Genomic DNA, 144,179 nt, shown 5'->3' with positions numbered 1-144,179 from the left:
TATTTCTGCAAGGGTAAAAAGTGGATCAGTTGAGGAACTCCTTCACGGGAAATAGATTTGGATAGCAGAGATGTTCAGTCATGGAAGATGGAGTGTTTCTTGGAGTTAATCAGATAAAGATTTAATCTTAGAAGAAAAGAGAACACATTTATATTTCATGAACACACACAGACACAGACACACACACACATGAACTAAGAAAACAAACCAAAGTGGTGAATTTTAAGAAAGCAAAGGAGAGACAAGATCTGTTAGTGGCACTACTATGAAAAATGGGATGTAAGGTAAGGAATATGCTTTTGTTAGAGCCACATGGAAAGAAAAGGATTGATTAACTTCAATAGGGCAGAACAAGTCTGGAAAGGGAAACCTAGAAAGAACAAATCGTGTTTGAAACGAGGAGGAAAAGGTGATGCTGAGGCCTGTATAAGATCAGGCAGCTGCCTCCAGAGTGCATGTTGCTAGCAGGAGAGGGTGTGGGGACAAAGACACAAGGAAGTCTCTTAGGAGAGCAGGCCATGCAAGGCTATATTTAGGGGATGATGTAAGAGCGCAGAACTTAAAGATTGTCCTTGAAGTGTAGGCAGAAAATGCAGGGGAGAAAGAACATCAACAAATATCAGGCACGAGAAAGCAAATGATAATAGCATGAAAAAAATTTAGGGGATAAGTGAAGAAATGAAAGATGCTGATTCAGTTCCTATGGCAGCTCTAACTTGGTGGCTTAACGCAACACAAATCTACAATCTTATATTTCTGGAGTTAGAAGTCCAGAATGGGTCTCTTTGGGCTAAAATGGAGGTGTCAGCAGGCTTATGTTCCTTTGGATGCTTATGCGGAGGATGCTTGCCCTTCTTTTTCGTTTTTAGAAGCAGCCATGCTTGGCTCTGTCTCTGTTCTGTCCTCACATCTCCTCTGACTCTGACTGTCTTGCTTCCCTCTTCTGGGAACCCTTATGATTATATCAGGCTCATCCAGATTATCCAGAATAATCTCCCCATCTCATGTCCCTTAACTTAACCATGTCTGCAAAATCCCTTTGTCATGTAAAGTGACATAATCACAGGTTCCAGGAGGGAGGATGTGGAAATCTTTGGGGGCCCACCTGTCTGCCTACCATAGACACCAAACATAGCTGAGGTCTTGGACTCCAGCAGTTGGAAATGATCTTACAGGCTATCCTGGCCAGGCTTCCCTTTGGAAACTTGGAGCCTTGCTCTTTTTCTATAGGCAGAACAAATGATGAAGGATCCAGAAATGAAGTGAAAACATGGAGGTCTCAGTTAAAAAAATTTAAAAAATAGATAAATGAAAATAACAAGAAAAAGTAAGGGAATTTAAAGAGAATTTACTTGAAATGAACAGGAAGCAAAGAAAGTCACAGTTTCTTTCCACCATAAAATGTAGCTGGTACCATTTAGAATAAAAATCCTGTGGTTCAGAGCATCTGGGTGGCTCAGTGGGGTAAAGCTTCTGCCTTCAGGTCAGGTCATGATCTCAGGGTCCTGGGATCAAGTCTTGCATCGGGCTCTCTGCTCAGCAGGGAGGCTGCTTCCTCCCTCTCTCTGCCTGCCTCTCTGCCTACTTGTGATCTCTGTCTGTCAAGTAAATAAATAAAATCTTAAAAATAATCCTGTGGTTCATGAATACAATGGAATATGACTCAGCCATCGGAAAAGATGAATACCTACCATTTGCATTGACATGGATGGAACTGGAGGGGATTATGCTGAGTGAAATAAGTCAAGCAGAGAAAGTCAATTATCATATGGTTTCACTCATATTAAGGAATAGCACAGAGGACCACAGGGGAAGAGAGAAAAACTGAATGGGAAGGAATCAGAGAGGGAGAGAAACCATGAGATTCTCTGGACTCTGGGAAACAAACAGAGGGTTATGGACAGGGGGCAGTTAAGGGGATGAGGTAATTGGATGATGGATATTAAAAAGGACACAGGTAGTGATGAGCAATGGTGTTATATGCAACTAATGAATCACTGAGCACTATGTCAAAAGTCGATGGTGTACTATATGCTGGCTAACTGAACATAAAAAACAAAAAAGAATGAAAATCCAGTGGCTGATGGAGGATTTTGTAACAAAGCACCGAGTGGGAAGATCCGTGTTCTCTGACTGGTTGCAGCAATGTGTGAGAGAATTTTCAGTGTCATTCTGGAGAAAGAGGAGAAAGAGTAGTGATTATAGTTCTTTTATCCATTTTGACAAGTCTTTATTTCTTGGGCTAATGGAAAGGATCACATTGTGGATATTAAATATAAAACCAAGGGCTCTTGAACATAAGATCTGCATGGGGAAAGGGTAGGCTGAATCTTGCTGGGTGGGTCAAACACAGGAGGGCAAAGACCTAAGGTTTGCAGGGCTTGTCTCCAAAGAACCCAGAAGCAGGAAGCACAAACTCCTTCAAGGGAGAAGGCCTGAGGGCACCACAGGAAGGCCGCTGGAGGAGCAACAGCTGTGTACAGGTTGTCTTTACCCGCAATGACCCACATGGGATTGTGGTGAAGGCATTATGACTCAGACTCAAATCGGGATTTTTAAGGTACAGTAACATAATCACAGCAGTCTAAAATAGGACTGACTATGGGCTAAGATATGAAGAAAACCATGTAAGGCAAAGAATGTGAGAAAATAGGAAAAAAAATTGAGGACAAGTGAATTTATTCTCTGCTTCCCCAGCCCCATGCTTGTTATTGAAAAAAGTGAGAATAAATGAATTGGCCTTTATGGTAAGGAAAATAATAATTAAACTGATATCATGGAGATAAGATCTGTCCTTATATTATACATAATATAATTCAAAGATCAACCCTGTTAATGAGGGAAAACTAGAGTTCCCAACAAAAAATAGAAGGGAGGGAGGAAGATGAGACAACTAAAGGGAAACTTCTTAAACAGCTGAAAGATTTTTAAAACTAGATATAAAATGTCACTTTATTTTGGAATGATTTCTTTCTTATTATCTGAGCAAAGTAATACATAGTCCTTTCTGGAAATAAAAAATCGTATTCTCAAAATTGTGTCTACTTTTATTGGTGAAATTCAAAAGAGTAATCCCCCTCAAAAGACACATTTTTACTAAATCTTTAGTGTCAAGATGGCATGTATATCTTTTAGCCGAACCAGGAAATAAGTAAGTGCTGAACGTAACACTCACTGCTCACTGATGAGAAAAGAGGCTGGAGGACTTCCATTTTAATTGAAGAAAATGAAATTTTATTCTGCACTAAATCCTGGAAGACTAAGCTCTGGCACCAGTAATATCAGCCCCAAGGTCAGCTTCCTAGTGGTGTAAAATCTCAGTGTGGTACAGGAGAAGACAGATTTTATTTATGAAGGTCTCAGTACTCGCTTCTTTGGAAGTAAAACCTTAGGATGTGGTGAAATCACTGGTACAAGAGTTAGCAACTCTGCAACTCTATTCTAAAGTGAGCCTTTTGCCGGATTCAAGTGAAGCATTTTGCATCCATGCTCCTCTTAGAGCATCCCCTTCAAGGGCTCAGCGGAAATGCTCCCATAGGCTTGGTGTGTTATGCAAACCTGGACTTTCTCATGTGCTTCTACTCTTGTTTGTACTTGAAATGATGTGGTGTCAGTTACCACAGTGAAAGGACACGTCTGCGGATGCAGGAGTGAGCCATAGGGAGGGGGTCAATGCCTCTGTGAGCACGTGTGCATCGTTATTAAATAATGGACAAAGAGTATAGATGGTCAAATGGCCACCTCATTAACATTGTTCTTCTGGAAAAGTCCAAGAATGTGTCATATGGCCTCAGTGAACTGTCTTAGTTGTAATTCTTGACTTCTGTCTAACTTACAAATAGGAAAAAAAAATGATATTACAGTGGTCGCATCCATCTCTTCGCAAAGTGAGAAGTTTCAGTAAACTGATTATGTTTTGTGTAATAATGGAATCCCTTCTTTGACCTCAGGTGACTTACTTCATTTGCTATGGTTACTGGACTCCACAGTTCAACCCCTGGGCCTCACTCTCAACCAAGATGGCATCATGGGAAAAATGTGGGCTCTGGCATCAAAGAAATGCAGGCACTCCTCAAACTTGCCCCTGGCCAGCCACACAACTTTGTCAAGGGCATTAAATGGCTCTGAGCTTGCTTCCTTCACTGGAAACTGAGGAGATAACAGCTGACCCTTACACCAGAGTCAAATGAGCATATGGCAGATAAGAAGGAACCAAGAAAGGCAGCTTCCCCTTTCCAAACAAAGGGTAACATCACATGCCCTTCGGTTGGGGCAGGTAGAGCTTATGCTAAGATTCCTGTGGTGCTGGGAAGGTGTCACACTCTTAGGCAGATGTTTGAAGCTTGAAATGATTTCTTCATTCTACCTTAGCCCTCAGTACTTCCACCATTTTATATTTTATTTTATTTTAATTTCAATTTTATTTTCTCCTTTTGCCACCTCCCACTGGCAATGGCATACTCTCCCCAATTTTCTAGAAACTCTGAATGCCACATATATAACTACTATGAGACAGCTTGATCTGAAGTCCCACAGGAATTCAAATTAATTTTTGAAAACTGAACTCCGATCTTGAACAAAAGTGAGAATATTTTAAAATCTTTTTTTTAATTGAATGTTTTATTTGTTTATTTGACAGAGAGAGAGAGAGAGACCACAAGCAAGGGGAGTGGGAGAGGGAGAAGCAGGCTTCCTGCTGAACAGGGAGGCTGATGTGGGCCTCGCTCTCAGGGCTCTACAGGACTCGCTCCCAGGACCCTGGGAACATGACCTGAGCCAAAGGCAGACACTTAACTAACTGAGCCACCCAGGCGCCACCCCCCACCTTTGTTTTTTCTTAAGTTTATTGTAAACCAGTAAAATTCTCCCAGGAACTGACTTTGGTCTCACACCTCCCCCTGGTGTCACTCCAATCTTATGGCTTTCAGGTTCTGAGACTATGCTGTACCTTTTTTAGAAAATCTTTTTCTTAATATCATATTAACACATGAGACTGAACACATGTCACTTGCTCTCAGAGTCATGTTCCTTGTAAAGACCGTTTTCTCTAAAATGCCTCTTTGTTAAGAGTTATCCCGTTTCTTATGTGGAGATGGAGTCCTTGGTCATGGACAGCACTGTGATCCCTGGGAGTAGGGAAAGGCATCGACAGGAATCTACTATGTGATTTTTTAAGCAAGTTTCCTGAAAATCAAGGGTTTTCTTGTTTTCACATGCAATTAATATCAAGGTTAAAGTTTACCAACTGGTATTTGAAGCATTGCTCATTCTCCCAGCAATTCACAGTTTGAAGAGTGTTTATCAGCTTTGACATTGACATTATGAAGCTGTTGCCATCATTTGAGGACCCAGCAGGTCTTACAAACACAAGGCGGTAAACACACATATCACCCTGACTGATCCTCAGAACTCTTTGAGGAAACCTTCTAAAGCACCAGCAGCAGAACTTGTCTGAGCTGTTAATTATATATCCAGGGACTTGGGTTAAAAGTTTGATTGCAAAGAATTGTAAAATATTATGCTCACCACCATACACTCTATCCTGACTCAACTTGTTGAACACAATTATAAATGAACTTGACATGACAGTTTCAACCTTCTGTTAACTCCACAGTTGTAAAAGACCAAATGCAAGAAATTCGCAGTAGAATAGATACATGTAGACTTTGCAAATAGAATTTACTACTCTATTTTGCTTGGCTATGGCCAAACGTGAAGAATTCTACCCCTTTGGTAGGTTGTAGGTGGCTTTTCTCTAGAGAGAGCCAGAATATTCTGTCCTCCACTGCCTGGAAGAACTTTTATAACCCAAGACCCGATATGAAATCTCCCCCTTGCCAATTTTCTTTCTGGTACAGACTGGGGGACAAATGAGCCCTGACACACACCACATACTTTTTGTAGATCAATAACCCTCAAATCCAGTGTGAACAAATAACAAGGTGTCCCCATTTGTAGTGTATATTCCTTAACTCTGTTTGGTTCCTTTGCTGAATGGTTCTTCAAGTGTACTGATCTGCCCATCAATTCGGAAATAGGATGACCAGTTTTTGACTTTAGAGTCTAAGGTCAAGAACACTTAAGAGTTGAATTTTCTCATTTTATTCCCTCAAACCAATGGAACGTGTATTTTTTTTTTTTTTAAATACCTGTGTAGGAGGAGGAGGAGTGAAGATGGCGGAGAAGTAGCAGGCTGAGACTACTTCAGCTAGCCGGAGATCAGCTAGATAGCTTATCTAAAGATTGCAAACACCTGAAAATCCATCGGCAGATCGAAGAGAAGAACAGCAATTCTGGAAACAGAAAAACAACCACTTTCTGAAAGGTAGGACCGGCGGAGAAGTGAATCCAAAGCGACGGGAAGATAGACCGCGGGGGGAGGGGCCAGCTCCCAGCAATGGCGCACAAAATCAGGACTTTTAAAAGTCTGTTCCACTGAGGGACATCGCCCCAGAGGCTAAACCGGGGCGAAACCCACGCGGAGTCAGCGTGGCCTCAGGTCCCGCAGGGTCACAGAAGGATCGGAAGTGTCTGAGTGTCGCAGAGCTTGCGGGTATTGGAACGGGAAAGCCGGCTACAGAGACAGAGCCGACAGTAAGCTCGCAGCTCGGGGTTACCTTGAACCGGTCGCAGGCTCGGTGAGCTCAGAGCGCGGCCGGAGGTCAGGCAGACGGGAGTAACTGGGCGCTGTTCTCTGAGGGCGCACTGACGAGTGGGGCCCTGGGCTCTCGGCTCCTCCAGGCTGGAGACCAGGAGGCCGCCATTTGTATTCCCATCCTCCGGAACTCTATGGAAAGCGCTCAGGGAACAAAAGCTCCTGAAAGCAAACCCGAGCGGATTACTTTCCCTGTGATTTTTTTCAGTCTTGCAGTTAATTTAATTTTTTTCTTTTTCATTTTTTGTTTTTTTTCTCGCCTTCTGGTAAATTTTTTTTAACTTTTACCTTTTTCTTTTTTAACTAGTTTATATAATATATATATATATTCATTTTTATATTTTTCTTATTTGTTTTCTTTTTTTTAAATTATTTTCTTTTTTTTTCTTCCTTATTGAACCTCTTTTTATCCCTTTTCTCCCCCCTCACAATTTGAGATCTCTTCTAATTTGGTTAAAGCATATTTTCCTGGGGTTGTTGCCACCCTTTTAGTATTTTACTTGCTCCTTCATATACTCTTATCTGGACAAAATGACAAGACGGAAAAATTCAACACAAAAAAAGAACAAGAGGCAGTACCGAAGGCTAGGGACCTAATCAATACAGACATTAGTAATATGTCAGATCTAGAGTTCAGAATGACAATTCTCAAGGTTTTAGCTGGGCTCGAAAAAGGCATGGAAGATATTAGAGAAACCCTCTCGAGAGACATAAAAGCCCTTTCTGGAGAAATAAAAGAACTAAAATCTAACCAAGGTGAAATCAAAAAAGCTATTAATGAGGTGCAATAAAAAATGGAGGCTCTCACTGCTAGGATAAATGAGGCAGAAGAAAGAATTAGTGATATAGAAGACCAAATGACAGAGAATAAAGAAGCTGAGCAAAAGAGGGACAAACAGCTACTGGACCACGAGGGGAGAATTCAAGACATAAGTGACACCATAAGACGAAACAACATTAGAATAATTGGGATTCCAGAAGAAGAAGAAAGAGAGAGGGGAGAAGAAGGTATACTGGAGAGAATTATTGGGGAGAATTTCCCCAATATGGCAAAGGGAACGAGCATCAAAAGTCAGGAGGTTCAGAGAACGCCCCTCAAAATCAATAAGAATAGGCCCACACCCTGTCACCTAATAGTAAAATTTACAAGTCTCAGTGACAAAAAGAAAATCCTGAAAGCAGTCCGGGAAAAGAAGTCTGTAACATACAATGGTAAAAATATTAGATTGGCAGCTGACTTAACCACAGAGACCTGGCAGGCCAGAAAGAGCTGGCATGATATTTTCAGAGCACTAAACGAGAATAACATGCAGCCAAGAATACTATATCCAGCTAGGTTATCATTGAAAATAGAAGGAGAGATTAAAACTTTCCAGGACAAACAAAAACTGAAAGAATTTGCAAACACCAAACCAGCTCTATAGGAAATATTGAAAGGGGTCCTCTAAGCAAAGAGAGAGCCTACAAGTGGTAGATCAGAAAGGAACAGAGACCATATACAGTAACAGTCACCTTACAGGCAATACAATGGCACTAAATTCATATCTATCAATAGTTACCCTGAATGTTAATGGGCTAAATGCCCCTGTCAAAAGACACAGGGTATCAGAATGGATAAAAAAAACAAAACCCATCTATATGTTGCCTCCAAGAAACTCATTTTAAGCTCGAAGACACCTCCAGATTTAAAGTGAGGGGGTGGAAAAGAATTTACCATGCTAATGGACATCAGAAGAAAGCAGGAGTGGCAATCCTTATATCAGATCAATTAGATTTTAAGCCAAAGACTATAATAAGAGATGAGGAAGGACACTATATCATACTCAAAGGGTCTGTCCAACAAGAAGATCTAACAATTTTAAATATCTATGCCCCCAACGTGGGAACAGCCAACTATGTAAACCCATTAATAACAAAATCAAAGAAACACATCAACAATAATACAATAATAGTAGGGGACTTTAACACTCCCCTCACTGAAATGGACAGATCATCCAAGCAAAAGATCAGCAAGGAAATAAAGGCCTTAAACGACACACTGGACCAGATGGACATCACAGAGATATTCAGAACTTTTCAACCCAAAGCAACAGAATACACATTCTTCTCTAGTGCACATGGAACATTCTCCAGAATAAATCACATCCTTGGTCCTAAATTAGGACTCAACCGGTATCAAAAGATTGGGATCATTCCCTGCATATTTTCAGACCACAATACTCTAAAGCTAGAACTCAACCACAAGAGGAAGTTTGGAAAGAACGCAAATACATGGAGACTAAACAGCATCCTTCTAAAGAATGAATGGGTCAACCGGGAAATTAAAGAAGAATTGAAAAAAATCATGGAAACAAATGATAATGAAAATACAATGGTTCAAAATCTGTGGGACACAACAAAGGCAGTCCTGAGAGGAAAATATATAGCGGTACAAGCCTTTCTCAAGAAACAAGAAAGGTCTCAGGTACACAACCTAACCATACACCTAAAGGAGCTGGAGAAAGAACAAGAAAGAAACCCTAAGTCCAGCAGGAGAAGAGAAATCATAAAGATCAGAGCAGAAATCAATGAAATAGAAACCAAAAAAACAATAGAACAAATCAACGAAACTAGGAGCTGGTTCTTTGAAAGAATTAATAAAATTAATAAACCCCTGGCCAGACTTATCAAAAAGAAAAGAGAAAGAACCCAAATAAATAAAATCATGAATGAAAGAGGAGAGATCACAACCATCACCAAAGAAATACAAACTATTATAAGAACATACTATGAGCAACTCTACGCCAATAAATTTGACAACCTGGAAGAAATGGATGCATTCCTAGAAACATATAAACTACCACAACTGAACCAGGAAGAAATAGAAAGCCTGAACAGACCCATAACCAGTAAGGAGATTGAAACAGTCATTAAAAATCTCCAAACAAACAAAAGCCCAGGGCCAGACGGCTTCCCGGGGGAATTCTACCAAACATTTAAAGAAGAACTAATTCCTATTCTCCTGAAACTGTTCCAAAAAATAGAAATGGAAGGAAAACTTCCAAACTCATTTTATGAGGCCAGCATCACCTTGATCCCAAAACCAGACAAGGATCCCATCAAAAAAGAGAACTATAGACCAATATCCTTGATGAACACAGATGCGAAAATACTCAACAAAATACTAGCCAATAGGATTCAACAGTACATTAAAAGGATTATTCACCACGACCAAGTGGGATTTATTTCAGGGCTGCAAGGTTGGTTCAACATCTGCAAATCAGTCAATGTGATACAACACATCAATAAAAGAAAGAACAAGAACCATATGATACTCTCAATAGATACTGAAAAAGCATTTGACAAAGTACAGCTTCCCTTCCTGATCAAAACTCTTCAAAGTGTAGGGATAGAGGGCACATACCTCAATATCATCAAAGCCATCTATGAAAAACCCACCGCAAATATCATTCTCAATGGAGAAAAACTGAAAGCTTTTCCGCTAAGGTCAGGAACACGGCAGGGATGTCCATTATCACCACTGCTATTCAACATAGTACTAGAGGTCCTAGCCTCAGCAATCAGACAACAAAAGGAAATTAAAGGCATCCAAATCGGCAAAGAAGAAGTCAAATTATCACTCTTCGCAGATGATATGATACTATATGTGGAAAACCCAAAAGACTCCACTCCAAACTGCTAGAACTTATATAGGAATTCAGTAAAGTGTCAGGATATAAAATCAATGCACAGAAACCAGTTGCATTTCTCTACACCAACAGCAAGACAGAAGAAAGAGAAATTAAGGAGTAAATCCCATTTACAATTGCACCCAAAACCATAAGATACCTAGGAATAAACCTAACCAAAGAGGCACAGAATCTATACTCAGAAAACTATAAAGTACTCATGAAAGAAATTGAGGAAGACACAAAGAAATGGAAAAATGTTCCATGCTCCTGGATTGGAAGAATAAATATTGTGAAAATGTCTATGCTACCTAAAGCAATCTACACATTTAATGCAATTCCTATCAAAGTACCATCCATCTTTTTCAAAGAATGGAACAAATAATTCTAAAATTTATATGGAACCAGAAAAGACCTTGAATAGCCAAAGGGATATTGAAAAAGAAAGCCAACGTTGGTGGCATCACAATTCCAGACTTCAAGCTCTATTACAAAGCTGTCATCATCAAGACAGCATGGTACTGGCACAAAAACAGACACATAGATCAATGGAACAGAATAGAGAGCCCAGAAATAGACCCTCAACTCTACAGTCAACTAATCTTCGACAATACAGGAAAGAATGTCCAATGGAAAAAAGACAGCCTCTTCAATAAATGGTGCTGGGAAAATTGGACAGCCACATGCAGAAAAATGAAATTGGACCATTTCCTTACACCACACACGAAAATAGACTCAAAATGGATGAAGGACCTCAATGTGCAAAAGGAATCAATCAAAATCCTTGAGGAGAACACAGGCAGCAACCTCTTTGACCTCAGCCGCAGCAACATCTTCCTAGGAACAACGCCAAAGGCAAGGGAAGCAAGGGCAAAAATGAACTATTGGGATTTCATTAAGATCAAAAGCTTTTGCACAGCAAAGGAAACAGTTAACAAAATCAAAAGACAACTGACAGAATGGGAGAAGATATTTGCAAATGACATATCAGGTAAAGGACTAGTGTCCAGAATCTATAAAGAACTTAGCAAACTCAACACCCAAGGAAAAATAATCCAATCAAGAAATGGGCAGAGGACATGAACAGACATTTCTGCAAAGAAGACATCCAGATGACCAACAGACACATGAAAAAGTGCTCCATATCACTCAGCATCAGGGAAATACAAATCAAAACCACAATGAGATATCACCTCACACCAGTCAGAATGGCTAAAATCAACATTCAGGAAATGACAGATGCTGGCGAGGATGTGGAGAAAGGGAAACCCTCCTACACTGTTGGTGGGAATGCAAGCTGGTGCAGCCACTCTGGAAAACAGCATGGAGGTTCCTCAAAATGTTGAAAATAGAACTGCCCTATGACCCAGCAATTGCACTATTGGGTATTTACCCTAAAGATACAAACGTAGTGATCCAAAGGGGCACATGCACCCGAATGTTTATAGCAGCAATGTCCACAATAGCCAAACTATGGAAAGAACCTAGATGTCCATCAACAGATGAATGGATCAAGAAGATGTGGTATATATACACAATGGAATACTATGCAGCCATCAAAAGAAATGAAATCTTGCCATTTGCAACAACATGGATGGAACTAGAGCGTATCATGCTTAGTGAAATAAGTCAAGCAGAGAAAGACAACTATCATATGATCTCCCTGATATGAGGAAGTGGTGATGCAACACGGGGGCTTAAGTGGGTAGGAGAAGAATCAATGAAACAAGATGGGATTGGGAGGGAGACAAACCATAAGTGACTCTTAATCTCACAAAACAAACTGAGGGTTGCTGGGGGGAGGGGGTTTGGGAGAACGGGGTGGGATTGGGGAGGGTATGTGCTTTGGTGAGTGCTGTGAAGTGTGTAAACCTGGCGATTCACAGACCTGTACCCCTGGGGATAAAAATATATGTTTATAAAAAATAAAAAATTAAAAAAAAATACCTGTGTAGGACTCACATAGGATAGTGAGAGCTAACACTTCTTGACTGCTTTCCAAGCACCAGGTACCACACCGAGAGTCCTGCATCTGTTCACCCTGATGTCCGTAACAACCCCATGGGTTAGGTCCACAGATGTACATTGAGGATTGAGCACTTTGAAGCACATATTTCTTGGAAACCAGCTCCTATATGAGAATGCTCAAAAGTACCCGATGTGTACCCTGGACTATATATCACCCCCCAGCCAGCTTTCAGACAAGGAACCAAAACATGGCTGCCTTTTCAACCACGAACCGTGTTGTGACACGCAAGTTCACAGGGAATCACAGCAGACAGTCTCTGGCTTTCCTCTCCACCCAGCTCACCTTGCGATGCTGTTAAGATGTAAATAACGAATTGGCTGGTCTGAGGTAGGGCCTGGGGCTTTGCAGGTAGAGTGGCCACCACTCCTCTTCGTAGCACACTTGAACCACTAGAGAACCAGAAAATGGGCTTGATGTGAGTTTCATCACACAAGGGGCCCTCCTGAGCATTTGCAGGATCACACAACTAACTGACTAGCCCTGAGAACAGGCTAGGGCGGCAGGAGGCAGGGGTCAGATAGGTGCTGGGAGGCAAAACTGAAGAATGTCCTCACTCCAGGGGCTGACCTCTATGTGCCCAGAGATGGGGAGATGCCTCCCTCAGGCCTTCCCGTCACCTCGCTTCACCTCCTTACCTCTCCTCCCTGGCTCTGATCAGCCTCACCCGAAGGAGAGATCCTACCTTGTACTAAGCTTTATCAGTATTTCTGGGCTGCAGACAACCCAACCCCTCTAATGAAGCAGAGGGAAATCTGGAACACCCCATGGAGCTCCCAGGGGCTTTCTTCCCTTGTCAGACCCATGCTGTCTGGCACAGGATAATAGATGGGCTCCACAGCAAGTTCTGTGGGGATCCACACAGTGGGGAGGATTTCAATGCAAAAACGTCCCATGTTATGCCCTAGAGAGTTGAGCTTATGTGACACTCTCTCCAGGAAGCCTGGCTTCAGAGATTCTGGGCTTATTTACAAAAAGTTATCATGAGTCAGTGGATGCCCGCAAATGGCATCCACTAAATAAATCCCCTTCCTCCTAGCAGAAACCATTAGTGTTTTCACCCATTTGTTTAGCTGATGAGAAGCTTCGGCCAGGGCATCTCTGCCAAGTGAGTGAATGGATTCCAGGCCAGTAGTGTCAACTCCTCCCTCCCTCCTAATTGCTGAGGAACAATTTTTGGAAATGTTCAATTATTTTTGTCTCACTCTATCATATTATGATCGGCAGTTGACAGAAAGTTTTGCGTAACTCACGTAACTCGTGGAAGTGGAGAATCCAAGAGTAGTTGTAGACAGTCCGACTGCACAACTTGAATGTTTTTATCACACCGTGGACGTCACTGTGGCGCTGACTACGGAGCCTTCCTTCCTTGCCCATGAGGCAGACCTGAAGGGATGGTGTCACTGGGTTTCTTGTCCCCCTATTGATTTGGGCCATGGGCATCAGCAGTAGGAGATGGGATAGGAGACAGAGGGGCTGGGACATTTATTCTGACCGGTGTCACCTCTGACTGGTCTGTGAGCCTGGACCATGCCCCAGCTTCTCTCTGTTGGCCTCCGCTACTCTCTTTTCTTGCTCCTTCAGTCCCCAAGTTTCTCCCAGGAGCTGTTCTATCCCGTGCAATCCTCCACACCATGCCACCTCTTTACAAACAATGGTTTTACCAAACTTCTTCAGTGACACGATTTGAGTGTGACATCTGTTTCCTGCTAGGAACCGATCAGCTCGAAGTTGGCACACCTGTGGACCCAGAATGCTCACTGGTTTGTGTTTTTAATGTACTTCATCCAAACCAAATCAAACGGCTGAGTGTGAGGCTAAGGTAAGGCCATCTTGTCTCAAAGTCCCCTAAGTGGTGTGTTAAACTTCCATGTGTTAAAAGTTCTGTTACCACTTCTTTTTTATTTTTTTTTTCCAGGAAGGTCATCCGTGCCTGGTGTAGCCCATGGACCTCATTGCTTGGGATGCCATAAATAGTGACAAGCAGGATGTTTTGAGCCTTTCCTCCCTCTCAGTGCTCCTGGAACATAGATTAAAACTGTCACCTTCAATTAGCAGAGAAGCTAGCTACAGCAGAATGAGTGACTTTCTCAAGGTCACTACCAGTTGAGGACTGGGGCGGCAGTCAGGCTCTGACTCCCTGCATTCCCCATCACTTTCTCAGACTTCTGCAGTAACTGTGGAGTGTGTCCACTCTGTGCCTGCTATCATTAGTGTCTGGGGTGAGCTATAGGGAAAAAGAAAGCAAAACTACACTTCCATTCCCTTCACTCTCTGTTGAGGAGTTGAAACAGATCGAAGGACACCTGGCTCTACTCATTGGACGTGCTGGTGTCGAAAGTCAATGGGAGCACTGAGCAGCCCGCTGAGACATTTGAGGCAGAAGCTCCTCTCTCTCCCCTGCTCCAGCTCCTCCACTCCTGCCATAATTTTAGAATGTCCATAAATTTAAAATTTCCACTTAAAACTCCTATGTGCCAATTGTATTACTTATGGAGTGCTCTGGATGCTAATTGGATCCTAACCTGCATCCATGTGATTTTGCTAAAAGCTGATGGTCTCTACTCCTTGGGAGGGCCTGGGGTTTGTTTCTATTTTTGCAGAGGCGATACAGGACAGAAGTCCCACTGGCTCATCTTTAGAAGATTCATGGTCCCCCTTCATGCTCCTACCTTGGCTGTTGCAGGTGAATTACCGCCACTTAGTGGCATACTCTTCCCTCCAGTCTTTCCATTTGCAGACGTCTCCTGTCCTGCACTGTTGGTGACTGTTGTTGGAGGTTTGAGAGTGAGTTGAAACGTATTGAAGAGTTTTCACCATAGATTAAGGCATGAGGTCCCAGGCTATGATGGCGATTGATACTGTCGGTGTTTACCATCCAGAGATATTAAGATACTTAGCCAAGTGTTATGAGGTTTTTAGCAGCCATTGTAAATGAAATGCTGCAGCCCGTCTTCTAATCTCTGCCCAGGGAAAAGGGCTGACATGCAGCATGTTAATCTATGGACCTCACACTTCTCTTGTTTTAGGGATTATGGTCCCCTTGGCCAGACTGCTCAGAAGAGCTGTAAACGAAAAATGTATTTGCTCGATTTAAATGTTTTTTTGACATTTTATTATGAAAAAGTGGAAACACATAGCAAAGTTGGAAGAACTTTAGAGTAAACTAAATGGACCGAATGTGTCTTGTTAAAATCACATGATGAACTTCTAACCCTCAGTCATCACAGAATGTGGCTGTATTTGGAGAGAGGGTCTTAAAGGGATAATTAAGTTAAATGAGGTCATGAGCATGGGCCCTAATCCAGTCTGACTGGTGTCCTTATAAGAAGAGGAAGTTCGGACACAGGGAGATCCAGAGGGAAGACATAGGAGAAGACAGCCATCTAGAACTAAGGACAGAGGTCTGGAATCAATCCTTCTTTCCCAGTCCTCAGAAGCAGTGAATTCTGCTGTCAGCTTCATCTCGTACTTTCAGTCTCCAGAGCTGTGAGAGAACAAATGTCTGCTCTTTTAAAGACACCTGTTTGTGGTACCCCATATGGTGGCACTAGGAAATTCATTTGAGCCATATGCCCATCACCGTGTTCCTCCTGTTCTTGCTTTATTATGCACCTTTTTAGATGGCCATTCCTCTGTCACCATTCCAGCTTGACTTAAATTTAATCTCTTATTTGTTTGTAATCCCATGGCCCAAAAGGACACAAAGGAATGCTTCCCATTTGAGGAACAATCAGCCCTTTGATAACTGAGGGGTGTTTAAGGTGGCATGATCAAGAGTATACATGAACTTTTATAATTGTATTCAGAAAACTAGAACGCTTCATATGTATTTGGCTTCTTGGGTATAAAACAAGTCTTTTAGAAATAGCAGCACATTCAGGCAGTGGAGGCTTCTGTCCCACCCTGAGCTCATGCGATATCTTTAGGAAGAAAGAAGCACAGGGACCTCACTGGGTATGTGGTTGGGAGGTTAAGAAGGAAGGTGGGCAGACAACACATTTCCATGCATGCACAGAGCAGCACAAAGGAAACTGAGAAGAGCCTGGGCAGAGCCGTCCTGGTCGCAGGACCGAGGGCCTGACTGTCCCTTACTGGGAGGACGGGGGCTCCCAAGCCATCCATGGTCAGGGACAAGGAAAATGTCTCCATGCCTATAGAGAGTGCAGCCTTGACCCAACCCTCAGAGACATGTTAGCTAGAAGAGAAAACCCTGACCTGATAATCATATCTGGTCACCATCTCCATCCTGAGGGTTTTAGGATCTAAACTTCAGGTCACTGAAATCATGTATGGTTGAGCTTCGATGGGACTGTAGGCAAAGTGGCAACAATGCTGTAATGTATTGTTGATAAATCTTTCCTCTCAAACATGAACAGGGACCTGAGCTTAGCAAGACCAAGTCAATTTTAGAGTCCCTTAATCTTTCTCAAACTTCTAAGCCAAACTGCTGGCTACAGGTCTTGTTCTCCTCCAGGAAAGACACCTCATGGGAGAGATTGCTTTCACTTCTGTCTTTTGAGAGAGACACATCTTGACAGCCTTGTGATCTTTTTTCTTAATTAATCTGCACTTGACATTTAATGTGAGCTCGATGTTGATAGCAATGATAATCACGCATTTCTGCTGCACGGGTAATTGCATGCCTGAGGAAGAAACAGTGAATATATGAAAAAAGATGGTTACATTTCTTTTTCTTCCTGGATATAGTAGGTGGGTCTCCATTCTAATGGTGTACCTCATGGATGTCTCCTGAAATGTTCCTGTGGTACCCATACCTCCGTCACTTATGAGGGCCTTCCACACCTGTTCAATGTTGCTTTACCCGGAGTTTGACCTCAGCACTGGGTTGCAAACTCTCATAGGACAGAGGGAATCCAGCACTTTCTAGCTTCTGCCTGCCTGCACAAGACCTCTCCCTGCGCTGCGCTCATAGTAGGTTTTGAACGAAGAACTGAATGGAGGCATTTTTATCTCCCTTTGGTGTGAACCTAATGCTTCTTTTACCCCCCCCAAGGTATGGGCTCTGGGGTGTCTGTAAGGGACAAACACAGAGTCTGTTGGGCAGGTGGCCGCATGATTCTGAGGACTCCCTCTGTGACCCAGGGCCTTTGCTGCTGATCTACTGTTTCTCTTCCCCTTCATCACTCTGCCCCTTTCATTGTGTCTGTCCTTCAATGCTCGCCATTCACACCCAGGGTTCTGCCTGAATACCCAAGCCATGACTATCTGTGGGGCGATGGACAACCAGCTGTCTCTGATAATATAGAGAATAGATATGATATAAATATATGTTGACATACATTTTTGATCTTCAGCATTCTTACTATTAATATTTTGGATTAAGTAAATTAAATAAAACCATATGATTGCTGGTATTATAACAGAGATAACCCACCTCATTGGCTTAGCGTGTACATTAGATTACATTACTTTTACTCATCAAATTTACCCCCTAAGAGTCCCCACCCCCTTTGTGTGTCAAACCCAAAAGAACTTTTCTTTCCCTGATCCTTGGGTGTTCAATGAAACCCAGAGGTGAGAATCTTCTAGAAAAAAGTGGAAAATGCACCAAGCAGAATCTCTTCAACTTCCATGCCTGGGAAGCACCTAAAACTTGACTGGAATGCAGGTGTGAGTGACACCCGGGACATAGCACAGCTGACAGGCTCCTGGGGACAGCCGTGTGCTGCTCTGCAGAGCACACTCAGAGTGGCAAACCTAGAGGTTCCTGTCCTGGCAGGATGGGCATCCCTGTGTCAACACCCAGCTTCCCGGCACTCTGGGGCCTTTGCCGTCCATGGGGGTTTCTGTCCAGGTGGCTGAGCCCTGTGCTGCTGCCACTGGCCTGTCAGCAGTTCCTCAAGGCTTTGTTCAAGAACGCTTCTGGCCCACAGTGCTGCTGTCACTCAATAACACCGAGGATGTCATCTCCCCCTCCCCGTCTTTATAGCTATATGGCATCTTCAGTGCACGCACACATGCACATTTGCGTGCGCGAGCGCACACACACACACACACACACACACACACACACACTTCCCTCAATAGAAGCTCATGCTGGTTGCGTCTCCAACATCAAGTGCTGTGAGCAGGAGTCTTTTTTCTTCACAATCTAGGCTCCAGGTTGAAGCAAGGAACATTCTAGACTTTCCTTATCCTGTGCTATATGGGACTTTGAGGGCTCCTGGTGTCCTCGCAGGCCAGATTTCTAAAACCAAGTCATCTCATTCCATCAGAAGCATGATGACAATATTGAGCACCCCCCCCCAGGAGGCTTCTGCGTGGACATGTGTACCCCCTCCCAGGAAGCTGTGAACTGAGCTATGAAGGGAATTCTTCCTAAAACCAAAAGGAAGCCTAGTTACTTTTGCTCCCTGGACAATAGCTGTCAACTTATTCTGTAAGTACATGTCACAGGAAACACATGGGCACCTTTTCTAGCTCTCTCTCTCTCTAAAAGTCAGAGGCAGGATTCTTCTAGATTTGTGCTTTATAATTTGGTAGCCGCTATCATGTGCCAACAAGCACTTGAAATGTGGCCACTTAGAATCGAGACGAGCTATAGCTGTCAAATCTACACTGGTTTAAAGACTTACTAAAATGGCAAAAAGAATTTTTAGAACACTGTAGAATATCTTGTTCATAATTTTTATATTGTTTTCCTGTGGAAATTTCCTATACTTCGGGTTAAATAAAGTATATTATGAAAATTTCTTTCCCGTTTCTCTACTTCTTTTTAATTTAAAACCACCTCATTGAGGTATGATTGACATGTGAAAAGCTGTTCATATTTAATGCTGAGAACTTGATGAATTTGTAGGTAAGTATACACCCATGAAACTACTGTCACAATCAATGCCATAAGCATACCCTTTGTCTTCACAAGTTTCCTCCCATTGTATTTATTTATTTAATGGTAATAACACTTAACATAAGAACTACTTTCTTAGCAATTTTTTTTTTTTTTGGTGGAGCCCAACATGAGGCTTGAACTCACCACCCTAACATCAAGACCTGAGTTAAAATAAAGAGTCAACGTTTAACCAACTGAGTCACCCAGGCACCCCAGCAAATTTTTGAGTATACAGCAGTCACCCCTTATTTGGAAATAAGACCCCCAGTGCATGCCTGAAACCACAGATAGTACCAAATGTTATATGTACTATGTTTTTTCCTAGACATACATATTTACAATAAAGTTTAATTTTTAAATTAGGCACAGTAAGAGATTCACAAAATAACAATAGAATGGAACAATTACAATAATATATTATAGTAAAAGATGTGGTCTCTCTCACACAAAATACCTTCTTGTGCTCTACTCACCCCTCTTCTTGTGAAAATGGGAGATGATAAGATGTCCGCATGGTGAGATAAAGAGAAGGGAATGATGTAGGTGTTGGGACACGGAGTCAGGCTACTATTGTCCTTCTGACAATAAGTCAGAAAAAGCTTCACCTGCTTCTGGATCCAGCTGATTGTCGGTAATGTGGAAAGCAAGACAGTGGATAAGGGGGAACTACTGTCAATACAGGTACTGGGCTGAACAGTGGATTCTAGGACTTGTTCATCCCTCATAACTGTAACATGGTAACCTTTGCTAGTACCTCCCCATTTCCCCTACCCTCAGCACCTGGCAACTGCCTTTTTTACTCTACTTCTACTCATATTCCTTTCCTTATAGAAGTGGGATTATGTAGTATTGATTCTTCCGTGTTTACTTATCTTGGTCAGTACAATGTCCTCCAGGTTCATCCATGCTATCCCAAACAGCAGAATTTCTTGTTATATTTTTAATGTGGCTAAGGGAAAATTTGAAATTACAGATGTGGCTCACGTTCTGGACTGAGCACTGAACAGAGCTACTCTGGGGAAAGAACAGTTTTTGTTAGGCAAATTATTTTGATGACCCTTGGCAGTCAGATGAAAGGTGCCAGGGTTAGATGAGCAAACAGCAGGGCTGGAGGCAGGAGACTGACATGGCAGAAAGAGCAGAGGAGTTTTCTAAGAGCAGGAATTCCTAATATTCAATGGCACTGTTTGCAACTTAGTGATGCAAACCTTCTCTGTCCCTCCTGACTTTCAGTGAAGTTTCTGCTCAGGGGGCTTTCAAGGAAAGCCAAGGGCAAGGAGCTAGTTCCAGCTCTCTGGCGGGGCGGGGGGGGGGGGGTAAAGTAAAGGTACAAAGCCACAGGTTATGAAGTAGAGATGGGAATTCATCAGAAGCAGCAAGTCCAAGTCAGAGACCACAAAGGACCATTTGAGTCTCCAGAAAAGCACGGAATCCCTGGAGACACAACTGGACTCAGAGAAGTCTCGGGACTGGCTTGTGGGTCTTGCCAGCAGGGCAGTCTTACAAAGGAGCCCAGTGAGATGGCATTCCCTGGATAGCAGAGCCTCTAGTAGAGGACACAACATGATTTCTGACACTTTGATGAAAATTTGAAAGTATTTGGCAAAGTTGAAATAATTTTACAAATGAACACTCATATACCTACTACCTAGATTCTACCATTACCATTTCATCATACTTAAAAAAATTACATATCCATTTGACTATCTAATCCTTCATATAACTCCCAATCCATCTTATTTTTGATATATTTCAAAGTAAACTTCACTTATCTGTATACTTCCCTTTAAATGCTTCAGGATGTGTATTGAAGTAGATCAGAATATATCACTCCCAAATATGCCACTTTGGAATAAGGATTGTTTTGAGCTGAAGGCAACTGAGAATCAAGAAATGTATGAAGAGTTCTCGTCTCTCGCCTTTTCTGCCTAAAAGCAAGGCACAAATTTCCTTTTCCTAGGGTGACTCTCCCCTACAAGGAGGAAAGGATCAGCATTTATCACCAGAGATGAAGAGTAGGAACTAAGATAAGTCTGCGTAAACAGACCTTACCAAAATAGCCCTTAATTTCCATGAGTTTCCCCCAACTGTTTCCTAATAATTTCTTATAATCTATCATCCTTCAAACCCAAAACTCTCTTTCTTTTTAAAAAAGGTATATAAGTCCCTGCGTCTAACTGCTTTTTTGAGTTTCACTTATTTTCTTATGTGTAAAATGTTAATATAATGTGTATTTTCCACCCCCAGTTAGTCTGTCTTTTGTCAGTTTAATTTGCTGGCCTCCATCTCAGAACCTAAGAAGGTAGAGGAAAAACGTTTCCTCTCTCACAAATATCATTAACAGGAGTTCAATATAAGGTGAAATTTACATACAACAAATTCATAGTTTTGACAAAAATATACACCTCTATAATACATATCCTTATTAATATATGGGAAATTGCATCTCCCAGAATGTCTCTCACACCCTTTCCCTGTCAATCCTCACCCCCATCCTCTAGAAACAACTACCTTTCATGTTTTTTCTGACCATAGATTAGTTTTGTCCTTTCCAGAACCTTATGTCAATGGAATGATACAGTGCATACTATCTTTTCAAGATTTTATGTATTTATTCATGATTGAGAGAGAGAGAGAGGCAGAAGCAGAAGGAGAAGCAAGCTCACCACTGAGCAGGGAGCCTGATGTGGGACTTGATCCCAGGACCCTGGGATCATGACCTGAACTGAAGGCAGACACTTAACCATCTGAGCCACCCAGGTGCCCTCAGTGCATACTATTTTGATAAGACTACTTTTACCCAGGAAAAATTTTGAGATTCATCCATATTGTCACAAAACACAGCATTCTAAGGCAGCTTCTGTCACTAAAACAAGCCCAAACAGTTTTACTTCTACCATACTAAAGCATGAACTATGGAATTTTTTTTTAAGATTTTTTTTTTTATTTATTCATTTGACAGAGAGAGAGATCACAAGCAGGCAGAGAGGCAGGCAGAGAGAGAGGAAGGGAAGCAGGCTCCCTGCTGAGCAGAGAGCCCGATGCGGGACTCGATCCCAGGACCCTGAGACCATGACCAGAGCCAGAGGCAGCGGCTAAAACCCCTGAGCCACCCAAGTGCCCCAAGGAGAAAATTCTTATCACTGAGAACAAAGTCGAATAGAGGTGAATCTGTACCAAAAAACCTACTAAAATTACAGTACTTTTCATTAGTTTCCCTGTATATTTCCTAGTCACTTTCCTACAACTTGACACCCTTACATCAAACCCCTTTTCCCTTTGTTGTGGCATATTTGCACAGTTACCATTCTTTGTAAAAAAGGCATGTGACCTCTCTAGCCTATCTATTTTTTTTTTATTTTCATTTCTTATATACGGTGGCTTCCATGTTCACGCACAAACCTCATGTCAATGTGATTCATATATTTTCTCCTGTTTCTCTGTCTTTTGTTCCAGTGTTTTGCAGGCCAGCCACAGACCTTAAGAGAAGAGAAGAAAACTCTTTTGCACTCTAGAGTTCTAAGAAACACCTGTGGCCTCTGTAATCTCACTTCCAAAGGTATTTAAAGTACACGAACACCCAAACATCATGTATTCCTTTTGAGGATATTTTATAAATTCCTCAACCATAAACATACTGTGATGCTTCTTTATGTATTTTATTTTTATCATATTTTTATATAATTTCAGAAGTTTATTATCCTCAGTGCTGGCTAGAACTTTATAGAAAACCTGCCCCTTCATCTAATATTCTAAAAATGGAAATATACTTTGCCCAAAACCTCCTAAGCGATATGAATGGTATAGACCCATGATCCTCTCTCAACTTGCCTCTTTCAGAATGGAAACATTTCAACCCTCCATTCCCTTGATCATTTGATTGCCCCCTATAGATTTGCTAGAGTTTTATTATGACTTTAGTCAATATGCCAGTTAATAGATATTTATCATGGGACTCCTATGATTACCATGCTATGGAAATGCTGAATAAGACAAATATGGTCCTTGGAATGCTTGGGTGGCTCAGTTGGTTAAATGGTTGCCTTTGGCTCAGGTCATGATCTTGGGGTCCTGAGATTAAGCCCCGAGTCAGACTCCCTGCTCAGTGGGGAGTCTGTTTCTGCCTCTCCCTCTGCGCTTGACCACTCTATCTTTCTCAAATAAGTAAATAAGAAAATAAAAATCTTTAAAAAATAGACAAATATGGTCTCTGACTATGTAAATCTTGACTGATTGATTTTTAAGTGGACAAAGTGGTATGGAAGAACAGTTCAGATGCTATGAAAATGTAAAGCAAGGGAATTAGCTTAGACTCCCTGGGAAGAGGCACCAAGCAGGGACGAGGATGATCAAAGTTAGGTAGTCAGTGCAAACACCTGTCAGACTTCAACAAGTTGTCTCCCACCATGCAAAACTGGGGAATGAGCACTTGGCTCACACTTGACCACACGGCATGAAGCACTCTGCTGAGTTTTGAGCTGCCATGATTTTTTGCCACTTGTGGTTTGGTGGGGTCATTGACTCCTAATTCTCAATAGTGCTCCTGGAACATAGAAGGCATACATTATTAAATGATTTTCAATGCTCTGATAGTTACAAAAATTTTTTTAAAAATGCTACTTTCCATATCCACAAGGCTTTAATCTGAATATGAATAAATACGGATGGGCAGTAACTTATGCATATACTGAAAATATGCCTTCTTAGAAATCTATTACTTTTTTCTCATTCTAGAAGTTTCATCAAAGACAATGGAATGCAGCAATGAATCTTGGAACACTGAAAAAATTAAAGAAAAAAAAAGAAATGTGGATTCACACAGAGAAATGACAAGCTCTTGAAATTGAATAAACGAAAGTAAAGATAAAATTTTTAAAAAAAGACAATGGAATGCAGTAGATTTTAAGGGTATACATTTTATTAAAGATATTAAAGTCTTAACTAAATTTCTTTCAATCCTTTATTTGAAGAAAGAATGTTGTAAAAAAAAAAATCTTGTGAATCTGCTCTTGGAAAGCCTGTAAATGATTTCCTTCTTTCTTTTTCTTCTGTGTCCTTACATAAAGTAGACAAGTGTTATTCCTATAAGCTATAAATTCTAACAGAAAGCAAATCACATGTACTTATTAACTTTCCTGAATTCTCAACATGACTTGCTAATCCCTTAAAAACAGTTCCCTCTTGATCTGAAGGTAATGGCAGCAATAAAAATACACATTATAGCATCCTTCAGAATTGTTTGTTTTGTCTTGAGCCCCTCCTGAAGTTCCGCCACTGGATTAGGTGATAATGATAACACTCAAACACCAACCAACATGGAGGCAGGGAAAGAATCCTAGGCAAGACATAGATGATATTCAATTGGGATTTAAAATTAGATGGGAGAATCAAGGAGCCAGAAAACAGACAGGGGAGGTTGCTTGTCAATCAGTCTGCAGCAGGGGCAGGTGTGAGCATCCACAGAGAGGGGTCTTAGCTGGGTAGATGTCTGTGCCAGCATAAGTGAGTGACAGAACAGCTTCCACTCTGGGGAGTGGGTGTTGTCACTGCTTGGAACTGTCCCCTTTTGAGGGGAGCAGTCCCACTTATTTAAGGAAGGAACACAGAAGACAGAGTTAATAAATGTGTAGTGGAGCTCTGCAATATTTAAGTACAAATTGTGATGTGGCTTTCTTTGCTGAACTATCATATATTGAAATCCAGGAAAGAAAGAACCCAGTTGATGCAGCACCAGTGTCCTAAGTCACCTGAAATGCATGATGCCTGCTGAATTATGAGAGATGTCCAGCATTCTTCATTCAATAAACAAAAGGGCAGTTATTGTCCAAGTTGTTAAACAGAAGGGAGGCAAGAAGGTGAGCAGGAAGACCAGGCAGAAAGCTCCGAAGCATTCTTCAGAAGAGAGGATGATTTTCGGATCTTACAAAGGGAGAACAGCATCATTTGCTCATGAATTAGTTATGGGGTGTGAGGGAAAGAGGAGTCAAGGAAGAGTTTGTTGTTCTAATGCTGGGCAGTAGAAGAAAGGAGATTCTATTTATCAAGATGTGGGTTTGGGGGAGAGGTATTCAGGAAAAGATGGAGAGCTCATGTTGAACATGTTAACTTTGAGAACTCCACTAGACGTCCAAGTAGAGATGTCAAGACAGCATTTGGATATACAAGTCTAAAACCCAAGTGCTGAAGGATTGCTCTGGGGGTTATCGATTTTCAGGTAGTATTTCAAGCTGTGAGACTGGATATGTTACCTAACAAAGTTATTCAGTTTAATATTTGAAATGCCTGTTAAGTTGGTCCAATTGAAATGGAAAGGCATATCACCTCAGAAAATCACTACCCAAGGAACAATAAAGATAGAATTTATAATTGTGCTCCTGAGAGAGGTGAGCAGATTTGTAGAAGACTGGAGCTAGAGCCGGGACATATCTAACCCAAAGACACACAACAATCATCTCATTTATGCTGTACCTCCAAGTATCACAGAGTCCCCAAAACATAGTCAACGCCCATCAATATCTGACAAGTGAATGAATGTATGTATGGATGGATGGATGGATGGATGGATGGATGGAGGCTTGGTAGAGAGGCAGTCAGGTTTCCCAGAGACAAGGATGGGTTGCCTGGGTCTTCCTCACACTTCTTTACTGTTTTTTTTTTTCTTAGCTATTTACAACCATGTCTTAGGATGTGAACTCCTTGTTTTTCTTATTCATGGTATGAAATAAATCCTGCAGTCTCATTTTCTTTCATGATAGGAATCCACGCATGCATGCTCAGAATCACCAGGCTGAGAAAGAGAGGGGTGAGGAAGTCAGAGAACCCCTAGAACAGCTCTGGGGAAGCAGCCCTGTAGGGTCTTATTTCTATAGTCCCCTTTTATTCCGCAGTGGTAGTTCTCAGTGAGAAATAGCAATGAGCTGAGGCATGCTGCTAATTTGCCAGATCAACATAACCTCTAGGGAGAGAAACAAAAAAGCATTCCTATTAACTTCAGCTTTGGAATAATTTGAATCTCCTTCTAAGATGTCTTGTCTCTTTTTTGGTTAATTACTGTGGCAAACCTTGTTTTCTCTTCAAATCAAGGCTTGGAATGTCCTTAATTCAACTGACCTGCTACTAAAGTGCAGGTTTCATGGGAATGAGCTGGGAGTCTCTCATCTGAGAAGAAATAAAACTTCTTGGGGGCTGTACCTTTGCCACTAATCTCAGAGAAGATGGTGTCATGTTGGCCAGCCCACACCTGTGGACGGGCAGCTGCCGCCTTCCCCCACTTTCCTGCCCTGCTTCCAATTAAGAGGTGAGGATGCACACTTCACAGCACTCACCAAATCACATACCCCTGGGGATAAAAATATATGTTTATAAAAAATAAAAAAAAAAAAAAGAGGTGAGGATGCTTCTGTGTACAGTCATCACTCATTTCTGCTCCTTCTAAAAACCATCATCTTTCCTGTGCAGGGTGAAGTGAACACTGTTCAGGACACTTTCTGCTTTGTGTTGGGTAGAGCAGATGCTCCGTGGGCTCTGGTCAGGACAGCTTTTGCCTGTTGAACATGCATGCGTATGGAGCTATCTTCTGAGCACCCTACCCAGAGGTGATCATCGAACACAACCATCCCCAAGGTCGTATCATGGTATATCCTGACTGCAGAAAAAGAGAGGGAGGAGGGATTACACAATTTATCTGCTGATGGGATGCTGGTGGTGGTGCAGGTGTAGACAAGGTTGCCAGGTCCAGAGAGTAAACTCAGAATCACAGCAGGCTTGTCCTTACATGCTGTATAATTGGACATTTGTTTTGTTCTTCAACTGGACTGTCAGCTTCTAGAAGTCATGGGACTTCTGGCACTCATTCTAGGGCTGGGGGAAGCCACTTTCCCTAATGGGGAACCAGGCACTGGCCAGGCATCCCGCCCTTTTGCATTGCCACGTGCATGGACTGTCCTTTCCAAGGGATCTCCTACAGCTTTGCCATCCTTACCTCTCTGGAGAGCGTGTTCCCTGAGAGCACGATGGCCAGTTTCTATCTACCAACCTGCCTCTTCTCCAAACTACTCTGCAGAAGGCTGTATGCACCGTGCCCTCCTACTGGATTCACTGGAGGGAGTGAGGAAGTGAGAGATGGTGTGCCCTGAGCAACTTTTTGTTTATACACACTCATATTTCTCCTGTAACATCTCCAGAGGGGAGTAACTGTGTGTTCCTCTTCTCTATCAGCTAGAATAATATCTGGTACACAGTGTTTGCTTAATACTCTTTTTCTTGTATGAACACATTACACAAAAATGCACTTGAAATTTTTTGGTCTGTTCAATGCTGATGATTCTTTTCCTTTTCTTTTTGGTGAGATGATGAAAATCAGCATTCTATTCAAGGATTTCTTTTTCTCAAAAGACTGTGGGAAGAGTGAAATGATCAAAAATGAATTCAAGACCAGAGGTCTTAATTGGGGCACATTTCCTAAACAACATTAAATAACGCCTTGCCAATAATTTTAATATTTTACCTATTGTTATAAATTGTGGCATTTCTTAATAATTATGCATATATGCAGCTAGGGCTACAAGGAGTACAAAGCTTGGCCTTATAATTACGTATTACTGAGCTATCATGATTAATGAAATGCATGGAAAGAACATCAAGAACAATGCTATTTCATAATAAAGAATAAAGCTGCTTAGCTTTCACTAGAGAACTGCTGATGAATAATGCGAATAGAATGTTACCAAGAAACTAAGCTGAGCTTCTAGTTTGAGTCTTATTTTAAAATTCAATACACTACAATAAGCACTCACTATGGACCTTTTGTGTGCTGGGCTCTGGAGATACAGTCAATAACACTGTGAATAAAACCCTCAGGGTGCTTAGACCTTACACTTTCCAACATTATTTACAGATCATGGTTACATAAAAGAACAGAGATAACCGAACATGGATCTTTTGAAACACAACCAGGGCAGAAGTATTTCTATGCAAATAATCAATTTTAATTTCTTTCTGATATGCAGCTTTGTGGGAGCTGGGAGATAATTTTCCAGGTGCAAGGATATTTTTAATGTCCTTTACCAACATGAAGAAAGAAAATTAACATTTACTGAGCAACTACTAGCTCCTGAATGTTAGGGATAAGGATCACACAGAGACTTATTTTTTTTAAGATTTTATTTATTTACTTGACAGACAGAGATCACAAATAGGCAGAGAGGCAGGCAGAGAGAGGGGGGAGCAGGCTCCCTGCTTAGCAGAGAGCCCAATGCAGGGCTCCATTCCAGGACCCTGAGATCATGACCTGAGGAGAAGGCAGAGGCTTTAACCCACTTTAACCCACGGAGCCACCCAGAAGCCCCACACAGAGACTTTTAAATAGTCCAGATTCCTGGGCTCTGCCTCCACAGGTGGTCCAGCAAGATGGTCTGGGAACCTAATTATGATGTGGGTGGCCAGAAATATTAGGGAAAGCACTTTGTCCCCCCACAGCCATTAACCGAATTTACTGTGGTCTTGCTGCAAGAGACTAGCTCCTGATTCTCCAGGTGCCCTCAGCATAGTTTCTATTTCACGAACTGCTGCTTCTTCCCCTACTCCTTCAAGGCTCCTTCTATTTCAAAACCTAGTATCCTTATTCCTTCTACTGCCAGCTGTTTGCCTTATGTTAAGTCGGACTGTCAGGAGTGACGGTCGCCTCACAGCTGGCCCAGGCAGCAATGGGATCCCAGCTGGCCCAGGCAGCAATGGGACAACCCAGTTGTCCTCACTTGTGGTATCCCCGGGCCCCTTAGGGGTCACAGTTTCAGCTCGTAGCATACTCCCTTGTGCAAAGCTCTCCTACCTTCCCAGTCTCTCAACTAGTGCTAAGAGACTCCATTTAGGCACTAGGGATTACACCCTCCTTTCTCTCTTAGAAGGTGTTTGAAGAGTGCCGATCAAAAAGATTTTCAGAGGAACGTGGATCTCTTTAAGATAATAGTATTATAATAGTATAAATAGAATAGCAACGACATTAATGTGAGCATTTACTGAGCACCCCCTGCATCAGGCACTGTGATGTTACCTTGTAACATCTTCTTCTTCCATGGCCACGGGAGGTAGCTCAGTCACCATCCCCACATTACAAGTAATGGCTTTGAGGTTCAGAGACTTTCATTGCTTTGTCCAATGTCAAGGAAGTAGCAACCTGAAGAAAATGCCTCCGGAAGAGCAGTTTTAGGCACTGGAACACAAGGGGGCTATCTGGAGGCAGAGGAAGCCTTCTGAGGGTCGGCAAAATTGTCATGTCTAACAGCTGACTTGTAAGTTCGACCTTGATTAGTGGTCCAGGAAGTCAGGAAAGCATAAGAGGCAATCAGTATATTATTTAAGGTAGTGCTAGCTAGAATTTAAAAATCAACTCCCATGATACATAATGGCTTACAATAACCTGGGTCTATTTCTTGCTCACACTCTGGTTCTGAGTGGTTCTGGTCACCATCAAGCTTGGCTCCATGCAGCCACTCAGGCACTCAGGCTGAGTGTGGCTCTGCTTCCTTCAACTTACAAAATTGCCCTGATCATCTCTATCCAGTCATGGGAAGAGGACAGAATGTGGAGCATCACACAAGAGATGTGTGGGGCCAGCCCAGGAAGTGGGTCCCATCACTTCCTATCTTATCCCATTGGCTGGAACACAGGCACATTTCCCTACCCAATTGTAAAGGAAAACTAGCACATCTTGACTGACTGAATATCCAAAAGGCAGCACAGAACAAGTTAAGTGTGAAGCTAGCTCTCTCTGTCCCTGTCCCTCTTTCTACTCCCCAGATATTGTTCATATCTTGTTCTTCTGTAGAACACTCCTCTTCTGCTCTCTAATGGAGACAATGTAAGTCCTATCCTGTCGCTGTGTCAGGCTTAAAGTTCAAGTTCTCAGGGTATATCCAGCCTACTCCAGCAGATCTGAATGTAGTTCCATATGATTTGACAGACTTAAAGATTCTTCCTATTTCTTGTCACCCTTGCCACCCTCACTCCCAATGCTGAAGGAAGGATGAGATAACCACAACAAAAATGTCCCATTTGGAAAAGGGAAAAATCTGATACAGATGGCAGTTGCTGAAATGATGAAATAAATCCTTTTAGGAAGGCATTACAAGGTCCCTCTGTTCCAGCATGGTGCAAATTTCCTTGATGCAACACCATTTCTCCTCTCTGGTCTAGAAGGAACTGCCTTGTCCCCTGACTTCTGTGATTCTGCTTCTGGGTGGGTTTTTCTTGTTCCCTATTTCACACGTTAACCATGGAAGGGAACTTTAGGGTAACAGACAGTGGAGGGGAGGAAAATAATACTTTTTCTTCTTCTTTTTTATCTTTCAGTGACTGGGGCCCCTAAATTAAACACTAACAGGACACAGATTAAGACGAAGAAGAGTCTATTTTGTATGCATGCAGAGGCTTTCGTAGAAAAGAAGTGTAGACTCAAAGAAGAAGTCAGGCCCAGGGGCTTATATGCCATTTTATCAAAGAGCGATAAAGTCTGGAGAAGTGACAATACAAAGGAAAGGGGTTTGGGTCCTAAGGGATGGTACACTGTGGGAAGATGGAAATGGGTGAAACTAATGGAAGGTGAAGATTATTTTAGGAGAGTTTTCCATCAGATCTAACTCTGGGCCAGCTTTTTGTCTCCAGGGACGGTGGTGGTTGTTCTCTTCCTGGTACGGAAGAGGAGGAGAAAACCCTTCACAAATGGAAATTTATGTCCTATGTGAAGCAGACAGAGAAGCGACAGAGATCTTTTTTCTGTAGTCACTGCTTCTTTATTGCCTTGAGCTCAAACAATTCTTATATCACAATGGCATATTTGGAGGCTGCATGTTCTAGTGTCTTTCAAGGGGACTGTGAGATTCCCTGGCCCACTTTCTGCAAATTGGGAGGCCAAGATTTCTTTAAGGTTCAGAGGGTTTGGGTTTGGGAGTTTTGTTATTTTGTCTATTCTCCTTGGCAGGGCAATTCTTCCAATCCTTATAATCTGTGTGAGCCCACTTTGTTCGACATATCAGGAGCCCCAGGACATTTTCTAGATATCATTCTCAAGACTGCATTGTTTTGTTTTTTCTTTCTGGGTTCTATACCTCTTTCAATGTCAAGGCAAGGCCATTGAAGCAATCACTTGGGGCCAGGCCACATCCTTGATCTGATACTTGCCACGGGGATGACTCACTTTATTTATCTAATCTTAATGAATTATTATTGCTCAAAGCATTTCTTGGTCTTTCTTCTAAAAGTTTGGAGTCTAGATGTTATCAGCTGTTTTTCACCCTGATGAGACCCTATGTTTATTCAGATACGCTCCTCTTTTTCATTTCTGCTTGCAAACTGGTCAGACTTTTCTAAATTGATCTCTTTCTTGCAGCACATTGCTAAATGCAGCAAGAAACAAGCAGCCCACATGAGTCTTCTAGCTCTTTCCCACCACTTTCCATAGGGTCACAGGCTTTATAAGTCCTCAGCCAACTTTGTCAAGTCTTGTTAGGAAACAGTTTTACCAAATGTTTTGTCTTGAACCTGCAGGATCTATACTGTTGTAGAGCTCAGGCTGATGGGATTTGGACTGTTTTTACAGGCCTTCTCTAGCTGGTTGTAGAAGGAGAAGGAGGAGTGCTTATGGGAGGCCTGTAATGACCAGGCTGGGGTGTGGTGGGCATTGCCATCACCTTGTCTACATGCCTTTGTCTACCTTCCATCCTGTGACTGCACACAAATGCCAGGGGCATTGGGAGATGAAGGTTAGCCCAGCGCTCTGTGTCAGGGCCCCTGGAAAATGACTCATGCCCAGTGACTTCCCACTCAACCCACTAACATCTGAATCTGACCACCTTTTACCCTCAGGAGATTGTCCTCCTCTGGTGGTAGAATTTAGGTCAACCTTGGCTGTCCCTAATGGATGCAAACTCAAGCTGTGGCCACAGACATGGGAAGCTGCATGTGGGCTCTGACTTCCCTGACCCTGAGTGCCCTGGCCACATGTGCTCCCCTCTGCACAGCACAGCACAGCAGGGACCAGAGCAGCTCCTTCTCACCTGACAGATAAAGACTGAAGTTCGTGTTTTAGTCTCAGAGTAAATTTTGTAAATGCCTGGAAAAGAGAAGAATGTGGCTTTTGGAGAACATCTAATGATGTCTGCTGCAACTAGAAAAAGAAGCTTGTTTTCCCCACCTTTGGATAAACTTCAGGCTATCATATGAGCAACTTTTGATCTCCCTAGAGCTTTGGGGTAATGTTTTAGTTTTTGGCTTTGTGGGGTGAGGGCTGGGAGAGGAATTTTTTCTCTCCAGAGGCTCCTCACATATTCACATGTACTTAGTATTCCCCCGTGCTGCCTGCACCCCAAGCTGCGCGGGGGTGGGGTGCTTCATAAACCATCAATCCTCTCCTTTGGGAAAGGAATGATAAATTTGACAAGAATTCTTTAAATCCCAAGTGCTGCCTTTTGGAAACTTCCTGGTCAGTTGGCAGTGTCACTGTCCCAATGACCTCGCTGGGAGCTATGGTGGCATACTGAACTCTTTAACCTCCTAGAACAAACTCCTCCTCCGACCATTGTGTCAAGCCAGCAAGAGATAAATCAAAATGTCAAGGTCTGATCCTCCATGCACATCCCATTAATACCTCCATCATTCTTGATAAGCATTTAATTGAGTACAATAAATGTTTTAGCATGGAATCATGGCAGGCTATGCACTTGGGAGTTCCTGTGAGAGAGCTGGAGAGGAAAAGAACATGGACAAGGTATGGGTTGTGGTCATCAGCCTGGAAAGACTTGAAGTTATTTCTCAGTGACATGCCAGGGCCGCTGCCAAGATCCTAATCTAAGGAGAGAACATCAAATCCCAGCACAGATTTGAGTAAACCATCTATGCTTCTTTTGGATACGAGAGTTACTTTTCAGTAATAAGAATTTAAATTCTTGCCTAGGTTTTAAAAGCAGAATTGCTCTAATCAAAGAAATGAGGTTGGGAAAATGCATATCTTGGACAAATACATTCATGTTCCATTGGTCTAAGTGAGTCATGTGACTAAAGCCTGTAGTCAATGAGCTGGAAAGGAGGAGCCAGTATTTTGCTTGTGGTTTATGAAGGGTTCCTTGACCCACCTGTGCCAATTATGGGACAGAGCATATGCCACATTGCTGTTACCTTGCTAATGTTGCCATCTGCAGACAGGGGGAATATGGTGAAGCAAAAGGATTCTGCGTGTAAGCTATCACCGTACTTCCTGCCCATAAAATGAGTTACCTGGTCTGAAGCCTTGTCTTGTGAAGTGGTATTGAGACAGAGAAACTAAAAGGACCCCGTGAAAAACTGTGTTTTTCGCTCCTTTTCCTGCTACTATTGTTGCTAGGACCTACACCCCTGCCTTACACACACCTTATAGAACATATAATGTATGCCTTCCTTGAAAAGGTCAAGGAGTTAATGATTTCTTGGGAGTCTTCCAGCACAATAGAAAACATCTAAGAAGTGATCAGGTGGGGTTGCATGAATATTTTCCAAGATCCTCCAACTCATCAAGACCCTTGGCTCCAGGGCATGAGTGACATACAGAGGACACCGACTACTTGGAAGATGTGTATCAGCGCCAGACCACTGTCCTCAATAAACCTCCCCAAACCCAAGCAAAAATGAAACTCACTCTCCTTTCCTTTCTGAGTCTCAGATGCTCTGTCTGTATCTGCACTCACCTTGTATCTTTAATAAACTCCATTCTTACTTCCTCTCTGCTGGTGTTTGATTTCTATACAGTGAGAAGCCAAAAACCCTCTTGGCTGGTCCTTTGGGATGTCACTCCGGGCCTTCCAACCCAGCCAGCTAGCCTGCATCAGTTAGACAGCAGATGAGGGTTTTAAAATTTCACGGACAGAGACACTGGCAGACGACTGCAACAGGGAGTGCAAATCTGTATTCCTTGAGGGGAGGATTCCAATGATGGATCCTACATCCCTCCCTTCTCCAGGATGACCAGGGGGCTGGTTGGATACCAAGAAGAAAGAAAAAAGAAAATAACCATATTGACTTGTATTTTCCCCTTTCATGAAAGAGGAGTCCTGAAATTTTGTTTAGATCACCTTGAAAATAAATCCTCACCACAAAGACTTAGCTTTATTCCTACTTTTGCAATTTAAACACATGAAATCTCTCTGAAAAGGTAGCCGTCTTCAATGTCTAGTGTCTGTGTCCTCTTCCATTAATTATTTAGATGTATTAGACTGAAGAGATCGAAATATAATAATAATACCACCACTAGCCATTCATATTCACTAGGTGTAAGTCTCTGTGCTAAATAATTTACATGCACTGTCTAAATTAATAACCGCAATAATTCAATGAGTAGGTATTGTTATCTCTATTTTACACGTGAGGGAACTGAACTTCGGAGAGAGTAAATAATTTACGAAAGGTCACCTAGCCAGTGAGGGAGGCGGGGACTGAACCTTGCCTTTCTAATCAATAATGTGATTCCAGGTGCTTGACACAAGGCATGGCTGTTGTTGCTGGGGACCTTGCTGGAGAGCGGGGTGCTGTGCTGGCCTGTATGGCTGTGAATATTTGGGGGCTCTAATTTCCATCACACTTGGATCATATAAATGAAGAAACAAAATGCAGGATGTGGATTCTTCCTTTCTCACTACCCACACTATGAAACCTATGCTCTTTGCACTAGAACACACCTAATATAAATATGCATGCATACATATGTGTACATTTATACATATATATACAGATATATATGCATGGGAAGACTATCTGGTTTGAAAATTAAAGCAACTGCTTAGATTCCCTCACCCTTATCTTCTTGTCTTTTTTTTTTTTTTTAAGATTTTATTTATTTGACAGAGATCACAAGTAGACAGAGAGGCAGGCAGAGAGAGAGAGAGGAGGAGGCAGGCTCCCTGCTGAGCAGAGAGCCCGATGCGGGGCTCAATCCCAGGACCCCGGGATCATGACCTGAGCCGAAGGCAGAGGCTTTAACCCACTGAGCCACCCAGGTGCCCCATCTTCTTGTCTTTTGCCTACAATCTTGTACAGTTTTTTTCAAACCGGGATCACAGACTCATCAGCCTCCTCAGACGTATCTGTAGGTTTTGTGTTTGCTGTATGTGTATTTTAGGTTGTATGCTTTCATTTCCTTGATAGCCAAGAAATAGGGGTGCTCAATAGAAGGTGGCTGCAAATTCTCTGCCGTTCTTCCTGTTGAGGGGTGGGGTCTAATTCTCCTGGCCTTGAAGCTGCATTAGTGACTTGCTTGACCAGTAGAATGCAGCAGAATTTTCTGAGGCTTCTGGAGATAAGCATTAGAGGTCCTCACTTTCCAGCCCTGCCCTCTTGGTGTATTCTCTCCAGGGGCTGTGGGCGGCCTTTGATGAAGTCGGCCAACCCTGAGACTGCTGGGGAGACACCCCCATTAAGACCCTTCCCACCATCCTTGCAAAGTGCCTGGTCGGTGAACGAAGTCACCTTGGAGCCCTTGGAGCAGCCCATCCGCAAGCTGAGTACACAGAGCCAAGAACCTTCAGCCAAGTGCTGCACGAATTTGTGAAGGACAAAATTAGGAGATTGAATAAAATGGCTGTTGCTTAACTCCCTAGAAGTTAATTTTTAGGCAGCTAAATAGATAACTAGCCCAGTAGTACACATTTATTCCAAATAATCTCAATCTAGATCTACAAACATTTTTGGTAAGCACAAAGCTAGCAAATATTTTAGACTTTGAGGGACATAGAGTCTCTGATATAATTATCCAATTCTGCTATTGTGTCATTAAAGCAGCCATAGGGGATATGCAAACGAATGAGCCTGGCTATGTACCAATAAAAGTTTATTTACAAAAACTGACAGCAAGCTGGAGTTAGCTGCAGAACATTTTTTGCTGGTCAAGCACTGTCATATTTCAGTGTTTGCTCTTTTTTCTTCTTTTTTAAAATTCATTTATTTTTTATTTTAATATTCAAAGAGAAAAGAATGCAATTTAATGCATTCAAATTGGCATCATGTAGCATTAAATGAAATGTGGGTTATTGAGACAAGAATGCAATTTGATGCTAGACGATGTAAAAATACACTATATAAATACATTTCACATAGAAGAAAGTGTCAAGAGACTTGGTCTATAGGATAGATGCAGGAATTTTATTTTGTTTATTTATTTATTTAATTTTTTTTAGATGCAGGAATTTTAAAGGAATCTTCTCTATCGCAGTCCATATCCAATTTGTGTGATCCAGCTTTAACAAAACAATATTATGTCACATTAATGCTACTGATAGGGATTTAATTAATTTAATAGCTTATTTCTATTTAACTAAAAAATGTTTTTAGTGTATAGTTGTATGAAAGCTACAAACACAGAAATTTGCCTAGTTTTATATTGACACACATCACAGCATTATTATACTAAAAATGGTTGAACTGATGGTGGGAATCCAAGGGAATTGTTTTCTTTATGAGTGCTCTGTACCTTCTCCATGTGAAAAATACAAGAAATACTGCCCTTTGACCTCATGTCCCTGGTGTTTGTCATGGTGGCAATCATTCACTGACCTGTGTTTGACTGGCACATGGTGCTGCATTTTCAATGCTAGTATAGCATTGAAACCTTAGGTAGCATCTCTACCTAAGGTTTTTCCAGAACCTTCTTTTGATCCAGAACTTCCTATTTGGTGCCCATTTCCATTGGCTTCCCTAGTTCCAATAAATTTTTATAGTTTCTTTTCTGTCTGGTGTGGTTAGCACTCTGGAGTAAGTAGTTTATCAAATTACATCCTCTAAAATACTCATACAAACTGAATTAACAGCTGCCAAGCCAAAGATATTACAAGGCCTATGTCTCCCTGGGAGCACACAGCTAGATTACATCCCCAGTGCCTGAAATTAGGCATGGGGCATATGATTGATTCAGGGTGTGGGGACTGTGGGCAGAAGTAAGACACACCATGCTGAGACCCCTAAAATGTCCCATGACATCCTGCCAGCATTGTGTTCTCTCATTCTGTGGGGCCATGGAGAGAACCTGTGGAGTGCTTCAAAGCCCTCAACAATGGAAGAGCTTCAAGTCAGAGTAGCCTGGGTCCCCTCCACCATGAGGAAGGATGTCAGCCTGCTGGACTTTCACCTAGGCAAAATTCAAATTTGATATTGGGAGTTGCTTCCGTAATAAATAGAGCAGTCAGACCTAATTTGCAGGGGAGGCAGGGAGGAAGAGGGAAGGAATGGTTCCTGCTTCTCTCCAAGTAAAGTATATCTCCATGTTCTTTTTCTTCAATCTTTGGCACCAAGTATTTCCCGTCTGCTAATGATGCCATCAGATAAGCAAACAAACAGGAAGGAAAGGAAGATAAATTATAAACCTAAAGTATCCGTTTTCATTCATTACTCAGCAATTTGTTTTATTGTTCTTCAGGTATGATTATAGTTATAATTTCGTATTGAATACATAAGAGAGACAAATTTTCTGCAGAAAGAAGGCTTTTTTAGTATGTCAGATGAGCGTACATATTGATATTTGAAAGTTTCACAAAAACCTTCAGGTGTGGTAGAATCATTCAGTTAAAGCACGCCCTAAATAGGGACCAAGTCCCTGAACCATGGCTATTTTTGATTTATGTTTCATTCAGAACTTGGCCATTTTGCAAATTTGGTATGTGGTGATAATAGCATGGAACAGTAATTTAAGGTTCTCCCCCCTATAATTCCTAATCCATGGCTCTTTCTCCAGCTCAGGAGGTTAAGGCATGTTACCATCATTCCTCAAAGATGGAATATAACTGTAAAATATAGAGAAATGAAGAGTCAGATATTTGGCTTCTGATTTTCTTTAGCCAAGTTGGTTTTAAGACAGAAGATTCAGAAGACCATACCATAGGAGGAACTAGTTATTTTCTGTATCCAGTTGGCTAAAGGTTCTCTAAAGTGTGGGTGACAGAGAAGCTAGAGTAGAACAAAGAAAGGTAGATACTGGTGGCCTAGAACCAGGAGCCATTTCCCTGCTCCTCCAACCCTAGGCTGAGTCCAAGATCAGGGCAGTAAAAGAATCCCAAGGTGGGTTTGAAGATCACCAAAAAGAGAGAACACATGACTTGCTTGTCCTGGGGAACCGTGGGAGGAAGCAAGATGTAAGGCAACCCCTGCAACCAGGATGGCATAGGATAGCAAATGGACTCTATAAACAATAAGCCAAAGAGACTCCTGGGTGTCCCATCACTTCACAAGACACAGCTGTGATTTGTGAGCCTACCCAAAGTGGGAAAGGAGTAGCCTGTGAGAGGACCAGTTTATCTCCAGAGGCCTTGAGACTGCAGGAAGAGGAGAGGTGGTAGATCTGCTTGTCTGTGGTTGGACGCTAGACCAACCACAACCACGATACACACAGTGATGATGGATGGATGGATGGATGGATGGTGGCTGAGAATCAGACTTGTCCTCCAGGGCTTCATGCCATGAACAGCTGCTCCCTCACACAGTTATGAATTTCACTTCAATGAAACTTGAGTTTTATTTTTGAGTATAAATACATTTGAGTATAAATAAAAAGGAAATTTATTTTTCCTTTGTTGAGATATAGTTCACATACCACACACTTCACCTTTTAAAGGGTATAATTCAGTAGTTTTGAGCATATTCACAGGTTCATGTAACCATTACTATTGTCTAATTCTAGAACATTCCATCACCCAAGAAAGAAACCCCATATGCATCTACAGTCACTCTCTACTCTCCCCTCACCCCAATCTCCAGGAAACTTTCTGTTTGTATGGATTTGCCTAATTCTGGACATTTCATATGAAAGGAAACATAAAATATTTGTCTTTCTGTGACTAACTTCTTTCACTTGATAAAATGTTTTTAGTTTCAAACATTCTTTTGTATGGACATACCACATTTTCTTTATCCATTCATCAATATGGATACTTGAATTTTTTCTACTTTTTGCTATCATGAATTAGGCTGCTATGGATATTCATGTGTAAATTTTTGTGTGGATATATATGTTTATAACTTTTTGAGCTTTGCATTTATTTTCTATGGCTATTATAACAAAGTACAAAGTATAATGGCTTATAACAAAAATTTATTATCTTATAGTTCTGTAATTTAGAAATCTGAAATTCATCTCATTGAACTAAAATCAAGGTGTCAGCAGAGCTTCATTCCCTCTTGGAGGCTCCCTTCCTTGCCCTTCTCAGCTTCAAGAGGTTGCCCACAGTCTTTGGCTCGTGGCTTTCTTTTTTCATCACCAAAGACAGATGCTTGGGGTAGAGATAGCACATTGCCATCTCTTTGGTTCTCCTTATTCATATCTTCTTCCAATTCTTTCATTACTTTTAAGATTACATTGGGTCCACCTTAATTATCCAGAATAATCTCCCTATTGATTAATAGGTCAGCTAATTAATTCCTATTTGAGATCTTACTATCTTTTGCCATGTGGGAATTCTTTGTTGTTGTTTACTTTTCAAAAAAAATTTAAACTCTATGCCCAAGTGGGGTTTGAACTCACAACCACGAGATCAGGTGTTGCATGTTCTCCTGACTGAGCCAGTCAAGCACCACAATACCATTTGCCATGTAACATGACATATTCACAAGATCCAGAGATTAGGATGGGCTTGCTAAGATGTTTGATCACTGAATCTCTATTTTTTTTGAAGACCTGTCAAACTGTTTTCCTTAGCAGACACACCATTTTACATCTTCACTAGCAAAGTAAGTGTGTTTCAATTTCTCTACACTCTTACAATACTTGCCATGTCTCGTTTTTGATTATTGACATGCTTGTGTGTGTCAAGTGGTATCACGTGGTTTTGATATACATTTTCATGGGGTTCATGTCCATTTGTACATCTTTTGCATAGAGATATCTCTTCAAATCCTTTTTCCATTTAATTGGATTTCTATGCTTTTTTATTGGGTAGTTGTAGAAGCTCTTTATATATTCTAGATACTAGACCTTTATCAGATATATGATTTGTAAATATTTTCTCTCATTTTGTGACTTGTCCTTTCACTTTCTTAATGGTACCCTTTGAAGCACAAAGGTTTTTACTGTGGTGCAGTCCAGTTTATACACCTTCAAATTCATTAATTATTTCTTCTGCTTGTTAAAATCTGCTTTTAGGCCCCTTTAGCAAAATTTTAATTTCAGAGATCATACTTTCCAACTCTAAAATTTCTATTTCATTATTTTTATAATATCTATAACTTTATTGATAGTCTCTGTTATATGAGCCATTGCTCTTACACGTTTAAAAAATTATTTAGACATGGTTATCTTTTGTTCTTTGAACATAATTATAATAGCTGATTTAAAGTTTTTATCTAGTAAATTCAACATCTATCTTCCTCATAGATTTTTTTTTTCCATCTTTGGGCTATATTTTCTTGTTTGTCGTATGTCTCATAATCATTTGTTAAAAACTGGACATTTTGTATTATTTACTATGGCAATTCTGGAAATTGGATTCTCTTCCCTTCTCCATGGTTATTTATTTTGCTATTTGTTAGTGACCCTCTGGACTAATTATGTAAATTCTGTATTCCTTGTTGTATTCAGTCACTGAGGTCTTTGCTCAGTTTCAGCGTTTAGCTAGTGATTGGAGAGTGATTTTCTTCAATGCCTTGAACCAATAAGTTACCTAGCCTTTGCCAAGGGGTCTATATGTATACTGAAGCATGTCTTGAAGACTTGAATCTCAGGTTTTTTCTGGGCATACACACATCTCTGCATATGACTTGCTTGTCATATGCAGAGATGTCAAAGGTTTTTCAAAGACTGCTACAGATATCTCATTCCCAGTTTTTTATTATAAGACTTTGGTCAGCCTCTTGTTACCTCTAACTGGTATCACTGCCTCAGATAGCTGCAATGTTAAAGAATGCTGCCGGTTGTTTTTAGCAAACACCCTAGTGATAGGGCTATTAGCCCCAGATGGCTCTGAATCAGGAAAAGAACTACAATCTCTGAGAAAGGTGTTTTGCAGTGAGTTGTAAGAGAGGCCAAGTAGTGCTAGTTTTCTAGGGCTTTTGGGAAGCTCAAAAGCTGTTCTGATCCTCCAGTGGCTGCTAGCATTCTGGTTTTCACACCTATCATAGTTGTGAGGCTGTTGTTCAAGACTCTCTGGGAGCTGGAGAGGAAGGAAAGAGAATATGGCAAGTTAAAAATGCCACAAAGCTCACTGTTCTTATTGAGATTTAGACATTCTTCATGAATGAACACTCTTTGGATTGTGGTCAGCCCTTAGTTATTGTCCTAATGTCTGAAAACTTGATTACAATGATTTCTTCCAGTGTTCTTATTGCTTTCACGGAGGGAGTGGATTTCTGGTAGATCTCACACTGCCATATTAGAAGTGCTCTTCTGTAGTCCAGTATTTAAACACAACCTTGGGGTAAGAATGGGATTAAATCCAAGCTAGGTTAGAAATATCATTTTTCGGGGCACCTGAGCATCTCAGTTGGCTAGAAATATCATTTTTCATAATACCAAGATTTTTTTCCCTCATATTTTAACATCCCAGAAGTTGAAATGCAGTTTGCCATCACTATTTGCTAGTCAGTAGTTTTAAGAATTTGTTCTTGTCTCCTTGTGAGATTAAAATTGCAGAATGTATCAGTAGTTCAAAAGGAAATCCTGAAGATGATAGTAGAGCACCCTTCATTTTTATTTTTTTTTAAGATTTTATTTATTTATTTGACAAAGAGAGTACAAGCAGGGAGAGCAGCAGGCAGAGGGAGAGAGAGAAGCAATCTCCCTGCTAAGCAGGGAGCCTGATGCGGGCTCAATCCCAGGACTCCAATATCATGACCTGAGCAAAAGATAGATGCTTACCTAACTGAGCCACCCAGGTATCCCATTGCTTCTGATGGTGCAGAGAACAGCTGTGGGTCAGAAAATTATAGAAATTAGTGACTCTTATTCAAAAAGTGATTCAGAAGAGAGCCTCTGAATATTAATGCTTTAATAATACCTTAAATAAGGGTGCCTGGGTGACTCAGTCTATTAAGCATCATGCCTTCAGCTCAGGTCCTGATCCCAGGGTCCTGGAATCAAGCCCCATACTGGGTTCTCTGCTTGGTGGGGAGCCTGCTTCTCCCTCTGCCTCTCCCCCTGCTTGTATTCTCCTGCTCTCTCTCTCTCTGTAAAATACATAAAATCTTTTAAGAAAAAGGAATATCTTAAATAATCTATTTCACTTATATTTAGCTTTTCTGTATATACAAGCATGATGATGGAACGCAAAATTTGTCTAAATAAGCTTAAAAGCCTTTCCAACCAACTTACAAGTTCAAAATATTGTTTAGCAGAGCTAGAACATGAGCATAAATACTGCAAATCTTCTAGTAAGCATGTTAAAAAGACAAAAAGGAACAAGTAAAATTAATTTTCATATATTTTTATTTAACCCCAACTGTCTGAAATATCACTTCAGTATCATTAATATAACACAATGATTGAAATAGTTTATATTCATCTCCTCACAGTAAGTTTTAGAAATCCGAGGTGTATTTTCTACTTTACATCTCAAATCTCATGAGCCCCATTTCAGCTGTTCAATATCCTTATGTGGCTTGTGGCTGCTGTGTTCGTCAGCACATACTTGAGATCTCACTACTTTAATTACAGCATTTTTCTCTGTAGTGGTGCTTCTTATACTTAAGGATGTCTTTGATGAGATGAAATATGGTAATTTTTACCTTGAACTGGGAAGGGGATTCAAGACAAAAATTAAGTTTAGTGATGGAAAAAACAGTTACGTTACATACACCTGTCATGTAGGTTAGACGAGAGCTGTCTGCAACACCACTGTTGTCTCGGGATTCCTAGGCCAGCTGAGGCCACCTCTCAGAGCCCCTCTGGAAAGGTAATTTAGGTATCATGGTTGCGGTTCTTCATTCCTGCCGCCCAACATGGCTGCCAAGGTCCCGGCTGGTCTTCCCTTAGAGGCTTTGCACAGGGCTCCCTCAAACAGGCTTCACAAATGTGAAGAGGTGTGATTCAAAAAGAACCCTCCCCAGTGGCTTCAGGCCAGCATTATTATTATTATTTTTTTAAATCGCCAAGCGGCATGCTGTTGTTCTAATCCTCTTTTTTCTCCCCCCTTGTGAGGATCAGGAAGTCAGCAATGACAGGAAAGTATTTTTCAAAGTCATTGATTTTTCTTTTATTTTACTTTTGTGATCAGCTTCTCAGGTGGCATCTCATTTTTCAGGTTAAGTACTGTTTGTTTCTCCAGTGTGATGCAATTTAGGACAGTAGCTGGGAATAGTGGATGAAATGCCAGTGCTCTATGCCTGCTTTCTCTATATCACGTGAGAGGCACTCTACACCCTGAGTGGGACCCACATAGAGACTGGCTTCTAATAACAAAATAAAAATTGTACTTGACTGACTCATGTAGTTCAGATGCATTTTAGTATTCTGGGGATTTAGAGAACTTGAAAAACCGGGATCCTCTGTTAATCTCCATAACTTTCATAGCATAGTTTCTCAAAATATTCAAATTATAATTGTCCTCCAAAACTTGGAGTATTTGGGTATGGGTTACTTGAGTATTCAAGCAGTATATCTAGATACTAGAGGCTGCTTTAAAAAGCCTACCGTAATGGTTCCAAGCATGAGCTTTGAAGTCAGACGAGGATTGCAAGCCAGCCCCTGGCATTTCCTGGCCATGTGATTATAGGTCGATGAGTAAACTTGAGTCCCAGCTTTCTGGGTCTAATAAAATAGCTACCTTAGAAGGTGATTTTGTGAAGCCTAACCGCAACCATCTACCCCAAGGCTTGCCTAAATAGCTCTTGGTAAATTGTGCAGTGGTCTCCCGGATCTCTGGCGGAGATAGTCCAAGACCCCAGTGGATGCCTAGAACCAAAGATAGTACTTAATCCTATATATACTATATTTTTATACATACCTATGATAAAGCTTAATGTATAAATTAGGCACAGTAGAAATTAATGACAACATAGAACAATTGTAACAATATACAGCAATAAATGTTATATGAATGTGGTCTGAGTATATGATTGTGCTCTACTCCTCTTGTGACGATGTGAGATGATAAGATGCCTATATGATGAGATGAAATTGAGCTGAATGGTGTAGGTGCTGCGACATAGCCTTACACCACTATTGACCTCCTGCTGACAGGTCAGAAGGAGGGTCATCTGGTTCCGGAGGATCATCTGGCGGCTGACCTTGGGTAACTGAACCATGGGTAGCAAAACCAGGGATAAGCCTGGGGGCCACTGTATTTATAATGAAAGGTGGGCAAACCTTTTCTATAAAGGGCCAGATAATTCATGTTTAGGCTTGGCAGGTGGACGATAAGTTCTCTTTATATGTGGCAGCCTAGATAATACCTGAACACGGGAGTATGGCTGTGTGCCAATAAAACTTTATTTACAACAATAGGCAGTTTGCCAATCCCAGCTTCCTGGAGGGGCCAGCCCTCCTCCTGAAGCATTCTATGCTCCAGGGTTTCTAATATTTTAGGCCTAGAGCTCCCTTAACCCTTGGAGCCTTCAGCCAAGAGGCAGCTTTGGTTCTGAATGGATGCCTTTGTTATGCAAATCGTTGATGCTCCAGGCACTTAGATTTCCCTCCCTCTCCCTTTACTCCTCCCTGTCCCTCACCCTCATCCACATCTCCCCGCTCCTCCTTCATCCCTGTGTCAGCTACTTGACAGTCCTTCCTGGTCTTCCCCACTCGGTCCTCCCAGGAGCGACCGGATCCGAGAGGCCACCAGCCAGTCCCCCATGGAGGCATCTCTGCGGCAAGGCCGGCCCCTCCGCGGCGCGGCTGCTCTCTGAGTCTGGGGGGAGCAGCCTTTTTTTTTTTTTTTTTTAAAGATTTTATTTATTTATTTGACAGAGAGAAATCACAAGTAGATGGAGAGGCAGGCAGAGAGAGAGGAGGAAGCAGGCTCCCCGCTGAGCAGAGAGCCCGATGCGGGACTCGATCCCAGGACCCTGAGACCATGACCTGAGCCGAAGGCAGCGGCTTAACCCACTGAGCCACCCAGGCGCCCCGGGAGCAGCCTTTTAATCAGGACCTTTGGAGCCAGGTCTGCGTTTCAATTATCTGGAAGCAGGCAGTCATCTTGTGGGGGCAAGAAAACTGACAGTAACACAGAGGTGGTAGGAGTCTTCTCTGATGCAGCCCAGATGTGGAGCCGTGATTTATGGCTCCCGAATTCCCCAGCTGCTCACATCAGTCCTGACATCAAACACCTGAGTGCCTCCCTTCAACGCTTCCTTTGCACTGTGGCCAGAAAGCACAAATGACCGGGAACTTCTTTTGAGCAGCCTAATGAACCGATTTTCCCGCCACAGCCAGCACAAAGATCCCACGGTGAGTGGGACATGGAGGCAGCTTAACATGATTTCTCCAGCCCAAGGCCTTCCTCTGATAACTTAGGCATATTTTCTAAGACCCAAAGCCCTGGCCAGCGGGGGATGGGTCTTCCAAGGCATTCCATTAACCAAAATGCTGGGCTACTAACTCGACATCCGGATGTGGTCGCCTAAAAAATTCCTGCTTGTTTTTGCCACTGTAGATCTTCATATTTGGCAGTGAGCCCTTGGGTGAAGAAGACAGAGCCTGCCTTTGGTCTCGGCCCAGGCAGTGTCCCTACTCACAGTTCCAGAGCCTGCTGCTGGTACCCCATTTGCCAATTTTCTAATTAGCTTTCGGCTTTTTGCCGGGTTCTTCTAGGGATGCCTCTTTCTTCTGCCCCTCACTCATTTTTATCTGCAACTTTTACAAATGAAAACAGAGAAACGTCTAGACAAATGAAAACATGTTTTTATTTACAAGAAAAAGGTCTGTACACTGTGTATACATAAAAATATACAAAACCAAAATAGAAAATATCAAAGGTGTTAAAATGTATACAAACACTTTTTTCAAATGTGACTCCTGGAAAAAGCTCAGGCCTTAATTAATTTGAAGAGTACACATTTCAGTTTAAAAATTATCATACAAAAAAATTCCCAAAGCTGTTAAAAAAGTTCACTGGTTCCCACCGGAAAAATTTTGTAAGATTTTAGCTAGCGTACAACAGGATGTATGGTATCATAAATGTTAGGTTTTTAGCATTACCAGTGCAGTTAATTTGTTTGAAACCTACCTGGTAAGAATACTGTTTTCCACAGAACCAATATTCAGTTTTCCCCACTATCTTTGTAAAAGCCATGAGCTATAATAAGTAACCTTCTCATCAATGTTCAATGTTCCATTAGGTTTCCGATGAGGTTACGATGTTCGGTAATGGTTCTACCTACATAGTGCCTTTTAAATATTTCTGCCATTAAAAAAATTTTCTGCCATATTTTCAAACACGCCCAGGGTGTGTAGAATATCAGTGTGTGGGAAGACGGCATTTATTTTTTTAATAGAAGTACATATAACACTTGCTTTCTTCTACTAAAAAATTGGCATTTGCATAATTAAAATAAAATTTATTATAAATGTTTCAGGAATAAAGTTTGATGAAAAAAGACAATATAAGACCGACCATGTGTGTAGATATGTATATATACAATTATATAACTATATCTACATGCACACTCTCATAACAAAAGTAAGAACTATAGCAATGTCTTTAATTCTTTAAATTCTATCATTCCAAGCTTGTAGAAGAATATGCTGGATTATTGTTTCTTACTAAAAGGCTTCATTCACTTAATAAAACAAAAATCAGAACTTATATTTTATCCTTGAATTCCCAGAGCGATACCTTTCGTTTACCAGTTGTGTAAGTAATGCCCAAGTGACAAGAACATGCAGAGTATTTTCACAATGGAAATGTCCAGAATATAAAAAAACAAGTTGGAACTCAGGCACGTTTTACCTAAGCAATTAATTTCTAAACGCACTGCCTGAATGGGCTGTTAACAACCGAGTAGAGAGCTCTAAGCTATCAGAAAGTAGGAAGTCGAATCAGACAATGACAGAATACAGAAACAACTTGGCCAGTCATGGATTTCTTGATAACTCCCCCCTTCCTCCCTCTGTCTCTTCCTATAGCTAAGCAGAAATGGGACCAGGTCACTTTGCCCACCAGCCTCAAACACGTGCGGTGTGTTGATCTCTGAGAGAGGCTGGGGAGAGAACTTTCATCATGTCATTTGTGCCCGGAGAACACCTCCATTGTGTGCCATTACTCACGTGAGACTGATCCCACTTAATGCAGCCAAACAGGACCTAATTAATTCAGTGGCTGCAAGTGCTCCCGCCCGGAAGGGTCAGCCAGCAACATAAGGTATTAATCTGTTCCACCAGAATGAACTGGCTCATAAACACGTAATGGAACAACCCCGTGGTAGCTTTAAACAGCTACTTTTATTTCCCAGTTTTGTAAATGCTAATGATCATTTCAGCCTCGCTTTGTCCAGACGCTATGGCTACAATGACAGATGATTACTGGTGAGTTCAGGATTGATTAAATGTCTGGCTCAGAGACTGAGGACACAAGACGCTTGAAGGGCTATGACTGAAGCAGGGCTCTCCGAGCTCTGCGTCTAGGCGAAAAGGAAGGCCCCAGTAATTGAAACATGGGCAAAAGTCGCTCACATGGCTTAACTTAATGTATGCCCTTGATGTTGCACGATGCATATATGCAACTTTTAATGGAGCTTCTCTTGGCCTCTGCACAAAGTTCTTGATAAAAACAGCCCTGTAAGAACTTAGCGGGGAAGGTCAGGTACACAGGGCCAGCACCGGTATTCCCCGTGGACAGTGAGCGTCGGACACCTGTTAAACCCTACCCGCATACCTGGGAGAGGGACTGGGGAAACAAGTCAGTGAAAACCTAGATAAAGGTGAGTTGTCATTCTTGGCCAAAATTCGTTTCTTTGCGATAACAACAACCGTCACAAAAGGGGTTGTGAAATTATTTTGGGACAGCTAATGCTTTCTGGTTGCACCTTAAAGATCATATGGACATCCCTTCCAGAAGCAGTTGGAGCATCTTGCGAGGGGCAGAGCCTGGAAGAAATGTACTAGGACAGCATTTATCGTTAACTACTCCACGGAAGAGCTGTATGTTTACAGCAGTTCAGGAAATGTAGCCTAGAAGGACTTAATCAATGTCTGGCAAAATACTGGCACTTAGGGCCAATTTAGCTAATACTAGACGCAGTCGTGTTAACTCTAACTGCATGATATTTTTGGGAAGCTAAACTAAACTTTCAAATAGAAGAATGCCCAGTCACACTATATTAATATGTGCACCACATTTTCTGAATGTTTCGCAGACCCTGATTTCCAAGAGTCTTCAAGGCCATAATAAATTCAAAAATTTTAATTGGATTTCCTTTATGCTCTTCAGTCTTTCTTGTAATGTCAGTGAGACTGAAAGGACCTTTTAAAAGTACATGCATTACAACAAAATGCTATTTAAAAATCTTTGAAGTGTTTGAAGTACTTTCTGGGGCTTTGAACTTGAATATTTATAGTGACCCCCAATGAATCTTTCTCTAACCAGCCTCTTATATCACCAAAGGGGGCTGTCCTGGGTAATAAGATCTGAAGGAAATCTACCAGGAAGACTATCAAAGGAACTTCAGTGTCATGGACATTTGAAGGCAGAGCTGGGAGGTCTAGGGAGAACCAAGACCATAGAAGGACGGCTCACTGTACTCAGAGCAACCTCACAATCTGAACTCCGTACTCACTACACATGGGGACAAGACTAAGGTCTTTCAGGAAACCAGAGAGAAAAGCGGCTTGACCACATTAGCTTACACATAAGCTACTGTGTAGGACAAAATGATTGATGTCTTCTCACAGACCTGGAAAGAAAGCTCTCAAAATGGGCTTCTAGTGGATGCTGTCATAACTGAAATTTTTCTATTACTCCTCTAGTTCACTGTTATAATAAGCCATAGGAGAGAGATGCCCATTACCCAACCCGATTTCTGGGGAGTTAGACTCACCAAACAGAAGCTGTCGATTTCTATAAACCATTCTTGCTCAAGAAAGTAGTTTGGAGAGCACTCAGGGAAAAACCAATCCTGGAACAGAAAAAACTTTCCCACTAAACTGTCCTGACATTCATAGACTTGCAAGGGAGAATGTATTTAATTTAAAAAGTCTTACCTCTTGTGCTATGTTTTGGTTACATAGAGAGACAGCATGTTCAATTAATGTATTCCAAAATGTTTCTGTTTCACTACATTATAGCAATGTATCAGTGGTAAAAGTTGAGATTAAAAACAAAATAAAACAGATCTGAATATAGCTAACATATTGGGGTGACAACTTCTTCCCCCAGTACCTTTGCTTCTCAAGCATATACGTATTTTCCTTGTTAAAGAACAATGTTTTCACACAATTTTATTTAATTATATGGCTTGTATGTTGCTGACATAAAATATATCTGTGAAAACAGGGACAGGGCTCTTCAATATCTATTTGCAGGGACAATTGGTGAACATCTAGTACATCATTGCTGGGGTTCCAGCAGCTGCTATTGGCCTGAAAGAAATCTCCATGAAAGAGACAGGTGTGCATCCCCAGAAGCACAGAGTGAAGGCTCCATATCCCCTCCTTCTGACAGGGTCCTCCCCACGGTGGCAGGGGGTCACAAGTGTCTGTGGGTGTAACAGTGTAAGGGCTGTGAGGAGGACTGGCAGCTGAGGATGTACCATGCAGGAAAGCTGGGAGGATTCTGGCCCTGGGCCACCCTGCAGCCAGGTGATTGTGTATTTATTTGTCAAAGTAAGAAAATACTGCGGGAAAACAAAGCATCTCCTCTGTAGTGCTATCCCAGGGTTGACTTTTTCCTTGGACTGCTCGAGAGGGGTGTTTTCTGGTTTTAGAAATCTGTCCTGATACACAAAGAGCAAGCTTGGGCGGGCACTGGGAAATAGAGCAGGGGAATGCCACAGCTTGCCAGCAAGCAAGTTTGCCATCTCTCAACACATACGGGGGAATTTTATTGTTAAGATAAACACATCTGAGTGCTGATTCAGATGCTTGTCATAAATGCTAGGATCTTTAATAATGAACAAATGTGTGAGTGACACACTAGGTGCTACAGATACTGTACCCCAACATGGGTGTCTAAACCATTTCATAATATCAAGTACAAGCCTCACAGGGGTGCCCACGGCTTAAGAAAAGGTTAATATTTCTGGAGGTATAATACACATTTGTCATATGTTTGCTTCTTTTTTTTTGCATCTTTCTTGAGCTTCTTTTCCTTTTAAATTCCATTCCTATATTCAAAGCAGTCATAAATACTCCATGGCTTAGAAAAAGAAGAATTCTTGTGGCCACCGCTAAGTGACAGTCTAAAGGACTGAAGACTACATTGCCTAAAATACATCTTCAAGTATTCTCCTGTGACTCAGAGGACAACAGTAGTACCTTATTGCACATCGATTCTCAAGAGCCCCTCTTCAAGACGGGGGACCAGCGGGGTTGGGCGCGGGGCAGCGCACGGCCCGGAGCCCAGGCAGAACCACCTTTCCCTTGCGGTGCAGGTCGCCCTGGGCGCCGGTGTTCAGCCTCTGCACCAGCAGCTTCTCGTAGAGCAGTGGGTGGTAGGCGCCAAGCGTGCACGCCGCGTCATAGTACAGCTCGTGGTAGTGGCACAGCTCCGTCTGCCGGATGGACGGGATGTACTCGTACACGTGCACTTCGCCGCACAGGGACATCATGATGAGGATCCCTGCCGCGGAAAGAAAATCAGAAACTCTTGAACAACTCGGGGCGGGAGGGAGAATGTGTCGGAGCGCGGTGGTGGGAGTGACTGTGGGATGCCCACTTGGTCTGCACTTGTTTCTTGTCACTTACACATTTGCAGTGTTAGGACCGCCAGCAAGTGGCCTGTCTGTGGCTCATGGGGCACCTCCGGAGATGTGACAGGCGCACATTCTGGCGTCTGGCTGATTATTGTGGGCGGGGCGGCGAGAGAGGAGGAGGAGACAACGGCACTGAACTGAACAAGAGGACAGTCTAGTAACAGATTTGCATTCCCCAAGTTAAAGTATCTTGTGTCACGGTCCACACACACAACCTGTCCTTATTTGCAAGAGTAGTTGCCGAAGAAATGGCTAGAAAAAGACTGACTATAAAATAGTTGCTTGATTGTAACTGATTCTAAGATAGTTGTTTGAAAAGAAAGAGATGGAAGTGGAGACGCAGAGTTGAAGATTCCTATTACCAAAATTATTGATCTCCCTGCAACTGTCAGTACTAAAGTCGCTTTAATTTCTTTCTTTCTTTTTTAATGTTTCAAATAGAGAGCTATCAAACTTTATCCTCCCTGGGCAAATCTAGTTCTTGATCTAGAAGGGCTAAAAGGCTTTCTTTTTTCCCAGCACCACCACCATCTTTGTTAATATCCTTTAACTACACACACACACACACACACACACACACACACATACATCCCTTTTATGAAAGAGCGATCCTTTCTAATGAAAAAAAAAACATAGTCACAATGGTTAGTTCCTGTTAAATGGCAACATCTATCTGCAGGGGACAACTGTATTTCTTATTAATCAACCATGACAATCCTCACAATCAGAGAATATCATGCATAAGGGCCACAGGGAGAGGAGAGAGAAGGGGCAGAATTTTGTCCGGGTCCAGAGGAACTCCTCAAGGAGGTGAGACTGAACCTCCCAGGCTGCATGGCAGACAAGGGGAGGAAGAGAAGCAGGAGTAAGAGTGCTGGTCCACAGATGACAATGGCATCCTGTTTAGAAGCCTTTAAAGTCTTGAGAGCCAGGGCACAGGATTGTGGCTGAGAATAAAACCGATTCCTAACAGAGAATCAGTTCAAATTCTAAGAAGCAAAAATGTCCTCAAAAGCTCTGTCAAAACAATTAAAAATAGAGCTACTCTATGACCCTGCAACTGCACTACTGGGTATTTACCCCAAACATACTGATGTAGTGAAAAGAAGGGCCAGATGTACCCCAATGTTCATGGCCACAATCGCCACACTGTGGAAAGAACCAAGATGCCCTTCAACAGACGAATGGATAAGGAAGATGTATACAAGGTCCATGTATACAAGGAGCATTATGCCTCCATCAGAAAAGATGAATACCCAACTTCTGCATCAACATAGACAGGACTGGAGGAAACTATGCTGAGTCAGATAAGTCAAAGAGAGAGAGTCAATTATCATAAGGTTTCACTTACTTGTGGAGCATAAGGAATAACATGGAGGACATTGGGAGAAGAAGAGGAGAAGAGAATTTGGGGAAATTGGAGGGGGAGATGAACCATGAGAGACCGTGGACTCTGAGAAACAAACTGAGGGTTTTGGAGGAGTGGGGGTGGGGGGTTGGGTGAGCCTGATGGAGGGTATTATGGAGGGCACGTATGGCATGAAGCACTGGGTGTGGTGCATAAATGATGGATTCTGGAACACTGAAAAGAAATAAAATAAAATGAAGTGAAAACAAAACAAAACAAAACAAAACTTCAAGTTACTATTCTGTTTCTTTCCTTTTCATCCCACAACCCATTTCCTCCTTCTCTTCATAGGTTGCCCTATTGCTAGGTTGTGGCTCCTTCCTTGGGATGGCTGCGTGAGTGACAGTGATTCAGGGGGAGCCAAGGAGCAGCACCTCCCGCCTGAAGTCACCGAGGTGACAAAGAAGTCTCTCCCTTCTGATGAGCAATTACTGCTCTAGAAATATTTTTTTCTTCCTCTTTATAAACTGGTCTATTGATTGACATGGTGAATGAGAAAGCCATGTGCCCAGGGAGCATTAAATTCCCCCTTTGATCCTGGTTACTTTACACCTGAAACAAACAAGAACTCCTCTGATGTGTATGTTCTCTCCTGATGAGTGTCACAGGGCCTGTGTCTACAGAGCTGAGGCAGGCATCAGTGTTTTCTGATCAGGAGCTATGGAACAGGGTCTTGTGCTACATCGCCCTCCCCTGGGCATGGTGTGGGGCCCTCCCAGCTGTGCAGAAGGAACCACATCAAAGGATCCTAGACCTCCCTCACATACCTAGATGCTTTCCATTAGTACAATTAATAAAACCATTTTCCTGCAGTGAAGAAGCTTTGACGGTGTCTTGCACAAAGGCATCTCAAAAACTAGCAACAGAACTGTACCTAGAAACCACAGGGCCCTATTAGCTGTGGTGTGTTGTGGGCCAATGACACAGCATCTTCCCTGAAGTCAAACATGTATGAGTTGTCACCTTTGCCACTCTGGTCCTTACAGTGGATGGCTTTCAAAAGTTAACATTATATTTAGGAAATGTATTAGCCACATTATTGGTCCGTTTCCTAAAGCAGTTCTCAAATTTTGACATGATAAAGAATGACTGGGGCAGCTTGCTAAATGCCCATTCCTGGGACCAGTCCCCATTTTCAGAGATTTGGATTCCACTGGTTTATGTTGGGGTCCAGGAAACTAGCTTTTAACCAATGTACTTAAGCTATTTGTGGTGAAGGGCCATGGGGGAGTGGAGCTTAATCTATGACAGACTATTACTTCTGTAAAATACAGTACAATGACTTACTAGAAAAATTACTACACATTTGGATGCCATGCTATGTCAAGTTGCTACAGAAGTTGTAAATATGTTCAATTTCTATAGTCATCTATTTATAGAACAATGACTAATGTTTCTGGACCAAATCATTCCACTTCCCATACTTTGAGGACCATGCTGCTCTGACACACATATTCTTTGAAAAAGTCTGCTTATAAGGGATTCCCATATTGTGTCCTAAGCAGCTAGACATTCTACATGTTAGATTAAATCTAGAGCTGAGCTGCTATCCACACCCAAGAGAGAAGATCCTTGGGTAGTTTCTCTAGTCCTTGATACGTCTTAGTCTCAAAAGTCATCTACTAAGGGGCACCTGGGTAGCTCAGCTGGTTAGCGTCTTAACTCTTGATTTTGACTTAGAACATGATTTCAGGATAGTGAGGGCAAGCCCCGCATCAGGCTCCGTGCTAGGCATGAAACCCACTTAAGAGATTATCTATCTCTCCCTCTCCCTCTGCTTCTCCTTGCTCATGCTCTTAAAAAAAAAAAAAATCTATTAAGATCTTTGAATTTAATTTCTTTTTTCTAGAAAGTTTCCTAGAGAAAATTTTCACTTCTGCTGCTGGTTAATTTTTACATCTTAATCATGCATTTGCTAGATTACAATATGGATTTTGTCAGAAGACTAGGCAAGAAGTTAGTTTCATTGCAAGTAAATAGGTACATTTTAGTGTTCTCTAATATAAACCCCTTGTATTTTAAAAACAACTTCTAGAACTTCAAAAATGCAGGAACTTGGCAGTTAGTTCATGATAGTTTAAAATGGAGGCCAATACAGGTTAAGAAAGTGGGGGTTCTTGCCTTGAGTTATCTGCACAATTCTTCTGATCTTTCCTTATATGAGACAGACTAACAAAAGCAGCTGTCCATCCCATCGTGCACTCATATGAACTTGTGGCTTCCAGTATCCAAGAGCCTAGAGCACCCTAAAACTTAATGGCAGAATCTGTTCTATCCGTTTAAGCCACAGCCAGTTGTAATGCTGATATCACAATAGGTATGGCAACCCCTTCAAAGGGAAGGGAAAAAGTAATTTACAATTTGTTGGGTACATGTGAAAGGTGGACAAGATTGAGGGAACCAAAACCGGAGAATACTTTTCTTATTTCGAACTTCTTTCATACACCATGGTCAATTCATTCGGCATATGCATACTCTGCATTTCAATTTATTAAGTCCATTATTACGCATTGTTTTGAGTTTAGATTCAGACTCTGTCATATAATAAATACTGAAAATCACTATTACTAAGTGTGGTCAGATCTACACATCAGTTATCCTATGAGTCAATGGCACTTAGTAACACACAAAATCCTGAAGACAAAATTTCTTCTTGTTTTGTGAAAAGGAACGACGTAGACACTGGTATTTGGAGTTCTGTAACAGCCCTGGCACAGCTCACAGGGTGTGTATCAGGGAACAGGGCGTGTGAGTGTAGACACCACAGGGAGGCAGGGCTGGGACAGGGCTGGGAAAGATCAAAGCCTTCATGTTCTGCTGGTGACCTCTTCAATTAAATCCAACATTTATTAAACTGGGCACAGTGCTAATCAATGGGGATTAAGAGAAAGTTTCTTTAAGGAAAGAAAGTAAATTATAGAACTAACCTTTAAATTTGAAAAGAGGTAGAGAGCCCATGACCTACAATTCTTTGGATGACTTGAAGAGAGTGTTTTACAGAATACACTGGGAAAGAATATTTGAGTCCTACTACCAGCATTGCTTCTGAAAGTATTGTGAGGTTGAGCCCTATTACCCACAAATGATGTAAATACCAACAACACATGGTTCTTAGAAGTCCTCTGAATTACTATCAGTAGAGTACCATGTTGAGGGTCCCCAGCCCAGCCCCAGGTGTGATGATTCACTAGGAGGACCCACAGGACCTAATATTCAGTGATACTCAACTATAATTCATTAAAGCAAAAGGATACAAAGTGAAATCAGCCAAAGTCTAGGGGAAATTAAGGCCAAGTTTCTACTACCAATGCAGTCACACCGGATTTGCTTAATACCCCTAGCAACACATGTGAAATGTCAATCAGAGAAGTTGTTTTTTTTTTTTTTTAAGATTTTATTTATTTATTTAACACACAGAGAGAGATCACAAGTAGGCAGAGAGGCAGGCAGAGAGAGGGGAAAGCAAGCTCCCTGCTGAGCAGAGAGCCCAGTGCGGGACTCAGTTATGGGACCCTGAGATCAGGACCTCAGCCAAAGGCAGAGGCTTAACACACTAAACCTCCCAAGCTCCCCAATCAGGGAAATTTTTGCAAGACTCAGTGCTCAAGGTTTTTACTGGGAACTGGTCGTGGAGGCCATCTCTGCCTGGCACATACCCAAATTCCAGACTTCCAGAATGAAAGCAGGTATTTTGCATAAACCATACTGCTTACATAAACAGTCTGGGCACAGTGAACTATTCTTATCAGTTATGGGATTGAGAACCTTCCCAAATCAAAGATCCCAGATGCCAGCCAAGGGCCAACTTTGTAAGCATGCCTTCCTAAAGATCAGCAATCAAGCCTGCCAGGTTAAATCTTTTCTGCAAAGAGACCATATATGGATAAATTCAAAGTATCATGTTACTTTATGATCAATTCTCCATGTCAGACCAATATGGGGAATTCACATCTGGTTATGCTAAAAATGTTTTTATTCTTTTTTTCATTTCCTCTCTTAGGACTGCTCAGGGTTACCTAAAATTCAAAAAGAATACAAATAATTTAATACTATGCTATTCAGTAAAGAATTTCTAAAAAATCACTTAAACTTTAATGTTAAGTAGACTACCAAAAAGTAACTGCTTTCATCACTAATAAAATTTTACTGGTTTCACCCAGCATTCAAAAGAGAATTAATACCAATCCTTCTCAAATTCTTCCAAAACACAGAGGAGATGGGAGCACTTCCAAATTCATTTTACGAGGCCAACATTACCCTGATACCAAAACCAGACAAGGATGCTGCAATGAAAGAAAATCACAGGCCCATATCCCTGATGACCATAGGTATAAACATGCTCAACAAAATATCAGCAAACCAAATTCAACAGTGCATTAAAAGGACCATACACTACAATCAAGTGGGATTTGTTACAGGGATGTAAGGATGAATTAGCATCAATAAATCAACCAATGTGAGAGACCACTTTAACAAAATGAAGGAAAAAATGTCATATGATCATCACAGTAGATGTAGGAGAGCATTTGACAAAATTCAACATCCATTTATGGTACAAGTTCTCAACAAAATGGGTATAAAGGAAATGAACCTCAACATAATGAAGGCCATATATGACTAGCCCACAGCTACATCATACCCAATGATGAAAGGCTGAAAGTTTTCCCTTTGAGATCAGGAACAAGACAAGGATGTCCACGTTTGCCACTTTAATCCAGCATAGTATGAAGTCTTAGAGCAATTAGGCAAGAGAAAGAAATAAAAGGCATTTGGATGGGAAAGGAAGAAATAAAACTCACTATTTGCAGATGACATGATACTAGATATACAAAACTCTGAAGGCTAGACCAAAACCTGTTAGAATTAATAAAAGAATTCAGTAAAGTTGCAGGATATAAAATCAATATACAAAAAATGTGTTTTGTTTCTCTACACTAATAACAAGCTATCAGAAAGAAAAATTAAGATAACAATCCTATTTACAATTACATTATAAACAATAAAATACCTAGGAATAAATTTAACTAAGAAGGTGAAAGATCTGCAAACTCAAAACTATACTGATGAAAAACTATATTGATGAAAGAAACCAAAGAAGACACAAATAAATGGGAAGACAGTCCATGCTCATGGATTGGAAGAACTAATATTGTTAAAATATCCATACTACCAAAAGCAATCTACAGATTCAATGCAGTCCCTACCAAATTCCCGATAGCATTTTCCCCCACAGAAACAGAGCAAACAATTCTAAAAATTTGTATGGAGCCACAAAAAACTCCAAATAGCTGAAACGATTTTGAAAAAGAAGACCAGAGCTGGAGGCAACACCTTCCCTGATTTCAAACTATGTTACAAAGTTGTAGTAATCAAAACAGTACGGTACTGGCATAAAACCAGACACAATGGAACAGAAAAGGAAGCCCAGAAATAAACCCAAACTTAAATGGTCAATCAAGTTCCAACAACAGAGCCAAGAATATGTGATGGAGGAAGGACAGTCTCTTCAATAAACGGCCCTGGGAAAACTGGACAGCCATGTACCAAAGATGAAATTGGAGTTCCATCATATACCGTACCGAAAAATTAACTCAAAATAGATTAAAGACTTAAATGTAAAACCTGAACCCATAAAATTTCTAGAATAAAACACAGGTGTGAGCTCCTTCACACAGATCTTGGATTTGACACCAGAACAAAAACAAGTAGGACACATCAAACTAAAAAACTTATTCAAAGCAAAGGAAACCATCAACAAAAGGAAAAGACAACCTACGGAATAGGAGAAAACATTTGTAAATCACATGCCTGATAAGGAATTAATATTCAAAATACATAAAGAACTCATATAACTCAATAGGAAAAAACCCCAACAATCCAATTAAAAAGTGGGCAGAAGACCGAATAGATATTTTTCTAAAGAAAACATACAGATGGCCAAGAGGTACACGAAAGGATGCTCAACATCACTCATCATCAGGGAAATGCAACTTAAAACTATAATGAGATGCAATGTCACACCTGTTAGAATGTCTATCATCAAAAAGGCAAGAAATAACATGCTTTGGTACAGATTTGGAGAAAAAGAAACCCTTGTGCACTGTTGGTAGGAATGTAAATTGGTGCAGCCCCACTACAGAAAACACTCCAGAAATTCAACTTCTCAGTATTTACCCAAAGAAAAAGAAACCACCTAGAAAAATATGAGCACCCCTGTGTTCACTGCAACATTATTTACAATAGCCAAGATGTGGAAACAGCCTAAAAGTCCTTGAAGGCATTGCTAAGTGAAGAAAGGTAGACCTAGAAGGTATAATGCTACATGAAATAAGTTAGAGAAAGACAAATATCATGTGATCTCATTTATATGTGGAATAAAAAGAGAGAAACAACAACAAGAAACAAAAAACACCCTCACAGATAGAGAGAACAGACTGGTGGATGCCAAAGGTGGTGGGCAGGGGGGGATGGCAGGAGTGGTGGTGGACAAAACAGGTGAAGGGGGCCAAAAGATACAAACTTCCAGTTATGCAATAAATATGTCATGGGATGTAACATACAGCCTCGAGACTATAGTTAATAACACTCTATTACATATTGGAAAGCTATTAAGAACATAGATCTTAAAAATTCTCATCATAAGAGAAATTTCTGCAAACCAAGCATGGTGACAGGCATTAATCAAATTTACTGTGGTGATCATTTTGCAATAGAAACAAATACCTAATCATCAAGGTCTACACCTGAAACTAATATAATGTTGTATATCAATTAAACCTCAATTAAAAAAATTTCTGCTTTCACTGTGAAGCCAGATTTTTAGATAGGCAGATTAGTATTCAGACACTTCTTAATGTATTTTTCTAAGCCAATCAGATGGGCATGTAGCCAGGTTTTTAAAATCTTTAAATATAATTCAATTAACATTCAGTTTCTTTGGCCAGTTTTTATAAATGAGTCCATACTAGGGATTCATTTAAAGAAAAAAAAAAGGCGCACATTTTTCCAGGCAATTATGACTCAAAAAGCATTCATTTGCCAAATTACATGTCCTTAAGTATTGTATAATGCAATGTAATTATCAAACCCAATTAAAAAGCATTTCAACCAGTCTTAATAAAATGTCACATTATATGACTCAGCATACTAGCAATATATACACTTATTTATTTGCTCCAAAACCAGAATAAAATGTAAACCGCAACCCACGTACAGGGTATCACAAATTCTGAATGAATGAGGTTTTCCCTATAAAACTCTACTTTGCATCTCTAGCTTTGGATTTGATGTGTTTTCAGATCTAGTATAATCATTTATAGCCTTGACTTTAATTGTGATTAAATCTTTTTTTAAAAAAGATTTTATTTATTTATTTGACAGAGAGAGATCACAAGTAGGCAGAGAGGCAGACAAAGAGAGAGGAAGGGAAGCAGGTTCCCCGCTGAAAAGAGAGCCTGATGTGGGCCTCGATCCCAGGACCTTGGGATCATGACTTAAGCTGAAGGCAGAGGCTTTAACCCACTGAGCCACCCAGGCACCCCTAACTGTGATTAAACTTATCTTGCTTTCCCCTGGCAAAAGATTTAAAGTAACATCCAAAATCATCCAGAATTTTCTCCTTAATGAATGTATGTATCCCTTCAACACATGACACAGAGCTATGGATAGAAATAGCACAATACAAGCAACGGGCAAAATACTGGCTGACCTCAGTTCCAGTTAACATTTGGATGTCAGTCATACATAAGGTAAAGTAGGAGTTTCTGAGAATGACCAACACAACACTGCAAAACATATTTCTGAAGGAGTGGTTAGAGTGAAAGGAAACCTGAGGGTATGGAATATGCCAGCCTAATAGAAATCTAGCAGCTCTATCAGGTTCCCCCATAAATTCATCATGAAATAGGAAATCATGAGAATCATACTTAGGATTATTTAAGATCAAAAGCAACTCTTCAAGGGAGAATTCCAGAAAATATTTGTAACTAAAAGGTGATTTGGAGACTTAAACTTATTGTAATATAACAATAGTTAAAGAAGCATCTACCTTATTAGATAAAATCATATAATGCAAGGGTAATACTTGAAGACCAAATTTTCCCTGATTTATATTGTATTATATGATGGTAATACACATTCAGGATTCACTATTCATGAGGAAATGCACCTAATCCATAAAATTGTGACATTTTTACAAAATCATAAATATAAATGTTAAGTGACTATTTTTTGCTAAACATCTAAGTGTGGGTGATATACTGGGAAATTAGAACCCCCCAAAACAATACAAAATGGAAAAAAAAAGCTATGGCTTGCTTTTCAGCCTATTATTCTTGTGCATATTTAAATAACCTGAAATTATAGTGTCTGCATTTATGAATTCCAGAAATATTAGTTATAATGTAATCAGTAGTGGTTGCTTTTTAAGAAGTGGCAAGATGTGTTGGTGGTTTCTGCAAAAAAAAAAAAAATACTCAGTGGGGAGACTGTTTGAGATTCTCTCTCTCCCTCTTCCTCTGTCCCTCCTTCCATTTTCACTCTCTCTCTCTAAAATAAATAAATCTTTAAAAAACAGGTCAATTATAGATTTGCTGCTGGTTGGGACCTGGGCTACCAGGCTCATCTGCCTGCTGGTCCTGGCTATGAGCCAGGGATGGTGAAGCTGGTGCCTCCTGGCTTGGCTGAATGCCCTATTGCATGTAAGTGACAAACCAATCCTGCCATGCTTGATGACCCCCAGGGGAGTTCACAGACCTTCTCTACAAAAATACCTGTCTTTATGAGAACAAAATGGAAGCCACGGGATTCCAAGTAAATTATTCCTTATCTTCAATCAGGCTAAAATACAGTCAAAATGACTTCAAAGTGCCAAATAACAAGATAAATATCTAGCATCCAAGTAGGGATGAAAAGAGAGAAATGCTATTCATGTGTGCACGAATAGCCCCCCCACCAGTGGGCTGAGGGTAAGGAACCTAATTAGATGAAAAAGTTGTTCCGGAGAAGTCTTTATGGATCATCAAAATTACCTTGATCCATGTTACTTCCTTTTAATTTAAAAAATGCATGTGCAGTCCACCAGGTGCAAGAATCCCTCTACTGCTTCTCTAGAGAAGAGGGTGGTACATGTCGCACATTTCCAGTGTATTTACTAGTGTGCCTCTTTCTGGGAACTGTAAGGACAGACGGCTCCAATCAGAAAGTCAAAGACAAAGCGGTATGTCAACATTTAACCAACATCATCAAAATGTCATACATACCCTTTGCTCGGCACTAATACGCTGGGACTCTAGCTTAAGAAATGATTTAAGGGAAGAAAAGTCACATATTCACATACAGAATAAACCCTAGTATTTTTTGTACATAGAGAGAAGGATGACTCATCAATGTAATTGTTTGAGAATATCAAATACTCTGAAACAACCCAAATACTTAATAACTAAAGAGAGGCATAAGTTAGGATATTCTTATTTGATGTACAGATATGGCCTCTGTAATATCAAAAAGAACAAGCTTATTTGTTTGATTTATGTATCGTAATGAAAGAACAGTGTTTTTTATAGTTGCGAATATGGTCTTATTTGACTGAGCGTGAAGTTTTAGATGAGAAGCATCGCAGTAACAGTGAATAGTAAACACTAGCTATTGTGCTAAGCACATGATAATTTACACATGAGAATTCAAACATAAAGGTGCTATTGGGATCTTCATTTTCTCATTGAAAGAACTGAGGCCTGGAGGTTTGGAGTAACTTGCTCAAGATCACATATTTAGTTGACTGGTAGAACCAAGGTTTGTTTTGGTCTCTGTAGAGCCCAGGGTCTTAACCACAGCATACAGCAAACACATGGAGTGGTATGGGAGGAGGTGGGCACCATAAATCACAACTTCCCATTCATTTGTTCATTCCTTCCTTCATTCAGCAAACATTTATTGTGAACCTGTTACAAAGTGTCCCACACTGCTGGAAGCTTATTCATTACAACTTTTTTTTTTTTTTTTTAAGATTTATTTATTTATTTGAGAGAGAGAGTGCACACCAGCAGAGGGAGGTGCAGAAGGAGAGGGAGAGAGAGAATCTTAAGCAGACTCCTTGTTGAGTGTGGAGAATGGGGGGCTTGATCCCATGACCCTGAGATCATGACCCAAGCCAAAACCAAGAGTCAGATGTTAATTAACCGAGCCTCCCAGGTGCCCCTCACTGCAACAGTGCAACAGTGTTAAGAAAACAAAACTCTGTGGTCCAGATTTGGAAGACTATTAGACTAAAATACATTTAGATGGCAGTCCTGGAGTACTAGTGGTGGGATTATTTGCTGTTTTAAAAAAATGTTTAAATATTTAGTTATAAAAGAAAATCTTATACAGCAAGACAGTGAGTCTCTTCCTTAAAGTTTGTTGAAAGCTTTGGACCAATATCTATGCTGGGGCAAATAATCCCTAAATCTCCTTGGATTTACATATGTTAATAATGAGATTTCTTAAGAATTTAGTTAAGTTTTCGGGGGTGCCTGGGTGGCTCAGTGGGTTAAAGCCTCTGCCTTCGGCTCAGGTCATGATCCCGGGTCCTGGGATCAAGTCCCGCATCGGGCTCTCTGCTCAGCAGCGAGCCTGCTTCTCTGTCTCTCTCTGCCTGCCTCTCTGCCTACTTGTGATCTCTGTCAAATAAATAAATAAAATCTTTAAAAAAAAGAATTTAGTTAAGTTTTCACCGATTTTCACATAATTATCTTGTTAACAAAAGTCAGAATATATTTTCGCAGTTATACTAAAATATTTTGAAAGACAATTACCGCTAATCAATGTCCAACTTTGAGTTAGTTTTCATGTTTAATTACAGTGAATATTTATCTCTTCAGCAGTGACTCTTCAAAACATTTTGTTTGAAAGAGTAGTTTGGTCATAATATCAGATTAATGTTATAAAAAAAGGAGAAATCATAGTTTAAAAACATTCCTTTAGAAACTTGAGAGGACTAGCTTCAGTGTATCATAGATATTAAATCTTTAATAAGTATCTTATTAAATAAAGCTTATAATGAAAGTATAGTTTAATTTACTTGATCTTAAAATGTATTGACACTGTGTCACTATTATAGAATTTATTCACATATGTTCTCTAATTTAGTTTAATTATAAAGAAAGCATATTAAAATTATTAGCTTTGGTAAGTCCTTCAGGTATGTGAATTAGAAATTTCTGGGGATGACTGGGTGGCTCAGTCAGTTGAGTGTCTGCCTCTTGGTTTCAGTTCAGGTCATACTCTCAGGGTCCTGAGATCAGGCCCCACATCGTGCTCCATGCTCAGTGGGGAGACTGTTTGAGATTCTCTCTCTCCCTCTTCCTCTGTCCCTCCTTCCATTTTCACTCTCTCTCTCTAAAATAAATAAATCTTTAAAAAACAAACAAACAAAAGAAACTTCTGGGATGTTTTTCCAGCAATAAAATGAGTTTCAGTCAAGACACTCTCAGAGTTTGTTTTCTTCAATGCTAGGTCAATGTGTTCATCAAGTCTTACAACTTACTTCTTTGTCTTTAAAATCAGAAAAGGCAGTTCCTGTTATTTGTAGATAAAACAAAAAGAATTTATTTAGGTCCAAGTTCAATATCTGTGCCCTAATCTCACCTTACTAGGACATCTTGCCCATAAGAAAATTTCTCCATAGGAGCTGATAATACACAGATCCCACAAAACTCAGGAAAAAGTACAATGTGTACTTGGGTACTGTGATCAAAGACAACACTGATGCAGAAATATTTCCAAGCCTGCTCTAAGGAACATTCAGAGGGGTGCAGTGGACAGAAGCTTCTAGACTCTTCTTCCCATCAACACTGTAGTCTCCCCTTACCCTGCAGGTTCAGCAACTCACAGTCACCTGGAGTCTGGAAGCAGATCCTCTGACATATCATCAGAGGGTCAGTAAGTGGCCTAACAAACACCAAGTCCCAATGGCCACATCATCCCTTCACTTCATCACATGGGCATTTTATCATATCTCACACCATCACAAGAAGAAAGGTGAGTACAGTACAATAACAGAGTTTGGTAGACAGTATTCGCATAACTTTTCTTGTGATAGATTGTTATAACTGTTCTATTTTATTATCAGTTATTGTTCTTCATCTCTTACTGTGCCCAATCTATGAACTCAACTTCCTCATCGGTATGTATGTATAGGTCAAAACACAGTCTAAATAGGGTTTGGCACTATCTAAGGTTTGAGGCATCCACTGGGGGTCTTGGAATGTATCCTCTGCAGATAAGGGGGAGGATATGTATTTATTGCTTCTCTTTTCCCTGCAAGAAGCACACATACCCACCACAGCTCCTATCTACCAGGCAAACCTTCATGATTTACATGCCATCCAGGAGATGCCTGGCTCAGGGTTAGGGGTTCCTAAGGAAGGTCCAAAAATGATTTCTTGCTTCTAGAATGGGAGATGTTGGCTGAACCATCTGCCTGAATGTTACTGGGGATGGTTTCCTGCAATCAGTGAGAGTTGGGACCTTGCTTATTGGTGCCAAAACTTATACCCAAACAATCAGTATATCTAAAGAATCTGGGTCCCAAGATGATAGAATCAACCAATCAACCAAACAAAAATCCACTTTTAAGAAGACATTTACAGCCAGCTATTAAATATGACATTTTGCGAGTTTTCAAGACATGAAAGACGTCCATCAGTAAAGATAAGAGTAAATTTTTTAGCTACGTCCTCAAAGAAACAAAAAGAATAATGAGTTGGTCACATCCTCTGTTCTCCTACTGAGCCAAATGCTTATCACTTTGATGGCACATCTATCCATACAGGATCTGCGGACTAGACTCCTGAAGTTCCTTCTAACTTCAAGATTCAAAATGCTAGAAGGGTGGTTCTCAAAGCATAGAACGAGGACCAGAAGCATTAGCATCACTTGCAAACGCATTAGAAATGCAAAATCTTGCCACTTCCTTCTCCTCAGAAACTCTAGGGTGGGCCCAGGTGTCTGTGTTTTAGAAAGGTGTGGTAGTGAGCCTTCAGCATGGTGCCTTACCTAGTGTTCACAACTTTGGGTAGCTCGATCCCACAATAATGGCACTGACTGATGGAACAAACAGAAAATAGCACAGTGATAGTGTAGGACACCATAAAAAGTACTGTGGCCTCGTGTTTGCCCTCTCTTGGATCGCTTCCTGTAGGGAAGCTGGCTGCTATGTTGTGAGGACTTCCAAGTACACCTATAGAGGTCCCTGTGGTAAGGAACTGAGGTAACCGGTCATCACTCACTTGTGAGTGAGCCATCTAGAAAACAGATCAGCCAAATTATGTCCAGACAGTGGAATGCAACCTCATGAACGACAGCACGGTGAGCCATTCTGCTAATGTGCTCCCGTGATACTGACTACAGAAACTGTACAGAGTAATAAAAGCCGATTCCTTCCAAGAGGTGAGTTTTGGGGTAATTTTCTTTGTTGCCTTAGGTAACTAATATACAAACCCTCCAGTGATTCCGATACATGCTGAACTTGAGAACCACTGAACTAAAACATCCATTCATTCTCCAAATAATTATTTCTCATATTTCCTATGTGCTAGGCTAGAGCATGAACATGATGGACAAAACAGACACATTCCAGCCCTCGATGCACCCTGTTCTTTTCCTTTATTGCATAGTTTGTGATTTTATTTTATTTAGGGAACACACACTTATGTGGGTCACCCACTGCACCCTGAGTTTGTGGTGATCAGGACCTTTGCCTGGTTTCCTTCCCTCTATCCCTGCCTGTGCCTAGTCCTGCACCTGCTACATGGGAGGTGCCTACATGGGAGGTACCCATCCACTTGGTGGGTGGCCTTTTCTTTTCCATCTTCTTCATCTTCCTCCAATAGGATGAACTGAGGCCCCAGGAACAGCAACCAATAACAAGACATTTAAGGCATTCAAGGTGTGATCCTGTGGGAAGTGCATGGCCATTGGCTATAAATTTCCATGGAAAGAAATGTCTTGTATGTTCAAAACAGTCAATTTTTAGAGCCCGTCTATATTACACAAGCAGATTCATAAACACAAACAAGGGAAATATATGCAGTGGGTTTAGAAATATAAGTAATTAAATGTGAGACTATTTTCCCGTATGGATGATCACATCAATAAAGTACAGGGACTCATCTTGCTTTACCTCCAGGTGGAGCCCTGTGCTAATGAGGAAAGCAGAATATCAGGAAATTGTGTGTCTCTGAGAAAGGACATCCTACTGACCCCCAAACTTCCGTAGAACCCTCCACTGTGCACCCAGAAACATCCTGATCTCACTGACTGTCTCTATTATGGTTTCTTCTGTACAGCAAGGGACAGGAGAGGTTAGTGTCTGGAAATGCTAAGGTTGTGAGTTTAGGAAGTCAATAATTTTTTTCAATGTCACTTTAGAACATGAAGGAGTATTTGGAGAATGGTTTTTGTTTGTTTGTTTGTTTTAAATGCAGGCTCTACACCTTGTGTGGAGCCCAGGGCAGGGTTTGAACCCATGACCCTAAGATGGCGACCTGAGCCGAGATCAAGAATTAAGTGCTTAACTTACTGAGCCACTCGGGCGCCCATGGAGAATACTTTTTAGAACAGAAAACAACTCATGGATTTTTAAAAATTCTTGTGGCAGAAAGTTGGAGATGTGAGTGACATCATTTTACCAATACTTAGGAACATCAGAGAATTTATCAAACAGACTCTGGCTCTTAGCATATTTCTGAGCAAGATCAAAGAGGAGGCAGGCCAATGGCAACATCTGCAGGGTCTTCAGAGGGCGAACAGTGCCCTGCTGGGCACATCTCGCCCGGGCTGCCTCTCCTGCCCATTCTTCATGAGGGCTCGCACTAAAATCTGTCTGGGAACAAGAACAGCAATTGAATGTGATGATGGCTGGCCAGGTCTTCTGAGACACTGGTATCCCCAGTCACCCAGCACAGCTCGCCCAGTGGGAATTTAAGACTTCTGTAATTACCTGGTTGCTCTTTCTCATTTTTCCAGGATTAGCAGAACTCGCAGTGCTGTCCTGTACAACTCTGTGTGACGATGGAGATGTTCCCCCTCTGCACTGCCTACCAAGGCCAGCAGTTGCCAGAACACGGGGCTGTTTAGAACTTGAAAGGAAATCGGGGCTTGAGGAACCAAATCTTCCCTTTTGTTTAATCCTAATTAATTTACATGTAAATAGCCACATGGTGGTGGTGGTTGGCTGCCACTCTGGACAGGACAGTGGTAGAAAACGGGAATCCTCATAAATCTGTAAATCCATGCACCAACTCACCTCGAGGAAGATTTTTATCATTCTCATTTCCTCTAAGAGCACAGGGAGGCTTGCAGGAGGAAGAGACCTGCCCATGATCAAAAAGGTACTAAATGGCAGAGAACAATTCACACGTCACCTCTCCAGACTCAGTCAGCACTCCTGCAATGCCATCGAAGTGTGTTTTCCCTTCTTCAAGTCAAAGAAGTCTCAAAGGCAAGTGTCAGCCTCTGAAAACTCCAAATTCTCAGTAAAGAGCTATGAAAGGAAGCTATCCATATGTGGCAGGATTCCTTTCAACAAAAACACATGGAAAAAGGTTTCTCTACAGCTATGAGGCTCTAACTTGAATTTTTCGAACTACACATCGTGGTAAGCGTATTTGACAGCCCTCACTGTGCTTGAAAACTTTTGCTCCAAGCAAGAGATAGCCCCATGAATTCATGAGAAGGCAACAATATGAAAAAGATTTTATTAAACTTCTGCCACATCCTATTATGCTGTCTAAGCATGATTCTATCCGACTTAACCTTTGCTGACAAATGAGATTATACTTTCTTTCCTAAATCAACAGGATCCCATGAAATTGCACAAAAGATAAAGTACTTAGCATTTCAGGACTGATTTGGAAATAGAGTGTCGAAGCCATGACATTAGAAGGGGGGTTAGCTATGCCTAAGGAGAATAATCTGCAGAGTCATATCGTAAATTCTGTCTTGAATTCTATGTAAAATATTTCACATTATTGTAATAACAGAAACTCACTCCAAAATCCACCTGAAATTCTTGTATCCATAACTAAACCACTGTCATCTCCATAAATCTCTCCTTTATTCACAGGGACCCACTGTGTGGCCCAAGTTAAGATATAGGGTTGGAAATTCGCTGAAATTAGGGTGGAGAGCATCACAGTTTTTTGTGGACAAACTAATATCTTTTGGTTCTGTTGCAGCTATCATATTGCCAAAGGGATCAGAGATATTCCTTGATATCACCCTACTTGGGTAAAATCAAAAAGATAATGGGATGATTAGCTGAAACATAGGTAAAGAAATGGGGTTTAAGACCACACATTTTGAGGATCAAAGTCTGGCTGCAAAAAATATATATATAATAAGCCAAGTGTGATGATCCTGTTAGATAAAACAATCCATTTTTAAAATTAGAGCTAGTGCACTCTGGTAGCAAGAGCTGTAGAAGGTCCTAGAATTATTCTCATCAGAGCCTGCACCTACTGTCTTACAGCACATGACACTGTTGTACCTTCACAAATTCAGCTCCTTACTCTGGCATCACGTGGACAAAGTGAATGGGTGAGTGGGTGGTGGGTCAGAGATGACCCAGGTGGGGTCTGTGTGTCCTCCCCTTGAATCCCATGGGCCCCTGACTACTCTGACCCACAGAATACAGTGCAAGTGATCCTGTGTATGTCTCTAGGCCTCAGCCCTAAGAAACTTGCTGGGAGACCCAGGCATCCATTTAAGAGGTCCAAGTACCTTGAGACCACCATGCAAGAGACCACATGTAGGCACAGAGTCAACAGTTCCAGTTGAGCCCACCCTCCCAGCCATCCACACCAAGGGGTTCAACCATGGGAGGGAAGACATCACAGGAAGCAGTTGGATACCACCAAGTGACTCCGTCTGGTGCCGGTGGAACAGAAGAATCACCCAGCCAAGCCCTTCCTGACCCACAAAATCATGACAGAAAATAAAACAGTTCTTGCTTTACACCTTGAAATTTGGGGGGTACTTTGTTATGCCCAAGAGATAATCAGAACAGAGTATTTCTACTATCTTCAGCTAATCTATACTTCCTCTAAAACCACCTTCTAATTGCTCCTAAACGTTGCCCCCAGGCCAAGACACAGCAAGGGGAAGCAAGAGGAGTATGGGTCTCAGTTTCTGTACTCCTCTCCGATTAAATAATGCAACTGTACATTCACTAAATATTAAGTCTAACCCTGCCAGCCTGATTATCCATTTTTATATACACTTACCAATGAAGCCAGAAGATGGTGGATTGGGCTGAATCTTCTCCTTGGTGTTCTCCTGGATAATGTCCCAAAGCTGCCATATAAATTTTGGATGAAGAATGTAGAATGGCTGATTTGGATTTCTCTGACGGTGCTGAACATAGGGAGTGAACAGGTTGTAATCTGGCTTCTTGTACCACTAAAAAAAAAAAAAAAAAAAAAAAAAACACAATCAAGTATAGAGCCTCACACTGTGAAAAGGAAACTGGGCAGCATCTGGGGTGGGAGGAAGTGGAAGCTACTTCCAGGCTGAGGGAACAGGATGGGGAGGTGATGACTGTCACTTCCTCAGATGCTGCCTCACTGGACAAGGAAACCAGAACAAAGAGAGATAGGGTTCTAGCTCTGGAGGACGGATGCTTTGTTCTTTAGTGAAATATGGGAAGTGAGGTAGGGCAGGGGTGCCAGACTCTTCTGTAAATAGTCACTAAACACTTTAGGCATTGTGAGCCACACGGTCTTCTTCAACTAGTCAATTCTTCCATTGTACTGAAAAGTCACAGCCGATAGAGCACAAATGGGCATTACTGTGTCCCAATAAAACTTTATTTATAAAGGGCCATATTTGGTTGACTCCTGGGATCCATCAGTGTATTTCAAAAACATGTGCTCCATATCTAATGTGCAGTGAGAAAAGCATGCCAGTTATTCCCTAGGTCTGGGGTGGGACTGGGAAGAATGACAGGTGGAACATCAGGAACTCTTGATTTTTTTTTAAATTTTTTTAGATTGTATTTATTTATTTGATAGAAAAAGAGAGAATACAAGCAGGCGGAGCAGCAGGCAATGGGGGAGGGAGAAGCAGGCTCCCTATGGAGCAGGGAGCCCAATGCGGAACTCAATCCCAGGACCCTGGGATCATGACCTGAGCCGAAGGTAGACGCTCAACCGACTGAGCCACCCAGGTGCCCAGAACTCTTTAGAGTGATGAAAATACTCCATTTCCTAACTGTGGTGATAGATACATGACTATATAAATTTGCTAATACTCATAAAAATGTATACTTCTACTGATTATACATACATTATGGTATGAAAAAATGCACAATAATGTTGATTGTTTTTTAAATGTCTTTAGAATGTCTCAGGTGCCATCATGAAATGGGATTTGGAGGTATGTGGGGGAGAGACTTAGATCATAAGGCTCTGAGGACCCCATTATCCCTTCGAATAGACACCTTGGGGAGATTAGTAGGTATATATTAAGACCCAAAGTAATATTCCCTGATTGTATGGGTTCTGTGGCTTCAACAATTTTTGAGAAGGGCTTGGCCCAATCATCTTTAGTAAACGTTGCCCCCAGGCCAAGACACAGCAAGGGGAAGCAAGAGGAGTATGGGTCTCAGTTTCTGTACCCCTCTCCCCCTCCAGAGCACAGAACACACAGAAAGTAGCCCTGTCACCTGGATTTTGGCACTATCATGCTCATGCCATTGGGTTGGACAGCACTGTGCCCTGGGCTTGGTTTCTTCCAAAGGAGGAGGAAATAAGGTCCCATGGTTAGGGCTCTCAGTCTGTCCCAAACAGTAAGAAATTGGTCAGAACTTAAAGCCAGGGAACTTCAGTCTGGAAAGGAAGCTGAAGAGTTCCAACATGAATTTCCTGTTTGATTCTTGGTAGACAGTACCTGTGAGAACCAGCTGGAGAGCTTTCTCAAAAAATACCCACTCAGTCTGCAGGCTACATATCTGGAAATGGGGCTCTGACAGATACATCTGGAAAATACTCTCCAGATGATTGTGGTTCATACTCCTAGTTAAGAACCAGTTAGCAATCATGCTAGGTAAATGTCCAGCCTCAGTCTCAAGATGCACAGTGACAGAATATCCCCAGAGGGACCCATTTGACCTTGGACAACTGGTCTGTTGGAAAGTTACCTCTTGGGGGAGCCAAGATCTGTTCCTCCACTTTCATCTTAAGGAAGGATGCATTCTCTTAGGTCATGGCAGAACGAGTTGAAAGATGCTTTTTTTTTGGCACAGCTCACAGCATCTTTCATGAAACTAAACTGTCCTACATCTTTCCCAGCCCTCCTTAAAAAACAAGTGCACTGGCTTTTCATCCAAGTTTTGGCCAAAAGTAACTAGCTGCTCATTTAGATGGGCAATGATTTGCCAGAATGCCATGAATGTAACTCGCTTATATTTTGATGCCTAGTAATAATCTTGTTTACACTATACCATGTAAAATTAAAAAAGGTTTAGAGGCAGAAGCCAAAGAGTGGCACACTCCAAAAAAGCCTGTAATAGGTTCCACTTAAAGAATAATAAGCTGCTGCGTCACAAAGTTTAAATTCTCTTGCCAAGCACTTTGAATTTACTTCAGAAGATCTTATAACTAGCAAGGTGAAGTAACCCTATCACAATGGAAACAATCTGAGTTTACCTGGCCCAGCCTCTAGGGTAACTAGGAATATCTGAACATTGTGACACTGTCATTTGTTTTTGTTTTTAAATCCTTGAGAGCAAAAGCCCTTTTTTCATTAGATAGACCATGTTCACCAAGTATGCGCTGGGAACTTGGTATCAAAACGGTGTGATACGCATGTATTTAAGTAGCTCCCATGATTGGCTTCCTTCTGTGAAAGTTTAATCCCTGACCTGCTCCCATTATTAATCAGTCAGTGGCACTGTCTGACTGCTAGGATAGGGGCACTTACCCTAATGAAAACACTTACCAGATTAAGATTTGCAGAATAAGGAGCAGGGTCCCAGGCTACCAAAATGACATCTTTATACAATGAGCTGTCAATGAAGTGATGGTTGGGGTTGGTCAGAATCTGCAAATACAAATGAAAGGCATTTCAAAACAAGTGTTTTGTTCTTCAGAATCACATCTTAAAAATAAAATGAAAATTTAAAAAATGAATCAGAGCAAGAAAAGAAGGAAGCTGTTCAGACTTTGTCTTTTCCTCTGCAGGATGGAGAGGTGAGCGTCGCATGTTAATGTGAGTAAAGACATGTCTTTGGGGAGGGATGCCTGGGTGGCTCAGTGGGTTAAAGCCTCTGCCTTTGGCTCAGGTCATGATTCCAGGGTCCTAGGATCGAGCCCCACATCAAGCTCTCTGCCTGGTGGGGAGCCTGCTTCTTCCTTTCTCTCTGCCTACTTGTGATCTCTGTCTGTCAAATAAATAAATAAAATCTTTTAAAAAAAAATGTCTGGGGGAAATGAAGGTTAAAAATAAAATCCCCCAGCACCTCTATTTTCACCAGCACTGTACTCATAGCCCGTATCATCGAATCAGCTCCCAAAAGATGCAATGCCCTAGCTAAATCAGCACCTGCAACGTCTTCTCCAGTTATTTTCACAAGTGACTGGGGAGGCAGGTGCCATTTTGGATGACTCGTCTTATGATGGGCCAGCTGGTGGATGGCAGCTGCCATGTGACTTCCTCCCTCTGTGGCCTTATCCGGTCCTGGAGGAGTCCTTTGATCTCACCTACCAATCATCTTTTTTTAACCACAATTTTAGAGGGGGGAAAAAAGGATTGGTTGTCGTCAGTTTTCAGTTCTCGAGATATACTTTCTTTCTTCACATTTGAAATTTTCTCAAGCCAGGGTGTATCTTACAGGGGACACATATTTTCCTTCGGTGGGGTAGCTAACGCTGAAAAGCTGGGAAGCTGTGATTCAGTGAATGGTGGCTCCTACGATCGATGGCATCTAAGAAGTGAGGAAATATAGCGATTGTTTCTTCCTTTGCTGCAGGCTGCCTGGCTCAGGGTACCACGCAGAAAGCTAATCTTTCCTCCTGCAAGCAACCTGTCATAAATCATCCATCATCTCATGTTCTTTCTCTATAGTTTGAAACTCTGGGAACTGCTGTGGTTTTCAGAATAATTTTGCTTTGAATTTGGAAAACATTCTTATGGAGAACACCAGGAAAAAAAAAATACTCCCGTTTTTAACAAAACAATTCATTTACTTTTTAAAATTTTTCAAATGACGGACTAAAGTTTGCAAGCCACACTATTGACCCTTGGATTTTGTAACCCTTGGTTTTCTCACCTTTATCGCCAGCCTTTCTCATAGCTGTGATTTCTTTTAAATTTAACTGTCTTTTCCTCCATTCCTAAAATGCAATATGCTAAGTCTATGATTATGTACATACACGTGTGTATGCATATACACATACAGTTTTACATGTATGTTGATCTTTCCTTTTTAAAAAAAAAATCTTTTCAGTGTTCCAGAATTCATTGTTTATGCACCACACCCAGTGTTCCATGCAATACGTGCCCTCCATAATACCCACCACCAGGCTCACCCAACCCCCCACCCACCTCCCCTCCAAAACCCTCAGTTTGTTTCTCGGAGTCCACAGTCTCTCGTGGTTGTCTCTCCCTCCAGTTTCCCCCAACCCACTTCTCTTCTCCATCTCCCCATGTCCTCTGTGTTATTCCTTATGCTCAACAAATAAGCAAAACCATATGATAAATGACTCTCTCTGCTTGACTTAGTTCACTCAGCATAATCTCTTCCAATCTCATAATCTCTTCCAATCTTGCTTTTAACCTTATTTACTCACGTCTTCCTATTCATGTCACACAGAAGTTCCTATTTATCTGTATTTTTTCTCAATTCCTTTAATTACAAGACCCATAGAAATAAGCAAGACCACGGTCCATGAAAACTGGGTAGTTTCTCTTCACTCACCCAGTAAGATGTACATCCATGAAGACACCCCATCCATCTTACCTGGGAATTAATGATGCGCACGGTGGTTTTATTTCCAACATCTTTCTCGTAGCCGCGTGTAGGAGCAGAGTTGAATCTCAAAACTGCATCATGAGAATCTAAGGGTACATAAGTGACAAACTAACTGTATTTTTTGCTGTCAAATCAACGTAATTTAGAAAAAGCATTAAAGCAAAATTTTCAATACCTGAAGCTAATAAGAAACAGCCAATTAAGCTACCTATACACATATTTCTCAGTATAGTGTGTTTATAGGATGGGGTCCCAAGCTTGGGGACATATGGAAACATATGAATCCATGACAGGTGGTCCTATATCATCTATATATGAAGCTATATTTAGATACTCCTTATGTGTTCACATTCTTTAAAGGTAACCTGCTCTATGCAGCCTTTCTCTGAACGATTGTAGAATATTTCAAAAATGGAGTCTGTGGGAGCAGGGAAGGATGCTGCAGACAGGGGCTGCCTGTGTGGTTCTTTACTGCTGGGAGCATAGAGGCTTCCCACAGTTCCACTAATGTCGCTGCCTGCACTGAGACCAAGGGCGTCTCTCACAGAGGAAGAGCCACAGCCTTTAATGCAACTTCCATTCCTTAGGGTACCGGTTTGTACTTAAAAAGAAAACCAGCCCTCGGGTGCCTGAGTGGCTCAGTCAGTTAAGTGTCTGCCTCTGAGGCGGGTCATGGTCCTGGGGTCCTGGGATCAAGTCCCATGTCAGGCTCCCTGCTCCATGGGAAGCCTGCTTCTCCTCTCTCTGCCCCTCTCTCTATCTATCTCTCCATCTCTCCTGAATAAACAAATAAAAATCTTAAAAAAAAAATCCAAAACCACAGCCCTATATAACACCATATGTTAACTATGCTGGAATTAAAACTGAAAAGTTAGAAACAAAACAAAACAAAACCAGTCATGGCTTCCGTGTTTCACATAGTGTTGCTGATGCCCAGAGGACCCAGGTGAGAGCAATCACGTGCATTCTGCATCCCCAGCAATGGTGTGACTTCCTGCCGCAGCCCTGGAGGACCGGAAGCCCCACCAATGGTACTGGCTGCCAGGGTACTTTGCACTCCGTAAGGGCACACTTTGGTTCACCGAGCCTCAAGTACAACATAAATCTATGTCTCTCTCCATTCAACAGGACAGATTTTTTTTCAAGTTCCTAGAGGTCCTGGGTGAAAACAAAGCTCCCATCTCCTGCAGGCCGACAGGGACACAAACAGCTAGAGGCAGAGGAGAGTGAGCTCACCCGATTAAGGGATGGGAATGGGGATATGTTCCCTTCCCACAAAGGAGTCTATATGCATACCTATATCTGGAAATTTCCTGAGCCAGCTACTGTGTTGCCCAGAAACCAGAGTTAATCAGCAATAAGGGAATTTCTATGGGCTATCTTTAGCTTCAAAAATTCCACGCACATTTCAAGTTTAACTTGGTTAGAGCAGCAACAATGCCATGTGTGTGAGAGAAAGAGAGAGAAAGGTAAGATTACATATTTCTGATTTGCCGAAAAACCTTTGGAGGTACCCTGTGTTTACTGCATTTACTGTGACCATACCCCAGGCAAGTCGCTAAAGCAGCCCATTTTCTTCACTTGAGTCCTGCTACCCCTCCCGAGCAGTCTCCTTGGGAGAGACCTTCCTGTTCCCTTAGTAGAGACTCCTTGGGCACACATGTCACCATCAAAACAGTGTTACGTTAGGTACCTTTCTTGAGCTTCTGAGCTCTGAGCTCGAAAGAATTTGTATTCCAGTTTCAAGCACCAGAATTAAATAGAACACAAAGAATGCATAAAAGATTCCTGGCTATGCCATTAAAAAAATTCTACTGTGTTGGGGCACATGGATGTCTCAGTCAGTTAGGTGTCTGCCTTCAGATCAGGTCATGATCTTGGGTCCTGGGATCGAGTCCCACATCAGGCTCTCTGCTCAGCAAGGAGTCTGCTTCTCCCTCTGCCTGCTGCCCACCCCGGTTGTGCACGTTCTCTTTCTCTCTCTGTTAAATAAATAAAATATTTTTTTAAAAAAGTTCTACAGTGTCCTTTCAGGGGAAATGTCCCAGGGGTCAGCAAGCTATGACCAGCCACCTGTTTTAGTAACTAAAGCTGTACCATGACACAGGCACACTCATTTGTTTATCTACTGTCTGTTAATGGCAGAGGTGAGTGGTGACGGTGACCCATGACTCCCAAAGCCAAAAATATTTACTTCCTGGCTCTTATTAAAAAATAAAAAGAAAACAAAAGAGGTTTGCCAATCTTGATGTTCTAGGTGATCCATTGCTTTGCATAAACGATGTCAAAAAACATGAACACTTCTATTTTCTTTATAAGTACTTGTTTGCACATCTTTTGTAATGAATTGTTTTATTATTTATTTTTATTGAATAGTACTTTGTCACAAAAATTCAAATGATATTTAAGGAAAAATTAGATTTCCCAAACCAGTGGTTCTCACTTTGGGGGTCTTGGAACACTTTCACACTCTTGAAAATTATCAAAAACCCAAAGTCCTTTTGTTTATTTGGATTATATTTTTCAGTGTATGCCACCTTAGGAAGTAAAATCAGAAGACATTTATTTATTTATTTTATTATCTATGTATTATTATTTATTTTAAAATAAAATATTTTTATGAAAAATAACCATATTTTCAAAAAATAGTGAGAAGACTGGCACTGATTTAAATGTTTGCAAATCTCTCTAACGCCTGGCTTTTCAAAAGACAGCTGGTTTTTCTTATCTGCTTCTGCATTCTATCTGCTGCAATGTATTGATTTAGTTGAATTATGTCAAGGCTCAGATATATTGTTGAAAATGTAAGGAGTACTTTAAGTCTTCCCAGATTATGGGAAATATCCTTCTTTGATTCTTCATCAAAACTTGACAAGTGCTGGTTTCTTAAAAAAACACAAACAAACAAGAAAAACTTCTGTAATACGGAATGTGAAACAATGTAAATGAATGTTCCATGCTCTATTCCACTGAAATCCATCCAAAGACCTCATCTTGCTCTTAAAATGGATTACTCACCCAGGCATGATTTTGTAGCATTGCACAATGATCATTTGGAGCTATGAGTTCGACCGATAATGCAGATCTTCCAAATATTGATGCATTTCATTACAAAGCATCCCCCCAAATCACATCAGTTAAATTACCACACATCTCATCAGTTTTAAGTATGGGAAGCTTCCAAGTTTGAAACCATGTGTCTTACGGTTGATGAGGCTGAAGCCAGGAGAAAGTTTAAAGCTTGTTTTTCAGAAAACTGTTTCCACCTAATCAGCTATTGTGTCTTTTCAGACCCCTCTAACAAGCCCACTGGCTGTCTCTGCAGAAGCCTGGACTCAAGGTCAACTGATATGCCTCCAGCCTGGGAACAAACGAGGTCCCACATTCCTTACCCAAGATAACAAGGCCAAGGCCCCATCCAGTTTAAAATGGTTCTTGGAGCAAACCCACAGCCCCTCCTCCTTGTCTGAAGATAACATCCTGACGTCAGGGGCTGAATGCTGCCTCGTTCTGATGTGAAGTCTCTGCCCCAGTGAACACAGGATGTATGTTACATGTACGTTTGCTCAGTGTACATATTCCATCTTTCTTCATGAGCTGTCATAAGTTTCGCTGCCCTTTTCATCCATATGTATGCAATTTCAACCCCTGTGATTATAAATAACTCTTTCTCTCCCCCTTTGGGGAGGCAGATTTGAGGCTTGTCCTCCTGTGTCCTGGTTTGGCTGCGTTAAATAAACCATTCCCTTGCTGCATGCCTGATGTCTCAGGGATCGGCTTTGCGGTGCATCGGGTAGAGGAACTTGGGTTCAGTTCCAAGTTCATGGTTGAAAGCTTGAGGTTTATCACTGGCAAAAAATACTGTCAGCTCTTTTCCTAAAAGTGACAGGCTTACTCAATTCCTTTTTGAGAAATTATCTACCAAATAGGCAGGTCTGAATAAAGTATGCCAATCAGTCATGGGTTTCAAGTAAAAACTGTGTTTCATGACGAAAGTGGCTACTGCCGCTCATAACTTGAACCACACAAGGGCTTCTCTGCTGTGCGCTGGTATGCGGAAGTGTGTTTTCATTTTTTTGCCCACTTTGTCTTAAAAATACATGAGTCAATGATTGATATTTAATAAAACAAACTTTTTTTTTCATTTTTTCCTACTTCATCAAGGACATTTGTAAGTGAAACGGGCACTCTCTTCTTTCCCCACGGAGCGTGGCTGTGAAAACCAGCATGACTAGTAAGTAATGTTGGATACGACTGCCTAAAACTACCCTAACCAGGAGTTTTACCTACCTCTGCCTCTACATCACCAGTGAAGGTCCAACAGTTCAGAAGACCCCGGTGCATTATTATAAGAAATAGTTTTCACTCTATGAGTTCCTGAAATGGTCTTGGGGACCCCAAATGAGAACCACACACACTACGTGAACTGCTGATCTGGGGCGACCTTCTCTGAGGGACGAGAGACTCCAGACGTGAGGTGACCTTCAGGAATGAAGATAACCAGGACAACACAAGGACGAGAAGCGTAAGGCCAGCACATCTGAGCCACAGCCCTCCCGCTAAACCATGCCGCCCTTGGACACGGACTCTGTCTAAAGCCAAGGTGAACAAGCCAAGGCTCCTGAGCTGGGGCCGGGTACTGCAAATTAATGAAGTGGATGCTCCAAATTCCCTGGAGGGCCCCCGAAAGTGTCGCAGCTTTGAAATGCCAGGATTCTGGGATGCCTGGATGGCTCAATCCTTAGCGTCTGCCTTCAGCTCAGGTCATGATCCCTGGGTCCTGGGATCCAGCTCTGCATCAGGCTCCCTGCTCTGCGGGAAGCCTGCTTCTCCCTCTCTCACTCCCCCTGCTTATGCATTCTCTCTCACTATGTCTGTCAAATAAATAATAAAATCTTCAAAAAAAAAAAAAACAAAGAAAAAGAAAAAGAAAAAAATTAAAAGAAATGCCAGGATTCTACACTGGGGTGTGTTAAGCCTTCCAGGAACAGCAGGGGCATGGAAACGGAAGCTGGCTTTGTTCCTTTGGAAGTGGTGGGAGTGGAATGAGTTAAAAGGTCACTTTTCGGGGAGGAGGCAGGGAGGTAGAGACAGAGGGAGGCTGCTATGGATGGAGATACAACCTCCCCAGAGCTGCCAGCAGGAGCAGGATGGGAGGGGGAAGCAGGTGCGGGTGAGCGGGGCAAGCCCAGACTGTGTCTATCAGGCAGACATGTTTTGTAAACCTCTGCCCAGCTATGCGTCTCATTGATAGTGTGCCTGAAAAACTAAGCTGTCCATTCATATTTACGCAAGGAGGAATGGATCAGACAGCAAGCACACGGGGAATAAAGTAAAGCCTCATTGCTGAAGAAGGCATTTCCAGGGTAGAGCCATTTCGTGTTGACCTTGAGAACCAAGCCAGGCTGCAGGCATTCACTGAACAAAGATTAAAAAAAAAAAAAAAATCAAAACCCTTTAAGGAGCAGCCAGTCCGGAGGTGCAGGAGCACTAAGTCACTGCCCTGCCTTGGGTACTGGGCTCCCTCATCTCCTCCTCCTTTTCTGTGCTCCTCCAGAACACAAAATCTGAACCAGCAAGGGAGCAAAAGCCTTCAGTCTTTAGGGGAGGGCCTGCCAGCGATGACTCATCCCTCTCAAGACTCCACCGCCTGGCCTGTCTCACCTCTCCTTGGGACTGCCACAGTGACTGACTTTCTTTGTGCCCTGTGATCCAGGCTCTGGAACACTCTCTCTCCTATGAAAAGCTGACCCATCACTTCCCTGCTTCAAAGATCACAAGGCCTCTCTCTGCACCAGGAGCACAGGGTCAGAGTTGGGAGTTTCTGGAGAGGGAGAGTGGGGCTTAATGGAGTCCAGGTTCCACCCCCTGTGCCTCTAGGTGCCTCCATAAAGCAGGAATCATTGTATCCTTGGCTTGCAACAGGGAACGGAAGAGCATTTAAAAGAGGACTTTGCAGCAGTAGACACCTAGAAGGGGCACCTTTTATTACAATTATTATGTGAAGTCTAATTTCTGGAGTGAGATGCGTGAGAACATCATGAGCTGCCCGCTTGCCTGCTTATTGGCTTAGGTCCCTCCCCACTCCAGGCCCCTTGTGCTCGCTGGAGGTCTCACCAGCCCCACAGCTCCCCTACCCCGGTGCCCTCTGTGTACCCCCACCCCACTCCCAGAACTCCTCACATTGTCTCGCTTGTTACCCTGGCCTTTGTCCTGGATTTCCCTCTTCTGGGCAGTCCTTGCTAACCTCCTCTACCTACTGGCCATCAGCTCTCATGGTGGCTCATGGTTCTGTTGTCATTTCTTCCCTGTCAGTTTGCATATCTCTCTGTTCTTCCAGTCATGGGACTGGAACTGCCCATTACATTCAGTCTCCCCCACTAGACTGCCAAGGATTTAAGCTCTAGCTCTGTGCCTTACTCATCTTTGCATCACTATTGCCCAACATAGAATCAGGCCTTGGTGAGTTGGGGATCAATAAATAATCGATGCCTGTTCAATGACTATATGATCTGCGCTCTCACCTTTTAAGATATCAGGATATGTCAAACCCCAACCTCTTAACCACCAAGTACTATATGCCCCTCTTCTTACAGACCTCTGCACCCTCCCATCCCCCTCCCTCCACACACTTCTCAGAATTTGAGTTTCAAGCACACAGATCCTGATTTCCCATACCAAGGCTACTACTGTTGGACATTTCTCCTCTGTTGGGAGTCTGCACAAGACTGCTGGTACTCACTACCAAATTATTACTGTTTATATGTACGGCTGAAAAAAAAAATCATCTCTCGGTTCCAGGAAAGATTGTTCCATGTTTCCAAAACAGTTCCGTTTGCTTTTCAATAACATATTCAAAGTGGAGGTGTTTACAACTGCTGCATCATTCTCAAAAACAATGAACACGGTAAGACTCAGATTAGCAGAGCAGGGAAACAGGACTGCATCGCCCGCGGAGCAACCAGCAGGGGGAGCTAGAGGGCAGCCGATAAGCAAACCTGAGGCGCAACGGGGTCTCCCTTTCGGAGAACCCCGGGGTGGCCGCGCCTGCGCCGAGGGTCAGCCTGGAGGGGCCTCCTGGCAGGGCTGACGTGGAGCTAGCCTCCGGTACTTTCTTAGCTTCTTCGTCAGTTTTTCATGACACCATGGCTTTCTGTAAGTTCTCTGATCTTCCCTTAGCCAGTTTCACAAGTTGAAATCTAAGGGCCACGAAATCTAAGGGCCACGATTTTCGCTGACTAGCAGAACACGCCCCAATATCCCAAGTCGCCTGAAGGAATCCATGGCATGAATGTGTTTTTATCAGGAGTACCATTAACAACTCTGTGTTAAGAAGCACGTATATATCAGGGGAGTAGGAAGGAGAAATGTCAGCACCTGGCATGCCCAAATGCTGAGACTAAGAGACACACTAGCTTATAAAAAGGAAAGATTTTTGTTGTTGTTTTTAAACATTGAACTATGCTCTGATTATGGATTTTTTTAAATCTTTACTTTAAAGAGAGAGATAGAGCACACGAGTGAGGAAGGGGCAGAGGGAGAGAGAAATAGAATCCTGAAGCCAACTCCCCATTGAGCACAGAGCCAGAGCGGGGCTCAATCTCAGCACCCTAAGATCATGACCTGATTTGAAATTGAGAACTGACTGCTTAACCGATTAAGCCACCCAGGTGCCCCCGATTAAGCATTCATAAAATGGTAGTATGCAGTTGGATTCAAAGGAACCAAGACAAAACAATAGAGAGAATTTCTTAAAATTTCTGAGTTATGTTCTTCATTTCTGAGTGTGTTCTTTGAGTCTATAATTCTAATCACGGAGCTTCATGTAAGTGCAGACAATATAAATTAAATTTGGATGCTAGAAACTGACAAAGATGTAAGTGACATTTCCCATTCCCCAGAAATGTGTAATTCCTGGTGTCTTTCACGCTCTCTTCCAAATTCTGAAGAGCGTTTCCAAGACTCTGGTCAGGGATATTGATGCCAGAAGAAAGAGCAAGAGAAATCTCCGTGACATGCCACGAGCAATCCAAATATGCAGCGACTGTGCAGAGGTGTTTAAAATAAAGCAAAACCAAACCAGAAGCAAGTTGCCGCCTGCTTTAAAGCATACCACTTAAATTCCTTCTTACATTATTAATAATGGTCCTCGGAAACAGGGAAGAACTTCACCCCAGGGAGCTTTAAACCACTGTTCCTCCCTAATCAATTGCAGACTGCTCCGCTCCAACTCAGGCAGCATGTGGCACGCGGACACTGTTATTATGAGCCGGCTGTAATGTCAGCACAGGGACCCTGGGACCCTAGACCTCAAGCCCGTACTCCTGCCTACTATTTTTCTTTTTTTTAACTTTTTAAAAATTTCACATTCAGCTTCATTCCCAAGAACGTCTGAGGGACGTCTGGGTTGTGAAGCCTGATTACAATGGCATTTCAAATCATTCCTCAGGAACACAGAACACTAACGGACCCAAGAAACTATGGTTATTCCTTTGTAACAAGTGGGCAATGCCCCTGTCACTTCTAAGTGAGTTATGAGCTATAACTAATACCATCTACAGTTAGAATGTAGCAGACACAGATGTTTTACACTGGGACTTGAGGCCAAGGCTGTGTCTGACTCACAGTTTTCTTCCTTGGCACCTGGTACAGAAGCCTGCATACAGTAGGGACTAAGCACATGTTTCTTAAATGAGCGACTGAGTCTGAAGGATCAAAATGCTCCCTCACTGGCGTGGCAATGGAATGAACCTGGGCGCAGAGGGACGTCTAAGGCTTTACAGCAAAGACTGACGTTTCCCAGGGAAAAGGAATTCTGTTTGCAATGCAACAGAGACACTGCCTCAGTTTCCCACATGCTGGCCTGCCTAACAGGCTTCAGGCTCCAGACTGCAATCTCAGCTCTTAAGTGAGTTTCCAGGCTACTCACTTGACCTACAAATCTCGGACTTGCCAGTCCCCACAACTACAGGGGCAAGTTGTTAAAAGAAGATAAATCTCTCTTTCTCTCTCTCTCTCTCTCCATCCCATCAGTCTGTTTCTCCGGAGAGGCCGAATAGAGGAACTGTGACCTAGATGTGCTCCTGGGCTCCTGACATAGCTCTGAAGGCAGAGTTCAGAAGTAAAGATGGACGACCCAGGTGTGCTCCTGTGAGTTACCATCTCGGAGAAGGGCCTTGCTAGGTGTGCTGGCCATCACCCAACCGTTGGATGTGCGCCAAGCTTTGTGAGGTCCGAACTCCCTGTTCTCATCAGAAGTGCTCTCCCCCGAGCCCACAACACCCATTTAGTCCCGGGGTTAACTAAAATTACCGTCATTTATACTTCTTTTTGGAGGCGACATCCCTAACTGTCGCTGCCCCCGTGGGAGTTCTGCTTTCCTCTCTGGTCCTCTCTCTCTCCTCCCATGATTCTACCATGTATGGGTTCATCAGGCCTACTGTGGGCAATGCTGGGAGCCTGTCCACGCAGAACACAGGGTCTGTAGGAGACGAATTCTGAGCACCTGGAAGGGCCAGGGCACCGGCCTCCTACGCCCCTAACACCCAACTAGTGGAGAAACACTTCTGGTTTAAAATCGCCCCCCCAAAAGACCTCTGTTGGCCTCTCCACCAGGCTCATTTTGCCCCAGGGAGGGATGATGCAGAGGGTCAGCCCGAGTGCGCACCGCGGCGGGACCCACCTATCTCCTCGCCCAGGGAGGAGTTGAGGATGGCGCCGGCAGACATGACAACGGCGCAGCTCCGGAGGCCGCGCGGGTGCAGCTGGCTCAGCGGCACGGCGGGGACCAGCTTCTGCCAGCCCAGCGCGGAGAAGGGCGCCTCTTTGCCGTCCAGCGTGCGCACCTGCACCCGACTCCGCAGCGCGCACAGCAGCTCCGCGCGGCTCAGCCCCGCCGCCCGCCGCCCGCGGAAGCGCACGCCGTGCTTGTTGGCGCTGAGGTAGTCCTGCATGGCCTTCTGCAGCCGCGGGTTGAGCATCTTGGACGAGACGTTTCCCTTCCAGAGCCGGTGGAGGAAGGCCCTGGACATGGATGAGTACAGTCTGTCCCCGTCCTCGCCGTCCTCCAGCACCAGGCCCCCGCCGGGTTTCCGCTGCCTCTTCCTCGCCCGCCTTCTTGGCGCCTGGCGGGCTGGTGCAGCCCCCTCCAGCCGGCCTTGGTCCCCGTGGGAGGAGGGGGGTCCCGGCGTGCCCTGAGTGTGGCGGCGCAATCCTGGCTGACCCGCGGCAAAAAAGTAGTCGTCGTCCTCCGGGTAGAAAGCGCTTTGCGATTTTCTCCCGATCTGGGATGAAAAGAACTCTTCGTCATTTTTGAACCCGTCCTGCACCTGGGCCCACTGCGGTAGATCTTCCGGCCCCGCGTGGAAGGGGCCAGGCGGGCGTCGGTTCATTAGCCCCTTGTGTGTACCCAGACTCTCGGGCAAGGAGGGCTCCTGCACCGCGCCCATGATGGCCCTCTGCTTCCCCTGCATAGGCAGGAGCCTCCTGGTCTCCAGGAAGGAGAAAGAGCTGGGCGCAGGCTCAGCTGGGTTGCTGTCGGTGAAGTAAATAAAAATCACCACGAAGAGGAGGCCCCAGGCGAATATCCCGCAAAGCATTCGTTGTCTCCATTGCTTCAAGTGTGGTTTCATGGCAGGTCTCTGGGGTCAGCACCTTGTGTCTTAAAGCGGTGGTAAGCCAAATGAACCTGAAAAACAGCCAGGTCTACGGTTAGCCACCCGAAGACACCTGCTCCGACGGCAGGGGCGCTGGGGACAATCTGGCCTAAGCAACGTTTCTGTAGGGGAGAGTTAAAAGGAGGCATTAGAAACCAGAATCATCTGAGAATTTTGGCTAAATTCCAGTGTCACATCCCCGTTTCACAGACCGGACCTCTGCAAGACAAGGGGTCTCATTGAGAATCTTGGGAGAGAGGGGAGGAGTGGCTGTATATTGGGAAAATTCTGGTGGTATAGCCACCTCCCCACCCTGGGGCTGATCGGGGCCAATCCCAACAACCTCTCCCTGCAACTGCCTTTACAGAATTCCATTTGGTAAAGCAAAGCAGCTGAATTAAGAAGTAGAGTCGGCCCTCTCTTCCCTGCTTTATCAGAACACCAAAGGCTCAGTTTCTAAGGACTGACAGCCATATCAGAGTCTTCATAGTCTCCCCCAGGCTCTGGAGGCTTCCTGGAATATACCAGAAGTCCACCTATGGTCCTGAATAAGCAATGCTTCAGAGACTGTGGCCCTGGGCCAATGTTATACCATAGCACCTGTAGACTTCAAAAATGCACCCCGAGAAACGCCCTCCTACTTCATCCCCATCATGAATCTCTGATGGACTAGGAGGGAGGTGCGTTAACATTTCAAATAAAGGAGGAGATGAGGAGAGAGCTTGCTGTTTGTCGATGAGCCTCCAAAAGGGAAAGGGTGACAAAGGAGGCGGAGATGAATAAAAAGTATAAGATAAAATGTAAGGCAGAAGGAGCCTCTCCTTCATACAGTACCGCAATCCGTGTGTATTGTGACATTGCTGTGTGGGATAAGACGGTACTAAGAAATGCACTGAGCCTTCAGGAATGTAAGCAAAGCCCCCCAAAGGGAAAAAAACACAAGGCATATGTAATAATACTGGAGCCTACTGGAGCCTAACAATGAACACAGGGCCCAACAGAGGGAGACACTGAGTAATAATGGCTAAAAGAATGACATGAGTGGGGCGCCTGGGTATCTCAGTGGGTTAAAGCCCCTGCCTTCGGTTGAGGTCATGATCCCAGGATCCCGGGATTGAGCCCCACGTCAGGCTCAGGGAGCTTGCTTCCCCCGACACCCCCGGCCTGCCTCTCTGCCTACTTGTGATTTCTGTCTGCCAAATAAACAAAAGAAAAAAAAAAAAAAGAATAACATGAGTCTGCGTGTGTGTGTGTGGGGGGGGGGGGTGTGCTGTATGTCTGGGTGATGGGGTTGGAAGTGGGAAAAACTTAACTCAATAGTGATACCCATCCAGGCATGGGAGACCTCGAAGACCTATGTGGATGCCAGAGCCACAGGCTCCGTGAGAAATGGGGAGGAGTGAAGTTTTCTGAGCAAGGGGGTATGCCATGCTGGTTGCATTGGCTTTCAGATTTCTATATAGCAGGTAAGGGGGACAGGGAGGTGTGAAGGGGGGCCATGTGGGGTTCAAGGGGGTCATTAATAGAAATCAGACACTCAAAGTAGAGAGGGAGGAGCTCAGAAGGGGCTCTCCTTCCCTGGCATAGGCTGATGGATGTTACTAAAAATCCAAGGCACGTGAGGTGTGACCAAAATGCAGCATTTGGGGTTTGTACTCAGATAAGTCCTATCAATGTGAATGATACCTACATATCTGTAGTTACCCTGGAAGCTATACACTGTCTTTGGTGGTTTAAAAGATCTGCCAATGTAAGAAAACCACATTTACTTTGTGGCTCTGTAGCCAATTAAATATGGACATAGATTTGTTGACCTTCTCCCATGGAGAGCTGGAGTCTATGGCTCCTGTCCTCGCATTCTGGGAGGGGCTTTGTAGCTGCTCTGATCAGTTACCCAGCTCAGGTCCAGCAGCTTCTGCTTCTTGCTTCTTAAGACACCCCTTCAGGAGGAGGCTAGCCACAAACAAAGATATCTCTTGGACCTAAGTCCACCATGCAGCCAGGAAACCCAAGCTAGCCATGGGGAAAGGCCACACAAACTCAGCAATGCCCGACACCCTCAAGCTGTTCCAGTGGTCCAGGCCCCACAAGAGACATGAAGAGTGAAGACACCATGTTGCATGCCCAGGTGCGTTGAGCTTTCAGATGGTCCAGCCCTGGCCAACCTCTGACGGTAACTGCAGGGAAGACCTCAAGTGAGAACCTGGCAGAGCCTGGTCTAGCCACAGAGCCAGAGTGATAGTGATAGATTGTGGTTCTAAGCCACTAGTCTTTGAAGCTATTTGTTACATAAGAACAGCTCACTGGGACAGGCGCTAACAGAAATGTGAAATGAGAAGAGCCCCGAATCTTCCAACACTGGGGCATCCTTGAAATGAGGGTCTAGCCTCTCAGAGACGATTTGAAAAGCAATATTCATTTACATGTATATGTTGTAACTTTTAAAAATGTTTGCTTTACCATATAATCACATAAAGGCAAGGCTGTTGGTTTCATTTATAGTCAAAAGCAAACACACATAGACAGAACATGCATTCGCCAAGCCAGACACGCTGATGCCATGAAATTTACAAAGAAGAAATGAAATTTACAAAGAAGAAATGATGCCAGCCGTTAACTTGTGCCACACCCCACGCTTAGCACTCTTTCTGGACTACCTACCTCACTTGCTCCTAGGAAAGACTGCTCTCTCCATTTTATAAATGCGGAAACAAAAGCTCAGAGAGATTGAGTAACTTGCCCAAAGTCTCAAAGACAGCAAGCAGCAGAGACTGCGTACTGACCCATCTGCTTGACTCTAAGACTCATACTTTTAACGTTAACTTCTGACTCCATTCTGAAGTATACTATCTGTAGGGGAAGGATCATTTTTTTTCCTCCAAACTGTCACAACCTGATACTTTTATATTTCCATTCCCAAGCATCTGGGCAAAGCCTGATTGCTGTAAGAGATGCTAAATGCTGACCAGCTAGTTCCATACACATCTCATCAGTACCTGGTAATGAACCATGTGCAGATATGCATAGACTCGGGACCACACTTTGAGGAAGAATCCACTAAGTGATCTTTCTAGTCCTATCCCGAAGCACATGCTTCAAACTGTGATGCCCACTCTGTAGATCTAGAGCCTAGTTCCAGGATTCGACATTTCTATTAGAAATTAGAAAACCACCCTCAATGACCACTTTTCTGTCATCGCCCCAACTGAGCACACTGAATACAACTCTGTCGCCAACCTCTGAAGTTAGCATGGTGCTCAGGAGTTAAGGACTCAGGCCCAGAAGACTGCCTCTGCTTCAGACGGCAGCCTTAAGGAGGAGGCTTATGAGCTCCCTGCTCTTATGAGCATTTGGCTAGCAATCTGGGATGCTCCCAGGTTCCATAATCAGCCAGGATGAACTCAGAAATGCCCTACACTAATGACTACTGGGTTTTCAGGAAGGTATACAGGTAGTTTGAGGTCTCGGGGGGTGGGTCCCAAACAGAGAATCTCTGCCCTCTGTCTTCGGTGGCAGGGAACTTCCCCCTCTCCCGAACATCCCTGTGTTCATGAAACACAATCTCCACCCAACCTTGGCATTCAGAGCTTTTCCTGGGGTTCCATTTGCTAGGCATGACTGATTAAATCACTGATTTAACCGTGTGATGAGTTCAGTCCCCAGTCTGGGCCTTTCTGGTGACCATTCTGGGGATCAGTCCCCATCCTGAAGCCAAGCAGAGACCCACCAAGAGTCACCTCATGAACATAACAAAAACACTCATGTCACTCAGGAAATGACCAGAGTTTTAAAAGCTCCTGCCAGGAACTGAGGACAAAGACCAGAGAAATGATTATACCAGCAAGGCTGTAGTTGCTAATTTAAAAGGCAGTCTTTTTGCTTCTGGCTAGAAGTCCTTATTACTTGGTTGCTCCATACTGAGCAACAGCTCTGGGTGCTTACTTGGTGGATTATTAAAGAATGGGGAGTGGAGGTTCTTTGTGGGGCATTTGCTGGAGGGACTATTTTTAAAATGCAGAGTCAGGAGGAAAGGGGTGTGTACCAGGTTGCTGGGGGTGCGACGATGAAGAGGAAGCCTGGATCCTTGGCGGATGACCTGGAAACCTCTGGCCTTTGGGATCAGAACTGAGAGTTCTGACCTTCCCCCGCAGCCCCAACCGCCAGATGACAGATGACACTTGGCTGTTTCAAAGCAACAGAGTGGAAACATCAGACATACAGACCCCATTATACAGAAATGCCTAGTTCCCAACGGAAGCAGCCGAAGACTTGTTTTTCTGTGGGGAGATGACAGACTTGAATGGGAGGGAGTGAGGCAGTCTGGAGAAAAGGAAAGCCTAAAAGGAAAAGCAGGAGAGGAGCTGCAATGGGGCCAGGAGTCTAGGGCAGATTTGGTTCTCTCTGCCCACTTTTTTGGGGATTAGAAGGCTGGGATCTGTGAAGCCCTCTGAGCACTGTGAAAGCAATAGGGATCCCAAAAGCAATAATGAGGATTTTTCATTAGGTAAGATTTTGTGGCTTTTGATGCACAGTAATAATAGAAAGGAGTGGGATCCCTGTCTCAATTATGATTAGGCTGAACTTCTAATAATCCAGAAGCCTTCCCCGCAACTTCCGTTGCTGCAAACCTTCTGCTGCCAATTAAGGGAACATTCTCCAAAATGATTAAACACAAGGCGAGAGCAAATCCTCTGCCAGCAAAATGCTACAGAAATCATTTTACGTATCATTGGTCCCGTCATCGGCATCTTTACAAAAACTCAGGTTAGAGAGAGAAATGGAGGATATGGTCAGTGTCAGATCCATTGGTCATTCTTGTCCTTAAAAGAACCAGATAGCCTAATAAGAAGAGATGTTCAGCTAAGAAACAGAAAAAGAAAAAAAAAACACATTTTCCCCCTCTAATGTGGTGTATCTGAAATATTATAATGATCCAGTTTAAGCAAAGTAATGCATGCTCATTGTTCTATTTCATCGTTAGCTGTGTGATATAAATTGCATCAGGGAGACATAAGACATGCATCAGGTGAGTCACCTGTCCCCAGATGCCAATGACAATGTGCTCCCTGATCTCATGTTCATGTATGCTTTGTCGGGGCTAGTTTAAGTGACTGGGGCAGTGGAGTGCTTGCCAGTTTTCCCCTGGGAAGACAACTGGCAAGATTATAACCACAGTCTGTGTGTGTGATGTGGCCTTCTCTTCTCTCCATGGTGATGCTAACACTAGTACCTGGCCGTGCTAAGGTTTGCATTCTAAGCAGATGGATATTTTCTGCCTCCTTGAACTACTGTTTGTCTATTCCCACTTCTGTCCCATTTTCTGTGGCCTTTCGAGCCACGCCTCTAGGAAACCTATATGGGAACACTAAAACGATGAACCCTGATGCAATGAAAAAATGACCCACGGCCAGAAATTATTTTGAAATAAATTATTTCAGAATTTATCTTCTGAAATTATTTTGATTGTCCTACTTGCTAAGGAATTTCAGTGCCTCTTAGATATTAATTCTCAAAGGAATGAGTCACTTTTCTGCATGGATGTCCAAAATAATACAAAAGAGTGTTAACTCTCCTTGAAATTGTTCAGAGAGACATCACATTTTCCAAAAGGTACCATTTATTACAAGTCGTCAGGTGGAATTGCAAAGTGTAAGCCACAGGAGAACCTGACGACAGTGCAGCAAAGGGTTAATACGCCAGTGTCTCATTTTGTTCAAGGGGAAAGAGAAGTTGATTCTGGCCTCTGCCACTTGAACGACGTCCCTCTTATGCCTGGAGGTTCACAGTCTGGCTCCCTGGTTTTCCTGAATGGAGAGTATTTTTTTTAACCCACTTTGATGGATGTGTGTGTTACAGCTGCCATCTGGCCGGGGTTTTCTGTTGGTCTGAGAAACGCTCGTGTCTCTTTTTTGGTGTAGAAGTTGTCTAAAGGATCTTAAATCTAAGTATTTACTTGAACATTGATATAATAAAGAAGATTTAGTCTGTGAGCTATAGTGAGACATTCATGTGTCTTAATAGACTTCAGGAGTCATTTTCTCCCCAGATTCATTTTTCTAAAATTAGCTTTTGTCACACACCCAAGAAAACACTCTTCATCCTTCAGAAGAGGGAGGGGACGTCCCCAGCTGGAATGCCTCTCTGTCTCTTCACAGCCCCATCAGCTCCTTTCACAAATAATCCCTTTTCTTTCCTTTTCTCATTTTCTGTGAATGTGAGCTAGTGAGCTAGCATCCAGGCTGCCGTGTGCAGAACTCCAAGATGCCCCCCTCCCGCCTTAATTCTCTCCGGGATTGGTTTCAGCCCATTCTTAAGCTAATGTCCAGAAGAACAGAAAGAAGGAGGTCAGCCCGGTCAGTAGGGCTGGGTGGTGGAGGGCTGCCCGGCCTTCTAATGGGTCCTGGAGGATCGGTGGCTTCATTGTCCTACAAGAGAGCACTGGGAGCCCCGAGGGCAAGGTGGCCTGGCTCAGGCAACATCTCCTCATGACCGGAACAGGGGTAGCCATCCGCTGTGTGAAGAGGGACACTGTTCCGTGAGGGCTGGCCAACTCACATGAGCTTGCTTGGCCAAGGCCTGAGTTTAAAACACCGGTGGCGTGGCTTCTTGTTGAATGTCAAATTTGGAAGCTTGAATAATCTTGGGAACAGCGGGGGCTAGTTGAGGGTGGGACCATATCACTTTCAGCCTGTGTTCCCAGCAAACAGTGGAGGTGGTTCCATGGAAGATCCCGACGAATATTTTAAATAAATGAAATGAATGACTACAATTCATAAAACAAAATAAGTGAGACTGCCTGGAGAGGGCTCCTGGCTGGGCTCAAAGGGAGGGGATGCACAGCTTGCGAACCTTCCCAGGCCAGCGGGGGTGTGTGTGTGTGGAGGGGTGCAGCAAATGTAAGCAGTGGTCATATGGTTAGGTTATCTCAAGGAACAGCAGTCAGGAGCAGTAGGGGAGATGGAATGAACCAGCAGCAGCGGTTTCAGATGCCTGCCCCACGCCAGGCACTATACCAAGTGCCTCCTCTGTGCAGTCTCATTGTTAATTCTGCATTCCCAGTGTAATCTTTACCTTAAACTCCCTAGTAAATGTTATTATTCTCCTTCAGTATATGGAGAAACGGAAGCTCTAAGTGGTCCGCTTCATGCACCTTGTTCCAGAACCCCCGTCTTTTTGTACTAACTAGATCACAAAACCAGGGGACGCTGCACCGTGCTTGAAATTTTTTATTTGATTTTATTCTTCAGTGCTCCAGCAGTCAATGCTTATGTACCACACCCAGTGCTGGAGATTTTAATGAGATTCTTTTTCTTTCGGCCATAAAGTACTATGCCAAATTTCGGGCTAGCTCCCTACTCTGACCCGGCAGCATGATCCTCTAACATCCCATCTTCCCTGACATGTTTTTTAACGCTGGAGAAATTGATCTTCCCAGTTAGGCCTTGGAATCCACACCTCCCCAGAATTCACCTGCTGGGCAGTCGCCAGAGACAGTTTAGCCTTGGCGGGCCAACTGAGTGGATTTTGCCCAGTCAGAATAGGGTGCCAATTCACTAACATTTCCAGTGAGGCCACAGGTGTGAAGGTCCAGGATCTCAAGGAATCTGTCATCTTGGTAGGAAGACTGCAATTCTGACTGCATGGTTCTCTGTCCCAGGACAGGTGGCTGTACAGAGGAGCGATACAGATGAAAGTAATCATAGGTTACTTTAAAGAGGAGGGGGACGAGGGTTGGACACTGAAGCCCACATGGGTATGAAAGGGACTTAGTCATTTCCAACAGTGGCACAACTGGGTTAAGTGTGCCTGGGGTGGGAATTTGCAGGGTGCAAAGTCAGGTAAACAGGAATGGCTCAGGAAGACTATCGTATTCTCTTTCTGGGTGAATCATTTCAGCAACAGAGATTTTTCCTCAAGTAGTAGGGCAGATGGGAAATAGTTTAAAAGGCAAGGATGCACATATGTGAGCCACTCTGGGCAGCTTTTAGCTTTCAGAACTTTCTGGAATGAGGTGGCAGGTGCTGTTGGGGCAGAGGGAGGTGGAAATGATTCCAGACGTCTATTATTGGTCCTACAGAGACAACACAAGCTGCCTACTAGCGAGGGTCTGCTGGCTTCCTGAAACAGCATTCATCTGCTTTGGACACAGTGGCCTGTTTGTTTTACGATAATTAACATTCAAATATTTACACTTTACACCAATAATATGCCAAGGCTCATGATTGAAGCTGTAAATTGGCTTCAGCAGTGATGTTTAATAGTCACAAAGATGAGATATTGCCTACCTGCCACTGAGATTTGAAAGTTCTACCCTGTTCCCACAAACATAAAGTGGGCTTCCAGGTAAAAGTGTAGGTGGTCCGCAGGTGGTTCTTATAGGGGACTTCGGTACGACCCAGCCCGAGAGGGGCCAGAGCTTCAGTGTGGGCTGGCAGGGGACGCATGTGTGATGGCAAGGGAGAGCCGACACCATTCAGGGGACAAGTCAGCCACCATCTCCGGCTTACCCAGTGTTACAGGGTGATACTGACGACTCTACCCATGAGGAAGGCAGGCGATGTACGGTTGACCTGGAAGCCCTGCAGTCTGACAGCCTGTTCAGATGCTTTGCCAGCTGTGTTATTCCAGTTCAACCCTTTGAGCCTCAGTTCCTCATCCAATCTGAGTCATCACACTGCTGAGATGCTCACAGCTCTGTGAAATGAATGAGTAAGGCTCTGCGTGCGAAGTGACTGGCCCGGTGCCTGGCCCGAAATGAAAGCCACACAAATATGATTTTTCAATCCCGGCTCTTAGAGTCTGTAAAAGTAAAAAAGTGGTATAACCAGCATGGACTTCACTGTATGAGTATTGGCCTCATGAGTATACACTTGAAACTCACCGGTAGGCAACCCTCTCTTTACATAGTCCCAAATGGACGTGCCCTTGTTTTGATCAACACCAGCACCTGATTCAAGCTAATAAGAACGGAATAAACCCAGTCTCCACAGAGACCTCTCTCTGCTGTCTCAGTCCCATTCAGTTAGGGACCGGATGCCCGAGAATTATCTTCTAATGGTTCATCGTGTTACCTTATTTTAATTTCCATTGCTATAATTCAATGAATATTTATAGACCTAATGTCAGGCTGACTATATAACTTATGATACTTGGGCCTTGGGGGAACTGGATGAAGTTCTTGGGGAAAGTAAGATTTAAATTCTTGAACCTCAAAAGCATGGAGTAGATTCAAAGTCCAACATGTCTCTTCAGTCCAGACAATGGGGCTGGCTCTCACAAGAGCCCAGGAAGAAAGAGCGCTTAGAAGAAACCCCCTTTCAGAAAACTTCAAAGGCCCCGCAGGGCACTTGTTTTGCCCATCAGGGGAAATAAACTGTTTTCTGTGGCAAGAGCCACATCTTAACAAATCACAAAAATAAAAAAGGCTAACTGCTTTAGGTCCATCTCCATAGATCAGCACCAGGAGATCTCAAGTGGAAAGCTGGGGGGAAAACACAGAAGCTGCCGAAGCCAACTCACGAGAGATTTTAAAATGCCCGTACAACCTCAGCTAGCAGCTACCTCTGAGGAAGAAAGACCGAGATTTGGAGGAGTGGGAGGGACAGAGAACACTCGCATCGTTGCTCAAAAATGTCTTTTCTTATAATGAAAAGATCCAAAGTAGTAGGGCAGAATATTAATAAATACTAAATCCGAGTATATAAACTCACTTCTTATGTATTCTCTGTGTTTTTTTAAAAGATTTTATTTATCTGGGAGAAAGCGAGAGCAAGAGAGAGAGAAAGAGAGGGGAGCTAGTGTGCACAGGGATGGGGAGGGGCAGCTGGAGAGAGAGAGGCAGAAAATCTCCAGCAGATTCCACACCCAGTGCAGAGCCCAAAACAGAGCTTGATCTCATGACCCTGAGATCATGACCTGAGCTGCAACCAAGAGTCGGATGCTTAAGCAGCTGAGCCACCCAGGTGCGCCTGTATTGTCTCTCTCTCTCTCTGAACAGATTTAAACATAGCAATTTTACACGTAATGAATGTTGAAAAATAGACGTTGTTAAAAGACTTGTAAAAATAAGAAAGAGAAATCATTAACTGTGTTTATATTTACATCTCTATTTCCTAATCTCTTTGGCTAATAATTCCTGCTTACTCTCTTCACACAAAATATAAATCTAACATTTAGATTCTACAACTGGATTCCAGCTTGGTTAAGACTCTCATGTGACACCATCATCAATCCAGAAAAGAATAACTTACAGTTAGAGTGATTTATGAAAGCACAGAAAAGCACTGAGATTCTAGCCCTCACTCTTTCCAGGTATGTCATTTGGGGCAAGTTACTTTACCTTTTGGATTCTCAGCTTCATCATATGAAGCTGAAAATAATCCCAACTTTAACAGGTTGATACAGAATAATATATCTTAATGAGAAAATGCCAACAGAGTTTCAATTGTTGTTACCATTAAGTAGTATCTAAAAATAGCTATTCCATGTGGCCCCAGGCTCCGTGTTAAGCACTGATGGGTGCCATCTTACTGACTGTCTCTGAGTCCTGTGTCGGTTAAGCTGAGGGACATCTCCAGAACAACATCTCTGATCTCTGCTTCCCCTCTTGATTTTCCCACATAGAAGGAGTTCTCAGCCTACTGAGAAATAGGGGTCATGGTATGAATCTCTGTAGGCCAAACTGAGTTGGCCTTAAGTCTAGATTTGGTAGTGTTGGGAAGAAAGGTGGGGGATTGATAATCCAAAGTATTCTCCACACCAAGGTCACAAATTACACATGGCTCTCAGTAATGCCCATAATAATTTAACCTCCAATTTGTCTGACATTCGTGATATCTTCTAAAGCACGGAACAGTTATAATTTGTATGTCTCAAACCTATGACCTGGGAGTGATGGTGAATCCCGTTATATGGATGAGAGATATGAATCACACTGAAGTTACTTAAAAGTCCCACTGTTAGCATGTGTTGGAGTCAGGACAGTACCTGGTTAAATTGTAGGCCGTCCAAATGAGGACATGAGGATAATGGTTGCTCTCCTTACCTGCCAGGGTTGTAGAAAATACTCAAGAAAAATGCGTTAGTAGGAACCTTAAAATTAGATGTCCTACAAATTCATTGTTTTCATGATATAATTATGAATATATAGATTCCATTATTTTTTTAAAAGATTTTATTTATTTATTTTTCAGGGAGAGAGAGGAAGAGAGAGGGAGCAAGCGATCACAGGCAGAGTGGCAGGCAGAAGCAGAGGGAGAAGCAGGTTCCCCGCCAAGCAAGGAGCCCGATGTGGGACTCGATCGGGATGCAGGGATCATGACCTGAGCTGAATGCAGCCGCTTAACCAACTTAGCCACCCAGGCATCCCTATAGATTCCATTATTATATCAAAGTTATCTTAGATGATTTTTTTGTCCCATAAAATTGTGTAAATCAAAAAGATGATCCCATTATATATATTAAAAAAAAAATCACCCTGCCAGGGAAGATTGTAGATGGTGACTATTTTTCCAATAGTTTGCTTTGTAAGGCTATTTAGTGGCTTTACTAATGCGGCCTTAACACTGTTGAAATTTGGCTTTAAGAATGGAACTTTTAAAACATTATTAAGAGAAAGTGCCAAATTGTTAATACCCAAACACCAAGTTCCTAACGATGGGACGCATTTTCCACCAGCGTAAGAGGATAAGGCAGACTGTCCTCAAAATGCATGAACTTTTATATTAAAACACATACATGTACCCATTATGGAGTCAAATACAAAATCAACTTGAAGATTTAATAGAAAACATGAGACTTCAAAGAAATTTCTCGGTGCGGAGCTTTCAACACTGTCCTCTGAACTTCTGAAGCTTGATTGCCTGTTCCCTTAAAGGTAAGATCTGAGCTGCTGGGATGAAATGGGCACGTAAGGGCCCCAGCGCCCTGAAGACTAACCTAGGAAAAGTTCAAATGTTTCCTCTCTAGTATGCTTCTCTAGTTGCATTTTTTTAAGTCTGTAGAAAATTTCCATATTATGAAATGATTTCTGAGGTTTCTAATTCTGAGGTTTGGTTCACCCTTAGAATATGCTCGAAGAGCCAGAACACCGCAGTCACGACCACGAAATCACGGTTCCCCTGCGAACAGCAGCACAGATGCATTCTGTACCTATGAGCCTGCGCATGTAGGTGCACAGCCCTGGTCTTCCGTCACTGCACTCATTCATACATTCCATAGATAACTGAGCATCTACTACCTTCTACTGTGTCTACCATGCGGAGCAAATCAAATATTGCCTGACCCCCATCGAGCTTACCGTATGGGAAGGACAAAAGTCAGGTATACCAGTCTTGCACTATGTTGTGCAGTCTTAACTGGATTTTTTTTTTTTTTAACCACATTCCCTTTTACCCCACGACCTTCCTCCATTCACCAAGATACAGAGAAGACCTCCCAGGTCTAAAGGAAAACTGTTGAAAAGGAACCAGAGGCGGTGATGTCAATTCTTGCCTTTAAAGTTCAAAAACATGGGGCACCTGGGTGGCTCATTCAGTTAAGCCTGTGACTCTTGATTTCTGCTCAGGCATGGAGCCTGCTTAAGCTTCTCTCTGTCCCTCTGCCCCTCTCCATGCTCTCTCTCTAAAATAAATAATTAATAATAAATAAGTAAATAAATAAAATATAAAGTCCCAAAGCTATATTTCAACGGGTGGGGAGGGCAGGACAAAAACTGGGAAGAATACTTGCTGACCCAGTTTTTTCTTGCCCAAAGGGAGAATGAAGAGATCTCCTGGCTGATGGAAAAGGAGAGTGGGAACTGAAACAGAGCAACTGGCCACTGGCCAGGGCCCTGAAGATGGTTCGAATGTCAATGCTAAGAGGAAGCAGACAGCAGAGCTCAAGGTTAGTTTGTAGAAGAGATCTTCCCGCACTCTTACCTCCAACCTCAGGCTGTGGAGGTAGCACAGGGATGGCTGTGGGAACCCGAGTTTTCTGCACCCAGAATGGCAGGAAAAAAACCCTCTGTGTCCCCCAAAGTAAAGCGAATCCACAGACACAGAGGGGACATGCAGCATGGGCAGGGGGACAAAGGGGGACAATAGAGAGCACCGTCCTGTAATGAACTATAAGGCAGAAGGCCAGGCAGCTAATTCAGTGCCCAGGCCGAAATGCATGAACCTGGATGCTAAGGACTAGACGGTTTCCCTGAGGTCAGGAAGCTAAGTCGTGGAGGGAGGGCCCTAAATTAAGAACCTTTGTTAACGTCAACTTTGATTAATTTAATTAACTACAAAAGGTTAGTTAAATTGGCAGTTAGATTTTTCCAACGCTGAGTGGTATAAGGTCTCAAAATACAGCTTAGGTTGAATTGAGATAAGTTGCATTTCTGGAACACTTCTGGATGTGGACTGAGAGAAGACACCTGCTACATAAGCTAGAAGCGTGCTACATTTTCTCCCTCCCGATGCTGCCCACAGTTATATCATCAGGTTGACGTCTCTGAACCGCAAACCCATGCAACCAACTACTTGTGTGACAGCTCCCTTTCAGTTTTCCTAGCAATCTCAGACTTCACGGGGCCAAGCCAGACACTCGTTACTCCCTTTTCATCCCTTAGCCTTTCTCCATCCAGTAAATGGCAGGCCTTTCCCCAGGTGCTTAAGTCAAAGAATTTGGTGTTATTTTTGCTGCTTCTTTCTACTTAAACCTATACCCAGTTCCAACCACCAGCCCTAACCTGACATAGACAGCCACAACCCTAAAAAATACCTACACTCGCACAAGCAATTGCCTTCCCTACTGCCCCAAAGTGGTCCAAGCCACCTGTCACCAGCACCAGTGCAACGACCCTGGGACCCGTCTCCCTGCTTCCACCCTGCCTGCTCTCTGTGGATGCTCCAGGAGGCTGAGTGAAACTCTTTGAGGGGGAATTAATTCCCACAGACTTGCTGGGTCCCTGTTGTCAATTTTCTCTTCCCTTTCCCTCACGTACCTGGTGTGTCCCCACTTATCTCGCTACCTCATTTCCTACCACTGGTCCCTCACCTTCCTCCCTCCCCATGGTCCCTGGGACATCCTGTTCGCTCAGCTTCCACCTGCTGTAGGGCCTGTGTCCAGGCCCTTCCTGCTGCCTGGGACCATCCTCCAGAATCTGACTGTCGCCCTCCTGGCTTTATTAAGGTCTCAGCTCTATTCAGAAGGGCTTTCCCTGCAAAACTCCCTTGACTTCACTCAGCTGCCTTTATCTTCACTTCTGGTACACCTCACTGCTTGATATGTTGTATGTTTAGTGCTTTTCTTCTCCAACAGCCCCTAAGCTCCAGGAGGAGGACCCATCTTTCCTCAGACCTTAGATAGTACCTGGCACATAGTCAGGGCTTGGCCATTCCAGGAACGAGATGGGGAAGGAATTGAGGGACTGTAAGACACAAGACTTTGGGGCATAATTTAGGCTGAGGAGACTGGGCAGGTCATGTGGAGGCAGGGACATTTAAGCTGAAAAGAAACGGACAGTGAGAAGTTACGTACTGGGGGGTTGGGCGCCTTTCAAGAGGAGGGACAGGAGCTGGGAGCAATAGAGCAGGTGGGAATTTGCACATCTGTACTGTAATTTGGCTGAGTGCATAAATGTACAATAGATCCTCTTTACAAAGATCAAACCACTTGTTACTTAATCTGCAAACACACCGTGAGACGGAAATGCTGGCTTCTATAAAATATACTATCCAGAACGTGTGAGAAACACTATAATTTTAATGTCTTTATCACACATAATGACATAAATAAAAAGCAGTGGGTTTCAGCCTCCCCATGAGAGCTCCGTAAAAACCTTCTTTCACAGACAGTTTTAGCTGAGACTCAGCCACATGCAGTTGGATATGGGTTCTGGAAGTTTACTTTGTGACGGATGGAACTAGGTAGGAAGAAGAGAGAAACATGGAAATAATAATATGCCCACATCCACCCAGGCTTGAGGGATCGCACAAAACTTTGGAAAGGCCTCATTAGGACCACTAATGAGGAACCACTGCCAATGCTGGAAACTCAGACCTTCCCTGTAGAGGGGCCAGGTCCCACTCCTGAAATGTCAGGGACAGTAAAGGAAGGAGGGATGGAAGGGTGAATCCAGAGTCATGGTGGAATCATCAGAACGTGACCTCAAAGCGACCAGGATGACACAGGACCACAGTGCATCAAAGCCGATGAAGGAGGCTATCTGAAGACTGTGTGTCTCTGGGTTGGCACCATGAATCATAAATCATTCTGATGAATTCTAGAGCCCAATATCTATGCTAAACAGTGCCCTGTTATCTAACACCGCCCCGCATCCTCCCCAGCCTCTTTTCCTTCTGGCTCTAATTCTTCTCTGGTCTTCAAAAAGCCCTTTTATCTAATTTGTAAATAAGTCATGGCTAGGTGGCTTCTCACCTGCCCTTGGTGGGGACACACACACACACACACACACACAAAATGCATGTGTTAAGCCTTTATTGTATGTTCAGACACTGTGTTATGTGGTGGAGATTAAAAGAACAATGAAACTCAGTCTTCTCCTTCGTGATTCTATAATTTAATGGAAATAACTGCTAAAGTTGTCTTCAGGGTACCTGTGTTAGCCAAGAGCATTTCACCATTAAAGAGAATTTATGTTTGCTTATTTTATTTCTTACTTTTATGAAAATATACAAACAGTACTACACTTAGGGTGTCTGTATCTAATTTCCATGCTGAGGAAATGAAAGCTCCGTAACGGGGGGGAAAAAAAAGAAAGACTGATCCAACACTTATTCACTCAACAAACATCTCTTATAAGGTACACATTCAGACATGAAATTATTAGTGACGGTACCATATATTCCATGAGGCTTAAATAAGATGCTCACACCAGGGTACCACAGCAATAAAACCGTATGGATCTTTATGTTTTCCTTCACTCCACTGTGCATTTGCTCATTTTATCTCTGCTCTTGGCAAGATTTAAATAAAGGCTTTTTTTCCTTTGCTCTACAAATGTTTGCAGCAACTATATTCCACTGACTTAACAGCATTAACTATAGTACAAATATACGCGCTTCACATTGCTTTGGAAAAAGGAAAATGTTTATGATCTCTGTCACAGAAACACTGAATTCATCAGTCTAAAATTTATTTAAAATGTCAGATGTGTTCGATAAAAATCTATAGCACGAATTCATTTCTGAACAGTGTGGAATGATTACTTTGATTTAAAAGGAAAGAATATACCCTAAAGTAGGATCTGGGTCTCAGAATGTGAAGTTCACGTCAAGCCATGTGGGCGACGTAGGTCTACATCACATTGTGTGCTATGAAAGCATTTGTGACTTGGATGCTCCTCTCATTTTAGTAAGAATCGCAGTCCCGATTCTATAAGCGAATGAAATATCAGCTCTCTGTAGAAACATTGGAGGGGCATGTGCCAAAGAGTGTAATTTCACCCTGCTTTATGGCGCAGGCTTTAAAAAGAGGCAAGACATATAAGAAAACCGCATTTCTAGATGGAGACAGGGCAGTCAAGAAAAGTGACTGCACGTTAGAGTAAACAAATATTTGAGCTATTTTAAGCCTAGTTAATGCGACACATAAAATGCATTTCTGTTTTCCCCCAACCGCACAATGAGCAACTACAATAATAGAATCATGAGTTCATAGCTCACCATGTCAATGTTATTAGTCTTGGGAAAGCCAAAGAACATGAAATCAGTGGTGACATTTCCTCGCTCCATGCTGGAGACTCGAGTGCTTTCATAAGAACTGGGACATGCCTTACAAAGATGCCAACTTTCTCTTTTCACCAACGAGGAACTCACGGTATGGTGAAATGAAGTGCATTGTGTTGCCAAGCTAGCTGGAGGCAAACTACTCACAATACATTCCTTGTCATCTAATGATACTGACTAGATCAGATCACGGATTTTACTTCTAGAACATTTTAAAGTTTACACCCGAACAGAACGCTGCAGAAATCGAGAATGAGGAATCTGGAGAATAAAATGACTACATTGTAAATGTCTGTGGAATTGTTCCAATGGAGTCCAAAATACTCTGGAGAGCACAGGTGGTCCCCCATGAAAGGCACATTTCTGAGGTGGGCTGCAGAGCGGGTGAGCACAAGGTCACCCCTGGGCCCCCCACGGGCTCTGTGCTCCCAAGGGAGATACACTGGCAAGTCCCACGAAGTCTGGGTCCTCAGTTTGCTGATGGTGGGACCCCGCAGTGCTCGATTAACCTCTGCCATTCTCACTTCTCAAAACTCTATTCCAAGAAGAGCAATCAACTGCTCTGAACACCTCATAGGGTGAATGTGGGGATAGGCAGAGACTGGGTATAAGAGAAACGGGAAGCCAGAAGGGCTGTTATTATCATCACGTCTGTGAGCCTTCTTCCTGGTGGGGACAGCACAGGAACTACAGAACGAATGCCGGGGCAGCCTCGGAGTCTCTAGGGCTGCATTTTACAGGGGAAACTTCCCAGGTTCCACTGCTGACCTGCTGAACCAAAATCAGCCGGCAGGGCTTTGGAGCTGGCATTGTAGATGCATTCCCTGAGGCTACTCGTCCTTGCTCTTGGTGGTGCCAGGGATGCAGTGAGTGGGCATTGGGTGGTGAGTGAGCAGAAGCTGGGGAGACTGGGAAGCGCAGGTTCTGCATTCCAGGGGTGCTGCAGGAGGCAGTCTGGTAGAAATTCTCTGGGTTCCTTGCAGAGACTGGTCTGACCATAATCTCCTAATTCTGTCACACCAAACAAAGCCAACCTGCATGACACGTTAGACCCAGGGGTCACGCACATTCATCTACAGGTGTTTGAAGAGCCTCACCTTTTCAGAACCAGCTTTGGCCTTCCTCTCTGACATTCCCTCATTCCCTGCGCTTCCCCAGGATTTTGTACATATCCATTCCTCCCTCGGGCAGAACCTCTTCATGTATCTGTAAAGAACTTCTCAAACTCAACACCCAACAAACAAATAATCAAGTCAAAAAATGGGCAGAAGACATGAACAGATACTTCTCCAAAGAAGACATACAAATGGCTAACTGACTCATGGAAAAAATGTTCATCATCATTAGCCAGGGAAATTCAAATCAAAATTACATTGAGATACCACTTTACACCAGTTAGAATGGACAAAATTAACAAGACAGGAAATAACAAATGTTGGAGAGGGTGTGGAGAAAAGGGAACCCTCTCACACTGTTGGTGGGAATGCAAGATGGTTCAGTCACTTTGGAAAACAGTGTGGAGGTTTCTCAAAAAGTTAAAAATAGAGCTACCCTGTGACCCAGTAATTGTACCACTGGGTATTTACCCCAAAGATACAGATATAGTGAAAAGAAGGGTCATGTATACCCCAAAGTTCACAGCAGCAATGTCCACAATAGCCAAACTGTGGAAAGAGTAGAGAGAGACGTCAACAGACGGAGGGATAAAGAAGATATGGTCCATATATACACTGGAATACTACTCAGCCATCAGAAAGGATGAATACCCAACTTCTGTATCAACATGGATGGGACTGGAGGAGATCATGCTGAGTAAAATAAGTCAAACAGAGAAAGACAATTATCATATGGTTTCACTTACTTGTAGAACATAAGGAATAGCAAGGAGGACATTAGGAGAAGGAAGGGGAAAATGAAAGGGTGTAAATCGGAGAGGGAGATGAACCATGAAGGACTGTGGGCTCTGAGAAACAAACGGAGGGTTTTAGAGGGGAGAGGGGTGGGGGGATGGGCTGGATCAGTGATGGGTATTAAGGAGTGACGTATTGCAGGGAGCACTGGGTGTTATATGCAAACAATGATCTTGGAATAGTACGTCAAAAACCAATGCTGTATGGTATGGTGACGAACAACATTAAAAAAAAAAAAAAGAACCTTATCGTGACCAATGGGTGGCACATAGCTGACTTTAACGCTTGATGTGCACACGAATGAACAAAGAAAAAAATATGGATTCATTACAGTTACAAAAATATTACCATATAATTAGCAACACTATTTCCTTTTACAAAAGGCATTGGAATTTCCATTCTATAGGGAAAAGATAATGAACTGAATTACAGACACCTACATTCAAATACTTCTCCAATATGTTTCTTCTGCTATTAACCATATCAATGTGGGTTAAGTTATTAAACCCCGGACCAGTTTCTTCAATTGCAAGACTGAGGTAACATCTTATAGCTTAGCCAGCCTTTAGGAGGATTTTAATTGACTTCTATGTGAAAATCAGTTAATGTACTGCGGGGCATGGGCGATTCAAGAATGATTCTCCCTTCCCTTTTTCCTTTTGCACACTTTCTAATTGGTTCTGCAGTGGTCTATAGTAGCCTACACAGCTCGTAACAAATTTCCGAAAGAAACTTCTATGCCAATTTCATTTCTACTTAGTAATGTGCCAATAAATGTCTAACAGTGGCTCTTGGGAAAGAGAAATGGTAAGTGGACAGCAGGTTTTCGGCAACTGCCCATTTCCTTGGTGGACATACCTCCGCCGTGGCCAGTTTTAAACTACTAAGATGACATCAACAAACAGAGCTGGGAAGAGATGCACAGTAGCTCATCGTGGGCTAGTATAGGCACCATCCAGACACAGCAGATGTAAACAACTTCGAGAGCAGAGGTGATAGGAAATAGAAATAATTAGGAAACGATGAGTGTTGAGAACGGACTACTTTTGTTTTCAACGTAGTTTAACAATTGGCTCACAATGGGGTGCCTGGAGGGCTCAGTGGGTTAAAGCCTCTGCCTTCAGCTCCGATTATGATCTCAGGGTCCTGGGATCAAACCCCACATTGGGCTCTCTGCTCAGTGGGGAGCCTGTTTCCCTTCCTCTCTCTCCGCCTGCCTCTTTGGCTGTTTGTGATCTCTGCCAAATAAATAAATAAAATCTCTAACAACAACAACAAAAAATTGGCTCACAAAATTCCTGAATATTCAGGAGCCAGCTCTCATACACTGTATCTTACCTCATCAAGAAAAAGCGGACTCTGGGGGTATTAATTCCAGGGCACTAGGTTTTTCAGATTATAGAAAGGGCTTTATTTAATTAATTCATTTTTAATGATTTATTTATTTATTTATTTGAGAGAGAGCATGCGTGTGCATGCATGGTGGGGGAGGGGCAGCAGGAGAGAGAGAGAGAGAATCTCCAGCAGACAGACTCCGCGCTGAGTGGGGAGCCAGCAATGGGGCTTGATGTTGGGATCTTGAGTTAGAATCAAGTCGGATTCCTAACTCACTGGCCCACTCAGGAGCCCCTAGAAGGCTTAATTATGCAAGACCCTTCAAAGAGATGTGGCAAGGGTATGCTTAGAGTTTCAAAGGTGACATATGGCTACAGAACAGTGCACATCTGTATGGGGCTGATATCGTGCTGGTGCATGAGTTCCGCCAGACAAGCCTGTCGGGAAAGAAAGCTGACAGTGTCCTGTGCACGGCCAGCACCCGGCCAGCATGCTGGTAATAACAAAACGGCTTTATTATCACTCTTCTTTCCATCATGTCCTTATTATACACATTTGCAAGTCTCTGTTTTTACCTTCTGTCTCTTCTGTTTAAGACACCGCACCACGATGTGACAAGTTTTAGTATCTGTGTCGGATGTCTGACACTCACTTTACCCAGCACAAAGCGCAGGCATAGAGAAAGGAAGCATGCTGCCCACAGGGACAGAGGTGTGGGGCTGGAAGCCGTGTTTCATGGTTTTATAAAACCACTTTGCTCTTCAAAGCCGTCAAGGCACATTTTATTTTCTTAGGCATCTGTACAGACACTGAATCATTTCAACAGAGATAATAAAATGTATTTGTGACTTATAATATTTTTTCCCGCCTGCTCAATTCTAGAAGTGTTGTTTCATGACTCCAGCTTGCCTCCTCACTAGCTTATCTCTCCAACAACAGAACTGTCCTGTTTGAAGATGGGGCGAAGTGGCTTAAGAATGAGCTTTTAGTAAAGGCATACCATGCACCAAGTGTGGTACTTCATAAACATTGAAACATGAATACAGCCTATGAGTTGGGTCATATTATTGCTTGATTTTATCATGAGAAACAGGTTCCTTGAGGTGAAAAATCCATTGGATGTCAGCCACCAGGGCCAGGCTCCCAGGCATGTGACTAGTGCCGTGCAATAGGTCTCCATGTTCTGAAGGACCGGGTCTGCATTCACATTCTCCTGCCACGATCTTAAAGTTCTTAATAATAAATTTATCTTTTGGGGCGCCTGGGTGGCTCAGTGGGTTAAAGCCTCTGCCTTCGGCTCAGGTCATGATCCCAGGGTCCTGGGATCAAGCCCCACATCGGGCTCTCTGCTCAGCGGGGAGTCTGCTTCCTCCTCTCTCTCTGTCTGCCTCTCTGCCTACTTGTGATCTCCTGTCTGTCAGATAAATAAATAAAATCTTAAAAAATAAATAAATAAATTTGTCTTTTGAGTCTGTGTATTTCAAGTAAAAACTGATGGGAACAGGGGACGATAGGACAACAGGAGCATGTGTGTGAGCAGAGCAGGTAGGGATAAAATGCGTGTGATACGAGTGTCCACCCTGCCTTCCCATGCCACTCACACACAGCATGCGTGATGCCCCGTGAGCCCACAATGCACAGGAGTTTAGCGCGACTCACAGTTAGGACACGGTAAGCGTGTTACCTCTGTGATTAAGTAGGGGAATCAGGCAGCCCCAAGCGGCCATGCTTTGCTAGAGCCAGAACTGGCTTCAGAAGCAAAAATAAGAAACACAGTGGACCAAGGGCCCTATCATGTCCTTTCTTACTTCCTTGGATGAACCATTTATCTATGCTAAAAATGATGGGTATAGAAAAGCCCTTCCTTCCTTGCTGGAAAGCTGAAGTGGGTAGAATGGATGTGGGTCATGAGGTGAAATGAAAACAGCTCAGGTCGTTCTGAGCTTTGTTTCCATTGTTCCGGTAAGAACGAAACACATAAGCACGTGTCACCAAGGACTGTACCTTATGTGATCTTGGCGATTCTGCACGGGTGCTGAATGCTCTCACGTTGGCATTTAAGACTGGCTTTGTGCAACAGAAAGATGAATGGTAAAATTTGTGCTGATCACTACATTTTAATTTTTCTTTACTTAGAAGATTAGAAACAGGGGCGCCTGGGTGGCTCAGTGGGTTAAGCCTCTGCCTTTGACTCAGGTCATGATCTCGGGGTCCTGGAATCGAGCCCCACATCGGGCTGTCTGCTTGCAGGGAGCCTGCTTTCTCCTCTCTCTCTGCCTGCCTCTCTGCCTACTTGTGATTTCTCTCTCTGTGTGTCAAATAAATAAATAAAATCGTAAAAAAAAAAAAAAAGATTAGACACACCATGACAAGTCAAGACAGAGGAAAAAAGGGAAGGAAAGGAAAAAGTGTTTTGTTTTGATCCTGTTAAGGGCATTTGCTGCCCCCACCCCACCCCCCGCAGCCACATTTAAATGTCACATGGAGTCCCTCAGCCAGCTGTGGGGGTCACGTAGTGTGGTAGTGTGTAAGATGTGGCAGGTCAGGATCTGAACCTGGGCTGACTCCAGAGCTCTGCGCTTTGACAGCGTCTCAGTCAGCCTCTCATTAAAAGCAACAGGGTTCCCACAGTTTCAGAATATTTTTGTCATTATTCCGGGGCGCCTGGGTGGCTCAGTGGGTTAAGCCACTGCCTTCGGCTCAGGTCATGATCTCAGGGTCCTGGGATCGAGTCCCACATCGGGCTCTCTGCTCAGCGGTGAGCCTGCTTCCTCCTCTCTCTCTCTGCCTGCCTCTCTGCCTACTTGTGATCTCTCTCTGTCAAATAAATAAATAAAATCTTTAAAAAAAAAAAAAAAAAAAAAAGAATATTTTTGTCATTATTCCATTGGTAGCAATCTGGACATCTGACAATTAATTGTTTATTCCCGTTGGCTTTTCTTTTTTTCTTCTTGTTTTCTCTCAATCATTTAGACTGTATTTTCTCCATTCACTAGGCAAGTATTGTATTCACTCTGAGCCAGGAACACGTAACTATTATCCAACAGAGTCTCCACAATTTTAGAGACAAAGAGGGCGAAGTCATTTCTAAGAACCTTAATAAAAACAAATAAATGAGGAGTTTTATGTAACTTCAAAGTCCTTCTGCTTCTTTTCCCCAGTACTTAATTACCTCCATAACCAGAGGCTGCATTTTATGGCAAGTGCAATCCTTTAGGGGACTGGGCTGGTTAGGAAGGAGGAGGGTCCGAAATGAGCACTTGCTACTGAACAGGCATTCTAGTGCAGAGACAGCATGTTGGGTTGAACACCAAATGTGGATGAGAAGCAGCAGACTAAAATTTTGTGTGCCCGAGTCTCACGGTAAACTCAAAGTCAGGGAATTTCCACCCCAGGATCTTAAACCACCCCCCCCCCCCGCCAAAACCACTTATTGGATTTAAGTTCCCTCAGCCAAAACCTACTTCAAAGAATAAGGTATTATATTATAGAAGAAGGAAATGCAATAGCAAAACCACCACCGCAACAACAAAAACCCCCAAACCTTTATGAAGGCTCATTAAGCAAGCGCCAAAAAAATTTGCTAGACCTGCAGCAAGCCCATGGCCTTTGACTATGGTGTTGTGGTTCTACTAATAACAGCCACAGGTGATGCCTTTGAGTCCAGGAGAGATATGTCAAAAAAGACCCAGATGATTTACTCTCATTTTACAAGGGAAGAAACTTAGGAACAAGAAGCAGAAGAACCCACAGACCTAAACCCAAAATGCAAAACTATAAAATGCCTAAAAGATAACACAGAAAACCGTGACAACCTTGGGGATGGAAAGGACTTGTTAAATACAACATGGAAGGCACCATCTAAGAAAGGAAGAGCTGATAAGCTGAACTTCATTAAAACAAACAGCTACGGCTCCCTGAAAGACGATCGCAAGAGGATGAGAAGCCAAGCCACAGACTGCGAGGAAATATTTGCAAAAGTCATACTTGATGAAGGACTGTGATCAAAATTAGACAAAGAATTCTTCAAACTCAATGGTAAGAAAGTAAAACACCTGATTAAAAGATAAGTGAACAACCTCAACAGACAACTCATCAAGGAAGATATACAGATGCCAAGTAAGTGTATGCAAAGATGCTCAAGCCCTCAGTCCTCACAGACACGCAAGTTAAAACCACCGCGAGATACCCATAAACAACCTATCAGAACTGCTGGAACACTGACGTCTCCAAGGGTGAGGAGCAACATGAGCTCTCCTTCATCGCTGGCAGGAATGCAAAAGCTGGACAGCCACCTTGGAAGACAGTTTGTCCGTTTCTTTGAAAACTAAACATACTCTTCCCATGTACTCTGGAAATCATGTCCCTTGGTATTTATTGGAAGGAACTGAAAACTCACGTCCACGCAAAAACCCGCACAGGAATGTTTATAGCAGTTTCCATCACAATTGCCCAAACTCCGGAGCCACCAAGTTGTCCCTCATTGGCTAAATGGGTGAATAATCTATTGGATAATATGGACAGATAAACTGTGGTAACCAGACAAAGGACTGTTATTCAGCACTAAAAAGAAAGGAACTCTCAACGCATAGAAGGACAAGGAGTAATCTTCAATGCTCTAACTACTAATGAAAGAAACCAGTCTGAACAGGTTACAAACTGTATGATTCCAACGATATGACATTCTGAAAAAGGCAAAACTATAGAAACAGTAGATCAGTGGTTGTGCGAGTTGGGGGAGGATATTTAAGGCAGAACAAATACTCTGTGTGGTCCTCCAACAGTGGGTTCACAGGAACACACATGTGTCCAAACCCCCAGAAGGTACTACCCCAGGAGTGTTCCCCAATGTGAACCACAAATTTGGGGTGACAGCATATGTCAGTGTGGGTTGACCAACTGTGGGGACTGCTGGTGGGGAAGGTTGTGTACCTGCAGGGGTAGGGGGGCTGGTGGGGGGATCTCTGTGTTCTATAAACCTAAACTGCTCTGGAGGTCTTAATGTCAAAAATGTAGAAATAAAAGAAAAGAGGAATAATTCCTACAACCCCTCTCACCCACTGTCCCCCCACCCACCCACCCCAGCGCCAGCAAAGTGGAGGTCCTGGAATCTGGAGGCTTGGTCAGTTGAGTTCAGGCCCATCTCTCTCCTCAGGCCACCCTCTATGGTTTACAAAGCACTTTCGCACAGTGCGTAACTCAGCACCATATGGGTTTTGGATTAAATATCCAATCCTGACCTCAGTTACACCGAAAATAAACTTTTCACAGGTCATAAATTTTTAGAACCTGCCATAATAAACGAAATATCTGTGTACAAGTCCCAGAGCAATGATAACTGTCCCGAAAACCTCCAGCCATGGTTCAGTAGCGCTTGCTGTTAATGCGCAAGTCCTGAAATCACGTGCCCCACAAAGAGATGGGAGCCCAGAAGCTGAGGAGAGGTGGGGAGAGAATCCCACAGGCAAAAAAATTATTGATCTATCATCAGTGTGGAGGTGGGGGCTTGAGAGACAGTCAGAATAAACCAACGGGTTTCTGTTTTTAGGAAGGAAATTTCTAACCTCAGAATGTACTTTTCTTCTATAAATTTCGGTCCCCATTTGTGTTCATTATGACCGAAGAGCATGAATTAGGGAGTGCAAAAGAAAAAAAAAATTTAAATACATTGTTCGTGGAAAGAACGCCATCACACACATTCCGTCCTGGGATTTGTCGTGAGATAAAAAGTGGATTGTGAGTGATCCATTGGTAGAGGGCAACAAGGCTGTGTCTAGCATGACAGAAACTTCGTTTATACACACCTGTCTAGAAGGAATTGGCTAGCCCCTGTGACACAAAGGTAAGTGAGAAAAACCCCTGCATTTAAGAATTTTCGGGGTGGGGAGATGTGTGAAGGTGTGTGGGTGGTAACCAGAAGCCCAGGATGACAGCCACCGCAGGAGACGGAAGCAGCTGAGAAAGTCCCGGGGGAGGGGAATCGTGCCTCAGGGGACATCAGGGACTGCAAAGGCTCCTCTTTGGCAGGCAGGTGCGACCCCTGAGGGAGGGAGAGTACAGTTTGGATCTCTGGAAGCTCCCCTCCTGTACAGAACCTACCCAGGGGAGGGAGTCGTGCCTCAGGGGACATCAGGGACTGCAAAGTCTCCTCTTGGGCAGGGGGTGCAGCCCCTGAGGGAGGGAGAGTACAGTTTGGATCTCTGGAAGCTCCCCTCCTCTACAGAACCTACGTCTTCTACTCACATATTCCAGGAAATACCAACCCCAGACAACTTTGTTAATTTCCTTCTGCAGACAGAAAACATATTTCGTCTCATTTCTTCACCTTGTCCTCCAGAAACCCCCAAACAGCAGTTGCCCTTTGAACTTCAGGATAACCTTGAAGCCTGCCCAAGAAGGGGGGCTTGGAGGTACCCTTTTCCTGCCTGTTTCCTGGGTTAAGGAGGGGAGAGGCTGAGAGGTGACACCGTGCAGAAGCCCTCCCGCTGCCTCCCTTCTCTGGGCAGGAGTGGGGTCTTCAAAGCTGTCAGTCAGACCCTTTCAGAACACTCAAGAACCCTGGGGAAGGAAGAAAGGATTTGTTTGCTTTTAAGCCCTTCTCATTAACTGATAGCTGAGGCTGCCCTTGGAGTCCAGCCAGGTAGGGGTCTAGCCATGCAAGGATGCAGGGCTGAAGCCCCCTCCCCCAGCTCCGTGGGGGTCCCGGCTCCCCCTCACACCTGTGCCTCACACCTTCCTGAGTAATGGCAGGACCGAACAGAGGGCCCAGCTGTTTGTGAAGGCCCTCAGGGAGCTGACCTCTGTGTCCAGTCTCGTTCCACGTCACCTACTGCAGATAATGTGATGCATCCCTGGGGACTGCTAGGGACCCATCCGCAAGATGGCCAGAGGGGAACGTGGGGAGAGCCAGGTCTGTGTGGCAGTCACCTGGGGAGCCCTGTACTCTGCCACTGCTCGGACCAGGAATCCTTCCGATCACTACATAGTCACATCTCCACCTTTCCCTCGGCAGAGAGAGCTGGAGGCCTCAATGAGATCCCCCTGCAGGATGCTAATCTTCCCTTCCCGGGAGGCGGCTTTCAAAAAAAAAAAAAATTAATTAATTAAAAAATAATAAAGACCATTATTTTGGTGTGCAAATGGAATGTTTAATAGTAATTCCCTAAGAGGGCCTGAAAAGTTGAAATTTTGAATTATTTCAGATCTGCATGAAATGAAAGCATGGTAAATGCAATACTTCTTATTAGATTCATATTATGAAAACTGGCGATTTCTAGAAAGCCAACAAAACTGTGTTTACTTTGAGGCTTTCTGCCAGAGAGTAAACCCTATCAAGGAGTCTAAAGCAGCTAGGGGGAAAGAAAAAAGAAAGAAAGAAAGAAAAGAAAACCAAACCAATAAATAAGCAAAACACCACCAAACTCAACACTGAAGGTGCAGGCCATGTTCACCGCCTCCCCCAAAAACCTGGGATCCATTTGAAAAGAGTTCCAATATCCAGTGATTATGAGGGTTCAACCAAAGTTGGTGGATTGGTTTTACGGTGGGGGTAGGCCTTCCCGGCTGGCACCAGGAAGTAATAGAGCACAGTAAGAGAATTTTCTAACCACATCCAGTTAGCGAAAACCATGTCCGGGACAACGACATAATTAAAAAGTGCAGGGAAACCCGCTGGCCTAGCAGCCTTATTAAGCTGGCATAACACGACTCATAAGGAAAATTAAAAGGGCTTGGGGGTGTGTAGAGATCTAAGGTCATTAAGGAAAAATGAAATAATTTCCACAGATATTTGAATATATTACTTTAAATAACAGCAATGGCCAGATACTCTGGGACCTAAACCACACTATCTATCAGGATACAAGTACTTCTTACTTGAACAGCTTCCTTTGCCTGGTGTGTGAACACAGGGACAGATGTGAGTCTGCGCAGATGATGCAGAGATTTACCCACAGCCAAGGGTGGCGATGGGGTCTCCAGAATGAACTGCCACAGTCAGTAGCACCAACAACTGCTAATAGCCAACATACACGAAGTCATTAAAATCCACTTAACTTGACTATGAAAGTTATTTAAAGCTATTTCCATGGGTGAGAAGAAATCCACAGTTAGGTTCTTCTTTCTTTACTCCCAAGTGGTCCCTTGTATCTTAAGCATATGTAACTGGAGCAGGGAAACAGTTTATTCATATGTCCCATGCATTTTTTTTTTTTTTTAAATTCTCTGTGCTTTTGTTATTATGCCTGCAATGTTCTATCTATCACCAAGAACTGCCAAAGGTCCCTAACTACAACCACTGGTAACATTTAATTTTAATTCTAGTATGGATTTGGAGTCAGGGAAAGAGTCCCTTTAATTAAATGACTCATCCCAGGCATGCCTAGCTCTAACTCAACACTTTGGGAGACTGCAAACTTTAAAACAAAACTCTCTTACTTAGTGGGAAGAGAAATGTACAGTGCTTGGTACTCAAGAGGACAGGCATCTGGGAAGCTACTGTGAAGATACACTACATTACATAAAACTTTAATGACCTCGGCTGCACACTGACCCTCTGTCCTGGGAAGGCACTCCTCAGCCTTGGGGCTGCCTCCCACAGGGAGAGCTGGCAGAACAAGGTCAGGGCCACGCATGTGACAGACACAGGAAGAACACTGCACAGTGTCTTCCCCAGAATTTCAGCTGAAAGTGTGCATACCTTTCTACTTGCACTCGGCTGGGCTGATCTCAGGATGGGGGGATTGCATTTATAATTCCTAATGGATAGCTGAGCAGTACATTTCCAAGTTTTTTTTTTTTTAAAGATTTTATTTATTTTTCAGAGAGAGAGAGGGAGAGAGAGGGAGCACAGGCAGACAGAATGGCAGGCAGAGACAGAGGGAGAAGCAGGCTCCCTGCCGAGCAAGGAGCCCGATGTGGGACTCGATCCCAGGACGCTGGGATCATGACCTGAGCCGAAGGCAGCTGCTTAACCAACTGAGCCACCCAGGCGTCCCACATTTCCAAGTTTTAATACCTATTCGTAGATGATTCATGGGCAGCCAGAAAATAAGGTAGCACAATAACAAAATGCTGCTGAGCCCATTCGCTCCAGACCAACCTTTATTATCACACCAGGTGCTGATAATGTATGTAGTTCTAATTGTTAGAATTTGATACAACATTTATGAATCCTAGACAAAGAGCTTTTATAAAACCTCCCTGGGCAGTTCCTACCCAATTTATTTACTAATCACTTACCAATTATACGTGTCCTGTACTTCTGAATGCTTTGTTAAAGAGGGGAACAAAGATGCCCAACCACATTTGTAACACTTATGAAAAGAAATGTGAATTTCCAGTTTTCTCTGTGAGATTCACAAGAGGCATAAAAATTAGAAGGTTGAATGGTTTAACTCTGATTTCCTAACATTGGAAGTAAATGTTTATTTTTTCCAGAGTGATTAATAGTAACTCTAAAGATCATGCATGTACAGAACAGTCCACCTGGTCCATGGTTCCTTGTCTTCAGAATGTCCTCTTTATAAATGCATGGCTAGAATTGGGGGAGCTATATACATGGGGATTCAGCTTGAAAAAAAAAAAAAGGCAGAAAAGATCCTAGTTTCTCCCCTTCAGTTTTAGAAATCATGTTTACTAAGAGCAGTTAGTAATTCTTTCAAATCTAGTAATACTTATAGCTCCACTCATTCAGCAAACATTGATCATGCACCTACTGGGCTCAATACCTTGAGATGTGCTAAGGAACTGGGGTCAGAGCGCCACAGGGCCGCCTGCAAGGACATTACAGTTAAGCAGGGGAGAGAGAAAGGAAAGGTTGATTATAATGTGGGGTAATAAGTACAACAAGGAGAGATGGTGTTGTAGCCCAGGACACCACGCACCATCCGTGCATGCGTGTATGCACGTGTGTGACAGAGACAGAAAGAAAAAGAAGCAGGTCCATCCTTAGACACAGTCCAAAACAGTCAGAGAGAACTTAGTAGTGGGAAAGCGTAGACCAAAACAGAGGGGCTCAATCCAGAAGCACATGATATTCTAAAAATCCCAGGCTGTGTCCTTTATGCAATGTGGGGGGTAGGCTGGATTAGGGGGTCAGCACTTGAGCATCTAAGGAAAGGAGAGGAGTCACATGATCAAGGTTAGGGTTAGGAAAGAAGACTCTGCCAATATGGACAATGAACGGGGGTTCAGGAGGTGAGCAAGAGGGAATAGAGCCATCTGTAAAATGAATTCCTCTTATAAAATGCTCCGTGAGCTAATCGGGCAGGGCATCCCTCCATTTTTTTTTCTGTGAGGAACACGATAAACGATAGAAGCTTACGCCCAAAAAACACTTTGCCTTCCAGAAACAGTCAATGTCAGGAGAGAGACTCTGGACGGTCACATGAAGTACAATCACCAAGTCTCGAGCCACTTAAGTAGCAAATGCCCAAGGGCATGCTGAACAAAAGCTGCATTTTCACAGGCAGGTAAGAGATCCAGCTTCCTTTTCAGGAGACAGAAACCAAATCACCAGACTCCTTACGCCCTGTGAGCTTGGCGGCCAAAATACCCTGCTCTCTATCCACTGGTTCCATCAGCATCTGGCTTTGGGTTTAAGCCAATTTTTCTGGCTTTGGGAAAATCCTGAATTGATACAATATAATCTGAGGACATTGGATCACTATGAAGCAATCTGCCTGTTAACATTTTTGCTTTTAAATCACATTTCCAATTTTTACTCTTTTCCTTTTTGGTAAACTTTGAGATACCATTCTACCTTTTCTTTATATCCCTTTGAACATTAGTTGCTTGGTGTAATGAAAACCTCTCCCCAAGTTGGTCAGTGCCCACTGCAAGTACAGACCAGGCAAGGGATAGCCTGGAACTGAGTTTTCAGATTTTTTTTTTTTTAAGACTTTATTTATTCATTTGAGAGAGAGAGAGAGAAAGAACACAGGAGCAGGGTAAAGGGCAGAGGGAGAACAGACTCCCCGCTGAGCAGGGAGCCTGATGTGGGGCTCTATCCTGAGACTCCAGAATCATGACCTGAGCCAAAGGCAGATGCGTAATGATCAAGCCACCCTAGGCACCCCTAGATTTTTTAGGTTTTTGTTTGTTTGTTTGTTTGTTTGTTTAGTTTATGGATTTTTTTATTATTTCCAAATTGTGATGTAGAATATCTCTATGAAGACAAAAACTCTAAGAAATCTATGTGACTTTAACCGTCCATGTCTTGCTGAATTTTTCTGAGCTAGTTCCTTAAAAAACATCTCTTAAGAAAGTCTAGCTATATTATGTAAAATATCTCCTAGAACTATCCATTTTTCAGCATCCACTTGCAGTACTGAAGTATGCCAATCCACAAGCTAGGGGGGCCGAGAGTTGCCAAATGAAATTAAATTCAGTTAGTAAAGGAAGTTTCATTTTGAAGGTTTTTTCCCATAGAACTGTCATATGTTCAGTTTTATGTCTAATAAACTGAAATATATTAAAATGTATTTTGAGATTTAGAACATAAGGTTACTAGCCTTTAATACAGTTTAAAATTTATTTCTGATCCTGTCATGCAACAAACGGAAAGGAAGAACTATAGTATCCAACAAATGGCAAAACTAAGCGCTAATGTTATTAACAACTGATTGTTAATAACAAAATGCATTTTATGCAACATGGAAGTTTCAGTGACTGGAACAAATATTAAACTTCTCTAGTTTAAAACACAGCTTGTATTTCATTGCTGGGTAACGCTGCTCTTACCCTAAAAAATATATATACTGAATTGTTAAAATGTTATTTTCTTTAAAATTGAACATAAGCAGATGACACAAAACTAATCTGTCCTGTGAGAAATCTGAATAGTGTTTACCTTCTGCAAGACAGTGACCAGAAGGAGAATTTGGAAGCTTCAGGATACTGGTAATATTTGATTCTTGAGCTAGCTGGTTCTGTGGGAGTATTCGGTTTATGAAAACTCATCAAACTTTTCGCTTACGATCTGCGCACAGTTGACACTGGCTAAAGATTCAATAATTATTTGTCTTTGCAGCAATTCCCGGGTTAGGAATACAGCGGAAGAACTCAAGACAGGTAAAGTTGTTGCCCAAAAGCCAGAGTAAAACTGAGCTTGGAGAAGTAACACTGCCTCCCACATTGCACAGACACCAGAAGCACGTGCCGCACAAGAACACGCTTAGAAAATGAAGAAGATAGGATAAAGGACCTCTCTGGAGGAATAAGTAAGTGGCGTGGGGTGGGGGGTGGAAATGGCAGGTTTCTGTGTATCTCTTTTCTCCTCCCAGATTCCATCTGATGCCATCCATTTCTGTTTTCAAGATGAACATGACATGAGCCAGTTCTTACTGATTAGTGTCTTCCAACCCTGGATGTTTTAGCCCAATCTCTGAGGACCTATTTGATTTGCAAGGGAATGGCTAAGTTTGCTTCTCTGTATCCTCTTGAGATCCTAGAAGGAGGTTTAGTGGCATTGTTCTACCTCTATTGTATTTAAGGTTGATGAAATCTGATTTGTGAGCATGAGGGGAGGTGACAAGAATAGTGTCACATGAAAGCAAATGTAGTCCCATGAATTGGGGGGAAAAAAAAAGATACGCTCTGGACTTGTTTTGTTCAATGATGTCACTCCAAGATCCCCGAGTTGAAAAAATGCTTATGGCATCAGCTTCTCTTAGTAAAACGTGAACATGTATCTCCCATTCTACCAATGCCAGAAATGGAGTCCTTGACCCAGTCACTACTTTTTCTCTCTCTACAAACCATCAGGTCCAAGCGAAGGAAACGGCATTTTGAAGTACACACCTAAGTGAACAGTCCAAGGGACTTCCCCTTATCTCGGAAAAAAAGATTTGCTTAGCAACTACAAAGAACAAACAAGGGGAATGTTTAAATACATAGTTGCAACGATCAATCCTGTTTTCTAGCCACAACATAAGAAAACAAAAGCAAAACAAAACAAAAAAACGCACACAATAAAGCAAACAAACAAAAATGTACATGACCTTTTCCCTATGATTCCATTCTCTGTCTACCTTTCCTCACATGCAGAACTTGAATTTTTTCCCTGAGAGAAAAGACTATGTGTGTTCATAGAAAATATGTACTTTGGAAAGCCAATTAATTAATTGATGGAAGTCTTTCAGTTCAGTAAGGAATGGCTCTAAGAAATGGCCTTCCTACCAGGCTGCCACCTTCTAGGTTGAACTTGGTGGAGGGCAACCCTCGCCCTTGGCTGCAAGCTGCCCCAATACACTAAGCATCCAGGGTTCCTGGTAGGCTCTACATTGATACTGCAATTGCCAGACCAAACGTGTGGGCCATAATGCAGGATAATTTTGTATATTATAAACTCCCCTTTCATTTTCAATACAATATCGTGAGTTCAAGATACATCTAATTTGGGCAACTGAGAGGCAGGGACCCACTGGGGGCTCTCTGGGGTCAGCGTAGTTTAGTTTTGCCTGTAAAACCTGTCTATCCTCTATCTGATCATACTCACAAGAGTTCCATGTTATCCTTGGGTTATACATACCACTAGGAACAATAAGGATTCCCTGTTCCAGGAGTTTTTTGACTACCCCTCATGAAGCACATTTTTTAAATACAATTTAAAGAAATTAATTCTGCTCTTTCTGTGTATGTATTACACAGCGATATGTGGGGCATTTCTGGGGTATGATTATAATACATTAATGATACGTTTTAATTATGTGAAAATTACAGAGTATAGCCAGTAGAGACATGTTTGGGTTTAAGTCATGGAAGCACTCCCATTATTTTCCAGTCACACTGTAGACGTTTTCCTACTACTATCAAGTCAGTTTCTGAAACTCTCCTGCCTCAAATAGTTAATGAAGCAATCAATCTATTTAATGGCATTCTCTGAATGTTATTATAAAGTATCAAGGATTTAGTTGGGCAAATTACTTAATTGGTTCAACTCTCTCAGCTACAAATTTTGAACATAGGGCAGAGGACTATAGTTTTTAACTACACTGTGATTCCAAGGAAGAAAACTGCCCTTTGAAAAACGTAAATCAGATACCTACATACTTATTACATACACACTGATACACACATAATAATATAAAGTAATGATGTCGCACTGGTCAGCTTCCCATTATTCATCAATTGTTCCCCCAAAATATCTTGAGCACCAGATGGTATCAATATTTTTTTCCCAAATCAAACATTTGAGCTTGCTATTATCTTAATTATTTTACCTAAAGTTTAAAAAGATCGAAGACATTACAATTCAGGGTAACTTCAACTAGTTACCTGTTCTCTCAGAGGGAGTCTAAGTCACATGCACTGTTAGGCCAACTTCAGGTCCACCTGAAACCCCTAACACAGCTCTACTTCTTTCAGGCCATCGAATAGCTGACTAATGTATAGGGCCCCACATGGGTTCTCCTGGCTGCCCTGCCTGAGAGGCCTCCCTTGGGAATTAGTGTCAACAGTCAAAAACATTCTGTGGGGTGCCTAGGTGGCTCAGTGGGTTAAGCCTCTGCCTTTAGCTCGGGTTGTTATCCCAGGGTCCTGGGATCCAGCCCCTCATCAGGCTCTCTGCACAGTGGGGAGTCTCCTTCCCCCGCCCCCCTCTGCCTACCTCTCTGCCTGCTTGTGATCTCTTTCTCTCTGTAAAATAAATAAATAAAATCTTTAAAAAAATTTTTAATTAAAAAAAAGTTCTGCGGGGCGCCTGGGTGGCTCAGTGGGTTAAAGCCTCTGCCTTTGGCTCAGGTCATGATCTCAGGGTCCTGGGATCGAGCCCCGCATCGGGCTCTCTGCTCATTGGGGAGCCTGCTTCCTCCTTTCTCTCTGCCTGCCTCTCTGCCTACATGTGATCTCTGTCTGTCAAATAAATAAATAAAATCTTTAAAAAAAAAAAATTCTGCAAGCCCCTAAAAGTACCTTGAAGATGCTGTTGTTGTGTTACAGATGCACACATTCACACACATAAATTGTGTTTTCCTATATCTATCCTATTAATAATAAATCAAAAGTAAAGTTGAAACCCTGCATGTTTTGATAACCTTCGATCAAGCCACTGATAATTTGGAACATGCGATTCTCTCAGAGATATGAATACAGGAAAAAGAATGTTCTTCTCCGTCAGAAGTTCAGGACTCTAAGCCACTCACTCTAAGTTATTTGATGGTTGTGAATCCCAACAATTAATGCATAAGTATCTTAATTCAGGTTCTCACTCCTAATTACGACTGGCAAGCCTTGTTAATGCAGGGACGTATTCCTCCTGTATTTGCACGTGTATGTGTATACATGTGCATGTGTGTGTGTGTGTGTGTGTTACATGTTCTTTTTAAGGACAGACCTCTTTTCTGTGCGGGGGATATAGTTTTCCTAATTTTAAAATACAATTAACACAGCATGATCCCTCTTCTCATAGTACAACTAAATTCATCCATTCAATCACATGCTTCCCTTTCTATAGCTTAACTGGGTTGACTCTATCACTTAAGAAGCAAATGCAGTATAAGCTATATCTTTTTCTACTGGATTGTGGTCAGAGGCCCAAACACAGGTTTTTAGCACATAGTAACATACTTATCTTTCAGAAAAGTCATCACTACACTTTCGAGGAAGCTACTTCTCAAATTTATCTCTGAATAATGAAAGCTCTCAGATTATCTAAGAGACTTACCCTTTTCCCAATTTAATTGAAAGCTAAGTCATTTTGGAAACCACAATTACCAACAAGCAAGAACCTTTCCTTGAAAAATTTATATAATCTGAACATGGAAAACCAATTGTTTTAAATTTAATAATGCATTTCCCTCTCAGGCTCAAATACGAGGAACAGCCTAGAATAGAACTTAATGTGTGAATTATAAACTTCCGAAAAAAGCAGTTTCTAATCAAGATATCACAGGATTTTTCTTTACAGAGTATCGTCTCATGCTTTAGCCAATGTACTTCTAAATGTCCTGAGAGACTACTTTCTGAGCTTTGCTCTCTTCACTGACCTGATAACTCAGAGTGTAGGGATAATTTTCTCAAATCTTAGCTTAACATTTTGCTTGGAAATTTCACTTGCTAAGACACCCTTCATACAAGCCCAATTTTCATTCTAATACTGACTGCCCAGATAGTCTCACCTATGGGGACCATTTTTAGGTTGCATTTTGTGCCCCTTTCTGCTTCCAGATTCCGTTGAATCCGTAGGCTTTGCTGGATGAGTGCCCCTGCCATCTCCTCCATCCTATACAATTTTCCTCATCCAGCAACCTCGGCCATGGTCTGAGACATGAAATCTCACGGTCACAGCCCTTCTCAGGCTCCAAGACAATGACCACCAGAGGAGTCATGCCTGCTTCTCCATGGAGTCTGAGCTCAATCTTCACCGCACAGACTTCCGAACACACAAACCCAGGTCCCAAACCCAGCTCTGCCACTCTCCTACTAGGGGACACTTGAGGAAGGTACCTCATCTTTGTAAGGCTCAGTCTGTTCACCTGTAAAATGGGAACAGCTGTACCTCCCGGGGTTGGGGCTAGGTGTACTATGATAAGCTGGGCAGAGCAAGAGGCAGGGTATGGTTCACAGTCAATCTGGAGCAATCACTGTGATTATCCTTGGAGTTACTAGTCTCTCTTGGGGCCACATGGTATTTGGAGGGATGTCCAGCATGTTAACTAAAGGGTGATTCGCCTCTGAGCATGGGAATTTGCTGTTAAGTATGCGAGAGTATACAATTCCAACTGCATGGAATCCCAGCAAGAGAAGCCACCTTGGAGAGGATTTAATCTGTTTATGGCTTCATTTCCCAGCCCTGGAAGCCGGTCCAGCTCAGACTTGCTTCCAAGACCTGCTCTGCAGGGACAGTACTCCCTAGGACTCGGGTTTGAGGGCACTGGCCAAGAGATTTCCTTGCTGTTTCTTCGCTCTTTGAGGAAGAACTGCAAAACCAACCCACGCACCCCCTTGTTAGAGCCCATGTCTACTTCGAATTCAGAATTCTTTCCTAGGGAAGACTAAAGGGGGCAGCAGAACCCAGAAGGGACAAAGAACAGTTCTGGGCAGAGAAATCCCGAGGAGTGTGGGTGCATTTCTCTGATATCATTTCCATCCAGAGAGCAATTCCTCCCCAAATCAGAAGTGACTCGGCACTCACTGTGGGATGACCCAGAACCTGCCAGTGGCCAAGTGAAGACAGTGGAAGGGCAACTGCTGGTAACCAGCTTTTACACAGTGGCAGCAGGTCTAGGACCTATGCTAGTGCTGGACCAAACCACCGCTGCCTGGAAGACCTTATGACGTCCAGTTCACACCTCACACCCTTGAAATGCATCGCCTCCACTTCGCCCACAGGTGGTGTGGGTTCCAAGCACTGCAACTGTTTCCCACCAATTCAGTGTGGGGGGGAGGGGGTTGGACTTGGAATTGCAGATTAGGATGGGATTTGGTAAGGGGCATAACAAATCCGTATTTCTCTGATACTTCTGTCTGTGCCTTGTGTACTTACTTATATTTACAGACAAATCTCTCAAAAGTAGGAAGGAGGGCTTTCAGAAAAATGCAGATACATTAAACTGAAAGTCTGACTTTATCCACTAACAGTAGCTGGTCAGCTTCCACAGCACACTCAATCTTGACCTTGACCTCCACCTGTTGAGAACATTGAAAATTGCTATGTAAATGTACACCTGCACTTTCCTGATTCCAAAATTAGCATCTGATTCTATGTAATTATTTCTTTTACACTCAGTGGTGAACTTCATCCCATAGTTCTTTTTGGAAGAGCTTTCAATGCTTAAAATCTTAAACACCTGTCATGAGGGTACTACTTTATGCTTAGACAGTTAAGCAAGTCAGATGAAGTACTTTATTTAACTTAATCAGTCAAGATTTAAGATCATATAAGAGAAGATCCAAGAGGGGGAAAAACACATCACAAACGAAGAGAGGGTGAATATTTAAAGACTGTACTCATTATCGATGCCTAATATATTTTTATTCAGAAGTATTGGGAAAGAGGCATTAAATCGAAAATCAAGTGTTTCTCAAAGGGTAAATACTTCCAAGTTTGTGGAAAGGAACTCAGCATTTAATTGATCTTAGCAGTAGACACAGAAAGCTCAGGATGAGTTTGTCATTTTAGGAAAGAAGTAAGGAGCCCTTGGCAAACAAACGCTTGGGTACATTCTGGACCTATAGTATACCACTGCAGTTAGTATAAGCAATAGGTCAGAGACATACTTGAATCATCTCGGAAAGAGGAGAACCTTGGGAAAAAAGCTCTGGAAGCAAGCACCTCCAGGGCTTTCTCAGCATCCCCTTCATTATTTAACCTGTATCTCACTGGCTGACCACAAATCCACCCTTAGCCCCAACTTAAGTCTTCACCCCCAGAGTAAATAAACCCTTCCTTTTCTTCTTAACTCTCCTCACCAGAAAGTGAGCGTAGTGGATTGATTGTCCTTCTCTGCCCAATAAGTCCATATCTATCTATCTATCTATCTATCTATCTATATAATTTGAAGATTTATTTATTTATTTTAGAGGCTGAGAAAGAGCACGAGTGGGTAGAGGAGCAGACAGAGAGCGACAGGCAGACTCCTCGGTGAATGCAGATCCATCCCAGGACCCTGAGATCATGACCAGAGCCAAAGTCAAGCACACACTTAACCCACTGTGCCACCCACGTGCCCCCATTCACTTATTTTAAACATTAAATTATCTCGGCCTTGAACCCTCCAGTCTGCATATCCTCATTTCATTATCTTTACTTTCTAGATAGATTGCACGACCTAAGAAACCCATCAAATGCTGGCCTTTGCTCTGACCACTCTCCAACAGTCTCTATTGTCTGTCTAAACTGTGGGGCTCAGAATTCCACCAAGAGCCAAGGCTCACCTCACAATTTTGCCAAGAGAATTCACTTAAAATTCCAGAAGGTCCAACTGCACCAGGCCAAAAGGTAAAATGCTAAATTTACATCAAGCACAATAAAAACTGGATCAAGATTCCAACATGTCTGAGTGCCCCTGCTTTTAACGTAACTGTAAAATTTAAGGCAATTCACCTATTATTTTAGGTTGTTCTCTGTTTTGATCATAATACTCATTCACCATTGTCAACAGTTTTTCTCAAGCTTTAGTAGAAAAGCAAGCCTTGGAGTGCTGCAAAAACTCTGGCTGCCAGTTTTAGAAAAATAATGGGAGAAGGAAAGTGGGTAAAAATAAGTTCAAGGCCACACATCATTTTTTTTCTTAGGAAGTGTTAGCCCTAAGTTTGCAAACAATACAATCACATACACAGCACTTCAATTTTTGAAATTCTTCATTGGTCACAATGATCTCAAAATGGCAAATATATTGAGCAAAATCCCCCCCCCCAAAAAAAGTAATTATCGAGTAACATGCATGAGGCTTTTTAAATATGCCCAAAGCGCTTAAGACAAATCTGTTGCAAGTGCTCCAACAATACCCTCACCCAAGCAGCCAGTTCCCGGTGCAGAGGATCAACAAGCCCTTGCACTGTTAGAACGCAAAAGGCACAGAAAACAAAGATTTCAACCAAATATGGTTTGCTTTTCGTCAAATTTTCAGCATGACCCTGTAAAAATAAGTTCACAAAAAACCAGCCAAGCATAACTTTTCTCCCCAAGTGCTTCTCGGATTATAAAACAGCTTTGAAAGTTCAGCCTGACAAAACAAATATGGTACTAGGAGGAGAGACCTGGAAGGCAACCACAAAAAGTCTCATTTAAATTCCTGGAAAGCAGGGCTTCTCCAAACACAGCTATTCAGCTCTCGTTGGAAGGCATCACTTGCTGCGAGCCACAAGTTTAACTTCGCTCGGTTCCCTGGCACCGTCAAATCCTAAAGAAATGGGTGTTAACGTTGCTTACCCAAAAGAATGCATCAAATATCTTCTCTATACACGTAGAAAAGTACAACTTAAAAGCAAGAGTTTTCCCCGTACAAGTGCCTAGAATGAACACCCGGGTATTTGGGATTCTAAGGAACCCCTTTTGTCCCTACATATAGCTACAGTAAACTAGAGATCGATAGAACACACTTCAAGCTTTAGGAAGTGCAGTTTTACATGGGGGTGGGGAGGAGAAAGGCAATTAAAAATCTCGATTCCTTCCCAGAGCCAAATTAAAAAAATAAATAAATAAAAGATTGTCGTTTTATTGACTGAACCGCAGGAGCACAGCTGTGTCCGCCCGTCCCCAAAGCTCAAGCCCTCCTGTTCGCTCACCCTCTCGAAGAATGTCTTGCTTCTCCCCCAAAACATTCAACCTCCCCCTCTCAAGGTCTGTCTGGCTCCAGGTCGCCGAGCCTAACTCCCTACAGGGCAGCGCACAGCCTGCAGCGACTCCGAGACAGACGTATTCCTACCGCCCGATCCCAAGCTCTCCTGGACAAACCTTCTCCCGACGCCGCGCCTCTCAGCGTCCGACCCCGCGGTGCTTGGCGCTCCCCGGCCGCGCAGCGCTAGAGTCAAAGACGCGCGTGTCACATTTTATTCCCGGGCAGCCGCTCGGGCGCGCGCGCCACGCGCTCCCATACTCCCTCGGCCGCCCGCGGGAGCCAGGAGCCGGGAGCCCGGGCCGGGAGCGCCCGACGCACGCCGCGGAACTTGGGGTCTGCGGACGCCGAGCGCGCGGCTAAGATCCTCCTGCTGGTGGCCTCCCCCGCCTCCGCGGAGCAGCCTCCCCGCGCCACCTCGGGGGCCCCGAACGACCGCGCCCGCGTCCCGGGAGGCCTGTGGGATCACCTCCACGGGGCCAGAGCCGCTCCGCGCCGGGCGGCAGCTGCAGGCGCGGCGTGTGGCTCGGTCTCAGGGCCCGCGCCGCGCTGCGCTCAGCCCCGCGCCGCGCGCCTCATTGTTCCCGGCAGCGCGGCGGCGGCGGCGGCGGCGGCGGCAGCGGCGCGGGCGGCGGGAGGGACCGCGGCCCGGAGCCCCGCGGCTAGGCGGTGGCTCCCGGCCCCGGAGCTGAGCTAGCGCCGCGCCCCGCCCCCGGGCTCCGCGCGTCCCCTCCGCCCGCCTCGGGTCCCCCTCCCATTGCCGGCGCCTCTGTCCTGCCCCTTCCCGGCCTGGGCTCACCTAGCGGCCGGGCGTCGGGCGCTGGGAAGTTGCACAGTCCGCTCCCCGCGCCCCTGGCCCGCCAGTCGGGGTGCACGGCGGGGCGCTCCCCGACTGCGCGCGGAACCCTGTCTCTGGCAGAGAGCGACTGCAGACTTGAGCTGCGTGGGGCTGCGCGGGCGGCGCGGTTGCCTAAAAAGGCATGCCTCTTCCCGGCCGCCGCCTGCAGCCAGCCCCAGTTCCTACCAGGGTTACCTGCACCGGCACCGCGCGGGGCGTTCGGCGGGCACGCAGGTCCCGCGGGCGGCAGGGATGCGAAATGTGAACAGGCTGTGAGTGGCGGGCAGGGGATTCCGGGCGCCTGGCCCCGCGGAAGTGAGTCTTTGTGTTCCCCGCTTGAACACACCCTCCGGCCGCGCCGCTGGCCGGGCTACCTGCGCTTGAGGCAGCGCCTGCGGGCCAGCCGGGTGGGGCGCAGGGAAGCGCAGCATCCTCCTCGGCCCGCTGGCTCCCTTTGTTTCTCCAGCGCCGCCGCCTGGTCCTCTCTCCCCGGAGCTTCTCCGGGGCGCCCTAGGGTCGGGGTTGGACTTGAAGACCAGCCACCTTCCACTTGCGAAGGGCCGCCCACCAAGTCCGGGGAAGGAATTCCGTAGAGGCCCCCACCTACCCGCCCCTCCCTACAGCCGGCCCCTATCCCGGAAGGATGGGAAAGTTCTCGGGACAGTGGCGCCCGAGGCTGCCTTCTGCGCGCGTGGAGAATCCGCCGCGGGAGCGGGCGGCGACTTGGGCCCGGCAGCTGGAGCTGGTGGGTGGGGCCGCCGGGAGCCGCAGATCGAGTGTCCCTTTGCTCGCGTGCGGAATGTCCATATGTCACCGCGGCCCTCTTGCCCTTCTCGGGAGGCCTCAGCTGGTCCCAAGACCGCGCCGCCCTTTGTTTGCTGATAAACACGCTCCTTTGAACTTCAACGTGTCTTTCCGAGTGCGTGGGGTGGCGCTGGGTCCCCGCTCCCCTACCCCGTCCCCCCGGGGGTCCTCTCCCTGACTGAGAGCGGTACAGGTGTGGGGGAGCTCCCAAGTAGAACTAGCTTGAGGTGGGTGATAGTAGTACCACATAGTGCCCATCCATCCCAGAGGGACAAGTTACCCGCTGTCCTCTCAATTTTAGGTCCCTTAAGGGGCTAGAATCATTTTGAAGACACAAAGCCTCCACTAAATATACCATTTTAAAAATTTGTATAACGTTCAATTACCTAATTAAGGCTTTTTAAGAATAAAACGATTGCCTAGATACCCAATTCATTCAGTACTATGGACTGCCTACTGTGTGCTGGGGACTCCGGGTTCAGCAGCAGACAAGTAAAGGTGAATAAAATCTCTTTCCTACCCTCAAAAGGTTTGCAGAAATTTAAAACATCACGGAAGTTCAACTAAAACTGACTGGGCAATATGCATTGTACTCAATCAAAAGTATGGGTTAAAAAAGCGTACTCAATATTTCCCCAGTTTTGCTAATGGTTTCTGACACCTAGAATTGTCCAGAACTGCATGAAGGGATAATGTGTCACGGGATTTAACAGCAATGACCACTGTATTCCACTACTGCGAAATATTATAGTATATTAAAGTAAGTTTAAAGAAGTGTGTGTGTGGGGGGGGGGCAGGATAGAGTCCTGTGGCCTTGCGGGAGGGGAGGAGAAGGGGAGGAAGTAATGCAAGGGTGCAAGGGGAAAAGTAACCCCCTTATCAGCTGAAAGGCCACTGTGGACCTTGATTTTTCTCTTCTGTGTAGGGTTTGTAATAGTACCAACCTTCAAGGTTCCTTTTAAGAAGTAGAGATCTCGAGTTAAAAGTGTCTCCCTTAGTGCCTGAAATCTGATGCTTAATAAATTATAGTAATTAATAAATAATGGTGTTAAAGAACTTCAATGGTGAAGAAAAAAACAATTTATATACACTTGTTTTGTATTTGTATTTTATATACTTCTTGTTTCTTTGCATGAAAGATCTAAAGTTGACACGTTGGCTACATTAAAGAAATCTTAATGAGAAGTTAAATAAGAGTGGCCAAATAACAATTAACTCGATGCTTGTAGAAAAATTACCACCTGAAGGCAAATATGCAAATCACTGTTGTAAAATTTTAAGTGGATGGAGTTTATTATTTATGATTGGAGCTAGTGAATGAAGTGGTACCTGAGTGGCTTAATCTATTGCTTCCTGAAGAAATCAGAAATCTAGTTGATGTACATAAAGCTATCAATTGATGCTTATTTCTTTCGAAGTGTAATGGTAAATAAGATATTTTGACATCCTTTAGTTTAATTGCTTAGAGGAACATCAAATAGAAGCAGATTATTAATGTTTTTTATTAATCTATGAATTTGTAAGACGTTCCTGTGCTGTCCTGGCACATTATATCCCTTTCCTTAAACAAAACAAAGCACAACGACCAAAGCAAACAAACAAATAAATAAATAAAAATAAAATTACTTCTCCAAATAAGAAAATTCCTGCATCAGAAACCTGCTTGCTCTTATCCATTTGCTCATACCATCTTCAATTTTCTTTTCAGTTTTTAAACTCATGGCTCCCCCACTGACCCATCCACTGTTGTTCCATGATGGGCTGTTTCACAAGAAACACTCCTGTGAGGAAGTCATTATTGGTTAGCAGTCAAATCAGGAGGCTCAGTGAATCTCCCAGTTGAGAAGTATTTGAGTTTGGGGGGTAACTAAAAAGTAAATATTTCCTAAAGGTACCATTGCTGAATCTGGGGCATTTGTTTCGCTTAAGTACTGTTTATAGAAAATATTTCTTCCTGTTTATTTTGCCATTCAGCTGTGACAATAAACCCACATATTCTTTTACAAGTGGGGAAACAGAGGCTAACTTTTTTTTTTAAGGACTGTTTTCTCTAAACATTTTCTCTTCTGGTTTTGACTTACCTGTGATGCCGTTCTGTAAAATGCATTGAGCCCCTCAGGGAGGAACATCACCTATAGATGTGTTCTTCATATTTAATCAGTGAAACAAATCTGTATGTAGTCAGCTAAAAATGAATCTCAGGTACTCATTTGTTTAAAGCCCATTATACAATGTTAAGATCAGGAAGAAACATTTGTTTTCTACCCAACCTATTTATTTCTATTTATTTATTTACTTACTTATTTTATTTTTTTCTAATTTTAAAAATTAACATATATTACTAGCTCTAGGGGCACAGGTCTGTGAGTTTTCAGGCCTACACACTTCATAGCACTGACCACAGCACACACCCTTCCCAATATCCACAAGCCAACCACCCTCTCCCCACCCCCTTTCACCCGGCAACCCCCAGCTTGTTCTGTCAGATCAAGAGTATCCTATGGCCAGTCTCCCTCCTGATCTTATTTTGTTTCATTTTTTCCTTCCCTACCCCCAAACATCCTACTTTGCCTCTCCAAGTTCCTCATATCAGGGAAATGAAATGATAATTTTCTTTCTCTGATTGACTTATTTCGCTCAGGATAATACTCTCTAGTTCCATCCAGGTCATTGCAAATGGCAAGGTTTCATCTCTTTTAATGGCCGCATAGTATTCCATTGTATATAAATACCTCATCTTCTTTATCCATTCATCTGTTGATGGACATCTAGATTCTTTCCATAGTTTGGCTGTTGTGGACATTGCTGCTATAAACATTTGGGTGCACATACCCCTTCAAGGTAAAGATACATTTGTATCTTTAGGGTAAATACCCAGTAGTGCAATTGCTGGGTCATAGGGTAAATTTATTTTCAATGTTTTGAGGAACTTCCTGCTGTTTCCCAGAGCAGTTGCACCAGCTTGCATTCCCACCAACAGTGTAGGAGGGTTCCCCTTTCTCCACATCCTTGCCAACATCTGTCATTTCCTGACTTGTTAATTTTAGCCATTCTGACTGGTGTGAGGTGATATCTCATTGTGGTTTTGATTTGTATTTCCCTGATGCTGAGTGATGTGGAGCACTTTGCATGTGTCTGTTGGTCATCTAGATGTCTTCTTTGCAGAAATGTCTGTTCATGCCCTCTGCCCATTTCTTGATTGGATTATTAGTTCTTTGGGTGTTGTGTTTGATACATTCTTTCTAGATTTTGGTTACTAGCCCTTCATCTGATCTGTCATTTGTGATTATTTTCTCCCATTTTGTCAGTGCTTTTGGTTCTGTTTCCTTTGCTGTGCAAAAGTTTTTGATCTTGGTGAAGTCCTAATAGTTTACTTTTGCCCTTGCTTCCCTTGCCTTTGGCAATGTTTCTAGGAAGAAGTTGCTCCAACTGAGTCAAAGAGGTTGCTGCCGGTGTTCTCCTCAAGGATTTTGATGGATTCCTTTCTCAAATTGAGGACTTTCAACCATTTTGAGGATATTTTTGTGTGTGGTGTAAGGAAATGGTCCAGTTTCATTTTTCGGCATGTGGCTGTCCTATTTTCCCAACACCATTGGTTGAAGAGACTGTCTTTTTTCCATTGGATATTCTTTCCTGCTTTGTCGAAGATTAGTTGACCATGGGGTTGAGGGTCCATTTCTGGGTTGTCTAGACCCAGAAGTTGTCGGGTTGTCTAGACCCAGAAGTTGTCTAGTTGTCTAGACCCTGGGTCTATTCTGTTCTAGTCTGTTTTTGTGCCAGTATCATACAGTCTTGATGATGACAGCTTTGTAATAGAGCTTGAAGTTTGGAATTGTGATGCCATGAACTTTAGTTTTCTTTTTCACCATTCCTCTGGCTATTAGGGGTCTTTTCTGGTTCCATGTTCAATTTCTTTGAAAAAAAGTTGATGGTATTTTGAAAGGAATTGCATTAAATGTGTAGATTGCTCTAGATATCATAGACATTTTCACATATTTGTTCTTCCAATCCATGAGCATGGAATGTTTTTTCCATGTTTTTGTGTCATCCTCAATTTCTTTCATGAGTACTCTACAGTTTTCTGAGAACATATTCTTTGGCTCTTTGGTTAGATTTATTCATAGGTATCTTATGGTTTGGGTGCAATTTTAAGTGGGATTGACTCCTTAATTTCTTTCTTCTGTCTTGTTGTTGGTGTAAAGAAATGCAACTTATTTCTGTGCATTGATTTTATACCCTGACATTTTACTAAATTCCTGTACAAGTTCTGGCAGATTTGGAGTAGAGTCTTTTGGGTTTTACACATGAAGTATACTATCATATGCAAAGAGTGAGAGTTTGACTTCTTCTTTGCTGATTTGGATTCCTTTAATTTATTTTTGTTGTCTGTCTGTCTGTTGTCTGTCTGTCTTTTTGTTGTCTTTTTGTAATGCTGGCCTCAGGCTAGGACTTCTGGTACCAGGACTTCTGGTACTATTGAATAGCAGTGGTGATAATGGACATCCCTGCCATGTTTCTGACCTTAGTGGAAAAGTTCTGTTTTTCTGCATTGAGAATGATATTTGCTGTGGGTTTTTCATAGATGGCTTTGATGATATTGGGGTGTGTACTCTCTATCCCTATACCGTGAAGAGTTTTGATCAAGAAAAAATGCTGTACTTTGTCAAATGCTTTTTCAGCATCTATTGAGAGTATCATATGGTTCTTGTTTTTTCTTTTATTAATGTATTGTATCACATTGATTGATATGTGGCTTTGAACCAACCTAGCAGCCCTGGAATAAATCCCAGTTTGTCATGGTGAATAATCATTTTAATGTACTGTTGAATCCTATAGACTAGTATTTTGGTGAGAATTTTCATGTCTCATCAAGGATATTGGTCCGTAATTCTCTTTTTTGAAGCGGTCTTTGGTTTTGGATTCAAGGTAATGCTGGCCTCATAAAAATGAGTTTGGAAGTTTTCGTCTCATTTCTACTTTTTAAAAATTTTTGAAATAAACATATAATGTGTTTTTATCCCCCAGGGTACAGGTCTGTGACTCGCCAGGTTTACACATTTCACAGTACTCAACATAGCAATACCCTCCCCAATGTCCATATCCCCACCACCCTATCCTGTCTCCACTCCCCCAGCACCCCTCAGTCTGTTTTTTTGAGATTGAGTCTTTTATAGTTTGTCTCTGTCCCGATCCCATCTTCTTTCATTTTTTCTTTTCCTACCCCCACAAACCCCCCATGTTGCATCTCCACTTTCTCATATCAGGAACATCATACGATAGTTGTCTTTCCCTGACTGACTCACTCACTAAGCATAATACTCTCTAGTTCCATCCACGTCATCACAAATGGCAAGATTTCATTTCTTTTGATGGCTGCATAGTATTCCATTGTATATATATACCACTTCTTCTTTATCCATTTATCTGTTGATAGATATCTAGGTTCTTTCTACAGTTTGGCTATTGTGGACATTGCTGCCAAAAACATTTTAGTGCACGTGCCACTTTGGAGCACCACGATAATATAGGATATATACCCAGCAGTGCAATCACTGAGACATAGGGTAGCTCTATTTTCAGTTTTTTGAGGAACATCCACACTGTTTTCCAGAGTGGCTGCACCAGCTTGCATTCCCACCAACAGTATAGGAGGGTTCCCCTTTCTCCACATCCTCGCCAGCATCTGTCATTTCCTGACTTGTTGATTTTAGCCATTCTGACTGGTGTGAGGTGGTATCTCATTGTGGTTTTGATTTGTATTTCCCTGATACCAAGTGATGGAGCATTTTTTCATGTGTCTGTTGGCCATCTGGATATCTCCTTTGCAGAAATGTCTGTTCATGTCCTCTGCCCATTTCTTTTTTTTTTTTAATATTTTATTTATTTATTTGACAGAGATCACAAGTAGGCAGAGAGGAAGGCAGAGAGAGAGGAGGAAGCAGGCTCCCTGCTGAGCAGAGAGCCCGATGTGGGACTCGATCCCAGGACTCTGAGATCATGACCTGAGCCGAAGGCAGCGGCTTAACCCACTGAGCCACCCAGGCACCCCACCTCTGCCCATTTCTTGAGTGGATTATTTGTTCTTTGGGTGCTGAGTTTGCTAAGTTTTTTATAGGTTTTGGATAGTAGCCCTTTATCTTATATGTCGTTTGCAAATATCTTCTCCCATTCTGTCAGTTGTCTTTTGGTTTTGTTAACTGTTTCCTTAGCTGTGCAAAAGCTTTTGATCTTGGTGAAGTCCTAATAGTTTATTTTTGCCCTTGCTTCCCTTGCCTTTGGCAATGTTTCTAGGAAGAAGTTGCTCCAGCTGAGTCAAAGAGGTTGCTGCCTGTGTTCTCCTCAAGGATTTTGATGGATTCCTTTATCACATTCAGGTTCTTCATCCATTTTGAGCCTATTTTCGTGTGGTGTAAGGAAATGGTCCAATTTCATTTTTCTGCATATGGTTGTCCAATTTTCCCAGCACCATTTGTTGAAGAGGCTGTCTTTTTTCCATTGGACATTCTTTCCTGCTTTGTCGAAGATTAGTTGACCATAGAGTTGAGGGTCTATTTCTGGGCTCTTTATTCTGTTCCATTGATCTATGTGTCTGTTTTTGTGCCAGTACCATGCTGTCTTGATGATGACAGTTTTGTAATAGAGCTTGAAGTCCGGAATTGTGATGCCATCAACTTTGGTTTTCTTTTTCACCATTCCTCTGGCTATTAGGGGTCTTTTCTGGTTCCATAGAAATTTTAAGATTATTTGTTCAATTTCTTTGAAAATAAGTTGACGGTATTTTGAAAGAAATTGCATTAAATGTGTAGATTGCTCTAGATATCATAGACATTTTCACATATTTGTTCTTCCAATCCATGAGCATGGAATGTTTTTCCCATGTTTTTGTGTCATCCTCAATTTCTTTCATGAGTACTCTACAGTTTTCTGAGAACATATTCTTTGGCTCTTTGGTTAGATTTATTCATAGGTATCTTATGGTTTGGGTGCAATTTTAAATGAGATTAACTCTTTAATTTTTCTTTCTTCTGTCTTGTTGTTGGTGTAAAGAAATGCAACTAATTTCTGTGCATTGACTTTATAACTTGACACTTTACTGAATTCCTCTACAAGTTCTAACAGTTTTGGAGTGGAGTCTTTTGGGTTTTCCACATATAGTATCATATCATCTGTGAAGAGTGAGAGTTTGACTTCATCTTTGCTGATTTGTATGCCTTTAGTTTCTTTTTGTTGTCTGATTGTTGAGGCTAGGACTTCTGGTACTATGTTGAATAGCAGTGGTGATTATGGACATCCCTGCAGTGGTCTTGATCTTAGTGGAAAAGCTTTCAGTTTTTCTGCATTGAGAATGATATTTGCTATGGGATTTTCATAGATGGCTTTGATAATATTGAGGTATGTGCCCTCTATCCCTACACTTTGAAGAGTTTTAATCAGGGAGGGATGCTGTACTTTGTCAAATGCTTTTTCAGCATCTATTGAGAGTATTGTATGGTTCTTATTCTTTCTTTTATTAATGTATTGTATCACATTGATTGATTTGTGGCTGTTGAACCAAACTTGCAGCCCTGGAATAAATCCTACTTTGTTGTAGTGAATAATCCTTTTAAAGTACTGTTGGATTCTATTGTCTAGTACTTTGGTGAGAATTTTCACATCTGTGTTCATCAAGGATATTGGTCCATAATTCTCTTTTTTGGTGGGATCCTTGTCTGGTTTTGGGATCAAGGTGATGCTGGTCTCATAAAATGAGTTTGAAAGTTTTCCTTTCATTTCTATTTTTTGAAACAGTTTCAGGAGAATAGGAATTAATTCTTCTTTAAATGTTTGGTAGAATTCCCCTGGGAAGCTATCTGGCCCCAGGCTTTTGTTTGTTTGGCGATTTTTGATGACTGTTTCAATCTCCTTACTGGTTATGGGTATGTTCAGGTTTTCTATTTCTTCCTGGTTCAGTTGTGATAGTTTATATGTTTCTAGAAATGTATCCATTTCTTCCAGTTTGTCGAATTTGTTCGCATAGTGTTGCTCATACTATGTTCTTATAATTGTATTTCTTTGGTGTTGGTTTCGATCTCTCCTCTTTCATTCATGCTTTTATTTATTTGGGTACTTTCTCTTTTCTTTTTGATAAGTCTGCCAGGGGCTTATCAATCTTATTAATTCTTTCAAAGAACCATGTCCTAGTTTCGTTGATTTGTTCTATTGTTTTTTTAGTTTCTATTTCATTGATTTCTGCTCTGATCTTTATGATTTCTCTTCTCCTGCTGGGTTTAGGCTTTCTTTGTTGTTCTTTCTCCAGCTCCTTTAGGTGTAGGGTTAGGTTGTGTACTTGAGACCTTTCCCGTTTCTTGAGAAAGGCTTGTATCACTATATATTTTCCTCTCAGGACTGCCTTTGTTGTGTCCCACAAATTTTGAACCATTGTGTTTTCATTATCATTTGTTTCCATGAATTTTTTCAATTCTTCTTTAATTTCCCGATTGACCCATTCATTCTTTAAAAGGAAGCTGTTTAGTCTCCATGTATTTGGGTTCTTTCCACATTTCCTCTTGTGACTGAGTTCCAGCTTCAGAGCATTGTGGTCTGAAAATATGTAAGGAATGATCCCAATCTTTTGATACTGGTTGAGATCTGATTTATGACCCAGGATGTGGTCTATTCTGGAGAATGTTCCATGTGCACTAGAGAAGAATGTGTATTCTGTTGCCTTGGGATGGAATGTTCTGAATATATCTGTGATGTCCATCTGGTCCAGTGCATCATTCAAGGCCTTCATTTCCCTGTTGATCTTTTGCTTGGATGATCTGTCCATTTCAGTGAGCAAATCCCCTACTATTATTTTATTATTGTCAATGTGTTTCTTTGATTTTGTTATTAATTGGTTTATATAGTTGGCAGCTCCCACGTTGCGGGCATAGATATTTAAAATTGTAAGGTCTTCTTGTTGAACAGACTGTTTGAGTATGATATAGTGTCCTTCCTCATCTCTTATAATAGTCTTTGGCTTAAAATCTAATTGATCTGATATAAGGATTGCCACCCCTGCTTTCTTCTGATGTCCATTAGCATGGTACATTGTTTTCAACCCCCTCACTTTAAATCTGGGGCTGTCTTCGGGTCTAAAATGAGTTTCTTGTAGGCAGCATATTGATGGGTTTTGTTTTTTTACCCAATCTGATACCCCCGTGACTTTTGATTGGGGCATTTAACCCATTAACATTCAGGGTAGCTATTGAGAGATATGAATTTAGTGCCATTGTATTGGCTGTAAGGTGACTGTTAATATATATTGTCTCTGTTCCTTTCTGATCTACTACTTTTAAAGTCCCTCTTTGCTTAGAGAACCCCTTTCAATATTTCCTGTAGAGTTGGTTTGGTGTTTGCAATTCTTTCAGTTTTTGTTTGTCCTGGAAGCTTTTTATTTATCCTCCTATTTTTAATGATAGCTTAGCTGGACATAGTTTTCTTGGCTGCATGTTTTTCTTGTTTAGTACTCTGAATATATCATGCCAGCTCTTTCTGGCCTGCCAGGTCTCTGTGGATAAGTCTGCTGCCAGTCTAATGTTTTAATGTATGTTACAGACTTCTTTTTCTGGGCTGCTTTCAGGATTTTCTTTGTCGCTAATACTTGTAAATTTTACTATCAAGTGACGGGGTGTGGACCTATTTTTATTGATTTTGAAGTGTTCTTTGCATCTCCTGGATTTTGTTGTTTGTTCCCTTTGCCATATTAGGGAAATTCTCTATAATAATTCTCTCCAACATACCTTCTTCTCCCCTCTCTCTTTCTTCTTCTTCTGGATTCCCAATTATTCTAATATTGTGTCATCTTATGGTGTCACTTATCTCTCAAATTCTCTCCTTTTGGTCCAGTATTTGTTTGTCTCTCTTTTCTCAGCTTCTTTATTCTCTGTCATTTGGTCTTCTATGTCACTAATTCTTTCTTCTGTCTCATTTATCCGAGCAGTAAGAGCTTCCATTTTTTTAAAGATTTTATTTATTTATTTGACAGAGAGAGAGAGAGATCACAAGTAGGCAGAGAGGCAGGCAGAGGAGGGGGAAGCAGGCTCCCTGCTGAGCAAAGAGCCAGACGCAGGGCTCAATCCCAGGACCCTGAGATCACGACATGGCCAAAGGCAGAGGCTTAACCCACTGAGCAACCCAGTTGCCCCAAGAGCTTCCATTTTTGATTGCACCTTATTAATAGCTTTTTTTATTTCAATTTGGTTAGATTTTAGTTCCTTTATTTCTCTAGAAAGGGCTTTTATCTCTCTCATGAAGATTTCTCTAATATCTTCCATGCCTTTTTGAGCCCGGCTAGAACCTTGAGAATCATCATTCTGAACTCTAGATCTGTCATATTACCACTGCCTGTATTGATTAAGTCCCTAGCCTTCTCTATTGCTTCTTGTTCTTCTTTTTGTGGTGAGTTTTTCCGCCTTGTCATTTTGTCCAGATAACAATACATAAAGGAACAAATACAATGTTAAAAGGGTGGCAAAGACCCCAGGGAAATGTGCTTTAACCAAATCAGAAGAGACTCCCAAATCGTGGGAGGGAGAAAGGGGATAAACGAAAAAAAAAAAAAAAAAAAAAAAAAAACAAGAAAAAAAAAGAAAAGAAAACAAATAAGGAAAAAATATTTTAAAAAGAAAGTATATGTATATACAAAAAATAGTTAGATTTAATGGAGAATAAAATATGACTATAATAATGAAGGTTCAAAAAAGATTATTATTATTATTATTTTGGGGGGTAAGGTTTTGTTAAGATAAACTAGTTAAAAAAAGAAAAAAATGTTAAAAGAGGAAAAGGTAAAAGTTAAAAAAATTAGCAGAAGAAAAAACAAAAAAAGTATATTAACTGCAAGACTAAAGAATCTTGGGGAGAAAGTCATGAATTCCATGCTTTGCCCTCCCCTCCTCTGGAATTCTGCTATTCTCCTTGATCAGTGAGCTTGGTCTTAGCTGGATGTTCTTGCTTATCTTCTGGGGGAGGGTCCTGTTGCAGTGATTCTCAATTGTCTTTGCAGACCAGAATTACCCCACCCTTTTCAGGGGCCAGCTAAGTAATCTGCTCAGGTTCCTCTAGGGAGGTTTTGCTCCCTGAATGCTTTCTGTAGAGCTCTGGAGGATGGGAATGATAATGGCATTCTCCCAGCCTCTAGCCAGAGAAGCTGAGAGCTCAGGGCCCCATTCCTCAGTGTGCCCTCAGAGAAAGGGAGTCAATCACTCCCCTCTCCCTGGTCTCCAGCCGCACTCCGAGCTCACCTAGCCTGTGACCAAGCATTCCTATCTCTGGTAGACAGTCCTCTTTGGAGTCTCCAAACCCAGCAGATTCCTGCCTCCGGAGAAGTAAGGTGAGTCTCCCTGGATCTGCCAGTTGTGGGTTCCCTTCTTAAAGCAGTGGCCCCACTATGCCTTGGAACCCCCCTTAAGCTAACCCCAAGCTGAGAGCTCACTCCTTGGCTCTGACTCTGTAGTTGGCTTCCCTGCTCTGACACCTGAGAGCTCTGCTGCACTCAGATACCCCTGATCCTTCTGTGACCCCGTAGGACCTGTGATGACACTGTCCCCGTGAGGGCTCCACCTGTGCTTATCCTCTGGAGTGATGACCCTCAGAGGAGCAGACTTCTAAAAGTTCAGATTTTGTGTTCCACTGCTCCACCAGTTGCTGGAAGCTGGCCCCTCCCCTCGCAGTCTATCTTCCCATCGCTTAGTATTCACTTCTCTGTATGCCCCACCTTTCAGAAACTGGTGATTTTCTGTTTCTAGAATTTCTGCTCTGCTTCTCTTTGAACTCCTATTGGGTTTGTAGGTGTTTGGAATGGTTTTATAACTAGCTGCACTCCTGTGACCTGATGTCATCTCAGTCTGCTACTCCTCTGCCATCTTGACTCCTCCTCCTAGATTTCTTTATAAATTTAATTAATTTACTCTTTAGAAAAATGTTAATAAGGAAACAGACCAGTATAAACAACCTGGGGTATTTGGATGCATATAGAGGTCAGAATCCTGGATATGCAGGAGTACCCCTCTATCCCCCTCCCAAAACTTTCCTTCAATATTTACAGGTGGAGAGAAAACCAAATCTTTGAGAGGCTAAGAAAGGTGTCTTTTCAGCATCAGATAGAGAAGGGAGGATACAAATCAATTGGTTGCCCTTAGGCTTGCCCCATTCACAGTGCCCTCTACTTCCAGTCTATCCTTGGGCTCCAGGCAAGGTGACTGGGTTGGCCTCAGGGCTGGGTTAAGGGGTTGCAACCTGACCTCTCATAGCCAATCTGTACCTTTCAGAGCTGGATGAAAAATGTCAGGGTGGCAAAGTTTTTTTTTTTCCCTAAATTTTTCTTGCTATCTAAAGGGCAGGACTGGAAGCCAGGCCTTGACTTCCAAGGTTGTCATCTTAGTGAAGTTGGTTGAGATTTCTGTACCTCAACTACCTCACGAAAAAGACTGATTAACCCATTTCACAGTTACACACAAGACTCGGAGCTCACGTTGCAAGCTTAGAGCCCTTCACAAGGGTACAGCACTTCACAGTTTATGTAAAGGATTTCCTGTCAATCATCTCATTGGATTCTCCACAACTCTGAATGGAAGGTATGGAGGTGCCCAGAGAAGTGGCCATCACTTCTTGATTCTGTGATAATAAGAATAAGTAGTCACTAAAATTTTAGGGTCTACCTTCTTTGGAAGTATTAACTCGTGCAATCCTTATGGCAAGGGATTTAAAACCTTTTTTCATTTTTAACCTTGTATTTTGAAACAATTTCAGACTTACAGGAAAATTGGGTAAATAATACCTTCCTCCGACCATTCCCTACATATGGGCACTTTACTGTGTTTGTGTTATTGTTCCCTCACCTTCTATTTGTTTTTTCTGAACTGTTGGAGAGTACATTGCGTACATCATGGCTGTTTTGCACCCAAACTCTCCCCTTTATTTTCCTAAGAACAGGGATATTCTCTTACATAACCAGAGTAGAGCTATCATAATTAGGATAATAAAATTTGTAATACTGTTTTCTAATCTCAGATTTTATCCACATTTTGCTCATTGTCTGTTAATATCTTTTATAACAGGTGAAGGGGTTTAGGACAGGCCCACCCCCACAAGAATGTAAAACTATGGCATGTGGATTATTAAAACAGTGGAGATCCTATGGGCTCCAGAGAAACTTTTGCCCCTCCCTTAACTACAGAGAAGAATCTAAATTAGAGGATGTTACCAGAAACAGGATTATTAGCAAAGATAAATTTTATGTGAGTGACCCATCTGTATGACAGGGCAAACATCTAATTACCAAACATATGCCCTTCTTATTGTCCTGTGAAGTATGTTCCTTTTCTCTGACATCCCAGACCCCTGTCCCCCTCTACTTAATTCAGAATGACATATATCTCTCATTTTGCTATACTCTCTTTAGAATTTCTATGTTTATGTTGATACCCCATACATAGGTCTATTACATTTGATTTTCTTCTGTTAATCTGTCTCTCATTGATTTTATTTTTTGTCCTGCTAGAAGGACCTTGAAAGGGACAGGAAATTCTTACTCCCTGTGAAGGGGGCAAGGTGTTCCTCCTCCTTCACGCAGGGTGTTAGTGAATGATAATGATAATAATAATAATAATGCCCAGAATCCAATCTAGGATTATCTGTTATACTTAGTTATTATGTCTCTTTAGTCTCTTTAATATGGAACATTTCCTTAGATTTTTTTTAATCTTAACATTTTGCAGAATTCAGTCTATTTATTTCCTCAGATACCCTCAGTATAGGATTGTCTATTGTTTCCTCACAATTAAATTCAGATTAGATTCAGGTATGCTTTTTTTTTTTTTCCCTTTTGGCCAGGAATACCAGAGTGTTATGTCTCTCTCAGAGCATCATTATGAAGTTATACATTCTGTGCCTTTGTTCCAATAGTGGTGGGCTTAAATTTCATTACTTGGCTAAGGTGGTGTCTACCACCTTTCTCTCCAGTGAAGATACCTTCCTTCCTTTATTACAAAGTGATTTGTGTGAAAATACTATGAGGCCATGTATGTATTCTGAGGTGTGATGATGGTGCCATTTTTTCTTTACTCTTAGTGATGGGCATTTTGCTACAGGAAGAGCTTTTCCTTTTACCTATTTATTGATTTTATAACAAGCTTTTGATGTGGATATTTTGTCCCCTTCTTTCTAAAGAAGAGGAAATGACAGATCACAGAGGGGAAGCAGACTGATGTCACACATCTAGTAATTGTCACTCACGCAAGATAGCGTTTCTGGATCTCCTTCTTCATCTGTAAAATTAAAACAATAAAGCATGTTATGGGGCTGGTCAGAAAATTAAATGAGATGGTGACCTCAAAATGTCTATCCCAATTGAACATATAGTAATTGTTTGATAAACAATAACTATCATTAAAATGATGGGAGTATCCCCATTTTGTAGATAAGAAAATCTGGTTATAAAGGGTAAAGAAATGTGTAAATACTTGTTACCAAAGAATATTCTGACCTGAATCCAGTCCTTCAGCCACTATTTTTTGAGAGCTAGCTATCCACTAGGCTCCATTCTAGGAGCTATGGCTAAAGATGTCAATGGCAGAACAGGTGCCTGCTCTCACTACATTCTACTTTTTCCAGGTGAGACTAAACATATAAGCCAACAATAGCCAGATTTTATATGACAATGAAACTCTGACTCAATCAGCAGCAACCAAACCAGTTAGTGAAACCCTTTGTACAATCCATCCCAAACAGTCAGGGTGTAATAGCTTGACAGCTTCTTCAAATTTTGTCCCCATTTACAATTCACTACCATATGTAGAAAGCTAGGTATGCTCCTTTAACCAATCACATGGTTAGCTCATGGTTTCAGCTGAATTATGTCCCCCCAAAATTCATATATTGAAACCCTAACACCCCATACCTCAGCATATGACTGTATTTGGAGATAGAGCCTTTCAGGGGGTGATTAGATTAAAATGAAGTCATTAGGGCGGGTCCTAATCCAGTCTGACTGATGTCCTCCAGGAAGAGGTTAGGACACATAGAGAGACACCATGGTGCTGGGGTAGCTTCTCACAGAGAAAAGACCATATGACAACACAGTCATAAGTCAGCCACCTGCAGGCCAGACAGACAGGCCTCAAAAGAATCACTGCTACCAACACCTTCATCTGGGACTTTCAGCCTCCAGAACTGTGAGAAAATTAATTAATTTCTGTTGTTTAAACCACCCACACTGTGAGATCTTGTTACGGTGGCCCTAGCAGGAAAACACGCCACCTGCATCTTCTCTACGCCAACCGTCTCTCTCAGGGCACACCTGAAACCATCCCTCTGTTCCTTCATAAAGCTTTCGCCCTTCCTCTGTCTGCTTTGGAGTCTCTGCCAAATGCATATGATGGTGGTTGACTTTCTTACTAGAACCAGCTCTGAATAAATAGCATTTGTGGGCTCTCATTTGAGTGGTCTTCATTTATTTCCACAGAAGGAGAGAGAAGACCCATCAGCCAGTGGCCAGAAGGACACCTCATTCTTTTCCCTGTCCTTGGCAGGATATGGAGGTAACAAAAAACTTCCTTTTTAAACGTAGTGATACAGGAACAAAATGCCCATATGTGATGTTTCTTTGATTACCTGTTCAAAGCCTTCTCTTGTAACAAACTAGCAATATAATTAATTAAAACCTACCTCAACTACTGGGTAATTTTCCCATTGATTAGCCTTGCAATTTGTTACACATCTCTCTCAAAACATGAATCATTTTAAGGTGAGGCAGCCTGTCCTGGCATACAATTACAACAGAGGTGAAAACACTACTCCATTCCAGAGCCTAAATCCTACTGCAATTTACATTTTTTTCAGTCAGTGCTAGAAATGGTACAAAATAGCTTCAGCTATAGAAACTAATGGATAATAATGGCACTAATTTAAGCGGCATCAAAAGCTTGAATACAAAGTAGAAACTTTGGACCAAATTTTTCTTTTAAAAAACCTACCTGTTAGTTTTTCAAAAGAAGTGCTAAGTCGTCTGAGATTTCTCTTGTTTGGTTCAAGTTATTCTCTCTAACATATTTCTCATCTAACACAGTTTAAAAATCAATGTGTGCTTCCCAAAGGAATTCTCACATGACCAGGACTGATTGTCAGTTATGTATTAAATAGCACAATTTTAGATAGTCTTACATTTCTCAATTCCAAAATCAACAAAAGTAAAAAGAATCACCAAAGCAAACTGTATCCTCTTTCTTGCAGGAAATAATTTTTATAAGGACTTTTGACTGACTTGGCTAAGGGGAACCAATTACCAATTATCCAATGACATGTAAAAATATTGGAGGGACACAATCAAACTCCTTTGCCCTATTCATTCAGTTGAAACTTACTGTGGCAGTATTTCTTTTTTTAAAGATTTTATTTATTTATTTATTTGAGAGAGAGAAAGAAAGTGAAAGAGAACATGAGAGGGGAGAAGGTCAGAGGGAGAAGCAGACTCCCCATGAAGCTGGATGCTGGACTCCATTCTGAGCCCTGAGCTAAAGGCAGTTGCCAAACTAACTGAGCCACCCAGGTGCCCCCTGTTGCTGTGCTGTTGATGAGATACAATGAATAATTCATTCTTCTGAAAAGGTTAGCTCTTTGAAATCTTGACTTCTTTCTCCCTCCCTCCCTCCCTTCCCTCCCTCTTTCTTTCTTTCTTTCTTTCCTTCTTTCTTTTCATGGGTCCTGAAAGATGTTCCTATCTATGGACTCACCAAGATATGCCAAAAGTAAAAAATGCACATTCATAATTCTACGTTTTTTTGGGGGGATGTATAATTTAAGAACACTCTTGAAGGAAGAGTTCCAAGACTTCACCAGGGGTTGTCCTGGGGGCAGCTGGGTTGCCTTCTACAGTCCTCTTCCTGAATGAGGGAGCAGCCTACTCTAAGTGTGGCCCAAGGTCTGAGGGTCTCAAGACCCTCTCAGAAAGGGCTCTTGAAGTCAAAACTATTTTCCTAGTAATACTAAACATTATTGTCCCTTATTCTCATTCCATCATGAGTGTGCCATGGAGTTTTCTAGAGGCTGTAAGACATAGTATATTGCAGTAGACTGCAGAAGCAGCTCTGAGAATTCAGTCAGACATGAAAGCAGTTTGCAAAAGTGTGAGGCATGTGGTTCTTCTTCTTCTTCTTTT

At 42.7% G+C, this 144,179-nt stretch overlaps 1 protein-coding gene across 3 annotated transcripts; it reads right to left on the bottom strand.

Annotated features, from left to right (window-relative positions):
• Window positions 1-46,018: 46,018 nt before the first annotated feature.
• On the bottom strand, window positions 46,019-126,899 carry ST6GAL2 (ST6 beta-galactoside alpha-2,6-sialyltransferase 2). 3 transcript variants are annotated; one of them, XM_004764359.3, is made up of 6 exons: window positions 126,571-126,899; window positions 84,141-85,145; window positions 74,447-74,544; window positions 72,427-72,528; window positions 69,714-69,888; window positions 46,019-50,908 (listed from the first exon to the last, which is right to left on the bottom strand). In XM_004764359.3, exons 2-6 carry the CDS (start codon window positions 85,087-85,089, stop codon window positions 50,637-50,639), a joined length of 1,596 nt encoding a protein of 531 aa, XP_004764416.1. In that variant the 5' UTR covers window positions 85,090-85,145; window positions 126,571-126,899; the 3' UTR covers window positions 46,019-50,636. The 3 variants fall into 3 exon arrangements, with proteins under 3 accessions (XP_004764416.1, XP_044933544.1, XP_004764414.1); XM_045077609.1 differs by lacking the exon at window positions 126,571-126,899 and adding an exon at window positions 126,158-126,561; XM_004764357.3 differs by lacking the exon at window positions 126,571-126,899 and adding an exon at window positions 125,478-125,970.
• Window positions 126,900-144,179: the final 17,280 nt, after the last annotated feature.

The sequence above is a fragment of the Mustela putorius genome, unplaced genomic scaffold (assembly GCF_011764305.1).
Source record: "Mustela putorius furo isolate JIRA1106 unplaced genomic scaffold, ASM1176430v1.1 tig00000224_pilon_pilon_pilon, whole genome shotgun sequence".
Classification (NCBI taxonomy): domain Eukaryota; kingdom Metazoa; phylum Chordata; class Mammalia; order Carnivora; family Mustelidae; genus Mustela; species Mustela putorius.
Note: the sequence above shows the minus strand (reverse complement) of the source record. Positions and strands in the feature narration are given on the sequence as shown.

Bases quoted from the DNA above. Each gene is read 5' to 3' on its own strand.
- ST6GAL2 (XM_004764359.3), bottom strand. From the start codon at position 85,089: ATGAAACCACACTTGAAGCAATGGAGACAACGAATGCTTTGCGGGATA. The intron at 69,889-72,426 runs GTAAGTGTTTTC...TTTTTTTTTTAG, and splicing joins ATTCTGCAAATCTTAATCTG to TGGTACAAGAAGCCAGATTA. The intron at 50,909-69,713 runs GTAAGTGTATAT...TTTCCGCGGCAG, and splicing joins ACCATCTTCTGGCTTCATTG to GGATCCTCATCATGATGTCC.